The following is a 144179-nucleotide window of genomic DNA, read 5'->3' on the forward strand; positions in this document are numbered from 1 at the left end:
TGTAATACAAGAAAGGCAGAATCGATGCATAAGGATTTCTTTCTTAACATCAGTTTTCTGAGTAATAAACTGCTCTCACATCCAAAATATCCAGTGGGTATCTTTCTGTGTCTTTCATTTTCTTTTTCTAATTTTTAATGCAAAGTATGTTTTAGTCAATTTGGCCATTTTGATGCTCAAATGATCCCATGATAGGCCAGTGGGAGACCCCTGATTCCGGATTAAACATCTTATTAGCACAAGAGCAGTGTTATATTACTTATTTGCTTCCTAGTACAGTAGCCTGTCCTGAGAGCAGTTTGATTATTTCTTGTTTCCAACATAGTCATACATTAATCCAGATTTCCCTGCAGTAGACTATAATAACTGCTGGTTCTCAATAAGAAAACAATGTCAAATTACTAATACAAAAAGATGTGAGTTTGCACATTTAATTAGAATAAAATATTAAATATTTATTTAGGATAAATGTTTATATAGAATGGCAAATAAATCACAACAAACTATAGTGTTCTTAAAGTAGACGTTCTACAACTATCTCAAAATCCAGTAAAACAGTCATAATATTTTTTATTTCTGGAATTAATACTTTATAATACTTTTATTTTTGCCTGAATATTGAAAATTGAAAATTTATTTTCAATTAACTTTATACATATAAGATTAACCCTATACTAAGTAAAGTCTTCAACAAGTACTATGAAAAAAAAAAACTGCTCAACAGTTGGGACAACAGCTGTTCAAAAATATCGCATCTCAAAGTGGCTATTTCACTTCTATAGATTAACTTTTAGGTGCTCTGTTAGTTATCACAAATCAGGGAGAACATACACTATTTGTTCTTTGGGGACTGGCTTATTTCACTAAGTATAATGTTTTCCAGTTGCAAATGACAGGATTGAATTTTTACTGCTGTTTAGTATTCCATGGTAAACATATCCCATAATTTCTTTATCTCAGTTTCATGGGAAAAATTTTCATTCATGTCATGTATGGATTTCTTTAATTCACAGATTTGCTTCTGATTACTTCTAAATATTCCTACAATCATTTTTTAATTCTATTTTCATTTCTTCAATCTCTTCATCTTTACATTCTAGTATTGAAGTGTTGTGTTCCTTTGGAGGTGTCATGTTGTCTTCTTTATTCTTGTTTTTGAATATCTGCACTTATTTTAGGCATTTTGGAAAAACTTGGTGGGTTTTTTTTTTCCCTCTGATGGCTTTTATCTTTGGACTATGCCTGTGTGGTTTGGAGGAGTGTCTGCTCTTTCAGTGGATACCCTGAGGTGCGTGCTGGGTGTGGCCAGGGAGCTCTGTTCAGTGTTCCATGTTGAGGGCAGTGTCCAAGGAGACACCCAAATTGGGCATGGTAAATCTTTTTTTTTTTTTTTTTGTCAGAGGGGAGGGTTTGATCAGCTCTATTGGCATAGTCTCATGCTCATCTCCTCTTTTCCAAGGAGAGCAATGCCTGGTTCTAGCACCAGTGGGTACAATATTCATCCACATGCCACAAGAATGACCCAAAGGATCCATGCAGTCCTCGATGTAAGCAGAAATTGCACAGCACTGACCCTCACTAGGCATTCAGGGAGCCCTGAGCTTGTGGAGCCACCCATGGTGACTGCCCAGAGACCCAGCCACACACTAGGCCCTCCCATGCAGCCAGTGTTTTCAGAGTCCCAGCACACAAGACTCCCACAGTCACAGGCACCCAGCTCCTTGTCAATTCTTCCAGCCAGATTCAAGTGTCTACTCTCAGCTGGTTTCTCGGTGCACAGACACAAGCTGGCACAGCTGTTATGAATGTCCAAAATGTCACCCACCCTCTCTTGGCTAGTTACGGAATGCTGGTGTCAGTGGTGGGGGAGAGAGAAATGTGCCCCCCTTTTTGTTCCTCTAGATTGGCAGGTACACTGTCCCCACAGGGCTCCAAGCTGGACTCATGCTAGGCTCCTTCTGCAGCTTTATCACCAGTGGCTTGGGCTGCTGCTCTGGTCTCACCTCATTCTCCAAATCTAGTGCTGAGGCTCTAGGTTGCTGGGTCCTGAGTGTGTGCGTTCACATCCTCCACGAAGATCCACAGTGTCCCTCCAATTTGCATGGAGTTTTCTCTGCTGTTCTTTTCCCTAATTCTTCCCTGAGATTGCAGTCTCTCAACTTTGTTTTTAAACTGTCTTCCCCTAGACTAGAGCAGTAAGATCCCTCCCTATTCTACCATCTTGGAGTCTCGGTACAAACATACAATAAATTTCTAAATTCACAGTAACTCCACATCAGCCCAGAAGCAGATAATTGTATGAGAATGTAACTTTATTTTGTTAATAAATACTCACTATCGCTTAGTTGTTATTCCTTCCAGATATTTTCACAAAGTTAGGAAATCTGTGTTTTTAAAACAGGGGAATGAATCATGTATTCATGGCAGTATTTCTAATATAAAATAAAAGTACATAGCTTCTTACAATCCTTCTATTTTTTACTTCTATGAGGCACCTTTAAAATGTTCAAGTAAAATATCTAATATGATGAAGCTATGAATGGATTTTTAATTTTCTGCATCAAAATAAATTTATCTTTTAATTCCATTTCCTTGAACTTTTTGTAAGAGAATACATGATACCACAACGACATTTGTTGACTGACAAGTGAAGCAACTTTTACATTGTTATAAATAATCTTAAAGGCAAACACATTTTAATTGAAGGAGTAAAATCATCTTATTTGAATGTTTAAAAAAACTAGAATTAGACAAAAGTCTAGCAAGTGATGAGCATGGTGTCAAGAATACAACGGAGGACAAGCCTGAGCAAATGCAGATGTCTGAAAGCAAATCAGCTTCTGGGAAGGTTTCCCTGTGCTCACTGTAACAAGAATCAAGGAGACAATGTACACCAGCTGGCAGAGAATACTTGGATTTCCTCACAATTCACGTTTTTGTGGGAAAATGATAAGAAATGAGACAAGGGAGAAAACATCATTTTTTTTCTTTTTTTAAGATTTATTTTTTATTTATTTGAAAGGCAGAGTTACAGAGAGAGGAGGAGAGATATGGAGAGAGAACTTCCATCCACTGGTTCACTCCACAAATGGCTGCAATGAAGCCAGGAGATTTTTCTGGGTTTCCAAGAAGGGTGCAGGGACCCAAGCGCTTGGGCCATCCTCTGCTGCTTTCCTAGGCACATTAGCAGGGAGCTGTGTTGGAAGTGGTGCAGCCAGGTCTCCAATGGGGACCTGTTTGGATTCCAGCATCTCAGGCAAAGGGTTAACCTGCTATGCCACAATTCTGGCCCCAACAGCATTTCTCTTTCACCTCACTCTTATTATTCAAAAAATACATATTGGGTTTTTTCTGTATGACAGACTGGTAGAAATACAGCACTCAACAAGGCAAACATTGTCCTTGCACTTACAGAGTCTAGTCTTGCCAGAAGAATAAATAAATGAACAAAAATTGATGGAAACTAAAGAAGCTTTTCAAATCACAAGAATGTTGGACAATGTTGACGCTGCTGTGTTTGTGGTTGTTATAACACTATATACCAGATGTTGCCCAGGAAAAATGGTGGAACCAGGAAAGTCTGCAGACAGCTATCCCTTTTTCTGTATGTCTGCTCTCCTCTCAAAATCACATGCTGATATTCATCCTAAAACTGGCTACTCTTGTTCTTGTTCCTAGACTCAGCTTGATAAACGATTAAAGTGATCAGCTAGCAAGCTCAATAAATTAATGTTTACAATGCTTATTCAATGTAATTATGTTTGGGAGATCACCCTCTAGTTAAAAATGGACCCTACCCTGAAATCTAATCTCCTTTGCTATGATAAAATTTCACACTGTGGAGTGCAGACTAGAAGAGGAGTTACATGGAAAGGAGTATATTTTATTGCTGTTCAAACACAACATTAGAGACCATTTTTCACCTATAGTGTGGGACTAGCCTGACTGTATTATATGCTAAAGGTAAAAAAAAAAACTATCTTTGTATCTTTTGTAGTTACTCCAAAGATTTACCCTGCAAAGTCATCTTTTCTGACGGTTAGTTATTATTTTTTGAATGTACCTAAATAAAAATAACTGCTGTTTTTGCTCCACAAAATAAGTATGTAAATAAAAATGCAGTCACAAGATGATGAAGGATTATTTCTAAAAATCTCCCTATTGATATATCTTAAGTGCAAAACCAGAATATGAAAATTCACACTGTAGATTTGAATTTTCTATAAAACAAGGACAAAAATTAGTCCCCTCTGTAAAAATTTAGGAGCTTGGGAACAAAGTATGGATCTACTATTCAATAAATTAAGGTTTAAAAGGGAGGAAACTTTGTTAATTAATATGCTTAAATCCCATATCAGAGTTCATTGGTTCAAGACACTGTGGCAAAAAAAAAAAAAAATGATCTGAATGAAAGATCTCTGTGGGTGAGATCCCAGCAGAAAGAATGGGCCATCAAAGAAGGAGGTACCTTTCTTTGAAGGGAGGAGAGAACTGCCACTTTGATTATGACCTTGTCTGAATAAGGTCAGAGTTGGTGAACTCAAGAGGCTTCCATAGCCTTGACAGCTCATGACAAGAGCCTCAGGTGATTGCTGATGTCATAAATAAGAGTGTCAATTGTTAAATCAACAACAGGAGTCACTGCGCACTTAGTCTCCATGTAGGATCTCTCTCCTTAATGTGTTGTACTATGCGAATTAACGGTAAAACTACTACTAAAACAGCACTCTATATTTTGTGTGTCTGTGTGGGTGCAGTCTGCTGAAATCTTTACTTCGTGTATACTAAGTTGATCTTCTGTATATAAAGATAATTGAAAATGAATCTTCATGAAGAATGGGATGGGAGAGGGAGTGGGAGATGGGATGGTTGCGGGTGGGAGGGAGGTTATGGGGGGCAAAGCCACTATAATCCAAATGTTGTACTTTCGAAATTTATATCTATTAAATAAAAGTTAAAAAAAAAATAGTACCTTGGTTCAGTTCCTGGATCCAGCTCCTGACCTTCTCTTTCAACCAATATAGATCACAGGAAATGGTGGTGACTGCTCAGATAATTGGCCCACATGGACTTAGATTGAGATCCCAGCTCCTGACTCCACCACAGTCCCAGCCCAAGCCATTGAGGGCATCTGGGGAATGAAGTATCAGATGGTAATTCACTTTCGCTCTCTCTTGCTTCTCAAATAGTATATTTTTTAGATTATTGAAATAAAAGAAACTGAGATGTGATAACAGCAACAAATGCATTAATTATGGAAACAAGAACGGTTGTCATTTTTTATATTGGAATACCAAGTGATAGGAGAGCATAAAAGTTCAATTGTGGGCTTGGGAAAACTAAAAGCCAGTCAATATTAATAGCATATAAGGAACATGATATATACATGAAGCACTGTACTAAGGGCTTGACATACATTAACATATTTCTCATAACAAATCAAGATGGTACATATGGGCATTATATGTGGGGTATTCAGAAAGTTCATGGAAAATGTATATTATGAGAAAAAGGTTTTCAAGGTTTGTTTGCATACTAAATTATACTTTTTTATCTTTTAATACCATTTCCATGAATTTTTGAAATTGCATCCTGCATGATTTATAACAAGGAGTATAACTATCTAATATAGGCCAAGCAACTTGTGAGTAGCATAACTTGGACTCAAACTCAGCTCTATCTATCATCAAAGATAATCGTTATAACAACTATACTCTCCAAGTTTGCTCTATGTTGTCTTGGTCAAAATAAGGCATGATAAATGGAAGATCCAACTTCAGAGCCACAATTGGGAAAAAGAAGCTGAGTGAAAAATGTGGAGTTCTGAAAGAGTTCATGAATTCTTGATTAATAAGAATCAGTCAGCACATCTATTGGTGACACCTACCATCCAAGACACAAGTTAAGATATTAGAGGATATTGAAGATAAAAATAATCTTCAAAAATATAGAAGATTTAACTTCTAAAAGATAACAAGTAAACTGAGTCATTACTCATATAAAAATGAAAAGAGCTGGTTCACATATTTCTTCTATGTGTTTTGCCAGGAATATTGGACATTTCTTCTTTGGTTTGGCATTTTAATACTTTCTGCATTTGTCTTTCCTACTATTTCATGATTTTCAACTATTTTATTTTATTTTATTTTATTTTATTTTATTTTATTTTATTTTTTGACAGGCAGAGTGAACAGTGAGAGAGCGAGACAGAGAGAAAGGTCTTCCTTTGCCGTTGGTTCACCCTCCAATGACCGCTGCGGCTGGCTCACTGTGGCCGGCGGCGCACCGCGCTGATCTGATGGCAGGAGCCAGGTACTCATCCTGGTCTCCCATGGGGTGCAGGGCCCAAGGACGTGGACCATCCTCCACTGCACTCCTGGGCCACAGCAGAGAGCTGGCCTGGAAGAGGGGCAACCAGGACAGAATCCGGCGTCCCGACCGGGACTAGAACCCAGTGTGACGGTGCCACAAAGCGGAGGATTAGCCTACTGAGCTGCGGCACTGGCCAATTTTCAACTATTTAAAATTAACTTATTCTATAAATTTTATCCAACTAATTTCTTTTTGGCTTCTTTTGTTATTTTTCTCTCTATTTGAATTCTATGCTTATATTTTTTGATTCTTTGTAGGTGGCAATATGAATCAATACAATCATATTAAACTGTAATTTGGTAAGTTGTACTTTAAGACTTAAGATACTAAGAAACAATTTGCAATTTGACTTGTAGAATCTACCTTCCATCTAAAATAAACAAGATGTGCACAAAGATAAAAACATAGATGTGCTTCAAGGATATTCACCACAGAATTTTTAATAGTGAAGTCTTGGAAACCACTTAATTATCTATAAAGGGCTTGCTTAAATAACAACCAATGTCTGTGCCTTAAGAGACTAATTTTTCTTTCTAAAAATTCTTTCTAGGGTGAGGCCAAGAATGTTCTCAAGACCTCACTAGATTCTTCTCTTTAAAAATTTCCCCAGTTTCTCCAGGATGTCTTGGTTGACCCTATCTGACTTTCTCCAAGTGTTGGAACTCACTGTGTTGTGTGATTTTTTTTTTTCTCCTGGCATGCTTATTCTCCAAAGAACTAGATTTTGACAGTAAAAATCATAGCTTACTAATTTTTCATCCTTATTTAGCAGTATACTAGAAATTGTGCTAGCAAGATATTAGGTAGTATACGAGTTTTTGACATTCAAAACTATTGGATGAATAAAGAGAGAATGTGTGTTGGTTGAAAAACATCTTTGATGACACTGAACAAAGCATAATAAAACTAGAACAAAAAATACAGTTAATAGCAACTTATACTTTTTCTTAGGATAACTTATTCTGATCAGATAAACATTTATTTTGTTTTCCTAATTAGACAAGTAAAATAGGCTTAGTCTAAAAAATAGATACATCACAGAGAATACAATATAAATTTCCCATAATTCCAGAAGTTTTTTGTTCATTTTCTGCCAGTCCTTTTTTCCAAGAAAAAGTACATAGAAGCAGAAGATAAATGTTTATTAGATGGATGGATACATAGATCTAAAAATCAATGAATAAATATAAACAAATAAACCACTTTTATGAAATTGACAAGTTCTTAAATAACATTCCAAAATGTTTGGCCATCAGGTTTACACTTGCAAATGCATATTTCGTTTGAAAATATTTACAAATAGCTTTCTCTGATTATTTTATGTTTCAAGCAACTTGCAATGTAGAAACGTATTCACAGTGTAGAAGTTTTTCACTATTTAAGTGAAACTTTTTTGAAATGTTCTCTGATGATTAAATTGTATTTTAGGTAATTTCACAACTTCATCCGCAATCAGCTACTTGGTTCCACAGGCCTCCTTTTTCAGAAAATGTTAAAGATTTCTTGATCTCACTAGTAATTTACATAATAATTGTAGGTTTAGTGGTAACAGACAACATTAAACATGTCAGTATGCACCAATTTGTCAACTTCACATTTACAGGACAGCCAATGGAGGTTCTAGCTAGTCTTCGGTTTATGTAGTAATTAATATCAAATTTACTGAAACCTAAACACTCACTAGGAGTCCCGTGACTATCTTGAGATTTAGACCTTCAGGTTTATTTAAAAAAAAAAAAAGATTTATTTATTTACTTGAAAGCCAGAGTTACACAGAGAGAGAGAAAGAGTCAAAGAGAGAGAGAGGTCTTCCATCTGCTGGTTCACTCCCCAGATGGCCGCAACAGCCAAAACTGTGCCTATCCAAAGCCAGGAGCCAGGAGTTTCTTCTAGGTCTCCCACATGAGTGCAGGGGCCCAAGCACTTGGGACATCTTCTACTGCTTTCCCAGGCCACAGCAGAGAGCTGGATTGGAAGTGGAGCAGCCAGGATTCAAACCCGGGCCCATATGGGATGCTGGCACTGCAGGAGGTGGCTACCCGCTATGCCACAGCACCGGCCCCAACCTTCAGGTTTTGTTAATGTCTTCTGTCTCAGTACCTACAAGGGCTATTGGCCTTTTTATCTGGTCCAGGCCAAATATAAAATCCTAAGTTTTTACTCATTGCCAAAAGAAAGTCAGCCAAACAAAGCATGTTAGATAGCTGTATATTTTATTTAAAAATCGACAAAAAGTGTGTATATTGTGGTGGAGCAGGTTAAGTAGTAGCTTGGAATGCCCAACATCCCATATCAGGGTGCCTGGGATCAAGTGCCACCTCTGCTTCAAGTCCAGCTTCCTGTTTAATGTGTACTCCGAGCAGCAGCAGGTGACGATTCCAGTACTTGGAACTTTTCCACACAGGAGGTCCTCGGTGGATTTCTTGCCTCCTGGCTTCCTTCTTGTCCAAACCCAGCTATTGCAGTAGGCAGAGAGTGAACCAGTAGATGGATGCTCTCTCTCTCTCACTCTCTCTCTCTCTCTCTCTCTCTCTCTCTCTTTCTCTCTCTCTCTTACTCTCCTTTCAAGTCAATGAAAATAAGCTTTTAAAAATTGACCAAGGAGGTTGTGTAGGGTGTTATGGTCTCAACTGACAGTTGTTGCTACAATAGTCTGAAAATTTACATAGAAATCAAATCACAGAAACCAACATCTTGGTGTTGTAACAGAATTGCTCAAAGGACTTTTTAGAAAATAAAACAAAACAGAAGCATTGGGCCCACTCCAGATTTTTCTATCAATGTAGAGGATACTGAGGTCAGTTGGCATTTTGAAGATGAAAACCACTGATTGCTGTGCATACTTAAACTTTAAGAACCAGTTAGGGAGCCGGCACTGTGGTGCAGCGGATTAAAGCCCTGTCCTGAAGTGCTGGCATCCCGTATGGGCACGAGTTCTAGTCCTGGCTGCTCCTCTTTCAATTCAGCTCTCTGCTATGGCCTGGGAAAGCAGTAGAAGATGGCCCATGTCAGAGACCCAGAAGAATCTCCTGGCTCCTGGCTTGCAATGTTTCTCAAAAATTTGAACCTAAAAGACATTTTCCTGATGAATAGAACATGATCTGTTGGTTCTTGCTGACCAATGTAGACAAAATTCCTCATAACATGAGCAAGCTTTAATGAAACTTCTTTCCTTCCTTCAGGCCACTTAGCTTTGACTCATACTCAGCCTGAGCCAGGAGTAAAATTGAATGTGGAATAATTGTTCCTGAATAACCCCTTAAATAAATACAAAGAAAGAATTTCCTGCTTTACTATCTGACGATGTCACTGGCTCATCCTACTCCCCTGATTGCCACAGCTCCGGCAGTTGAGGCCATCTGGGGAGTGAACCAGTGGATGGAAGACCTGTCCCTCTGTCTCTACCTCTCTCTGTAACTCTGTCTTTCAAATAAATAAAATAAATCTTAAAAAAAAAAAAAGCCGGGGCCAGCATTGGTGCATAAAAGGTAAAGCTGTTGTGTGACACTGGCATCCTATATGATTCATGTCCTGGCTGTTCTACTTCCCATCTTGCTCTCTGCTAATGGCCTGGGAAAAGCAGCAGAAGACAGCTCAAGTTCTTGGGCCTCTGCCACTTACATGGGAGATCCAGATGAAGCTCTTGGCCCCTAGCTTTGGCCTTGTGCAGCCCTGACTGTTGCAGCCACTTGGGAAGTGAACCAGTGGATGAAAGTCTCTCTCTCTCTCTCTCTCTCTCTCTCTCTCTCTCTCTCTCTCTCTCCCCCTCTCTCTCTGTAACTCTGACTGCTTGTTGATTGTCAAATGAAAACAAATCAAACTTATATAATGAGATACTTTATTAGAAAAAAACAGTGCAATATGATAAAGGAGACTGCTATAATGAGAATAATCTGATAGTGAGATGCATCTGCCAGTCTCAAAGGTGAGGCAGAAGGAAGATTCTTTAATAGAAAGGGGGAACCAGATGAAGCAGAATCTAGTACAGGGGAGTAGGATGAGCCAGTGACATCGTCAGATAGTAAAGCAGGAAATTCTTTCTTTGTACTTTTTTTTTTTTTTTTTGACAGGCAGAGTGGACAGTGAGAGAGAGAGACAGAGAGAAAGGTCTTCCTTTGGCCGTTGGTTCACCCTCCAATGGCCGCCGCGGCCGGCGTGCTGCGGCCGGCGCACCGTGCTGATCCGATGGCAGGAGCCAGGAGCCAGGTGCTTTTTCCTGGTCTCCCATGGGGTGCAGGGCCCAAGTACTTGGGCCATCCTCCACTGCACTCCCTGGCCACAGCAGAGAGCTGGCCTGGAAGAGGGGCAACCGGGACAGAAACCAGCGCCCCGACCGGGACTAGAACTCAGTGTGCCGGCGCCGCTAGGCGGAGGATTAGCCTAGTGAGCTGCGGCGCTGGCCAGAAATTCTTTCTTTGTACTTTTTTAAGGGGTTATTCAGGAACAATTATTCCACATTCAATTTTACTCCTGGCTCAGGCTGAGTATGAGTCAAAGCTAAGTGGCCTGAAGGAAGGAAAGAAGTTTCATTAAAGCTTGCTCATGTTATGAGGAATTTTGTCCACATTGGTCAGCAAGAACCAACAGATCATGTTCTATTCATCAGGAAAATGTCTTTTAGGTTCAAATTTTTGAGAAACATTGCTCATCTTATTTATGAGGAGTGATGCTATGCTTCTTTCAATGAAATCCATTTCAATTTAAAACAAGGTTCACTTTTTACCCTCAGAAATACTAACTGCTATCTAGAAGTTATGTTAAATAGGAGTATAGCATAGTTGTTCTGGCTCTGATTTTTTTTATGATAGAAACTACTGGTTATTTTTGAATGCCCTTGATTGTGAAGAACTGACTCACTTTTATATCTCAAGAACTATGATGGAAGAAAATTTATAGTTAGAGCTGACCTTATCATGCTTAGAGAAAGGAGGACACTACTATATTAAAAGTGGCACCTTTCAGAAAGGGGCAGATTCACACTCATTCCAATCTTTAAAAATTGCTATTATATATGACATGATAAGAACAAAAAGTAGTTAACATTTTGAAATAGCATCACGCAGAAGGAACTACTACAATGACAAAATTCCAGTCCTTGTTCTGATATTTGTTAACCTAGAACAGGAGTGAGTTCACATAAATATTCTGAAATCTTGTTTTATTTCTGGGGAAAAAAATGAGGATAATAATATGTGCCTTTCCAACTACTTGCAGTGTTGTGAAGACAGAGATAATGGAATTAAAAGAAATTTTATAATCTGTAAAATTGGAATAGCAATGCAATGAGTTATTATAGATACTAAAGAGTATTCTACCAACATGTAAAATGAGTTAGCTGAGGATATACAACTTTGTATAGTGTTTGCCTTCACCTGCTTTAAAATTTTAAGTTGTGAGCACCATTATATTTCACTGGAATTGGAATACAGACTTCAATCTCAAATTCTTTGATTTTTTTTTAAAGTACCTCCCCCTTCTTCAAACTAATTTCACAAAACTTGCCAAAATCAAGGGGTTTATATGTTAGTAAGCAAACATAATTTAATTTTTAATTAGCTGTGTATACAGGTGTGAGCACTACATATGCCACATAAAAAGTGGTCATTTCTTTAATTAAAGTGTGTGTTTTTAAGTAATTGTCAATTTATGTGCAATTGTATTGCAAGAAATAATACAGAGATCTTATATACACTCCACCCAATTTCCCCAGGGATTCAATCTAGCAAAATTATACCACAGTATCAGCACCGCGGCTGCCTAGGCTAATCCTTCACCTGTGGTGCCCACACCCCAGGTTCTAGTCCCGGTTGGGGTGCCGGGTTCTGTCCGGTTGCTCCTCTTCCAGTCTAGCTCTCTGCTGTGGCCCGGGAGTGCAGTGGAGGATGGCCCAAGTGCTTGGGCCCTGCACCCACATGGGAGACCGGGAGGAGACACTTGGCTCCTGGGTTAGGATTGGTGCAGCACGCTGGCTACAGCGCGCAGGCCTAGCGGCCATTTGGGGGGTGAACCAATGGAAGGAAAACCTTTCTCTCTGTCTGTCTCTCTCTCTCTCACTACCTAACTCTGCTGTCCAAAAAAAAAAAAAAAAAAAACTAGGATGTTAGCATGGATACAATTGTGGTGCACCAGATTTCTGTTATAGGATCCCTTTTGCAGCTACTTTTCTCCAAATCCAACCCACCCTGTAGCCCTTGGCAACCACTAATCTATTCTCCATTCCCATATTTTGTTATTTCAAAAAGTTTTAGAAATTCTGCTAATATATAAATTAAATGTTTTTTTTTAAACTTACAGTATGTCATCTTTTAGGATGGACATCTTGGAAGTTTCCCATTTGGGGCTATTATAAAGAAACTGCCACAAACATTTGTGCACATTTTCTGAATGAACTTAAGTTTTCCTTTCTTGTAATCTTAGGAAGAATACAACGGTTAGGTCAAATGGTAGTAGTAGGTTTTGTTTACTGATTTTGTTTTCTTTTTTTAAGAAAACTTTTATTTAATAAATATAAATTTCAAAAGTACAACTTTTGGATTATAGAGGTTTTTTTCCCCATAACTATCCCATCTCCTACTCCCTCTCCCATCCCATTCTTCATTAAGATTCATTTTTAATTATCTTTATATTTTGTTTTTGCTTTAAGACTATAGACTGTTTCCAGAATGGCTGTACCAGTTTGCATGGTCACCACAGTACATGACAATTTTAGTTTCTCTATATTTTCACCAGTACTTAGTGTTGCAAGTTTCATGTATTTCATATATATAGATTTAGAAACATAGTGACACATCATCTCCTACCCTCTCTCCCACCCATGCTCTCAACCTTCCTCCTCCTCCCTCTCATGTTCTCACTCTTAATTTTTACAAAGATCATTATCAGTTTACCTAATATTTGTATAGTTACCCTACACTAATTAAAGAGTTCAACAAGTAGTATGAGGGGGAAAAAAAAAAAAAACACTGATCCTAGAAATAAGGACTGTAAATAATCATCAAATCTTAAAATATCTAAGCACATTTACGCATCTTTTTAAACACCAAACAAGTAGTGACAAATTCTTTCAATTTCTGTTTGTTGTGTTTGTAGGGTACATTATTCTGGGTTGACAGATTTTTTTCTCTCAAGACGTGGACCATATCTGACCATTCCCTTCTGGCCTGCAGTGTTTCTGATGAGAAGTCAGCTATGAGTTTAATTGGAGATCCTCTGAAAGTAATCTGGCATTTTTCTCAGGCACATTTTAGAATCATTTCTTTATGTTTTACTGTGGAAAGTTTCACTATAATGTGTCATGGTGAAGCTCTTTAGGAGTTCTGTGTGTTTCTTCTACTTGGACATCCCTTTCTTTCTCCAAATTGGGGGATTTTTGTGTAATTATTTCAATAAATTGGCTTTCTAGTCCATTCTCTCTTTCCATACCTTCCTGAACTCCTAAGACCCGTATATTGGGTCTTTTGATAATATCCCATATATCTCCAACACTGTTTTTATGTTTTCTATTCTTCTTCCTTTTTTTGGTTTGACTGTTAGATTTCCAAAGACTTTTTTTCTAATTCAGATATTCTTTCTTTTGCCTCACTAAAACTGCTGTTGAAGCTTTCCATCACATTTGTTATTTGATCTATTTAATTCTTCATTTCTAATATTTCATTTTGATTTCTCTTTAAAATCTCAATTTCATGGGAAATTTTTTTTTTCATATCATGTATGGTTTTCTTCAGTTTGTGGATTTGCTTCTAATTGATTTTGAATAGTCCTCTGATAATTATTTGAATTCTGTTTCTTGTATTTCCTCAATCTCTGTATCTACACATTCTAATATCGAAATTTTGTTGTTTCCTTGGAGGGGTCATGGTTTCTTCCTTATTCTTATTTCTTGTATTTCTGCATTTTTAAGGCATTTGTGGGTTGACATTTGTTTTTGTTCCTCAGATGGTTTATATCACGAGTTATGCCTTTGTGTCTTAGTGAGATGTCTGCACTTCCAGTGAATATTAAGAGGTATGTTGTTGGTAAAGCCAGGGAGCTCTGGTCAGTGTTCCAGGGTAAAACCCATTTCAAGGCCTTGGTGTTAGCCCTCTGAGTGTTCCATGCCTCAGTATTTACCACACAAATAATCTGCACAGTCCTCCCTGTGAGCACAGTGAGTATGTGGACCTGCTCCCAGAAAGTGACCAAAGACCCAGCTAATCCTCACACCTCTTCATGTAACCTCTGAGTTCCCACGGTCTGAGCATACAAGGCTGCTACAGTTGCTCTGTGTATAGGTTTCTGTTTGCTCTGCCAACCTGCCCAGTCAACAGAGGCAGATGTTCCCCCAGATAGCTCTGCCTAGGTCTTGATCTTTGGAGGCTGTGGGTGCCTCATCATCCTATATGGCTGTCCAGCCACCTCTAAGTCAGGCTCACAGTGGGGACTGCAGATTGTTTCCATTGCTTGAATCCTTGGATCACACAGGTACACAAAAGCCATTGGCCAAATGTTGCTCTGCCACTGCCACCAGTAACGCAGTGAAGGTGGCATCCTGTCTCAGTCAGTTACTGTGTGTGTGCACAAAGTCTTCAACAGCTGCAGCACAAACCCCAAATGGTTTCCCTTCTTTCTCTTCTGGGCAATGGACACTATTGCGGGAAAGTCAGGGCTAGACAAATGTGACTCCTCTACTTCCACTGGCTCCATGGGCAACTGCTAGCAAATGCTAGCCCCTAGGGCTCCAATCCAGACTCACACCATGCTCTCACCCTGGTTATATCACCACCAGTTGTTGCAGTCCATCCTCACCTCTGTCTCCAACCTGCCTCCTGCTGCAGTTCTCAGCCCCTGCAGTCATGCACTTCACTCATGTTCTTGCTATGTGTCTGCACCCTCTGCACAGGTCCATGGGATTCCATCTCCTCTTGGAGGATTTCCAGTGTGGTTTTCTCTCCAATTTTCCCAAAGACCCCTTTATTTCACTGTTTATCCCTAGTCTAGCACATCTAGTCACTCATTAATCCACCATCTTAGAATCTCCCTCTCATAATTTCTTTATGTAGTCTTCAGTTGATGGACATTTGGGTGGATTTCATATCTTAGCTATTGTGAATTGAGACTGAACTGTAATAAATATGAGGGTATAAATAACTCTTTCACATACTGATTTCATTTTCTTTGGGTAAATTCCCAGGAGTGGGATGGCTGGGTCATACGGTAGTTCTATATTTAGATTTTTTTAGTATCTCTCTACTGTCTTCCTCAGTGGCTGTAACAGTTTACATTTCCACCAAAAGTGGATTAGGATACCTTTTCAACCACATCATCATTAGCATTTGTTGTTGAATGATTTCTGTATGAAAGCCATTCCAATGGAGGTGAGGTGAAGCCTCATTGTGGTTTTCATTTGCACTTTCCTGATGGCTAGTGGTCCTGAGCATTTTATCATGTGGTTGGGGGCCATTTGAACTTCCTCTCTTGAGAACTTCCTGATAAGGGTCTTGCTTCATACTTCTACATATGTAGATCCAGTTTTCCCAAAATCATTTGTTGAAGAGACTATCCTTGCTTCAAGGATTGATTTTATCAAAGATAAGTTGTTTGTGGATGCCTGCGTTTATTTCTGGAGTTTCTATTCTGTTACATTGAATTATAACTGCCCTATAGTATATCTTGAAATCTGCATTGTAGTGCCTCTGGCTTTGTTTTTGTTGTATAATATTGGTTTAGTATTCAAGGTCTCCTATGCTTTCATATGACTTTCGGCATCATTTTTTTTTATATCTGGGAAGGATGTCCTTGGTATTTTGGTTGGCATTCCATTGAATCTGCAATTGCTTTTGGTAGTATGGACATTTTGATGATATTGATTTTTCCAATCCATGAACATGAAAGATTTTTCCATTTTTTTGGTATCTTCTTCTATTCCTTTAATTCTTTGTAATTTCCACAGTAGAAGTCTTTAATATTTATAGCTATTGTGAATGGGATTGATAATTCAGTAATAATTTTAAAGCTCCAATTTTCACATTTAGAGGGTTTCACCGCAGAATTCTAAGAAATATGAATGAAGAATCAACACTTTAAAATACACAATCTTCTCATCACTGCATGAGACTTTCTCTGGGATAGAGCATATGTTAGGCCATAAAGCAATCTCAGAAAATTCAAAAAAATTGAAATCATACCATGTATCTTCTCTGACCACAATGGAATGAAGCCGGATATCAACAAATCAGAAATCTCTAGACCAACTGCAACCACATGAAAAATGAACAACTATTCCTGAATGAATAGTGGATCACAGAAAAAATCAAAACATAAATTAAAAAATTTCTGGAAACAAAGATGACAATATATTATTCAGAGGGAACTTTAGGCAATCAGTGCCAACATGAAGAAATTGTAAAGGCACCAAATAAATGAGCTATCACTACATCTCAAGGACCTAGAAAAACAACAACAAACAAAACCAAAAATTAGTAATAGTAAAGAAATAATTAGAGAAGAAATGAATAAAATTAAAATGAAACAAAACATACAAAATATCAGTGAAGTAAAGAGATGATTTTTTGATAAAATAAACAAAATTGACAAGACAATGACCCGATTAATAAAAAAGAGGGAGAAAACTCAAATCAAAAAAATCATAGATGAAGAAGGAAATGTAACATCAGATAACACAGAAATAAAAAGAATCATCAGAAACTCCTAAAAAGAGCTTTATGCTGACAAATTGGGAAACCTAGAAGAAACAGGAGAGATTCTTATACACATACAATCTACCAAAACTGCATCATTAAGACATAGAAAAATCTAAACAGACCAATAGCCAAGACGGAAATTGAATCAGTAATAAAGATCCTCCTAACAAAGCAAATCCTAGGACTGAATGGCTTCACTGCTGAATTCTACCAGACATTTTAAGAAGAAATCATTCTGGCTCTTCTCAAGGTATTCGAAACTATTGAAAAGGAGGGAATCCTCCTGAACTCCTATAAAGCTGCATCACCTAAATTCCTAAGCCAGTAAAAGATATGGCAGAGAAAGAGAACTATAGACTAATATCCCTGATGAACATAGATGCAAAATTTCTTCAACAAAATATTAGCTAATCAAATTCAATAACACAACAGAAAGATCATTCACCTGGATCAAGTGGGATTTATCCTTGGTGTTCAGGGATGGTTCAACATTCGCAAATCAATAAATGGGATATGTCACATTAACAAACTGAAGAACAAAAACCATACAGTTGTCTCAATAGATGCAGAGAAAACGTTTGATAAAATACAACATCTTTTCATGATGAAAAGGAAATTGAGTACAGAAGTAATATTGAGTACAGAAGTACAGAAGTACAGAAGTAATATTCCACGAGACAATCAAGGGAATATATGACAAATCCATTGCCAGCATCTTATTGAATGGGGAAAAGCTAGAAGCATCCCTTCTAAGATCCAGTACCAGGAAAGGAAGCCCACTCTCACCATTGCTATTCAATAAAGTCCTGAAGCTTTAGCCAAGCAAGAAAAAGAATTCAAAGAGATACAACTTGGAAAGGAGGAAATCAAACTATTCCTATTTGCAGATGACATGATTCTATATATAGGGGGTCAAAAAGACTCCATGGAATTCATAAAAGAGTTTGGTAAATTGGCAAGATATAAAATCAACACAGAAAAATCAATAGCCTTTGTATACACAGGCAATGTCATGTCTGAGAAAGAATTTTTAACATCAGTCCTATTCACAGTAGTTCCAAAAATAATTAAATACTTTTTAATTTTTTTTCATTTTTTATTTAATAAATGTGAATTTACAAAGTGCAACTTTTGTATTATTGTGGCTTCCCCCCCCCCACAACCTTCCTCCCTCCCATGGCCCTCCCCTCTCCGTCTCCCATCCCACCCTACATCGAGTTTCATTTTCAATTATCTACCAAAAATAATTAAATACCTTGGAATAAATTTAACCAAGGATGTCAAAGATCTCTATGATGAAAACTGCAAAACACTGAAGCAAGAAGTAGGAGATCTTAAAAAATGGAAAAATCTTCCATGTTCATGGATCAGAATAAACATCATTAAAATGTCAATACCACCAGAAGCAATTTATAATTTCAATGCAATCCCAATCAAAAACTGACAACATTTTTTTTCAGATCTAGGAAAAAAATGCTAAAATTCATATGGAAGCATAAGCGTCCGAGAATAGCTAAAGCTATCTTATACAACAAAAACAAAGCCAGAGGCATCATAATATTTTATTTCAATCATACTACATGGCATTTATAATCAAAACAGCCTGGTATTGACACACAAATGGACTTGTAGATCAATGGAACAGAGTAGAAACTCCAGAATCCATCTATGCATCTAAAATTCATCCCTGGCACAAGAATAGTCTCTGTAATAAATGGAACTGGGGAAACTGGTTCCACATGCAGAAGTATGAAACTAAACCCATACCTTACAGCTTACACAAACCCACTCAAAATGGATCAAAGACCTAAATCTATGATCCAATACCATCAAATTACTGGAGAACATTGAGAAACTCTGCAAGACATTGGTATATGCAAAGACGTCTCGTAAAGACCCCAGAAGTACAGGCATCAAATCCAAAATTGACAAATGGGAATACATCAAGCTGAGAAGCTTCTGCACTGCAAAAGAAGCACTCAGCTAAGTGAAGAGACAATCGACTTAGTGGGAGAAAATTTTTGCTAACTACACAACTGATAAAGGGTTCATATCCAGAATCTATAAAGAATTCATGAAAGTCAACACAAAACAGCCATCCAATTAAGAAATGGACAAAGGACCTGAACAGGTATTTTTAAAGAGAAGAAATTCAAATGTCCAACTGATACTTGAGAAATTGATCCAGATCACTAGCCATCAACAAAATGCAAATCAAAACTATCTTGACTCCAGTTAGAATGGCTCTCATACAGAAATCAACGAACAACAAATGCTGCTGAGGATGTGGGGAAAAAGGTACAATGGTCAACTGTTAGTGGGAATGTAAACTGATGCACCCACTGTAGAAGACAGTATGAAAATATCTCAGAAATCTGAATATAGACCTACAATATGATACAGCCATCCCACCCCTGGGATTTCACCCAAAGCAAAAGAAATCAGCATATGAAGGTTATCTTTACCCCTATGTTCATGCAGCACAACTCACAGTAGTGAAAATATTGAATCAACCCAGATGTCCATCAACTGTTGATGGATAAATAAAATACAGAGTACTAGTCAGGTGTAAAAAAAAAAAAAAGAAAAACAAAAGGAAATCCTGTCTTTTGCAACAAAATGGATGCAATGGAAACCATTATACTTAGACAGATACCATGTTTTCCTTGATGTGAGGTAACTCAAAGAGTACCTGAACTATAATGTATTGGAGTGAAATAGACAAAAGATTCAATGATTGTTTACAGCCTTTGTCTCTTCTGTTGAGGAAGTGTTTTTTTTTTTTCATTTTTTCTTCATATTGTTTGTTGAAATTTTTACTTAGTGTAGTATTAGCTTTATGATCATTAAGTAATTTGAAAATAGACCTCTGTAAAAATTAATAGTGGAATGTGAGAGGCAGGAAGAGTAATTGTGGGAGCATGGAGCTCTTAGAATAAAATAAGAATGGGAATAGGAAAAGGAGAAAGAAGGATAGGAGTGTGGTTGGGATGGATGGTAGGGTGGGAAGAGTCATTGCATTCCTAAATTTGTATTTATGAATTGCATGTAATTTGTATTTCTTAAATAAAATTAAAAATATATTGAATACTTATCCACATCCTTAATAATTAGATTAATATTTCTATGGCATGTTTCTGATTGAGTGAATTGTGCTAGTTTATTTTTTTCAAATGATCTGTCCAATTCACAGATTTTCTTTTGTTTTCCTATTTTGTGTTTCAATTGTTTCTATAATATCTGCTTTTATCTCTTTTTGTTATTATAAGTGTCATTCTGATTGCCTTGTGTTTATTCTGTTTTTATTTTCTAGCTTCTTATGGTGGGAACTTTGATTATTTATTGATAACTTTTCACTTTTATTACTGTTTTACATTTAATACTTTAAATCTACTTGTAAAAGTTGTTTTAGCTGCATCTCACAAATGTTGACATGTTGTATGCTCATTGTCATTTATATATTTAAAAAATTTTTCTTTAAGAGTTTCTCTGAAAATTGTGTAGTTTCGGGGCCAGCGCCGTGGCTCACTTGGTTAATTCTCCGCCTATGGCACCAGCATCCCATGTGGGCGCCGGTTCTAGTCCCGGATGCTTCTCTTCCAGTCCAGCCTCTGCTGTGGCCCGGGAGGACAGTGGAGGATGGCCCAAGTGCTTAGACCCCTGCACCCACATGGGAGACCAGGAAGAAGCACCTGGCTCCTGGCTTTGGATCTGCACAGTGCCAGCCGTAGCGGCCATTTGGGGGGTGAACCAACAGAAGGAAGACCCTTTCTCTCTGTCTCTCTCTCTCTCTCTCTCTCACTGTCTATAACTCTACCTGTCAAATAAATTTAAAAAAAAAAAGAAAAAATTGTGTAGTTCAGTTTATAAGTGTTTGGAGAGTTTCCTATTGTCACTTTGTTGTTCATTTCTAGTTTGATTCTCTTTTGGTTGAGTATTTTGTTTTATTTTAGTTCCTTAAAAATTGTTGAGGCTTGTTTATGGCCCAGACAATAGTCAACCTTGGTTTATGTTCACTGGGCTCTTGAGTAGATTGTGTGTTTTGCTTCTGTTGTGTGAAGTATACTATAAACACTAATTAGATCCTTTGATTCAATGGTATTGTGGACTTAAGCACCTTTGCTGCTTTTCTGGCTAGATCTTCAAAGGTTTTAAGAGCAGTAAATGTGATTGTGTAGGTACCCATTTATCATTTCAGCTTTATCAGTAATATTTTGTTTCACAAAACTATAGTTTATTTCTCCTCCTGTTTTATCAGACTGGCCTCAAATGTTGTGAGGTTTCTTGTTTTATATATCCACAATTATGATTGCCATGTATTACTAGTGGAGAGAATCTTTTGTCAACTTATAATGTGCCTCTCTTTCTGGAAATTTTCTTAGCTCTTTTATCTGATATTTATAATTATTCCCAGTTTCTTTTGTTTAAAGTTTGTTTGTTACATCTATTTCCCTCCTTTACTTTCACTCTGCTCACATAATTAAATTTGAGGAGAGTTTCTTTTAGAGAGCATAGAGTTGTGGCATGTTTTTAATCATCTTTCCAGTCTATCTTTTAATTACTATATTCAAGCATTTACATTTAATATAATTATTGATATATTAGGGATAAAATCTGACTCTTTGATTTTACTTTGTTATTTTTTTTTTAATTTTTACTTTCTTATTTTGCCTTCCTGTGAATAATTTCATAATTTTTAGAATCTCATTTTCATGTAATGTTATTATTATATTTGTGTATACCTTTTTATGGGGTTGTTCTAGATAATACAATATAAATAAGTAATTTGTCATCATCTCAAGGTTCCTGACTGTTTTACTAATTCAAGTGGTGTTCGTCTACCCTCCTGTTTACAATTTATCTTAAGTATATCCTCTGCATTCATTCAGGACCATTTAAGACAGACTTGCAATTCTTACTGACCATAAATAATAATTTAGAGCATTAATAAAAGGAAATCTCATATTTACCCATATATTTACTCATTTTCATTTCCTGCGTTTATCATGTTCTAAGACTTATTTTATCATTTCTCATCTGTTAGATAACACCCTTACCCATTTTTTCAGAGGACATCTATTGACAACAAATTCTCTTGGTTTTCCTTTGTCTGAGAATCTCAATTTTCCCTTCATTCCTGAGTGATGTTTCCATTTTATATAGAATTCTGAGTGGACAGATCATTTCTTTGAGCATTTGATAAATGCTATTTCTGTTCTGGGCTTTATGGCTTCAGATGAGAAATCCATTGACATTTGAATTGTTTTTCTTCTATATGTAAAATGTTGCTTCTCTCTAGCTGCTTTCAAGAATTCTTTCTCAGTCTTCATTTTTTAGAAACTTACAATGATGTAATAAGGTGGCTTTCTTTGGAGGCATTTTATTTGTAATTCATTCAGCATCTTAATTCTGTTTATGTATTTTGCCAAAAATGGGAAGTTTCAATTATTATTTCTTTGAATACTTTTTCAGGGCTATCTTCTTTCTTTTTTCTTGGACTCCCACGCAATGAATATAAATTCCCAGAGGACTAGAGGGGCTCTGTTGATTTATTTTGAGTCTCTCTCTTCCCTTGTTACACTGGGTAATTTCTACAATTTTATATTGAAATTGCAGATTAGTGCTTCTCTTCTCTCCATTTTGCTATTGCACCTACCAAGTGTGTTTTGTTATTTTTGTGTTTTAGATTTTTCCACTTGATTCTTCTTTATACTTTCTCTTAATTTGCTGAGGCTATTTTTAAGTATTTTCATAATTTTACATTGAAAAACTTTGTGGTGTTGGTTTTACAACTTTTTCAGATGATTCAAACCTCTCTGCTACTCAGACTAGGCATCTATTGATTATTCACTCATGTTTCATCTTCCTTGTTCTTGACAGGATTAGTGCTTTTTTCACTTGAAGCCTGAACATTTTGAATACTCTACAATGATACCCTGAGTCTTATTTAAAAATCCTCTTTTAGCCTTTGGTTAAGGAGAATATGGAGCACTGTCTTGTCACTTGTGTTAAGAAGCATGTGCCCCATGCGGTCTTCACAGACCCCTAAAGGAGCAGCTCCTCTTGATTTCTGGGTGGGGGTCCCCTCTGTTGACATTGTTGGAGGATTATTACCACAGGGTGGGGAGGAAAATCCAACCCCGTACTCAGCCATCTCTGACAGGCCTCACCAGGAGCCTAAGAGGGTACCTCATGACAGAACAGGGTTGAAAGCTTAAGCTCCCCACTTACCCTTGGCTAGAAGTAGGCAACAGAGACACACAGACACAATTCTTCTGTGATATTTGGCTGAAATAGAGAGAGGATCTATTTTGTTATGCTGTTCCTATCCTGGTCCTTGGGCTACAGAAAGTAGTCTTTTGTTAGGTCTCTTGTTTTCTCTCTGGGTTGCTACATTTTTTAAGTACACGTCTTAGATATTTGAGGCAAAAGAAAACACAGAGAATTAACCTCTGTTGCATTCCTTTGTTTCCCAAGTCATAAACTTGTCTACCCTCTACTCTACGTTGCTTCAGTCTTCATATATTGCTTTTCAGTATCCAGGGATTTTAGTTATAATTAGTGGGAGGAGCAGGAAATAGAATGCCTGATATAAATCATATTAATAATCTGTATATGATTGTATAATCATTACAAAGTCTACAGTAAGCCCTCTATTTTAAAATGGAGTTTGTAAATAATTCATGTAGTTTGAGTCACCTCACAAAATGAAGAGTTCTGGGGCTGTTCAGTATAAGCATCAAAATTATAGAGATTTCTAGGCTCACAGATCTGCATTTCAAAAGCCCAAAATATTCTTGAGAAGAGTGACTGGTCCAGATAGCTCAGACCACAGGCTCTCATCTGATACCCGGGTTCTAGGTCCTAATGTCAGCTTCCTGATAATGTAACCTCTTGGATGCAGCAGCTGATGCTCAGTAGTTGGGTCCTTGCCACCCACTTAGGAAACCCAAACTGAATCCCAGGCTGCTGGCTTCTGCCTGTTCCAGCCTGGCTATTGTGGACATCTGGGGAGTGAACCAGAAGATGGAAGATTTCTTTCTCCCTATTTTTCCTCCTTTCAAATGAAGTACATAATTTAAAAAAAGGATGATCAGTCACCATTCCTTCTACTATCCTGTAAGGAATTTGCATAAGCTTTAGAAAAAGAAAAATATACATATATACCTTAAATTATATTCTTCAATTTGAAATATGAAAGGGTAATGTGATACTTATTTTTGGTTGCTTTAATTTGCCATCATTACATAACTTTTTCATATTTTATATTGCAGGATGCATCACACAAAATAACTGACTAAAAATGTCCCATTTACCAAGATGAACCATGACATAGGTAGCCAAAGGACACATAGCAGTCTGTAGTTTATTATAGTTTATTGTTTGTAACTGTTCCAGAAGTTCAATAAGGAAATCTAAACTATATTGAGAGACTACTTACTTGGGGAGGGGGTAAATAGTCAGGAATGTATAAAATTATAATACCAATGGGGCTGGTGCTGTGGCCTAGTGGGTAAAGCCACCACCTAAAGTGCCTATTTGAGTCCAGGCTGCTCCACTTACGGTTCAGCTCTTTGCTATGGCCTGGGAAAGCAGTGGAAGATGGCCCAGGTCCTTGGGCCCTTGCCCCAGCATGCAAGACCTGGATGAAGCTCTGGGCTCCTGGCTTCAGATCGGCACAACTCCAGCCATTGTGGCCACCTTTACTTATGGGTGATAATTGTTTTCCATATAACAAATGCAGGAAGTTAGCCACAAGATGTGAGGCATTTTCCCAAGGTGGTGCATAACGTCTGGATGGCTAAAATAATCTCTGTCTCTGGATCTCCACTTGTTTTCCATTTGGATACTCTTCAATCTGGAATGTACTGAATTGACAGATCTTGACTAGATTTGGCTTGATGTATCAAAATGGCTTTTAATATTCAGCATGGAGAAAGCACTATTGAAATTAAAAAAATATAGCTACTAATATTCCTCAAGTATGAGTTAGTGTGAGATGCTTTATGTGTTTCCATATTATCTTTTAGCACACAAAGAATATTTAGCTATTGTGATTTGACAACATCAAGGATAATGCATTAAAAGTCTATTTTACTTGATCATAAAGTCCTAAATTAGACTCATATTGAACTGCAAGCAGATTTTTTCCTGTGATTTATCAAACTGGAATAATTACATTAGGAAAGTTCCACGCTGCTAGAGAGAAATGAATGATATCACAAGGAGTTGGCAAGCTCACAGGACAAAGTAAAAGCTATTCAGCAAGTCTTCTCCTTCTTCAAACATACTCACCTTCTTTCTTTTTTTTTATTTTTTATTTATTTATTTATTTTTTTTTATTTTTTGATAGGCAGAGTGGACAGTGAGAGAGAGAGACAGAGAGAAAGGTCTTCCTTTGCCGTTGGTTCACCCTCCAATGGCCACCGTGGCCGGCGCACCGCGCTGATCCGATGGCAGGAGCCAGGTACTTCTCCTGGTCTCCCATGGGATGCAGGGCCCAAGTACTTGGGCCATCCTCCACTGCACTCCCTGGCCACAGCAGAGAGCTGGCCTGGAAGAGGGGCAACCGGGACAGAATCCGGCACCCCGACCAGGTCTAGAACCCGGTGTGCTGGCGCTGCAAGGCGGAGGATTAGCCTAGTGAGCCGCGGCGCCGGCATACTCACCTTCTTTCTATGTATACACATATTTATACAAGAAATTAATATTTAGTGGTTCAAGGATCTTGTAAAGAAGGTGTGCAGAAACAAAATTCCAAGTTGGAAGGTATGCAGAAACAAAACGCCAAGTTGGATAACACCTTATATAACCATCACATACATCAAACAAATAGGTATCCAGAGTAATATCATAAAACATATTTCCTTCCTTCCTTCTCTCCCCCTCAACAATGCTTCCGGAGATTATCAGTGTACTATATTTTGCTTAACACATTGAAAAGTTAAAATCTGCTCAGAAGGTAAATGCTAAGTTTCTTTTTCTAAAGCAAGGTAATAATGTATAATATGTCAATTACTTCGGTGATTATTCAACACACTGAATATGTGTATCAATATGTGTATACACCCTAAATATGCACTTAAAAAAAACTCAGTATATTTTAAAGAAAAGAGTTTCTTGGAAACTGAACACAACACCAGTATCACCTAGAAAAATAAAAGTTACTTCTTGGAGGAGGCATTGTGGCAACAAGTTAAACTGCAGTTTGGAAATCCTGAATCCTATATCAGCGGAGTGCCTGATGAGTTCTGGCTACTTTGCATTTCCTATCCAGCTTTATGCTAATGCACCTGGCAGGTAGAGGATGATGGCTGAAGTACTTAGGTTCCTACCATCCATGTGGGAGACTCAGATGGAGTTACAGGCTCCTGGCTTCAGCCTGGCCTAGGCTAGGCTCTTGTGGGCATTTGGGGAGTAAACTGGCAATAGAAGTTCTCTGTTTCTCTATCTCTACCTCTGTCTTTCTCAGACACTCTGCTTTGCAAATAAATAAATAAATAAATCTTTTTTTAAAAGTTCTTATTTTAAATCATTTTATTTTTATATCAAATATGTAGTTATTATTCAAATTCTCTTGATTGTATCAAAGTTATGTGCCTCTTGGCTTACATTTCTTTTCAGTCAGAATTGTAATAAATCCTGTACTTTGTAAAACAACACCAAGCTAAAGTCATCCAGCATTTATAAGAACCCCAAGGCCCGTTTTATCTCATTCTTTAGCCTGGTCCATATGGAAAGTGCATCAAATTGAGAATATGGGGGCAAGGAAGTTGGTTTAGACTTGGTACCTGCTAAATTTCCACAAAATGTTTGGCAAATTTTTGTGGCTAAGGAATTCAAATATTTTCTAATAAGTTACCTTGCCAGAAGTATGTGGTGCAGACACTGGGAATACCAATCAATTCCACTGCAGATAATACCCAGTTGCAGTTCCATTATAATCAATACAAGTCCCTAAAGTAGCAAATTGAGCTGCCTAAGGCCACAATCACTATTTTCACAGTTTTCAAATATGCACTCATATTCTATAGCGCCTTGTTGTCTAGCTGTTGGATTTCCCTTTCAGTTTTGGCATAGGACACATTGTAATGAGTGCTGCAGAACACCCCTTAGCAAATGAGCCTGCAATAAAACAATAACTCTTAATAGAGCTGTGAACAAAATAGAAAATATTTCTGAGATAATGAGTACTACTTTGAAAGTTAACCAACAAGCTTTAAGTAATAAGTGAGAAGGTCCCAAGACTGTCTTTATGTCAATGATTCAGCATTAATGAAAGAAGTACAGGTAGCTCTTGCTTCCCTTTACAGTCTTCATTTGGCATTGATGTAAGAATGCGTCTTCTCACTTTTAGTTTCTAGAGTTATATATTTAAAAATCACATTTCTTTAAACATTGCATTTCTTTAACTTTACATTTCACCAAATTCACAGCATTGATATGAATAAACTCAAGATTTAAAATCTGCCTTTAGAATTTGTGTCCCCAAAGTTTATTTCAGGTAGTTAGATTATATCAATATAAATAACATTAAAATTTCACAAAATCATAAGCTTTCAGACTTTTACAGTTATCATCTCTTAATTTTTATGCTTAAAATTATCTCTAGAAAATTATTTAGCTGACACTGTTGACTCCACCTTCCTTTTTCCTCAAAATTTTCTTATTCAAACAAGAGATCTTATTTCTAAAGGATCTAAATAAAACTTTCTGTTCATCTTTGCACTGCTCAGTATCTTTGAAGCACCATGAATTTTTTTTAAAAATTTGTTATTTTCTTTTTTTTATTTTTGAAAGGAGGAAGGTAAGAGACAGAGAAAGACAGAAAGACACACACAAAGGTAGCTCTCATTTGCTGGTTCTCTCCCCAAATGCCTGCAACAACAAGGAAGGACTATACCAAAACCAGATTCCAGAACAAAATCTGAATCTCTCATGTAGGTGGCAGAGACCCAGTTACTCCAGCTATTACCTGTTGCCTCTCACGTTGCATATTAGCAGAAACCTGGATTGGAAGTGTAGGAGCCAAGACTCAAAATAGCACTTTAATATGGTACACAATTGCCCAGAGCAGCACCTTAATTGCTGTTGCCAAATGCCCACTTCAGTATCATGCTTCTAAAGAGTAAAAAAATATATATATATATCAAAATACACATAGGAAAAATCTAAAGGCTTGAATAAATGTAATGAGTGTGTTAAAGTATTTGATATATAACATTATGAAATGTTTTGAGTGAGTCTGTTAGAAAATGCCTATTTGTTTCTGTGTCATCTTTCAGTCATATTGATGTATTAGGACTTGCTACCCCAGAATTATAGAACAAGGATTAAGTGAGCATCGATAGAATATTGGTAGGAAGAGCCATCATACCAGGAACAGCTCAAATAAACTGTGTCATAGTATAATTGTGCCCTGCTCTTTCAGAAGACATTTATTGGTCATACAGATGATAACTCATTCCAGGGACATCTAAAAGACAGCACAAAGCACCTCACAACATCTAAGAAAACAGGAAGATCATAAGTAACCATTTATTTGTATTTTTGTTGCATAACAAGTTATCATAAAATATAGAATTTGAAAATTTATAAGTGTCTAACACTCAAATAATCCCAACCGCATGCACACCTTTTTATAAGTAAGATATATCTGCTAATGAATATCCTTCTCATATATTTCTGATGAGGGAGAGAAAGAAAATTACATAAACTTTTCACTAAAAAAAAAATCACACAGTACTACCCTTAAATTTTAATTAAAAAAGTAACATTAATACCATTACAGAAAATTTCATAAATCTGAAAAAATCACTTATTTTGTTATGCTATGCAACACAACTTCATTTTTATGTGTTTGCAGTATAGATTTATATGCATAAGCTTACTACTTCCAAGTCACAGTACTAATGTAAATACAATTTTATATCCTTTTTTCTCTAGCATATACTTAATATTCTCCTGTTCCACAATTATTATTCTATTAGTTTCTTAAATCTCATATTCTATTAGAAAAGATTGGTGTAGCCCTATTAATGAGATACTTACACTGATTTCAATTGTTAATTAATGGAAATTCCTTAGACCACTAAGCTATCAGCTACCTTCTCCTTTAATTACAAAGAATTTCTAATACACAGAGTTCTATAGAAACACTATTATTGCATTTAAATATGTAATCTAATGTATTGTATCCTGATCTTGTTATTTCCTAAAATTGTTACTCCTTATTAAACTTTTTTCCAGTTGCTGAAAAATTAATTATATTTGGCAATATTTGCTTAATAGTATTCATACATATTTCTATGCAAATAAGAATTTTAAGTCCAAGATATTTTCTTAATTTGCTGAATGATAAACATAAGAGATTCTGAATTTAATTGGGAAGACAATCAGCACATGCTATAGACAAGTGACAGAGATGAAAATTTATGCCAGAAGAGAAGTTGTGTAACAAGGAAGACAACCTTGAACTTGATCCAATTTAGAGCCCAGAAAAGTTCTAGGAATGTCCCAGAATTAATTTTTCTATTTATCCGGAGTGAGAAGAGACAATTAAGATTAAGAAAAATAAAATGTAAATTAGCATATTTTTAATTTTTCTAAGTAATACTTTAACAATTTCTTAATAACTGCAGGTTTATAAAATCAAATGTGGCATAAGAACATATTTTGTGTCTTTCACATTAAAGAAGAAAGGATTATTTTAGTATGCTTATTTAACCATAGATTATAAAATGATGTTTAAATTAAAATACAAATGGATAATCATCAAACAAGTGTCAAGCTTGAAAACTGAATATTCAAATTAACATGAAGTTTGGGTTTATGTGCCTCACTTTCCCTATTAACCTGGGAATTCCAACAAAGAAAGATTCATTTTGTATTCCTGTCACTAAGAACACTGGCTGGCACATAAACACTCAAGAAACACTTGCTAAATTAATTTTTTAATTGTCTCCTAATTTGAATAGAAGTTGAGAGTCTCAGGTGACTGAATATGAAACTTGCTTTTCTCTCTCAAACTACTATTTATTTTGCTAGTTTCAACATCCTGAGTGTTCTGACTTTGGAAGCTGACACGTTTAGTCACCTCATGTACTAGTGTTTCTAGTATTATTTCCTATAATCAATTTAAAAGTACGTCAAGTCTAACATTGGAGAAAGTCACACACATAGTGTGTATGTGTGTGTGTGCATGTGTGTGTATGTGTGTATCTGTTAGGAACTTAGAATAAAATGGGATAAAAAAATACCCTTGCTCACACATCTCCAATCTTACTCTAAAGTCAACCTCTTTTCAATATTTCCATATTTAATTTTTAGATGGGAACTTCTCTAAATAACTAGCTTTTATTAATTTTTCCAGATGTTTTATCCTTAGAGCATATTTACCAGTTTGTCACTATGGAAGACTGGATTTTTTTTTAAAGATTTATTTATTTATTTGAAAGTCAGAGTTATACAGAAAGAGGGGAGGCAGAGAGAGAGAGAGAGGGAGAGAGAGAGAGAGGTCTTCCATCCGATGGTTCACTCCCCAATTGGTCGCAATGGTCAGAGCTGCGCCGATCCGAAACCAGAAGCCAGGAGCTTCTGGGCCACCTTCTGCTGTTTTCCCAGGCCATAGCAGAGAGCTGGATCAGAAGCAGAGCAGCCAGGTCTAGAACCAGCGGCCATATGGGATGCCAGAGCTTCAGGCCAGGGTGTTAACCCGCTGCCCTGTCCTGTGCCTGTCCCAAGACTGGAATTTTTTACATTTGTTTTCCTCTTTCTTCCATGGTTTGAAAGTTACACACTATTTTTAGTGGTTCTGCTAATTACCACTAGAACTTTAACTGATATGTTTATGCTCATACTTCTATTTCTTATTTATTTTAACTTAATTTATTAGCTTTACTCATTTTTTTCTAAGATTGATTTATTTGAATGGCAGAGTTAGAGAGAGCACTTTCATCCGTTGGTTCACTCCCTAAATGGCCACAATGGCCAGGGCTGGAACAGGCTAAAGCCAGGATCCTGGAATTCCATCCAGATCTTCCATTTGGGTGGCTTTAGTCCAAGCACTTCGGCCATCTTTTATTGCTTTCCCAGAAGCAATAGCAGAGAGCTGGTTTGGAACCTAGCCAACGAGGACTCCAACTGCTGTTCAGATGTGATGCCAGTATCACAGGCTGCAGATTAACCATAGATACCACAATGCTAGCCCCGGTTTGATTCTTTTTAATGGAAGTCTTCCATGGGATTCTCATGTTACATATTCTGTTGGGTGTACCAAGAATGCAAAATCTTTATTGTTCTTTACAGGGGTCATGAGTGCAATGAGCAACCTTGATGAATGAGGCAAAAACTAACATAAGAGTAAAGAGAAATTCAGCTTAATGTCTGCTATAAAAGATGTGTATTCACCAAGCCGAGTGTTCCTTGCAAACCCACTGTGTATGCAGCATCCTGTTAGATCCATTGTGATTATCGACTTTGGGTGCCAACTTGACTGGACTCAGGGATATTTAGACAGGTGGTATATCATTATTTGTTATCAATGCTTCAGTAGGAACTGAGCTCATCCATCCTCTGCTAAAAAGGAAAGTCAAGTCATCATGCTTTGGATTAGAATGAATGGGTTGCCCCATGTACATCTGCAGTGGTGTTCCTGGAGGAAACTGGTGTGTGAGTCCCTGCTCTGAGTCAGGTAGATCCATCCTCAAGATAGACAGATAGCATGCAGCGGGCTGGGAGCCATGAGGAAAGGAAGGAATCTTAGGTGAATCTCACTCTCCTTTTTCCAGAGATGTGATTCCCTTCTTTCCTGCCCTTGCATGTCAGACTTCCAATTTCTCTGGTCTTTGGATATCAGAACTCACACAAGCATCTTTCCTGGCTCTGGGATCTTGGTTTCAGGGTGAGAATTACACTATCAGATTCTTGTTTCTGAGTTCTTTCCACTTGGACATTACAACTTTCAGACAGCCAGTCGTTTAACTTCCCAGCCTCTATAACTAATTCCCATAATAAGCCCCTATTTATATTTATCTCTTTCCATACATCCTTTTAATCTGTCTCTCTGGAAAGCCCTCACTGAAATACCTATTGACAATACACTTGGAAGAAAAGGCAAACTGACCCAAGCATAGTTTTCCTTTTGCTTGTTATGCTGTGGCCCAGGAGTCTTGGGGCTTCTATCAGCAGCATGTCAAACCAACTTAGCTTGAGTTTAGGATAAAAATCTAATTACAAACCCAACTTCCCTGTTTTTATAAGGTGATACACAGTGCAGCTAATCTCCCTGTCTCTTCCTCAGCTTCCTTCAATTTTATCTAACCTCACACCACAGTTAGCTATGCTCTAACTTTTATATTATCAGGGTTTTAAAGATTCGCTTTCCATTCTAAAATTTTAATTAAACTTTCTGAGCTTTGTCTTGAATTGATTGTGTAATCTAAAATCCAATAAGCAGTTTACATTATTAATGTACATTTGGTGTTCTAAAATTGTATGTCTTTTTTGATGGGTCCAAAATCCCATTACTACCCTAGGAAAATTATTCACTGGTTGTACGGTAGTATGCCCATCCTCTGAAGGAAATCTTGTATTTTCTTGTTTTCTTCTATTTTCTATGTTCTCTCTTCCTATGCTCCTTTGAGTTGAGTGTTGAATGGATGACAAATCATCCATTCATGGCCTCTTGGATTTTGCTTTACATCAATACAAATTTGATTAACTTGTATCTCATACTTTTAACTGAATTTCAAATTTATTTCTTCTCTGGAGCAACTAAAATCTGATGTCTGGTCAACACTGTAACATAAAACTCCGGAGACCTTGCCCCAAAATACTAGAAGAATCATCCTATCCTCAGAGTTCCCTACAGGGTCAGCTATGTCCTTGCTGTATCACAGTCCCACTTCACCCTTTATCTGATCGCAGTATCAGATCCTTTCTTTGTTCTATAAGTGTTGACCCCAAGAACACACTCCCATGAACTTCTTGCGTGATGAAATCTCCAACGCATGATTGCTGGTTCCTCAATAAGAATTAAAATTGCAAGTGGTGTGAGCTCCCTCTACTATTACATAAAAGGCTATATAAGAGGATTATTAGATAATCCTCAACCCTATGTGGGTAATATTTCTGGGAAGGTTATGTGGGATATAATAGACAAGTTTCACTTAGGGTAAGACGGCCAGGAAACTGCTCCCAGGTGTGTTAACCCTCAGATGCCAGAATGAGGAAGGTTCTACTTTGAAAAACAATAACCATTCTGGAAGTTTTAGCTCCACACTAATTATTTTTAAATAGAAGTTATTGTATTTGTTCACTTCTCATTATTTTATCAAAAATACCCACCTCCCCCCCAAAAAAGTTTCTTGGGAAAGAAAAGATTTATTGCAACTTACAGTTTGGAGGCACAGTTCAGGATCAGGTTGCCCCACAATCTGACATTTGTGGAGCCTGATCATGATGGGTGCAGAGATGGTGAGCCAGGGAATACAGAAAGAACCTATGCCAAATCTGAATTCAAATAGTAATCAACTATTGAAAACGACCTTCCAAGGACATATCTCCCAATGACCTAAACATCCCTCACCAGACCCACAATTAAATCTGTTCTCCACTCTTAATCCATGAACCATTAAATTAAGACATCAGATTTTAAACAACTTCATGAGTTTTGGATAGACAAGTCCTACATAACTCTTAACAGCTATTCTTTATTAGTGCGAAGTTTAGTAGTAAATCCCAGATAGAGTCAATATTTCTGTATAGAGAATTTCAGTTAATTCCTTTATTCTCAGTTCAATCTTTTATATCTTTTTCTACCACAATTTCCTAAAGCTTTCTCATGATTTTAATGACAGCAATTGTTACTGCTATAGGAGTGCCTTCTAAAATATCCTGAGCTCTAGTGTCCCCTGCTCTGTTTTCTCCATTAACAATCTCCTGTGTTGAAGTATCTCATTTCTTCATAGCACCTTCTCACTCCTCATTTTATTTAGTCTTTTTATATTTTATTTCGTTGAGTTCTAAAAATGGATTAGAAATGAAAAATAGCCTGTTATCATAAAATCAAACTGCTCACTCCTCAATTTAAACACTACTTAAATGAGATTTTATTTTTTTCCCATAAGTTGGATAGCATATACAGAATGTGTTAGCAATAGCAGTCTCAAAAAGTCAAAATATTTGAATTTTAGTTCATATTCAAATAGTTAACCATGTGGCATTGGATCAATAACTTCCTTGAGGTTCTTATTATTGCCTGAAATGTTTGTTCAAGGATAGCTATTTAAAATTTGTGCTATTTTCTTAAAATTTATTGATTATAGCAAATAAATACAAAAAGATAATAAAAAGAACACATATCTTTCCATGCCAGAGAAACTCTAATGGGCTTTTTAGCCAGATCCGAATGCCTTATGACAAGAGCCTCTGGTGACTACTGATGCCATAAATAAGAGTATCAGTTGTTAAACCAACAACAGGCGTCACTCTGCACTTACTCGCCATGTAGGATCTCTGTCCTTTATGTGTATAACTATGCGAATTAACGGTAAAACTAGTCTTCAAACAGTACTTTATACTTTGTATGTCTGTGTGGGTGCAATCTGTTGAAATCTTTACTTAGTATACACTAAATCGATCTTCTGTATATAAGGATAATGAAAAATGATTTGTGATGAAGAATGGGATAGGAGGAGTGGGAGATGGGATGGCTTGTGGGTGGGAGGGTGGTTATGGAGGGGAAAACCGCTATAATCCATAAGTTGTACTTTGGACATCTATATTTATTAAATAGAAGTTTTCTAAAAAAAGAGAAAAAGAACACATGTCAAAGTTAAATTTTTAAGTTCTCATAGTAATTAAACGACAGTATTCTATTTCAAGGGTTATTGTGAATCCTATATTTGCATATTATTAAGATAAGAATAAGAAGCATTTAATTTTTTTTAACTTTTATTTAATGAATATAAACTTCAAAAGTACGGCTTATGGATTACAATGGCTTCCCCCCCATATCGTCTCTCCCACCCGCATCCCTCCCCTTTCCCACTCCCTCTCCCCTTCCATTCACATCAAGATTCATTTTCGATTCTCTTTATATACAGAAGATCAGTTTAGCATACATTAAGTAAAGATTTCAACAGTTTGCTCCCACACAAACATAAAGTGAAAAATAATAGATGATTTTTTTTAAATGATGATGGAATCAGATCAGACCTATTGTCATGTTTAATCCCAGTGAGAGTCAAGTTGGGAATTGATAATTTCTTCTTTTGTTTTTTTTTTTTTTTACAAAGGATCAGTTTAGTATACATTAAGTAAAGATTTCAACAGTTTGCACCCCCATAGAAACACAAAGCGAAATATACTGTTTGAGTACTCATTATAGCATTAAGTCTCAATGTACAGCACATTAAGGACAGAGATCCTACATGAGGAGTAAGTGCACAGTGACTCCTGTTGTTGACTTTACAAGTTGACACTCCTGTTTATGGCATCAGTAATCTCCCTATGCACCAGTCATGAGTTTCCAAGGCTATGGAAGCCTTTTGAGTTCGCCGACTCTTATCTTGTTTAGACAAGGTCATAGTCAAAGTGGAGGTTCTCTCCTCCCTTCAGAGAAAGGTACCTCCTTCTTTGAAGACCTGTTCTTTCCACTGGGATCTCACTCACAGAGATCTTTCATTTAGGTGTGTTGTTTTTTTTTTTTTTTTTTGTTTTGTTTTGTTTTGTTTTGTTTTTTGCCAGAGTGTCTTGGCTTTCCATGCCTGAAATACTCTCATGGGCTTTTCAGCCAGATCGAAATGGCTTTAGGGCTGATTCTGAGGCCAGAGTGCTGTTTAGGACATCCACCATTCTATGAGTCTGCTGAGTATCTCGCTTCCCATGTTGGATCACTCTCCCCTTTATTTATTCTATCAGTTAATATTAGCAGGTACTAGACTTGTTTATGTGCTTCCTTTGACTCTTAGTCCTTTCATTATGATAATTGTGAACTGAAATTGATCACTTGGAATAGTGAGATGGCATTGGTACATGCCACCTTGATGGGATTAAATTGGAGTCCCTTGGTACAAGAAGCATTTAATTTTAAATCATGTTGCCATGTAAATGAGATTACAAAAATTTCTGGGGGAGGTAATTCATGTTGGCCCTTTAAATTGTCCCTGTACTTTTCTGTTTCTCATGGATCCATGAACCAGTTACTGATATGTCCCTGGGAACTTGAACTGTCTCTAATGACACCTCTGTTTTTCATTCACAAGTGAATTTATGCATTCATGCTTGATTTGGTGCAAATGAGGGGCAATCCATAAGCCTCATTTGCTCTTAATTTGGACATTTCAAAAATTCCTAGCCAGATTCTTTATCGCATGCCAATTAAGCTTATTTTGATGCATATGTCATCTGAAATTTATTGAACATAACATGAAACAGATTATTTTTAAAAATGAGCAAAATTGGTTAACAGGTCAGATATGAATAAGATCTTTATCATCTTCCTTGGAACATTCTTGTCATTTAATAAAGTCTCTAATAAAATTCCAGCCTTTTAAATGTGAGTCATCTATGCTGGATGGGGAGAAAACAGGGAATACTGAAAAATATCTGTTCCAGTTTATTTGCTGCCAACACGAAAGCTTTGGATTTTTCCTTTGAATAGATAGGTTTTCCATATAACTATAAACAGTGTCATAAAATTCTATCAAAGAGAACTCATTTATGAGCTGATAGGGACTAATAATGACCTTTAACTGTGTGACAGTTAGCATTTTGGGCTTTCAAATTTACTTCACAGGAACATCTTTGTATATTCATTTTAATTGACTATGATAATTATTTTTCTAAAACAGTCAAGTAGGACATATGTGGAAACATTAAGTGCCTTAATTCTAAGGAAACTATAAAACATGGATAATCTTTAAAATGTAGAACTGAATAAGATTTTCTGGTTATCAACCAGGGCACTTAAAAAGTTCATGGAAAATGGAATTTAAGATCCTTATAGTATAGGATCCCCTAGCAAGGGTCCAAAATGATCACCTCAAAATATTTTCCAGCACCTGACAATTTCACATTTGAGAAATTTTATGTATAATTTGAATATGTATTTTTAGAATTTAATTTCATTAATTATGCAATTGGCTGTGGAGCCTGAAAATAGTTTGGGAACTGCATCCACTAGTAAGTATGTGACTCTGGGTGGTCATTAATTTTGTTGTGTTCAGTTTTCTCATCTGGACAATGGAGATTATGATGACTCCTATAGCACAGGTTAAAGTAGAAATTAAAGAAGTATTTGCACATCAAGTACAAAATGCCTGACATACACTCTAAAATGTTTCTACTCTAACAATAACTATTACCATATGGCAAATAAAGGTAATATTTTTAAATTTTGTTTTATATTCTTGTTGTTTGCTACAACACCTTGATCTTTTATATTTAAAGTTAATACTCTGATATCTGCAACTTTTCATAAAATTCTAATAGTTTCAAACATTTAATCACCTATGCAAAGTAATGTGCATATAGTAAAGTCTATGAGGCATATTTACCTAAAACAATATGGGTAAAGTAATGATTAATATGGACCACCTTGCTCTCAAGGAGCTTACAAATGAATGGATTGTTATACGCATAAATACAATCAAATGGAATTTGGGGACAGATTTTACTTTCAGTATAGAGATATAATAAGACCACCAAGAAAGAAAGAAAGATATAATGATACCACAGAGAAGAAAGAATTTGGGGAAAGATTTTACTTTCATTATTGAGATATGATAAGACCACAGAGAAAGAAAGGATAAAATACTACCAAATAAATAACCCAAAAATATGACACTTGAGATGGGCCTTTAATGATGTATAAAATTTCAAAAGACAGAGATGAAAGAAGTCCATTCAGGTAGAATAAAAACAAAAGAGTAGCAAACAAACAAAACACTTCAGAAAATGCATAAAATAGAAAGTACAAGTGTATCAAAGTGAAGGCACATCCTCCAGTGGTCTAATTAGATTTGAATTTCAAAAAAGGAAACGTACCATAGTCATAAAGCTAATTCATTAATACTACTGCATTAATCTAGCATTAAAAACTGGTATAAATATCACACACTATAGTTCTCAACCAACTATAAAATTAAATCCTTCACAAATTAAAAAGAAAACTACAAAACCAGGAAAATTCACCCAAATAACATTAGCACATTGTAATGAATGCTATTATGATGAGCTCAGGTAAATCGCTAGTTAAAATGTAACAAGTTAGAAACCAGGTCTTTTTGAATTTGTCCTCGTTGATATTTATCACACACTTTGTGACAACTCAGTTCCTCTATCATCTTTCTATACCAAAACAACCGTAATACCCTTGTATGTACAGCACAGGGTTACATCATTTGAAAAACCACTGATTCCATTACAGTCTATAAGAATTAATCCAATTTTTCCTATCTAATTTCATCTCAACATTTAAAGCAGGTGTGTGGTTTTTTATTTTGGTTACCAATGCCAAGTATAATCATAAACCAAAATGAAAATAAAGCATGAAAATAATGGAACAGACTATGCGAAATATGATTATGTAACATTTACACAGAGAAGGGGTGGGGAGTTCTGACAGCTGTCAGCTGGGAGCTAATCTTGCATCCATGGTTCAGCCAAGGCTTCTCCTATTGAATACAACGTTACAGAACACCAGTCAAAGTCTTCCTGTGACATGACAGAGCAAGACAAAACCAGGAGCACTTCACAGTCACATCTGAGCACAGATAAACCAAACATGGATGAAACAAACCACAGAAGTGATCAAACATGACCCTTACACAGCTCACCTCAATGGCTGCGATTTCCTTACCAGAGTTCTAGCAATGTTTTATCATACACCTGTGAAAACGTTCTTTGTTCCTCCTGAATCACTAGTAAAACTAAAGATACCATGGTAATCACAGAATTTCCCCTGTTTTCTGGAAGTCCCCAACCAAAACTTTCACAACACACTCTCCAAAATTATAAGAAAAAGGCCTAACCCCATGATAAGCCTATCTTAACACATCTTTACCAGTTTCCCATGTACTATGGTCGTTCTTCAACTTTATTAAGCTAAAGATGCGTTTGATTCCAGTAGGCATTAAATGCATAGTTGGACATAGGTAGATATTAAATCACACACACACACACACACACACACACACAAGTATATATATATACATGCATGCATATATTCACATATATGTATGTGCATATATTCACACATATATTTGTTTTCCTACAAAGATTTCAATTATCTCAAAATTATTTCAATTATCTCAACCAACAGAGGGCAAGAACACAATACTCAGGAACATTAGTTCAACACCATATCACTGGTAGATGTATGATCAGACTAGAACAATTCACTCTATAAACAAGTGACATGCGAGCCCAAAAGAAGGGTCAGAAACAAATGTAAAAAAGTGAGCGTTTTATTTACACTTTTCACGTAAACTTTGTTCTTCTAAACACTTTCCTATAAGCATTTCCATTTCCATTTTAAGCATTATGTTTTTATAAGCTATTCCAACAGTCAGGCTAAAGAACATTCCACACATAGTATTAAAATGTTTTTCTTCTTGATCAAAATATCTATGTAGCATTTTGTGGAAGATGTGAGCTTTGTGATATTTTTATGACAAGAAGCATATCACTGCCACAGTATGAAAGAGAAATGCAGGGATAATCCTCTTCAATTTAGTAATAATAAAATAAGCACAGAACTTTGAAAGATGCAAATTATAGACATTTTACCTTTCCAACCACCTCCTAGTCACAGGCCGTAAATGAATCCTATTCATACTTGATAAAATAACAATAGCAACTCATTAACAACTCACATTCTGCTTTGAAAACACAATGACCCTGAGCTCTTTTTCAACTCCTTTTGTTCATTATCATTTGGATCATGTTAAAAATTAGCTATTCTGTGTATTCATATATTAATGCACTAAATTTAACAATTAAATCTGCCATTATATGCAAAATGTATATAAAATTCTAAGATGAGAGAGTGATGTTTAAAGTTTGGAGTTATATTAAGATAATTAATGTTAACAATTTTAGAAGTACATCGCATTTGCAAAAACTGAAAGGATTGCCAAAAGACCTGTTAAGTTGGCCAAAGGGATGGAGGGCAAGGGTAGACACTCAGAAAATCAGTCTAAAGTTACATCATCAAACTCCAAAAATCCCTTATTAATCAAAAGAAAAAACTATTCTATTTAACAAAAATCTGTGTTAACAGCAAACGCTGATGACAGCATTATGGCTTAGTGGGTTAAGCTGCTGCCTGTGACACCGGCATCATATATGGTGCCAGTTCGTGTCCCATCTGTTCCACTTTCAATCCAGTTCCGTGCTAATGCACCTGGGAAAGAAGTGGAAGATGGTCCAAGTGCTTGGGCCCCTGTAACCACCTGAGCAAGATGGATTCCAGTTCATGGCTCCTGACTTTGGCCTCCCAGTCCCTGGCATTGCAAGGCATGAACCAGTGGAGGGAAAATCTTTCTCTCTCTCTCTTTCTCTGTCTCCTTCTCCTTTTCTCCCTCTCTCTCTGTAATTCTTTTTTTCAAATAAATAAATCTTTAAAAAAAATCAAAAGCTAATATTCCTACTCCAAAGAGAGAATGTGCTGATAACTACAAAAATTCAAGTGTATGACATTCACAGTAAATACAAATAAGCTTTTGCATCTCAACGGTCTGGTATTAGTCAGTGGGAAAAAATTAATAGTACAAAGGGTGTCAAAGAGAAAGCATCTCGCCTAACAAGACTAACATGACAATAGCAACGCTAAATCAGAAATTTATAGGCTCTCAGTATTGAATCAGAATTGGCTTTAAAGTCGAAATTACACCAAATTCTGCAAATATATCCTAATGATGAAAAGTGTTCTTCCCTATGTGAAACAGTGAATAGTAGGGCAAGTAGGGCAGAGACAGGCGCATCAATAAAATAAAAATAGGAATTTTAATTAAAATAACTATATAATTTGGCATGCATTAAATCTTTGCTGTACAATTCTTTGAGTTCAAGTAGAAACAAGAGGGATTACTCTGGACAAGTCAGAACTATAGGATTTTACTCACATGTCTCTTAATCAAAATTGGTAGTTCATTTACCTGGCTTCACTTCTATGTTAAGTTGGTGTATTATTAACTAAGTACCACACATTTTCTCTGTTTCATGCCTTCCAATAGCAGTGACACATATTTGGAAAAGACTAATTAGCTGAGGCATCAACATACATCTCAGAAGAATAAACTTACCACTTCATTTTCTCAGCCATATGGCGGAGAGCTCACACTAGGCATGACCTTTCCAGCAGGGAGGTCAGAATTTCACTTATAAATAGATAATTGCAAATTCATCCATCTTAGGTTCCATGGTGCTAAAGAACTAAAATTTTCAGAGTGAACTATTTAAAGACTAAAAGGATAAAAACCATCTTCCAATAACATATGAACAGGCTTGGGGGATTCTGGAATGCTTCAGTAAAAATTACACAAAGTGTACATGGCTGTGTGAGTGTGTGTGTGTGTGTGTTTCTTCTATCCTTCTCAATATGAAAACTAGGTATAGAAAAACGAATTGAAAATTGTGTTTATAGACACTTTTCATAAATTAAATTTCTCAACAACTCATATGGCATTTGAATCAGCTCAAATATAGAATTTTCCCCTTGTTTCTCGGAAGTTCTCAAAAATTACTTCAACAGATTTGCCCTTGATTAGTGATTATAAATTTTGTTTATACATGAGAATCATCCTGGGGATTTCATTAGGATGCTGATATTATGCCCTACCAGAAATTCAGATTTGATTAGACTGGGTTAGCTACCTAGTACTGGTATTTTTCCAAAGTTCCTCACAAGATTATATTGTATGATCAAGGTGAAAATTGGTTTAAATGATAGTATGGTAGACACAGGCATTTGCCACCACCATAAAATTCCTTCTAAGTAAGAACCTCCTGTTCAGCTGTGAGAACTGAGATCACTAGATAGGCTGGTAATGCTAGCTCCTTCAAGGTTTTGCACCAGCTGCTAAGACCTCCCTGGTAGAGGTCAGGCCCTTCCAGGGAAGCCTATGTGACTGACTGACTGGAGAGGGGATATTAAGGCTCAGCTGTATGGGTATAATGGAGGAACTTCTGACAGGCAAAAATTCTCTCAAAGTTTAACCTAGTTGATGAAGATCTTGTCAATGTTGGACTGTCAAGTAGAGGCTTAATCTGCTGTACTGTAACACTGGCTTCAAGAAGTAATATGTTAATTCTTATATTTCCCCCACAACCATCGCAACACCTTGTGGGTATGATAAATAATAATTTTATTGCCCAAACTATTAATGGCACAGTACCTACCAATTAGCAGCTATTTACAAATTCAGATACAGGGTTTTAGTAGACACATTTTTTAAAATTTTAATTATATTTGTATTTGATGAGCTAAAAAGCTACCTTGTACTATATTCTTAGCATACAGCATTTATTACATGCTAATATATTTTCAAAAGGATGTCTTCCAATCTTCATGACAACATACTGAAATATTCGTGAAGCTCTTACCAGTTGCCATGTTCAGCCCTATGTAATATTTTTAGACCCTGTAATGGCTATCACAGTCACAGGTTTTTAAACACAAGAAATTTAAATTTGTGCTTTTACTTTTCCTGGATATCTAGAGCTATATTAAAATTTTAGAGGGATATCAGCATTCTCAATTTGGGACAATCGTGGCCCCCAAGGGACATTGGAAATGTTTGGAGATAATTTTGATTCTCAACAACCAGGCAATGGCGTCCCAATGGCATCTGAAGTCAGGGAAGCCATTAAGCATCCTGCAAAACACAGGATGGAAACCACAAATAAGCATTATCTGATCACAAATGTTACAGGGCTGAGGTTCAGAGAACTTGAGTTAGAAAAAGGAAGGATATACAATAATGTGCTGTTATGATGAAAAATATTTCTTAGTGAACTAGTAAGAGTAAATCAGCTATTCAGCCTTTTTCTGTTTTCATTTGACTTGCTATATTGATTTCTACTTGATCTAAAATGTATTTTTCAAATTAACCAAGTCTGACTGCATGTGATTAAAAAATATGGAAGACAAAAGCAGCTGTATATAATAATAAGGAAAATCTTCCTTAAAGGCAGAAGATGAGATTTAATGCTTCAAGTGTTGAAGAGGGGGAAAGTGGGGATGGCTACCTAGTAGAACAATTGTTTGAAACGAGCCTGCTCACGGCCAGCATTGTGGCACAGTGTGTTACACCATGGCCATTGTGGTGTCCCGTATCTGAGTGCTGACTGGAGTGCCGCAGATCTACTTCCAACCCAGCAATCTTCCTAGTGTGCTAGGAAGGCAACCAGGTCAGGTCCAGACATGGCTGTTGCAAGCGTTTGGTAAGTGAACCAGTGGATTAAAGTGTCTGTCTGTCTCTCTCTGTTTCTCTCTCTCCCCCTCTCTCTCTCTTCCTCCATTTCTGTTGCTCTGCTTTTCAAATAAATAAATCCAGAAAGAAAAGAGCCTGTTCTCTTTTTCTGATTGAAAATAAAACACATCATCTAATAAAATTAAATGATCCAAAGAATAAAACATATTATAAGGTCCAAGAATTGTGAATCATGATACTACCTAGTCCCTTACCAACCCCAGTGATATATATTCGATATTTATATTAAGCAGTATTGTTATACCCAGAACAACAAACCAGCTGACATTTTTCAAAAATTTTTATTAATACAAAAAGAACGGATTTCATGCATTTCATAGATACAAGTCTAAGAAGATAACATACTTCTCTCCCTCCCTCAATCCCTCCTCCTTCCTTGCTTTCTTTTTTCTCCTTTAATTATTGAAATAACATACTTTCAATTTACTTGATAATCAAGGGCTTAATGCACCATTAACCATAACATACAAATGCATATGTCCAAAAGCAAAGGAATCTATATCTGTTACTGCAAAAGTGGGTGGGAATTTAAACCATATGCTGACATTCTAGTTTTCCATTCTAGAATGAGGCCAGGCTGAAAGTTAGCAACAAAATTATGAGTCCAGAAAATGAATCCATTAGTGTGTCATAATGGGATTCAAAATGTCCATGTTCATCAGAGTCAGTTCAGGTATATTAGACATTATTTCCATGACTAAAAAAATGTTTGAATACTCATATGGGTTTGTGAGACTTAATAGCTATCATACTTGTTTATGTTAAAGTGTTTGGTGGATTGTGCCATTTTTAATTAGGAAATATAAAAGTTGCTTTTAATCAGATATGAATGTAGAACCCGGTTACACGCCAACAGATTTTTAAACATAGATTTTGTTACTTCAATGCATCTTTTAGTTGAACAATTCATTTAGAGAAGTCTTTTTATAATTTTAACTTTTTTTTAGTCATCAAATATTTAATAGAATAACCATTGTAAATCTGCCATCTTATAGGTCAAAAATTTTACAATATAAGCAGTTAAATTAGTTTTGTCTGCATTTCCAGATTTCTAGTAATCTGGTTTCTCTTCTGCCTTTGACTTTATGTATAAGGGATCATCAAATAGTCCATAGAAAATATATATATTATGAAAAGAGCAAAGTATTCACAGATTTCCACAGATCTTTGCATCAAAATCAATTTATCTTTCCATTGCATTTTTTTTTAAAAGATTTAACTATTTGTTTGAAAGGTAGAGTTACAGAGTCAGAATAAGACAGACAGAAAGAGAGATCTCCCATCAGCTGGTTTACTCCCCAAACATTCACAACAGTTAGGGATGGGCCAGGCTGAAGCCAGCAGCCAGGAGCCCACTCAGGTCTCCCATGTGTGTGGCACAGGCTTAAGCATTTGGGTCATCTTCCACTGCTTTTCCAAGCACATTATCAGGGATCTCTAATGATAGAGGAGCACCTGGGACTCAAACAGGGGCCCATATGGGATGCCAGCATCACAGATGATGGCCTAACCCACTACACCACAATGCCAGCCCCTTCACAACTCTTCATGGATCCTTACATGAACTTTTTAAAGTATTCATATACATCTGAGATAATCAAATAAGACATTGATTAAAATATAACTGTTATATATTCTCACACATTGTCCTGATATTTTCTTCTGCCATTACAAGAACGACATAGGTAGTAGCGTATATTGTAGTCTGTGGGAAAAAGTTACCAGAAGAATTAAAGTGATATTTACACAAGGAAATGCTTCTCTGACTTACTACAATCCGCTATTAGAATCTATGATATTAAAATGTATTACCTTTTTATGAAAAATAGTTTAATCAGAATATTAGTTTTTTCTTCGTGTGTACTATTTTTTTCATCTGCAGTTATTATAAATTTTTGAGGTTATTTATTTGACTCTTTCTTTGAAAGCCAGTACTATCCTATTCTTCATCACTACTGTGCATTTAATAGGCCAATTATATCCTTTTTATCCAGTCACATATCTGTTTTCTATTCCAAAGCTGTACCTATACTAGGCTAGGAGAACATATTTACTTCATTTCATTCTCACAATATAATGAAAAACATAGTTGTCTGGTATTTTTAATTAATGAATGAGTGAAGAAACACATGAATGAATCACTTGCAAAGACATGACACCTAAGATTTTTAGATCTTACTCTTTGAAACATATTTAGGGTTTAAAATATTATTTTATAAAGTTATTTGTGGACTTGCTGTAGGAAACGTAATGGACAAGAGTGTGAAACAGCACATCAGTATGTGTGATTCTAAGGAGTGCATCTATTAACAATATCAGGACATGCAAAAAACTTGATAGAGAGAATGCTATGTTAAGGGGAAGCTTTTCTCACTTCCCTACCCTCAACCTTAAAAATATAAAAGAAGGGAAATGTTGATTTAAGGGAAATTTTTTAAGATACCTAAGTACAAAATCATGAATTTATCCTGTGTGAATAAAAATGGTTATCTTTCTAGGAAATACATAACGAGACAGGAGATTTGTTAATGGGGAACAACTACATTTTGTCATATATGTAAAACCTCTTTTAAGTCATGACTCTCACTGGATTTAAAATTGTTTTTTTATGCCTGCACATTATATGAAATTAAGAAAATCATTATAGGGAAAGAAATAAGCACCATGTGTAATCTCACAGCACAAAAACAGTGCTAATATGTTAATATACTTCCTTTATACATGTATACATAGATAGCCATGAAAACATAAGTAGAGATAAAACACGAGTGTTTCACAGTACGATCACCATTGAACAAAAATAAAAGAACAAAAGCACAAGGAAAATTTTAATGCAAAATCTGATATTTTCCTATCACAGGCCTATGCCACATTTTTTTCCTATTTAACATCATATTTTATGTATTCAGTTTACTACTGAAACTTTTTGAATGACTTCAAGATATTTCTTCTCATGCACATATCATACTTAATTTCATCATATGTCTATGCTGCAACCATGTGGGAGACCCGGATGAAATGCCTGGCCAGGCTCTGATCTATCATTCAACCAATTTGGGAGAAACCAGCGGATGGAAGATTCTCTCTCTCGCTCTCCAGTGGATGGAAGATAACTCTCTTTCTCTGTAGCGCTGCCTTTTAAATAAATAAAATTAAATTTAAAAAAAGATCATACCACTGGACAGCCTCAGTTTTTGTTTCTCCTTGTATATCTGAAGTTGGAGGCACAGGTAATGCAGAAACACCAAACACACAGATGAAAAAGAGTGGGAGGAATGCCTGCTCTCTTTATTCAATGGACCAGGAAAGAGCCAGGTTGGCATAAGAGAAAACTTCAACACAATAGCTGCTTATTTCAATAAGTACTATAGAAAACAACTGTGGATCCACAACATTGCCCAGCAAAAGCCAAATGTGGAATCTAGGCTTCTACTTCACTTCATTCCAGGCCATAATGAAGTCCCATAACTCCTCTACTGGGATGCCAGGGTGGTGTCAGAAAACGGCATGTATAGAACTGGGTCTTCCATCCTGAGTGACTAGCAATGAAGTGTTAACCACATGGTGTCAGTGCAGACAACACAGGCAGTCTGGACTTCCTCTCCTGCTGGTGTTGTGTTCCCTCAGAGAAGCCTGAGGGAGAGACTTTGAGCACCACCAGCAGTAATTAGGCCACCATTCAGCAGTGTCTGTGAAAACCACAAGGAAAACAAAAAGAATCCTGTGCTCCTCCCAAGTAGTGTATCAGCAGATGCCTGGTACAGACCCTGCACCATAACACCACCTGCCAATAACTATCAGACCTCTCTTCCCTGGGTGTAAACGGAGGCTAAGTGTGGAAGCTGGACTTCCATATCCATGTGGCATCAATGAGACAGCATTCCCCTTCCTCTAATGGCAGGTACAGAAAGTCTGCTGTTAACAAAGTCAGTAACAACAAAAATCTCAAAAATGGACACTATGGGAAACGGTGACTTGATCAGCATAGCCCTGACTGTTAATGAACAACTTAATACATTATCCCTCTTAGTAGTTTTTTTGTCTGTTCTACTTAATATGACTGGTTTAATTCTGTAATTAATACACAGTTATTCTTAAGTGTTAAAAATTAACTGAAATGTGATCCCTGTTAAACATAAGAGTGGGAATAAGAGAGGGAAGAGATGTATAATTTGGGACATGCTCAAGCTGACTTGCCCCAAATGGTAGAGTTAAAAACATACCAGGGGATTCCAATTCAATCCCATCAAGGTGGCATGTACCAATGCCATCTCACTATTCCAAGTGATCAATTTCAGTTCACAATTGATCATAATGAAAGGACTAAGAGTCAAAGGGAGCACATAAACAAGTCTAGTACCTGCTAACACTAAGCGATAGAATAAATAAAGGGGAGAGTGATCCAACATGGGAAGTGAGATACTCAGCAGACTCATAGAATGGCAGATGTCCTAAATAGCACTCTGGCCTCAGAATCAGCCCTAAAGGCATTCGGATCTGGCTGAAAAGCCCATGAGAGTATTTCAGACATGGAAAGCCAAGACACTCTGGCAAAAGATCTCTGCGAGTGAGATCCCAGTGGAAAGAACAGGTCTTCAAAGAAGGAGGTACCTTTCTCTGAAGGGAGGAGAGAACCTCCACTTTGACTATGGCCTTGTCTAAACAAGATAAGAGTCTGAGAACTCAGAGGGCTTCCATAGCCTTGGAAACTCATGACTGGAGCATAGGGAGATTACTGATGCCATAGACAGGAGTGTCAATTGGTAAAGTCAACAACAGGAGTCACTGTGCACTTACTCCTCATGTAGGATCTCTGTCCTTAATGTGCTGTGTATTGAGATTTAATGCTATAACGAGTACTCAAACAATATATTTCACTTTGTGTTTCTATGGGGGTGCAAACTGTTGAAATCTTTACTTAATGTATACTAAACTGATCCTCTGTAAAAAAAAAAAAAAAAAAAAAAAAATGATCAACTCCCAACTTGACTCTCACTGGGATTAAACATGACAATAGGTCTGATCTGATTCCATCATCGTTTAAAAAAATCATCTATTATTTTTCACTTTATGTTTCTGTGTGGGAGCAAACTGTTGAAATCCTTACTTAATGTATACTAAGCTGATCTTCTGTATATAAAGAGAAATGAAAATGAATCTTGATGTGAATGGAAGGGGAGAGGGAGTGGGAAAGGGGAGGGTAGTGGGTGGGAGGGACGGTATGGGGGGGAAGCCATTGTAATCCATAAATCTTACTTTGGAAATTTATATTCATTAAATAAAAGTTAAAAAAAATAAAAAAAATCTCAAAAATGCCCAGGTTTCACTCAAAACTTACTTGTTGCACCTAAACCCAAGAAAATCACAATCTGAATGAAAGCAGTCATGTACAGATACCAACATCAAGATGACACCCATTACAAACTATCTAAAAGAAATTTTAAAGTGTGGTCATCATCAAATATTTCCACAATTAATTACAAATATGTTGGAACAAATTAGAAAAAGAAAGTCTCAGCAAAGGAATAGAAAATGCAAAGACCCAAGGGGAAATTTTAGGATTGAAAAGTACAATAATTAAAAAAAAAAATGAAAAAAAACAGGCTTGCAACACTGACATCCCATATCAACACCATATGCCAGTTTAAGTCCAGGCTGTTCCACTTCCAATCCAGCTCCCTGCTAATGTTTCTGGGAAAGCAGTAGAAGATAGCCCAACTACTTGGGCCCCGGCACCATTTTGGGAGACCAGGAAGATGCACCTGGCTGCCTTGCCTTGGTCTGGTCCTGGCCCTGCCCCAGCCATTGTGGCCATCTGGGGAGTAAACCAGCAAATGGTAGATCTCTCTCTATCTCTCCCTCTGTCTCTGTAACTCTGCCTTTCAAATAAATAAAATAAATCTTAAAAAAAAAAAAACTGAATAGACGGACTCCATAGGAAAAAACAGAGAAAAACATTAAAACTTAAGGAACTGTGGGAATATTACAAAAGATCTGATATTCATGTCATCATACTTCCAAAAACGTTGAAAAATATCCAAATAAAAATGTCTGAGTTTTTCCTGAATTTGCAAAACATATACACTCACAAGTATAAAATGTAAGTGAACTCCGAATTGGGAGAAATTGAAAGAAATACACATCAAGGCACTTCACAGTCAAACTGCTGAAAACTAAATAAAAGAAGCAATCTTAAAATCAGTGACAGAAATGACACCTTCACTAAAGGAGAAAAAAAAAATTATAACACATTTCTCACCAGAAACTATGGAGGTCCAGAAGAAACTGAAACAAAGTGTCAACTCATACTTTTATATCTAATGAAATACTCTTTAGGAATGAGAGGAAATAAGACATTCTCCTATGAAGGAGAACTAAAGGAACCTGTCATCAGCAGGTGTACCCACAAAGCACAAGTAAAGGAAGAAGTCCTCCAATCAGAAGCAAATAATAAAGGAGAAAGCTTTTGAATAGTAGGAAGAAAAAACAACAATGAATTAAAAATAAGGCTAAATATAATGGACTGGTATGAATGTTTGGCTTAGCAGTTAAGATGCTGGTTAAGACTCCCACATCCTACATCAGAGTTCCTGGGTTTGATTCATGGCTCCAACTCCTAACACCAGTTTCTAGGCTAATGCAAATCCTGGGATGGAGCAATGATGGCGCAAGTAATTGTACTCCTATTGAAAGAAAGTTGTAACAATAGTGGATTTTTAAAAACAATTGACCTTACAGTATGTTTTCCAAAATAAATCACCTCATGGGCCAGCATTGTGGTGCATGGGCTAATTCAACCCATTGAATGTACATGCTGACATCCTAAGATGACCGATCTAAGAGACCCAGTTGCTCCACTTTCTCTTCCTTCCTTCCTTCCTTCCTTCCTTCCTTCCTTCCTTCCTTCCTTCCTTCCTTCCTCTTTCTCTCTTTCTCTCTTTCTCTCTTTCTCTCTTTCTCTCTTTCTTTCTTTCTTTCTTCTTTTAAGAGGAAAAGTTTATTGTTTACTGGGGGAAGCTGTTCCACTTTTCCATCCAGCTCCCTGCTAATGCTCCTGAGTGGCAGCAGAGGATAGCCCAAATATTTAGGTCCCTGCCATCCATGTGGGAAACCTGCATGAAGGACTGAGCTCCTTGTTTTCTGGCCAGAACTGGCTACTGCAGCCATTTGCTGAATGAAACAGTGGGAGAGAGATATCTTCCTCTGTGTCTGTCTCTGTCTCTGTCTCTGTCTCTCTCTCTCTCTCTCTCTCTATCACTCTACCTTTCAAATAATTTTTTTTAAAAAAGGAAATTCCCTACAAATATGATAGCGGGTAGATTGAAAACAAGACAATAGAAATGTATATAACATGTAAACATATTAATCAAGAAAGAGGGAAAAGAGGCTATATGAATATCATATATAATAGACTACAGAGCAAAAAATATGTATCAGGGACAAAGGATCATCAGAATAATAAAATTGCAAATAAACCCAGAAAATAGCATCCTACACACGTTTATCACACAATAGTCCTCAAAATATGTGAAACTAATCCGAATTAAAGCTCAACGAGGAAAAAAAAACTAGCTATTGATGAAAGATTCAAGACCATTCCCTCAAGAATTGACAGAATATCTAGATAGTAAATATTCAAAAATAGAGAAGAATTCAAAAGCTATCCATCAACCAGCAAGATCTAATGAATATCTATAGAACATTCCACCTAACAACAGCAGAAGGCATACTGTTTTCATGTGCCAACAGAACTTGTGTACTTTATACTGAGATAACTATGCAATATATAATAAAACAAACTATATCTTCTCCAGGAAATGAGCCTCCAAAAACTAAAAACAGTAAAAATCAAAGGATTCTCTCCAATAAAATTTGGATCATACCAGAAAGATAACAAAATCTCATGAAAGTCACATGAAAACAGCTTGTTTTCAATAGTTTTTGATTCAAAATGAAAGTCTCAAGGGAAATTTAAAAACTATTAAAATGATTTAAGATAAACATTAAATTCATGGGAATTTCTGGAATGTAGCCAAAATGGTAGCAAAAGAAATAATAATAAATGCTTACATTTGAAAACCAGAAATGTTTTAAGGTGTTACCACAAGAAGGAGCTCAATTAAAATTAAATTTAAAACAAGCCAAGTAGGAAATAATATGGAAAAATAATAAATAAATAAATAAATAAAATTGAAAACTGGAAAACAATAGCTGAAAGGAAAATCTGACTCTTTGAAAAGATTAGTGTCACCTCTAGCAAGACAGAGAAAGAAAATAGATTAAAAAAATAACAATAAACAGGGTTTATCACTATAGATCAGGGAGACAACAAAAGGAAACCAAGAAAATACCATGAGCAATTCAACAAACATAAATTTGACAACTTGGATGAAATAGGCCAATTTCTCCAAAACACAAGCTACCATATTATTCCCAATGTGAAAAAGATGACTTCAATAGTCCTACAATTATGAAGGAAATTAAAAATTTCAAAATCTCCCTTCAAAAAAGCTCTAATCCTGTGCAATTTCTGTGGTGACTTCTGCTAAATGCTTAAGGAAGTTTTTAAGGCCAATTCTACACAGTTACTACCAAAAAAGCAGAGAAGAGGAAACATTATCCAATTTCTTTTAGAATCTAATATTACACTAATACCCAAACCAGACAGAAACCACCCCTAAAAAATGAAATTCCCCATGCACACAGAAGCACTCTTAACAAAATATTACCTACATTCCTGCTGAACTATGTTCTTTTTACTTTATAATTGTTGTACTCTGTCGCTCCCCCTCTTCGTGGAGGAACGACACTAAGTCCTGCCTAGGCTTCATATCCGAGTCACGGCACCACTATGTCGCTCCCCGTCTTCGTGGAGGAGCAACACAGGACCCTGCGCTGTTCTTTCGTCTGCTCGGCCCTCCCCGGGTTTGCTGCTGGTTCTTCCCGGGTTGGCTACTGTCCCTTCCACCTCCGTGGAAGGGCAGTTCCCCCTGGCCACATTCCCCACTTCCGCAGGGGAGCGGCACACTGCCGGCTGGCTTTCTCGGGGGGCTGCACAGGTGTTCCCTTAGGTGTTCCCCTTAGATGTTCCCGGTGCATGCCGTCTCTCTCCTCCTTTATAGTCCTCCTCTGCCAATCCCAACTCGGCTGCCCACACGCCGAGTACGCTGCTCTCCTCCAATCAGTAGCAAGTCCTACAGTTTATTGGTTGAACTGGAGGCAGCTGTGCGGAAGCTGTTTACTTCTCTCCCAGCGCCATATTGTGGGAGAGCAGATGCATAGAATAAGTCTTAATTCCAGTAACTCAGTCTAGTCCGGTTTGCTCCCCACAGTACTCTTTATTGAGTATAATGTAAATTGAAAATGTTATCTCAAAAATAATAAAATACTAAGTTTAAAAAAGGATATAAAACAAAATATTGACAGCAAATGTGATAAGATCAGAGATAGTTATTGTAAAATTTTGTTGAGATTCTCCAAATATTCTAAGATATATTACTCCTATACTGAGAAGAAAAATAATTAAAATCTCAGAATAAATTATTATTTGAATTTAGGAATGTAAACCACATTATGTTTATACCGTATTTATGTAATAAAATGTTGGATGAAATATTTTAAAAATCATCAAATAAAATTCAGCAACATTGAATTAAAGTTCATTGTTTTACCTGTTGGGATTTTTACTAGGCATGCAATGTTAACTCATCACTTGAAAAACCAATCAATGAAATCTGGGACATTAACAAGCTAAACAAAAAAAAAAAATCATATGAGGGTATCAACTGACACACAGAAAACATTTGACAAAATTCAACAATCATTTGTGATTATAAAATCCCAGAAAAATATTAGTAAAGGAAACTTTACTAAACTTGATAATAGCATATGCAAAATTCCACAGTTAATATGATATGAAATAGTGAATGAATGAATGCTTTTCCCCCTTTGATTAGGAAAACTATAAGGATGTCTACATTCACCATCATTATCCAACATAGCACTATTAATGTTGAAAAGGGATGAAAATTAAAGACATTATACATAAGAAAGAAGGAAACAAAGAAAGAAAGAGAAAGAAAATTGTCTTTATCTGCTAATAACATGAAAAACAATGTAGAATATCCCAAGGAATCTATTTTTCAAAAACACAGAATTTATTTTTCGAAAAACAGAAAACAAAGCCTCCTAGAACTATTGAATGAATTTAGCAATGTCGCAGATTATAAAATGAACATATAGATATTGTATCTAATTGACAATTAGATGACAAAACATTTAAGATACCATATATAATCACTAAAAAATTGTAAACCTAACAAAACACATGCAATGTTTGTATTTTCAGAAACTATAATAAATACATCATTTTTACCCAAACAGATATACGGGTTTAAGTCATCACAATCTCAGCAAGATCTTTCTGTAGATATATGCACGATTATTACAGAATTGATAAGGAAAGCCATAAGATCTACTGTAGCTGAAACCATGTTGAGAATGAAAAATAAACTGGTAAGAATCCATCCATCCAATTTCACAGCTTGTTATTTAGCTACAGTAGTCAACACTCTGTGGTATTAGCAGAGGAACAGATGCATAGATGAATAGAACTGAACAAAGGACTCAGAAATAGGCCAGTAGTACAGCCAACTGATTTTTACAAAATTGCAAGACAATTCAATGGAGGAAGGCTATTTTTTTCAATAGCCTTCCTCCATTAAATGGGAGCAAAGCAGAGGGGTGTTCACAGCCAAAACCAAAAATGTCAATCTAAACTTCATGTCTTATACAAAAATTAAACCAAATGGACCCAGAATTTAAATGCTAAACATAATACCTTTAGAAAACAGTGTGAGACTAAATCTTCAGGCCCTAGGAAGTGTGTCTGGATTTTGCACCAAAACATGATCCATAAAAGGAAACTTGTAAATTGGAAATCATTGAAATTAAAATATTTTTCTCTGTAAAAGACATTGCTAAAAGAATGAAATGACAAGCCACAGACTGGTAGAAATATTCACAAACAACATATTTGACAAATGATTCATATCTAGAACATATAAAGGACTCAAAACTCAACAGTATAAAAAGAAACAATCTAAATAGAAAATGGGCAAAAGACATAAAGAGTCATTTCCTGGAACAAGGTCTGTGGCTGGCAAATAAATACATGAAAAAAGCATTCAGCATCACTAGCTATCACAGAAATGCAAATTAAATCACAATGAGATAAGACAACACTTATCAACAAAGCTAAAATAAGAAAAGTAGCAATACCAAATGTTGGCAAGGATTCCAACAAACTGAATGTCTCATAAATTGCTTATAAAAAATCTACAATGAAAAACTTAGTTACTTTTGAAACCTAAATATACACTTACCATACAGCACAGTGATCTCATTCCTGGGCATTTATCTCAGAGAAATGAAAACTTGTATCCGAACAAAACCTGTACATGATTGGTCATAGCAGATTGTGTTATAGTCAAAAACTGGAACAACTGAAATGTCCTTCAGGGTGTGAGTGGTTAAATGATGATGCATCCATACGGTGGAGCTAAAAAAAATAAAAGTGAACCATACCAATAAGGAAAAAGACAAAGAACTACTGATCCACACAACTACTTGGATGCCTCTCAAGTGCTTCATGTTGAATGGAATAAAAATGAAGTAATACCACATGGTCACATCCAGGGGCTGAGGTGCAGTGGACTGAGTCACCACATGAACACCAGCATCCCATGTCAGAGTGCCTGTGTGAGTTCCAGTTGCTCTCTGATAATGCACCTGTGAAAACAGCAAGGATGGCCCAAGTACCTGGCTCTCTGCCACCCACACGGAAGACTCACATAGAGTTCCAGGCTCCTGGTTTTGGCCTGGCCCAGAAGTGGTGTTTGTGGCTATTTGGGGAGTGAACCAACAGATGAAAGATATTTATTCTCATTCTCTCTCTCTCTCTCTCTCCCCACCCCTCGGCTTTTCAAATAAATAAAAATAAATATCTAAGAAAAAAGGGCCATATTCTGCATGATTTCACTGGAATAAAATTTTCAAAATGATAAAATTTAAAATATGTATAAAGGTTAGTGGTTTAAGAGTTCATGAATGGTTGGGAGAAGGTTGAGGTAAGGAAGGGAGTGTAAAATGGAAACAGGAGGAAAGTATCTGTAGTTATGGAATAGTTCTCTGTCTTGATTTCAAATTGATAAAATTTGCTCATGTGATAAAATGACCTAGAGCTATTTACATGCAACATAATAATGTTGATTTGCTAGTTTTGATGTCGCACTGTAATTCTGCAACACGTAACAAATGGAGAAAACTTGGTAAAAATATCAAGGGATATATATATACAGCATACTAGCAACTTCTTTCGAATCTGTAATTACTTCAAAATAGTTTATAGAATCATGCAACTCAGATTGTTCTATGGTTGTCTCTAATTAAATGCCAGTCACTTAATATTTTCAAAAATGTATATCAGCTTAAGTAAAGAAACAAAATTTTCTAATTATATTTTTCTGAATTAGAAAATGGGGACTTTAGAACAGATTTATAAGTCAATCTGGGGAAAGTCTTTCACTCAAAATCAAAATGCTGATACATTTTATTTTATTGTTTTTAAATATTTATTTACTTTATTTCAAAGTCAGAGCTGCAAAGAAGTTGACGCAGAGACAAAGGTTGGGGGATGGAGAGAGAGGGAGAGAGGGCGAGAGAGCGAGAAAGCAAGTGAGCGCATCAATCTACTGGTTTACTTTCCAAGGCCCAGGACTGGACCAGGGAGAAACCAGGAGCCAAACAGGAGACAGGAGCTTCTTCTTGGTCTCCCATGTGTGTGCAGGGCCCCAAAGACTTGGGCCATCTTCTGCTGCTTTCCCAGGCACAATCATAGGGAGCTGGATTGGAATTGGAGCAACTAGGATTCCAACTGGTCCCGTATGAGATGCCAGCACCACAGGTGGTGGCTTTAACCTGCTATGCCATAGTACTGGACCCTTCTAATACATTTTAAATAAGAACTTTGGTGACTAGGAACATGGATGTTTAAAGGTGAACTACCTAAGACATATTTTTGTGACTATAGACTAAAATGATTGCCCTAGAAATAAATGCTTTGTATGGATATATTACATACATTTGAACATTAGTCAAATGCATTAGGAGGTCTTTGTGCACAGACTTCACTTTTTCATAAATTCTTTACAAAATTCCAGCAATTTTAGGTAAATTACCCAGTAGTTAATATTTACTATTTCATTCAACCTGTCAATGGAAAATTTTAAATGGTTACTATAGGTAAATAGTTAGGAACTACTAACCTACTTGCATTTGAATGCTAACTTATGTTATTTTAAATATATAAAGCCTTTCAGGGAACCACAACAAGGATGCATAGGCAATTTTGGTCAGCAAGTCATATCTTGGACAATCAGGGATTATATGTTGTTTAAGGGCACCCCAGCTCTACAATGCTGTGATTAAAAACAGCAATATTGAGCAACATTTTTGTCTCAACAAGACAATTGAGAATAGCTTAATAAGTGAACAGAAATCTTCAGTTTGATAAAATATTACTTATCAGAGACCCTTGAATTAGTCTTTTTAATACAGCAGAGAGCTATTTTAATAAATGATATAACTAATTTAAAATATTCTGGCTCCAGATGGCAGGTTAATTCATGCCTTTATTTCCACTGTCCACCCAGAATTCAATTTTAATACAAGGAATATGTCTAGAATAAAATAAATCTGTGCTAACATTAAAAATGAGAAGGGACATTTAGCAAGCATGATATTTGGACAAATATCTGCATGACAGAAGAAACAAAAATACACTGACAGACCATAGCAAAGAAAGCCTGAAAAGCACACAGAAGAAAGTGGACGTAGATAAGGAAGTCTCCACTGTGGTTGTATTTTCAAATTATTTCACATTTTCTTTGATTTTATTATGCAATTAACTTTTTAATTTTTGTCAAATATTGTAGTTATATCTTCATCTTTTTTCCCACTGCATAATTTCTCCACACCATTTATTGTGTAGTCCATCTGATTCACCTGAGTTCTTCCCAAAAGCAGAGACTGAGACAGACATTATCCTTGTTTTCAGTAATATGTTCTCAGAGAGCCAGAGTGAAGACAAGCTTCTACAGAAAAGGACCAGAGCCAATTCAACCATCATCTAGTGTGCATCTGTTTCAGGTGACTTTTTACCCAGTGTGGGACATTCTGAAGTGCCTGATGGCATGTTTCTCAGACACGTTCTCCTGAGTCTCAAAAGGGAGAAGCATTCAACCATTAACCTATTTTCTTTACACGTGACATGTATCTGTCAAGTGTGCTCATATGCCCCAAAGCAGAAAGCAAGATACTCAGCACATACTGGTGATAAGGAGCTAATGGCAAGAAGGTCAAACCCTCTGCAGAACTGTGTTACCAGGGCCTGCTGAAAACATAGGTCAGGACAGGAGACTGTAGGCAGTGCCTTGCTGGTGTCAGATACACTTTCCTTTCCTCACTGACTTGAAGCACTCATTTACCATACAATAAATTTCTGTATACTCTTTTTTGAGTATATGGTGTCTTCCCAGAGTCCTTCCTGTGTTCCACTGATCAGCTTTATCATTCCTGTGGCAATAAACACTGGTTCTGTTAACAGTTTATTTATAATATATTGATATCTAATAGGACCATATCTATCATAACTGTACTCTTTCAAATATGCAATGGCTATTTTTCATAGCTTATATTCCATAGGTTCTTTAGAATCACTTTGTAGAAAACTTGTCAACACTTAACGTCATCATAACTCAGGAGGCTGAGCACAGATCACTGCCATCCATGTCAGGGGTATCATCTCAACCATGGAGGATCTGAGTAGACAAAACAGAGGAGGGAAGGTGAGTGAACTTGCGTCTTCTCTGTACCAGGGCATCCATCTCTTCCATCAATAAATCACTGTCCTCCACACTAGCTTCTCAGCCTTTGGGCTCAATCACCTCATTGTTGTTCCTAGTTGTCTTCCATCTTACAACTATGGCAGATCATAGAACTTACCAGCCTCCATAATCACATGAGCCAATTACTTTAGTCCCTTTTATGTGCCGGGTATTTCCTGTTAATGCTGCTCTCTTGAGAACTTCTCTTGCTGCTATTGTCAAAGAGTATGTGAAGTTCAAAGGTACTAATTTGAAACTCTTTTGTATTATATTATAATATAACTCTTTTATATTATATTAAATTCAATAGCCATAGCAATTGTCTAGAACTTAATCCAACTAGATCTTTGTTTTTTTCAAGGGGTATTTTATAATCGAGATTATGAAAAAGTTCCAGCAAATTTTTTTTTGACAGGCAGAGTGGACAGTGAGAGAGAGAGACAGAGAGAAAGGTCTTCCTTTGCCATTGGTTCACCCTCCAATTGCTGCCGCGGCTGGCGCGCTGTGGCCAGCGCACCGCGCTGATCCGATGGCAGGAGCCAGGTACTTCTCCTGGTCTCCCATGGGGTGCAGGGCCCAAGCACTTGGGCCATCCTCCACTGCACTTCCCTGGCCACAGCAGAGAGCTGGCCTGGAAGAGGGGCAACTGGGACAGAATCCGGCGCCCCAACCGGGACTAGAACCTGGTGTGCCGGTGCCGCTAGGCGGAGGATTAGCCTAGTGAGCCACAGCGCCAGCCAGTTCCAGCAAATTTTGACAATAAAGAGCAGACTCACTTTTAGTATGTCTTGGTATTATTTTAGGTTAGTTGCAAGGGATGCTTCTCATTAATGTAAACACTGGAAACCAAATACTCCGCTGTCCTACTCCTGGTATGTCATGGGGACACTGATTCAACATTATGGGTTTGAACAAATTATAGACAATATTTACATTCCCGGAAGTGATATAAAATTTTTAAGAGGAAGTTTTTAGTGAGTACAAAAGGAGCCCAGAATAAAATCATGACCATCTCCAAATTTGGTAGCAATGCAGAGGAAAGAACAACAAGTAGAAAGGAGGTTGAAAAGAATAGGTGTGAGGAATGTGAATATGAGAATGTTATCCATAATATTCCTGTGGGAAATAAGATCCTTGATTTTTTACACTAACTTAATCTTAATGCTTATTCATTTATTTGAAAAGAAGAAGAAGGAGGAGGAGAGGAGAAGAAAAAAGAGAAGAAGGAGAAAGAGAGAGAAAGAGAACCTTACATTCTTTGTCACTCTCCCAAATGCCCACAACAACCAGGCCTCAGCTAGGCCAATCCAGAAGCCTAGGTCTTTCACATGGGTAACAGGGACCGAAGTAGTTGAGCTATCATTTGCTGTCCCCAGGATGTGCCTTTGCAGGAAGCTGGAGGGGAAGCAGAAGTGGAACTCAATCCTGGGAACACTATTTATGGCATATGGGTATCCTAATCAGTAGCTTAGCCTGCTACACCAAAAATACTGACCGAAATTTCCTTTTTAAACAAAGGTTTGTTTGATTGTTTGAAAGTGTGAGACTGGAAGAGTGAGAGAGAGAAAGAAAGACATCTTCCATAACTCCTCAAGTGGTCACACAGCCAGAGCTGGCCTAGGACAATAGTCAGGAGCCACGAGCTCCATCTTTCTCTCCCACGTGAGTGGCATGGACCCAAGCACTTGATCATCTTCTGCTACTTTCCCAGGCACATTACCATGGAGCTGGATTAGAAGCAGAGCAGCTGGGATTGGAACAAGTATTCTGATATGGGATGTCAGCATCTCAGTCTACACCTTAACCTGCTGTACAACAACAGTGGGCCCTCAAAATTTCCTTAGAACTAATAATTATTCTGAGTGCTTTGGACAGATAAGCTAGGTATATCATATAACTTCAGAACACTTAACCTGTGTGTGCTCGCTTTACTATTATGTGCGTGTGAATTACAAAAAAAAAAAAAAAAAAAAAACAACTGAGTGATTTTGAATGTCTTTGTGTTTTAATAAATCAAAGAAATAAAATACTGTCAGTCGGTCTTACAACTTATAACCAGTTATAAGCATTAGTTCTCTGGAATGAGCTTTTCATTCTCATGTATCTTGATTCTGCTTAGAATTTAGCCTCATAAAGCTCCATTGGACTGCAACCAGTTTGTGAGAGTTGATAATGAGTCTCACAGAAAACTCATTAACAATTACCAAGACTAACTTTGTTATACTTGTGACCCAGACATTAAACTGAGAGCTGACTTTGAGGGATCTGGGACGGCTTTCAGAAGCTTTATGAGTTTATCCACCTTTCCCCATGGACCGTCACTCAGAGAGAACAGCTGCATCAAATTCCAGAAAACAAACTTCTAAACCATGAACCACTAGGCATTGAGTGAGTTGGGCCAACACTCTGTTTGAAAGAGAATTATAAATTCAGGCAACACTGCTTTGGCACTGTTAAATTTGCAGCATATTTTACGGTTCATAATAAAGAGCGCAAATACTTCTATGTGGCGTTTATGTCACCACAGATCACATGTTCAATTTTTAGTAAATATTGGCATGTAGAGCCTGGATTTAAAAGGCAATATATTAAAGTGGTGGCAATACCACAGTGAAAATCTAGCATTATTTTTTAGAGTGTAGACTGTGGAGTGAACCTCAAAGGACCACCATGTTCCCTTCCTCTTTCTACTAAAAGTTTGAAAAAACAAACCAACAAAAAAACCCTCAATACTTGGCAACTCCATGTACCTATGACTTTCATTATAAACTTTGTAGGGTCCCCGTATTCAGACTCTGACTCCAGCATGCGATTCGATTTAATCAATGGGATTTTGGTAAAGTGACACAAGCATAGGGTTGAAAACACGGGCCTCACTGGGCTTTTCTGTTCTTGCTCCTCCTAGGTTTTCATAACAACATTCCTAGCCTAGCCTGCTGGATAATGAGAGACATCTGGCACAGAGCCAAGTCACTGCAGTCATTCCAGCTGAGACTCGCTAGTTCTGCTGACAGCCATCCAACCTCCAGACTCATGAGCTGGTCCAGCCAGGGGGAGCAGAGCTGCATAGGTGATCCACAGCTGACTGCAGAAAAATGAACCAACCCAGCCCAGATCAGCTAAGCCTCTCAGACCCATGAGCCAAATAAACATTTATCTGTGTGCTACTGAAGTTCACAAAGTGCTACACAGCATTGCTGTGACATTAGGTAACACATACTGCCTTCTCATCATTTAAACAGATTTCAGAGAGCCTTAATACTTTCTCCAAGGCTAGTAAGATATAACATGCACATTGATATGATAGAAGAATTCAGAGTCTTGTGACAGAAGACAGACTGAATGAAAAATCTGGTTTCTTGACATTTGAAAGATTATTTAAATTCTTTGCACCATCCATCTGTGTGATTGCGTAGATTAAAAGATATGTTGTGTCAAACTTGCTGTGACCTTGGTCAAGTTACTTAATAGCCTTAATCTCAGTTTTCATTAGTAAAATGATGTTTACAATGGTTGTTACCCCCTCTAGAGTAGTTGTGAATATAAAGCAATTCATAGAAAGCTTGGCGGTTAGAAAGGGCTAAATGTTAAAATTATTATTACATACTAAAATTATCATTTTTAATATTAGTTACATTCAGTTTTAACAACAAAAATAGGCTATTGAAGCCGAAAGATCTCTGGTGAGATGCACTCATTAAACAAAACTTCAGGGTCCCACATGAAGGAATCTAGGTCCTGTTTCTTAGTTTTATTAACAAAACTGAGTTGCTTGATGACAAATCAGCTAATTGTCACTTAGAAGGTGAAAAAGTTTCCATAAGGGGAAAATCTGGAGGCTTAAATAGAAAAATGGAAGGATGTAGACAGGTGAGTACCTATAATAGCCAGATGGGCCATATTAAATACCAAGTAAGGAGGCCCTGGGCATCATGAAAACTCTATGTATAAGACTCAGGATGGAAAAATAGGTCCTAATTAAGCCTTAGGATTCTAAAGGGAGAGGTGTGTTGGTATTAAATAATCCTGGTGAAATAGTAAAATGAGCGTTATAAAACTGATATCTCAAAAAAATGGGTGACTTTCTTTTATTTTATATAAAATAAGGCAAGTTCTATAATGTTAAAATCTCCCATCCCATGGTGGACATCCTCCATGAGATACTTGGATCAAGACTACAAGTAACACAGAATTGGTGCCTCCAAAAACATCTATGCTGGTAGCAGTGTAGGCTACAAAGATGAGCATTTCAAATCAACAATAACGGAAAGGTAGGAATGAGAGAGAGTGTCTAGAGTTCAGTAAAAGCAGACACAGGGCAGGAATTCTTTTTCACATTAAAGCATAGGAGTATTACAGACTCAAACAGCTCTGGGAGCTGATGGCAGGGTGAAATAAAAGCAGTCTTTAAAAAGAATTTTGCCATTTGTCTAGTCTGAAGATAATAAATCTAAATATCACAGGAATTTTTTCATTCATTTATGACAATATGAAGGATAATGCCATTTGGAGGAAATAAATACCCAAGAGAAGATCTTTTATAGCCCTGAAAGTGAGCCCAAGATGCCCTAAGCCCTCCAGCACATGGTGCTCCACGTACTACAACCTTCCAAGATAAAACATAGAGAGACAACTTCTCTGGAGAGCAAGAGGCTGACTCTGAGTTAACGTGCACAAACAGGGGCAGTCCAAGAATAAAAATGAGTAGAATAACTAGGCTAATGAGGAAAAATCTGTGAACAAGGAAAGAACAAATTATAAGGCAAGTGTCACAGGAAGACAGATGATTTAAGAAAATGTAGTCACTGCTTTTAGTAAGTTCTATTTAGTTTGTGTAATAAAAAGAGCCTTCATCTATTACTGCTGATCAGTGGCTTCATGTACCAGAATAATATTATCCCTCCTTTCCCGGGTAAGGACATGCCATCATCATCTGATCACTTCGCTAAGCACTGATTTTCTACATCTGCCTTGAGAGTCCCCCACTGAATGGGTCTAACACTTACTTAAGTTTGAAAGAGGGAGTGTGACAATCAGAGCATCTAAAAATAAACATCAAAGGGTCTCAAATACTCATCCCAGAGCTATCAGTAGCCTAAATTTGGACATTTAATTCTTCCTTGGAGAAAGCAGAGAAGTTCTATTAAAAAGATGTTATTTGTTAGTGTGTTCCTGACTAGAAACATTGCTCTATAAAAGTGCTGTGGGCAAAGAATCAAAAGAACAAAGAAAATGACATCAACAGAACACAAAAGCTTCTTTCAATAAAAATCTTGACACCACTGAGTTTATTCTTTACTATAATCAACAAGGAGACCCTAAAATTTTAACTAACATCCATGTATTTGAATACTACAAACCCTAAATAATATTTTCAACCTTACTTTTTAGGAAAAGGGCTATAACACTTAGAATTTCATTTTTCTCAATATCATATGCAAACAAATGTTAGCACTGAGCCCACTGATTAATTAATTAACAAAAATCAACATGTTTTGGAACACCTGTTAGATCCCAGGTCTTGCTCTAGGTGCCAAGGATAAAGTAGTAAAAACAAACAAATACATGAAAAGAAAATCTGAACCCTCATGGAAGTTGTATTCCAACTGGAGGAGAGGTGAAGACTGGACATACGTGTGTGTGCTTGTGTGTGTGCATATACATATATTAGAAGACTAAAGTCTTTAAGGAGAAAACTAGAGGGACAGGAAGTCAGAAAGTGTTGGAAGAGAGCTCCTGTTTTCTCAGGATGAGTCTCACTAAGGCATTACCTTTAGAAAAATATCTACAAGAGGATAAGAAATACACATTTTCTAAGGAGAAAGAGCAGCCACAGTCTGTAAAGACTTTGAGCTGGGCAATCAAATGTGAACAGGAAGACAAAGGTGTGGAGTGTGTATGGAGCACAATGGAGATGAGAAAATTATGAGATAAAGTCAGAGAACAAATGGGAGGCATGGCATGTTGAGGCTACATTAGCCATCGTAGTGTCTTTGGCTGTAGGTTTAGTTGAGTCAGGGAGCTATGCCAGGTTTTGAGAAGGGAAACAACACCATGTGACTAAGAGGCATTCTCTGGCTGCTATGGTGAGTATAGACTGGTGGAGGAAGGAGACAGACTAGAAAGCTTAGAAAGTTATTGCAATAACATACACAAGATATGTGAGCAACATGGATTAAACTAAGTTGTGGGGTTGGTGCTGTGGTGCAGCAGGTAAAGCCACTGCCTGCAGTGCCAGCATCCCATATGGATGACGGTTCAAGTCCCGGCTGCTCCTCTTCTGATCCAGCTTTCTGCTATGGCCTGGGAAAGCAGTAGAAGATGACCTAAGTGCCTGGGCTCCTGCACCCACATGGGAGACCTGGAAGAAGCTCTGGGCTCTTGGCTTTGGATTGGCACAGCTCCAGCCATTGCAGCCAACTGGGGAGTGAGCCTGCAGATGGAAGTCTCGCTCTCTCGCTCTCTCTCTCTCTCTCTAAATATATATATATATATATATATATATATATATGCCTCTCCTCTTCTCTGTGTGTAACTATGACTTTTAAGTAAATAAAGAAATCTTTAAAAAAAAAACTGGAAGTTGTGGCTACAGGAACAAGTGATTACTTTCTGAATACATTTTTAAGTGGATCTGAGTGTACTTGCAGACAGATTGGGCCTGAGATGCATCCAAAAAAAAAAAAAAAACCATACACACAAATATAATGACAAATATTTTAACATGAAACTGGAAAGATTGGACTGCCATTAACTAAAATGGGGAGCACTGAGGCAAGAACATAGTCATTTGGTTAGGGAAAGGGTGTTTGCAGATCAAGTATTTGACTTTGATTATATAAAAATTCACATGCACATCGTATGTATTTTTGGTGTAAAAATCTAAGTAAACAAGCAGGTACAAAGCCTGTAGTTCTTGGAAACATCCGGGCTACAGCAATAAATATAATACACATCAGTTCAGTGTAATTTTGTTTGTAGACATAAGACTGGGTGACATCAACAATGGAATGAATGAAGGCAACAAAGAAAAGAGGAGGCCAGCGCTGTGGTGTAGCAGGTAAAGTCGCCACCTACAGTGCCGGCATCCCATATGGGCTCTACTTCGAGTCCTGGTTGCTCCATTTCCAATCCAGCTCTCTGCTATGGCCTGGGAAAGCAGAAGACAGCCCAAGTCCTTGGGCACCTGTACACGCATCGGAGACCTGGAAGAAGCTCCTGGCTCCAGGCTTCAGATTGACGCAGCTCCAGCCATTGTGGCCAATTGGGGAGTGAACCAGCAGATGGAAGACCTTGCTCTCTCTGACTCTCCTTCTCTCTGTGTAACTCTTTCAAATAAATAAATAGATCTTAAAAAAAAAAAAAGACAGAGAGAAAAGAGGTCCATGGACTGAGCCCTAAGCATTCTAATGCTAAGAGGCTGAGAGACAGGGAGTTATCCATCAAGGAGACTTGGATGAGTTGTCAGTAAGGCCAAAGGAAAACCAAGGGCATAGATTTCTTGGAAGCCAAGTAAAGAAAGTGTTTCAGGGCCAGCGTTGTGGCGTAGCAGGTAAAGGCACCACCAGCAGTGCCGGCATCCCATATGGGCACCAGTTCAAGTCCCAGCTGCTCCACTTCCAATCCAGCTCTCTGCTATGGCCTGGAAAGCAATGGAAGATGGCTCAAGTCCTTGGGCCCCTGAACCCACGTGGGAGACCTGGAAGAAGCTCCTGGCTCCTGGCTTCAGATCAGCAGTGGCTCCAGCCACTGCAGCCAAATTGGGGAGTGAGCCAGTGGATGGAAGACTTTTCTCTCTCTCTGCCTCTCCTTCTCTCTGTGTGTAACTCTGACTTTCCAATAAATAAATAAATACTTTTTTTAAAAAAAAAGTGTTTTAAGGAAAAGAGAGTTATCAAATAGGTGAATTGAGAAAGGACCACCAGATTTAACGACATGAAGGGCAGAAGGTTGATAGAGTATCATTTTCTCATGAAGTAAGAAATAGTCGTGGGGAGGGAATTAAGACGTTTGGAGTTTGAGGAGATGAGAAGCTGTCACCTAGAAAATGCAGTTGTCACTTAGGAAATAGGAAGAGCAAATAAGCAAGAGACATCCAATGAGACTCTTGATTTCAAAATTCCTCCTAGGTTAGTGATCAAGAATGTCAATGGGATGAGTTAACTAAGGTGTGTTTTGGGGAGTATCAACTATGTTTGGGAGAAAAAAATCATACCATGGTCTTGAAATGTATTTTGGTTTTTGGTGTACCTGAGAATTTTTAAATAGTGCAAGGGAATAGATCACCCAGGAGTATATACTATACTTTATTTGAATTGATTTATAAAAAAAGCTGTATACTGCATTCACAGTCCTCACATTTCTAAGCATTTGAATCTCTCCCATGCTCCTCTTTGTGTGCTCTGGGCAGCATGTTTTATATTATTGACCAAAATCTCATTTACAGTTCAATTAATGCAGTGGAGAAAACATGGTACATGCCAAGCCCTTCCATTCTTTATGGCCTGCACTGTGATTCTGGCAAGCCAAAACCAATTAATTCAAACAAGACAGCAAAGGAGGGAAGAGATTTAGTTCATTCTTATTAAGAGCCAGTAATTCCTCCTGTTCGTGCCAAATCTGTAGAAATCTTAATACCAAAGTCACTGTACCTGACAATTTAGGCCCCTTTTGAAATTTTTTAACTTTTTTTGAAATTTATGAAAAATGGCAGTCACAACATTTAAACTTACAGACATACATGCTGGCACATAGGGAGAGCAAAATTTTATCATGAATATGTCATAAATTGTTCTCATAACTAAACAAAAGGCTTAATTTATTCTCTGCACTTGCTAATATTTTCATCCAGAGTCAATCGGGCAATTTGCTGTGTGATTCTCTTGCTATTCTGTTTGTGCACCCAAATCAATCACAGAGAGTTGAGCCCTGAAAAGGTAGGTACAAGAAAGGGTCCTTAGCATGATTCTGCAATGTGGTATCATTTGAGCATTGCTTGGTTGTATTCATACTTACATCACGGGAGATTGCAATCTACTATCTACAACATACTATCATCTTTGGCACGATATTTCTTGTCAAGAGGCTTCTTACAAACTGCTATTGTGATGTGACTGATCTGTCTTCCGTCTACTAACTACTATCTAAAATAAATAATAGATTGCTTTGTGTCTCTTTTGTGCAAAAGAGAAAGATAAATTTGACACAAACAGTAGTTATCTTTTATAAATGTGTATCCACTTAAATAAAACAAACAGAAGTTGTAGATGAATAAATATGCTTTGACTATACAAGAGTGTCCTTGAACTGCAGAACATGGTTTGGCACCCTATAATAAAATCTCATTTTCAAATATTTCTTTGTGACATGGACAGTGTCACATATTTTTTTAAAAAATGACTTAAAAATAAGTTGTAGTGTATCAACTTCAGGGTCAAGTTACAAGATCTTTTCTTAATTTATTTTTGTTTGTCAGATGGAAGTGCTACCTAGCATCAGATAAATTTACTGATATGGAAAGGCTGTGAAATTATAAAAAGAATTTGAGTTGATCAGGAATAGAAAAGAAAGTAATCAATATTTTTTCTTTATAACCCATAATCGTGAAAATTTGAACATACATTAGAGGAAAATAAAATTTTTTATAGATAAAATGGACTGATAATACATGAAATTTAAAAGGGATAACAGGCAGTGTACTGAAATATTAACCAGAAAATAAGGACAGTGATTTTGCATTGATTTCTATACATCTTTTATTATCTTATGGCCTTCATTAGACTCTGATCCATTCTTAGAGGGAAAATCTTCAGCTGTAGATACTCCTTTCTGTTTAACATCATTACTTAATCTTAAAGTTTAAACAACATTCAGGCACATCCTAAATTCTCAGTAGTCTCAGCCATCATACTTTCCTAACCACCTTCTCACTTTTCCTGACTCAGAGCTCCATGAAGCCCCAGAATACTAGATGTTTGATTCATGCATGTTTGCAATGATTACCTCATCTGCAACTTGAATAAAACATTCCCCTTTGATTCACATTTGTGTTACTACCATCAACACAATAGTAATACAAGTTCAACATTTGCTGTATAAAGCTGAAAGCATCTAACAAAAACAAATGAAAAAAAATTAGAGTAAGGATCTTCGCTGCTTCCTAAGATCTCTACCAGATTTGAAGCTGGGTCAAATGCAGCTGCCAAACTCATTTGCTTTTGAAGTTCTACAGTATTTTATCTTGTCTCTCTCTCTCTTACAGCTAACATAATGGGAGTAAAGAAAAATAAAGATGCTATATCACTCTCCAAAACACACTATTTATGTTGAGCTTTATAGCAAAATCTTCATGTGGAGCCCAGTCCTGCATAAGACACTGTTAAACTCATAACCAACTCAATACAGTGTTCCAATTTTGCCAAACCCATTATCACTTCCCAACATGAGCCATGAATTAAGTCAAGCCAGTAACTGACTAAAAAAGCAAGATGAAAAACACATTTTATCCTTGCACCAAGACTAAAACACAGGCTCATTCTCTCAAAATACTGCTTCAGAGGTAGGTGTTTAATTCGGTGGTTAGGGCATCTACATCCTAAGTCAAAGTGCTTGGGTTCCAGTCTCCATGCCACTTCTGATCCCGATTCCTACTAATGTGTAATGGGAAGAAGCAGGTGGGGTACTGGGTCCCTGCCTTCCACATGGGAGATCTAGATTGAGTTCCATGCCATTTTGAGTTGGCCTGGCCAACTTCAGCTGATGCAGGCATCTAGGGAGTAACCCAGTGGATAGAGGATCTCTCTCTCTCTCTCTCTCTCTCACTCTCTCTCTCTCTCTCCCTTTTAAATAAAAATAAAAGAGTAAAATAAAATACAAATGCTTCACCCCAAACAATTAGTTTTTGGAACTTTCTGATTCCGATTCCAAACATGTATATAGATATGTGTGTGTTGTGGCACAGTGAGTTAAGCTGCCACTTGGGATACCTTCAAGTCATAGCAAAGTATCTGGTTCAAATGCCAACTGATTTTCTTCTGTTGTTCCTGAGAAGCAACAGGTGACAGCACATCACCTTTCCCCTGTCGCCCATGTGGTAGACCCTGATAAAGTTCCAGGCTCCTGGTTATCATGGGCATTTGGAGATTGATCTAACAGATGGAAGATGGAAGACCTCTCTCTCTCTTTTTCTCTCTGTCACCCTGCCTTCCAAATAATTAAAAAGAAATAAATAAACATTAATAGTGTACATATGAGAGTTCAGAAAGCTCATTAAAACTGAAAGCAAGACATTTATTTGGCTCTAAAACATTTTGAATCCATGCATAGTATTTTATAATATGCATTTCCTCCCCAGAACTTTTTGAAAAGCCCTCATATCCATGGGTTACAAGTGAGTCATTACATTTCTGATATGGAGCAGATACTCTGTGATTCCTGTCTGTACCTAAAATTGTTAAAACAAGAAGAAATCTCAACCTCAGAAGGAAGACAATCTATACAGAAATGGTGACGTATATGTGCAATAGTAGTAGAGTGATACCAATTCTCCTCTTCTTACTCAGAAATAGAACTTTCAAACATAAACTGAGCACATGGTTTTGCAGAATAAAGATCATAAATGCTAGCCTTCATTGTGAGGGCCAACTTCTGGCCAAGGCAATATAATTGGTAGTGCTAGTGAATCTGTTGAGATAAGGCCTGCTGTCAAGTATACAGAGGAATGGCATGATCTAAAACAGGTATCTCAATCCACAAAGCACAAGTCAAATACCAAAGATGACGTAGAAACTAGGTGCAAGGATACTGGCCTTGGTGAGCATGGAGGTCCTGGACTCTTATCCAGACTTTACCATCAGAGAAAAATAAATTGAATCTTATTTCAGTCACTGCTATATTCGTTTTTCCTGTTACATGCAAATGAAACTAATCATAACTAATACATCAGAGAAGGCTAATTGTCTCATTTTATTAGAGGCATTCAGAAACAATTATGCATTCACTTTTCCAGGTGTTCCTCTGAGATGATTTGAATATTATATGCATTTCAAAAAGCATAATAGCATTGGATAATGTAATTAATTCAACCCATTTTGCTCCCTTTTACATCCTCTGAATTCTACAGCTCCTTTTAAGCTTTTAAGGTAATGCTGTAATCATTATAAGTGTCCACAAAATTTCTGCTCCTCCATCCAGGCACCTGGCAGGGTTGACCATTTGGAGTCAGATGATCATGTAACTATTTCTGTCAGTAAAATGTGAACAGAAGTGACTATGTAACTGACATGCAAATTTTAAGACGCCATATAAGGCTCACAGCGTGTGCTTCTAACACAGTGGTGATTATGGAAGCATCCGCCCAAAGGGAGACTCCACTACTCTGGGCTCTGCATGACTGACTGTTCTACGTGCGGCTGCCACCCCAGCACAAAAACAGTGCAACAGGAAATAAACTGAATTAAAACAATGCTTTGAGGTATGCAGATAGTTTCCTTAGCAATATTTTGGTTATTCTGAATGGCACAGTTAGCTCTCAGAGAAGTTATTATTACCCAAATCATCCTATGCATGACTTTATGTCACTAAAGAGAATATGTAACAATTTCTTAAAGCTTGAGCATTCTAAAATGTCAAAGTTCTCCTTTTCCCAAAAGTTATTGTCTCTCTGCTTCATTCTGAAATAGCCCCAAATATCTCACATCTTTTCATTGTCAATCCTGTCAATCTTCTTTTTCTTAAGCTATACCTTTTCAAGGTACTTATTCAGATTTCCCATGCATTCCTTTCCAAGCTTCTACGAAGCAAAATCTACACTAACTACATCCATCTCTTTTTATCTATCAGTACTTATATATGTGTAACTCCTAAATCTCTGTGATTCTTGTGTCACCAATCTATTGAAAATGTTATCCGTAGGATACCAGCGACTTCAGTTGCCAAAATTAGGGTTGCATTTTCCTCAATCATTTTGTCCCTTCAGTCTCATGACATCTCTCCATAGCGTTAGAAGTACTCTTTCATGGCCCTTTTCTGGTTTCTCTAACCATTTTTCATCACCTCCTTTCTTTGCTGCATTTCATTTTTAAGCCAACATGAAGATTTTCTGATCAATCTCCTTTTCATTTAATCTTTTTAAAAATCCAGATGAGTTTAGCAAACCCTTAGTTAATGAGCTGAATATCAAAAAGTTAATCTGCACACCAAAAAACTGAATCAGCAATTATAAGCCTCAGACAGCCCTAACTTCTCATAACCCAAACAGAAATAATTATTTTCTCCCTCAGCTTTGTGCTGCCTCTTCTATTTCTATTTCTCTTCTGCCTCAAACCAGGCCTCTAATAATCTGCCATTATCCATTCCTCTTCCTCCCTAAGCCTCCTCCTTCTGTCTTTTGCTTTCTCCACAATATCCTTGACACTTCTTTTATTTTCAGATTTACGTCATCTACTTTTTCTTTTAAATAGCCTGCCTTGTCTACTCATGGAAATTCCTCATTCAGGAGACCCTCTAAATCATCTCCCAGCTCTTGATTTAATAAGAACATTCCTACAAAATTAAGTGCAAATTATCAATGCATTGCAAAGCCATCTAAATCTGACCTTATATTTTTAAAAACATTTTTACATCCTAAACCACATAACTAGCTCTATTATCCCAAACCAGAGATGATTCTGCATGTGCCTCAACATTTTCCTTTCCCATACATCCTCTCCCTTGACATTTTTTTTAAGATTTATTTTATTTATTTGTAAGACAGAGTCACACAGAGTTGTAGAGACAGAGTGAGAAAGAGAGGTTTCCCATCCATTGATTCACTCCCCAAATTGCCGAAATGGCTGGAGCTGTGCCAATCTGAAGCCAGGAGCCAGGAGCTTCTTCTGGGTCTCTCATGTAAGTGCAGGGGTCTAAGCATTTTGGCTATCCTCCGCAGTTTTTCCAGGTGCATTATCTGGATTGGAAGTGGAGCATCTAGGACTCAAACCAGCACCCATATGAGAAGATGACACTGCTGGCCAAGGCTCTAACCTACTGTGCCACAGCAACAGGCCCCTTCCCTGACATTTGACCACCATCCCTCATGTTTCTGTCTCCTCAAGTACACCATGAATACTGTCTGCATTACTAACTATGTGACTTCCAGCATCTAGAACAATGCCTGGTAATCGTTAGTCAATTTACATTGTCTACTACTCCTGGAACCCTGCTGAACCAAAAAACACTAGATTAAATCAAACACAAGAAAAAAAAATAGTGCAATCAAAAGATTTGGTAACACCAGATGGTTGAGGTTGCTGGAGAGTCACATGCTGGAGAGTCACACAGCATACTGTCTTACAGCAAACTTTTTTTAAAATAATTAAAAAGAACGCATTCTAAAATCATGATAAAATACAATATGGTAAATTCATAAATCAGTAACATAGTCAATTATTATCATAATCAAATATTACTCCTATGTGATGTACATAGTTGTATGTGCTACACTTTTTGGCTACTGGCTGATTGTTAGGTTTGTTTATACCTGCTTCACCACAGAAGCATGAATAACGCATTGCCCCATGTTGTGGTGATAGATATAATGTTACTAAGTGATAGGTATTTTTCAGCTCCATTATGATCTTCTGGGACAGCCATCATAGGTAGGCCACCATTGACAGAAACATCATTATGTGGCACAAAATTGTATAATATATGTACTCAAAAAGTGTGCATAAGAGGTCTTCAAAAGTCCATGGAAGATGCAAACCATGAAAAACTACATGGATTTCAAAAAACATTTTCCCTAAAATAGATCTATATTTAATTTCATTTTCCATGAACATTTTGAAATCCCCTGTTTTTATGTATTTTAAATATGAAAGAGTGTGATATATAATCTAAATATATTTTATATATAAATATATATATTTATGTAATCTGTTGTAAGCAATAAAAATTCTAGGCTCATATCTTTTCTTAGCAAAAAAATCAATAGGCAGGCTATGATTTCTTTTAACTTTATTGCTATTTTCCTTTTCAGTCAAGCTCAGTGTAAAATCTAGTTTTCTCTCTTCATGAGAGTTCATGTTATCAAAAAGCAAATCTTTCATTTAGGTAGAAAGTATTTTATGATCTTTTATAGAAGAGGAAAGTCAGTGCTAAATTACTTAGAATCAGTTTCAGAATGCTGTAAAGGAAAAACCGTAATGAATAACTTGTCCATACTTTGTATGCTGAAACATTTTTGAGCAAATCTTAAAAGCAATGCATAGGGATTTAGTCATGAGACTTTCAGCAAGATTAATGGAAGCAATGCTCCTTAAATCCCCTGGCACAGCTTTGAAAATTTCCCACGTGCTATCTGTGATGTCTTTGTGACTTAAAATACTGGCTTTGGTTTCAGGTTATAGATTTAGGGAAGCAATGGATGTGTTTGATATTGACAACCTTGTGGCCTCAATTATATAATAACAGGACATCAGGTTTTGATGATAATCTAAAGACAATCTCTTCTATCTGTTCCTTGAATTCTTTCTCCAGAGCTGGTCAGGCAATCATGCTACCTTCATTTGAACAGGAAGAGTGTTGCCTCCAGAATATCTGTTTGAATTTAGACAAACCAGAGACAAATATTAGAGAAACTGAATTTATTAAAATGAAAGATTGAGGTTCAAAATTTTATATTGCATAGTTTTCCCAAAAGCCCAGTAATGCTTTAAGCTTCTTTTGGTAATTGAAGGACAAATGTGGAAAAGAGGCATTGGCTTTTTTTAGTGTGGGCTCATTCACATTAGGACATTCTTGAGTGTGGTCTAACCACCCTTAGTTAACCAGGGGATGTGTCATGTTCACGGATATCTTTAAAATGGGACATTAGCAGACATCTCTACCTAGATAGAAAACTTTCATCTATTTAGGGGACAGAGAGAAATATTTAGGAGGTCTAACATTAAACAGAAACAATCTTTATTTTGAACAGACAAAATATTCTGGGTGGTTCTAGAACAAATCTTTTCCTTTCAGATATCTTCTACATCAGCAAAATAATCCTTAGGCTTAATGAAACATTCTGAAAACCTGTGTCAGTTGTATGCTGATTTAAATCTACAGAGTGCCCAACCATTGTGTGAGGGTTACCAACTAGTATTCTAAAATTCCTCACTCTTCTATCCCTATAGAAAGGAGCTGAGTGCATTAATATTTGAAAAACTATCTCTTTGTTGTTATATGCATGACACCATTTTCTGTTAACACAAACACTGTATGCAACTTCTGTAACACTAAACTTGCATTAACTGTTGCCAATTTGAGCCAAAAGGATGTCAACGGCAGACAGAGTCTAATACAAACTATAATCTGTACCTGCATAGAGATCACTGCTTTCTAACACAGTTCTTCCTGAGTGCCAAACTTAGAAAAAAAAATCAAATATATTTTAAATGAAAAAGCCAAGCGTTGACAGAATAGCAAACTATAAACTAGGCATTTAACACTTTGATTCATAAAGCAAGCACAGAGTGTGCTTTTGCAATGCTATTGTTTCACCTGGCACTAGACAGCATCTTCATATACAAAGGCAATCATACTCCCCAGTCTAAAGTATTTTAACCTGAAACAGTCCTTTACTCAAAGATCTTTATCACTTAAACATGTAAAATGTTTAATAAAATCTTTTGGACAAAACAGGAAGGTCTCAGATTGATAGTGTGCTTGTGAGTACAACTCACCATAAAAACACAGATTGAGAATGTGTATTGAATATTTATATATGTAATTTTATCTGAAACAGGACAGTGAGATATATCTTAAAATCACTACCTCTAAGTTCTATTGACCTGACAGGTCATATAGAATCTCAAATAATGTCACTGGGAGGACAGAGGCATAGAAAGGTGAAAGAGGGGACTTTCTGGAATTTTCAGAGTATCTAGAGCATGAAAGGCAAGGAAAAGAGATTGAGGACATAACAGATTAACCCATCCAAGGCATTCCTAAGGAGTGGATGAGGACAGAGAAAATTATGTGGCCTGGAAATGTCAAAGTAAACCTGTGGTCAGAGTTCAGATGCCTGTGATAAATCTACAACTCAGATTGAGGGAGTGAATAGTTGCAGACAGGAAAGGTGCCATATCTATAAAAACCAAGGTAATAGAGAGGTGGCACATTTTTAGCCATTATTTTCTTTAAGTAGATTTGGTCCAGTGTCATGGGGGTCACAATATCTTCCAAAAACTTTAACTCAAATACCTTTTCCTCTAACAATAAAACCTGAGACCATGAGACCAACAGTGCAATAGAAATTGACATAAATGTGGGAGGATGCAAAAGGATGAAATGAAACTCATATTAAAAGTTAATGTGATTAATTTTGTTCCTCTATGCTTGCCCTAGCTATGTAAAAAGAGAACAAACCAAAGTTCATAATTTGACAATGGCTGTCATTTTTGTTGTTTTTGTTATATAAGTGTCCTCGTTTGATTTATTGTTCAGTAGAATGACAAATAGGTTTGTCTGGTTGAACAGCTAAGTGAGAATGGAGAAAGCATTTTAGGCAGACCCTCCAAACAGAGTGGATGGAATGGCATTATTTGAATATGATTGAAATGAATGAAAGCTAGACATTTGTTCCCTAGATTTGCATGGCTCACTTTGGCTTTATTTCTAACTTAACTTTCATACTTTATTCTAAACAAATGGCTCAAGTATGATGCTAGAATATTGTGTTTACATAGTAAAAGTTTGTCTTAGATATGTGTGCCCATTTTTCTAAATGAACACATTGTGAAGAACTATAGTTGGGCTATTTGTCTGCAACCTCAATATACTCAAATAATATTTATGTGTTGCCCAGTTTTAGCAAAACCAAAGTTCAGAGCTTTAAAAAAACTTCTAACCTACATAATGATTTTTTGTGCTGGAATCTAACTGATATACATGATTATATAACTGAGGTAGCTTGCTCAACCCTGGAAGACACACTTTCCCCCAAACACGTCCAAGTCACTCTGTGGGCAAACTTCCTCTTATCACTCCAGAACCAAAAAAAGATTGTTACCAGTTTAGTCTAGATTTTAACACTACCAAATAAAAGCAAGCTCCTTTAAATCGTAGTACTGAAAGAGTGTATTCTTCCTAGAGTTGCACAAATGATACCAGATTGAATCTATAGTTTGTCTGCTAAAACTAGTTTAGATATCATTATGTAATGGTACATACTATGGGTTAAGTTGTGAAATTATGAATATTGCAAAATAAAGTGTTAGGAAGAGCTTAGTCTGCACTTTTTTGGGAACCATATACGTTTGTTATAAAGTGAACTTTTATTAATATATTAAATGTATTTATAACAATTTCATATTCTTCTCTATTATCAGAGAGGGTAAATGTTCAAGAATGTGACTAAGCTCTAAATCACCTGAATACTCTGTTTATAAATGTGAATATTCCTCCTGGGATGCAGTCTTCTCCTAAATGCAAATTCTGCTTATCACTAACTATAGGTATGATATAACTTGTTTGTAAGTGCAGGAATGTATATAGGCATCTTGCATATCTGTTGATTAAATTGTTTCTTTGATGTGAGTGTTTGCAGTGTTTGCTATAAATTAATAGTTGATTTATTCAGTGAACTTGGACAAAACTTCTTTCAAGAATCAGTTTGTACATGATAAGGAAAATTAAAAAGAATTCCTATACAATGGTATTATATCCTTCATGGAACACATTCCTGGCTGTGGCAGCTATTACATTTCTTACTTAGAACAAAATGAAGTGACTCATCTTTATCTATAGAATATAGTGATACAGTGATGCACAGCAGACACCAAGAATTTTTCTCCTTTACACACACCTTAAGGAATTTGTTTCATAATGCACACACACACACATTTTATCTCCTAAGGGAATCTTGTATACTTTTTGTGATTGCATGCTCTGGTCATAATTCATGTCAACACCAAAAAGATGGGGCCAACATTGTGATGCTGTAGGTAAGGCTGTGGCCTATTACACCGGCATCTCATATTGAAGTTCCAGTTTGAGTCCTAGCTACTCCACTTCTAATCCAGATCTCCAACAATCTGCCTGGGAAAGCAATGGAGGATGGCCCAAGTAGTTGAGCCACTGCCATCCATGTGGGAGGCTCAAATGGATTTCCAGGTTCCTGGCTTCATCCTGGAGCATCCTCAGCTATTGTGGCCATTTGGGGATCTCTCTCTCTCTCTCTCTTTCTCTCTCTCCCTCCTGCCCTCCCTCCCTCCCTTCTTCCTTCCTATCATTCTACTTTCAAATACATAAAATAAATACTTTTAAGACAACAGAGAAAGATTATCTCCAGATATAAAGAGTTTACTGAGGAATTAACAAGAGGATTATGATCTGTGATGCATGTTATAGAAAAGCATACCCAGAGAAAGTGAATTAGTAAAACACAGCAAGGCAAGGGCATTCGAATAATATTTGGCCTATTTCAGACATCTAATTCCATTCTTCTCCTAAATTTGTAGGTAAAGGGAAGTTCTTATCTTTTCTTTGCTAAGAGTAGTTTGTTTGTTTAATGTGACTAGTAAGAAAAATAGCCGCACATAAAACACCAGAATACAGCTCATGCGGCCTTAAAAAGCATTCTGCTTTTCTTCCCGGCAAATGATCCCCAGTAGTGTATTGGACTCAAGTCATTCTGTAGTTCCTTCTGCCTAACTAGGGAAACGCAGCCAGTTTCCAATAAGCATGATATTGCATATGTCATCAACCAAGGATGAATTACACTTTCGACCAAGAGTCTAGAAAATGCCTAATGGTCACATCAAGTCAAGCCTTTCACTCTTATATTGACAGTTCTTAAATTGTACTAATTTAAAGTCCTAATAAAGGTAACACAATCCAAAGAGTAAGCTGAATTCTCAAAATGAACCCCAGGCAGCTAGAGATAAGGCTGGATAGGAGATGATTTGATACGATAAACTTCACAGAGAGCTATATGTGAAAGACACTGAATATCACAAGTTTTACTAACACAGAGTAATACTTCCTAATTTCTTCATACTAAATATTGTCTAGACGACACCTGCTTTTCTTTTTGTTTTCCTTACTTACAGTTGCTTTTGGTTGCCTAGCTACCAGTTATTTCGTTCTCTGTAGGGCTGTTCCATAAAATTTTATAGTATGATAGTATAAAGTAAACCCTTGCTTTATAAAGCTAAACCCATAGCCAATTCCATGACTTCAGTGGATGAGAATCAATTCCATGTGAACTTAGAATGCATGATTGACTTAAACATCAAAGAAAGTGCCTAAGTTATGCAGTTTATCAACTATCTTCCTCATCCACTGATTTATGTGGAAATCCTACCAATGTCTTAAAAGCATTAATCAGTTAAAAATGAAAATAACCAAGAATAGGCAATGTTACAAACTCTTTCCTTCAATGCATACCTTGAAGGAAACAAACAATCTGAGAATGTTTTATTGAAATATTAGGGGGAATCACACCATGGACAAACACCAAGCCTAGGGGAGGAGGGATAAAATAGTAGCAGAGATTGAGTTGATCAAAAGTACATTCTTTCACTTGACTAATATTTTTGCCTTGTTAAAAGGTCTTAAATGACACTTTGATCATTTTAAAACAGAAATGTAGATTGTAAACAACATAATTTTGCCTTAAATATTATGTCAAAAATACTATGTTGAAACTGATAACAAGATGAAAAGTGTCTTGATTAGAAACCATTGTTGGCCAAATGACTATTTCTGTATAGGTATGACTGAATGAGCAATCATTCTAATAAATGTTATAAATTATGATTTTATTAATAGTTATAATAATATAAATATAAATACACAATTAATATTAATGTAAGAGAACCTTCAGGGAAGAAACAAAACAGTAATTAATTTTCATATTTCCTATATTACCTAAAACAAAATCTGAGAAATAGAAACACTAAACACCTCAATTATTGAAAATTTTTACAACAAAGCATTAAGAACTCTAAAAAATCTAAATTGAAGTAGTAATCTCTATATTTAGGGTTACTTTTCATGATCATAATGTTAGTTTTTCTTTTCTCTAAATCTTTTTGTCCAGTTGCTCAAATATAGTAAAATGCACGTAACACAATGCACTATCTGAACCATTTTTGAACATAGTCAGTAGTATTATATACATTCAAAATATGCAAACATTACTACCATCCACTCACAGAACTCTTTTCATTTTACAAAACTGAATCTCTGTACACATATTAAAAAAAATAATGCTCAAGTATTACACAGTCCTCCCTCTCCCCAAACCCTGAAAACCACACCATTCTACTTTCTATTTTTATGATTCTAAGTACCTTGTGTAAATGAAATCATACAATACTCATCTTATTATGACTTTCTTTCTTTTTTTTTTCACTTTTATTTAATAAATATAAATTTCCAAAGTACAGCTTATGGATTACAATGGCTTTTCCCCCCATAGCTTCCCTCCCACCCGCAACCCTCCCCTCTCCTGTTCCCTCTCCCATTCCATTCACATCAAGATTCATTTTCAATTATCTTTATATACAGAAGATCAATTTAGCATATATTAAGTAAAGCTTTCAACAGTTTGTACCCACACAGAAATATGAAGTGTAAAATACTCTTTGAGTACTAGTTATAACATTAATTCGCATTGAAAAACACATTAAGGACAGAGATCCTACATGAGGAATAAGTGCACAGTGACTCCTGTTGTTGACTTAACAAATTGGCACTCTTGTTTATGGCATCAGTAATCTCCCTAGGCTCTTGTCAGGAGTTGCCAAGGCTATGGAAGCCTTTTGAGTTTTCTGACTCCGATCTTATTTAGACAAGGTCATAGTCAAAGTGGAAGTTCTCTCCTCCCTTCAGAGAAAGGTACCTCCTTCTTATGGCCCACTCTTTCTACTGGGATCTCACTCACAGAGATTTTTCATTTAGGTTTTTTTTTTTTTTTTTTTTTTTTTTTTTTTTTTTTTTTTTTTTTTTTTTTTTTTTTGCCAGAGTGTCTTGGCTTTCCATGCCTAAAATACTCTCATGGGCTCTTCAGCCAGATCCAAATGCCTTACGGGCTGATCCTGAACTCAGTATTATATTCACAACTTTCACCCATGTGGTAGCATATGTCAGAATTTCATTCCTTTTTCAGATTGAACAAAATTTGTTTGCATACACATTCCACATTTTGCTTATTCATTCATCTTTCAATAGACACTTGTGTTGTTTCCAGGTTTTACACACTGTGAATAATGCTGCTGTGAACAGAAGTCTGCAGATATCCCATTGAGACCCTGTTTTCAATTCTTTTAAGGGTATATGGCTAGAAGTAGAGTTTCTAGATCATAAGGTAGCTCCATCTTTATTTTTTGGAGGAACTATCATATTGTTTTTCATAACAGCTGTACCATTTTACATTTCTACTAACAGTACATGAGCTTTCCAAATAACCCAGGTCTTCACCAAAATTTATTATTTTCTGTTGTTTTTTAATAGCTATCTTATTGGATGCGAGGTAGTATTTCATTGTGGTTTTTAATTGCATTTTCCTAATGATTAGCAACACTGAGCACCTTTCATGTGCTTGTTGACCATAAAGCATATCTTCTTCAGAGAAATATCTAGCTAAATCTTTCATCCACTTTTGAATGAGGTTCTTTGTTGTTTTCTTTTTTTTTCTTGTTGCTGAATTTTAGAAATTCTCTTTGTATTCTGGATATGTAGCCCTCAAAAGATACTTGATTTGCAAATATTTTCTAATAACATGTGTGTTGAATCTCACACTACTTGTCTTTTGATTCAAACATTTTTCTAATTTTCATTCAGTCCAAGTTGACTATGTTTTCTTTTACTCTCTGTGCTTTCAGTGTCAAGAAATCATTGCCAAATCTAATGTTGTCAAGCTTCTGCCCTAGGTTTATTTTTGTAAATATTAAGTCTTTGATAAGTTTAGAGCTAATTGTTGTATACGGTGTTAGTAGTCCCACTTCATCATTTAGCAAGTGGATATCCAGTTTTTCCAGCACCATTTGTTAAAAATAATGTCGTCCTTCCCCTACTGAATAGTTTTCCCACACCTGTCAAAAGTCATGTGACCATATAAGCAAGAATTTATTTCTGGGCTGTCAGTTCTATTCCATTGATATACATATCTGTCTTTATGCCAGTACCATGCTGTTTTGATTACTGTTGCTTTGTATTAAATTTTGAAGTCAGGCAATAGGAGTTAATCAGTTTTGTTCTTTGTTTGTAAAGCTGTTTTGGTTATTAAGGGTACTTGAGACTCTATGAATTTTAGGATGAATTTTTCTATTTATGGCAAAACCTCGGGATTTTGATTAAAGATTGCATTGATTCTATAGATTTCTTAGGATGCTACTGACATCTTAATATTGAGTCATCTAACTCATGACCAGGTGCTAACTTTCCATTTATTTATACCTACTTAATTTCAGGAATGTGCTATAATTTTTATTGTAAACATAATTCGTATTTTATTCTTTTTTATGCTATTGAAATTAGAACTTTTTATTTCTTTTTCAAATTATTGTTAGTATACAGAAAAAATTCAACTAATTTCTATGTAATTTTTGTGTGTTGGCTTTGTATACTAATACTTTACTGAATTCATTTATTAATTCTAAGAGTTTTTGATGAAATCTTTAGAATGTCCTGCATTTAAAATCAGTTTGGAGGATTTGGCATTGTGGCACAGTGAGTTGGAGTACCAGTTTGGTTACTGGCTGATCCAACTTCCTGCTACTGCACTTAGGAAGACAGCAGAAGATGCCCCAAATGCTTATGCCCCTGTTATTCATATGAGAGACCAGGATGGAACTCCTTGTTCGTGGCTTCTGCCTGGCCCACTCCTGGCTATTGTGGGCATTTGAGGAGTGAACCAATATACAGAAGATGTGTGTGTATGTGTGTGTGTCCCTCTCTCTTTCTCTCTCCCCTTCTCTTTCTTGTCTGTCACTTTGCCTTTTAAATAATAAATAAATAAATAAATAAATAAACAAACATTTTAAAAGAACACATGGGAGCAGGCAAGTGGCATAACACTTAAGACACTAGTTAGCATTCCTGCATCCGATATTGGAGCACCTTGGTTAGATTCTTGGCTTGATCCCCAATTCCAGCTTCCTTACAATGCAGACCCAGGGAAGCAAAAGGTGATGGCTCAAGTATTTGGTCTCTGCCATCCACTGGAAGACCTAAATTGCTTTCCCAACTCCCAGTTCAGCCTCCTGCCCATAGTTGCAGCCATTAAGGAAGTGAAACAGCTGATAGGATTTTGTTGGCTAGCTCTTCATTTTTGCTTCTGTAATAAACAAAACATATATTTATGTGTGTTCACATCTGTGTGTGTATGTATATAAAAATTTAGATTATCTGTGAACAAAAATAATTTTACTGTTTCCTTTCTAGTTTTGATGGTTTTTTCTTCTTTTTCTTGCCTACTTGCTCTGCCTAGAAATGCCAGTGATAGTCTGAATAGAAGTAGTCAAAGTGAACATTCTTGTTTTGTTCCAGTTATTAGAACGTATTTCTCTCTTATTTATTGAGTATGATGTTTGTTTTGTGTTTTTCCACATATGCCTTTTATTGTGTTCAGAAATTTTCTATCTAGTTTTTTTTTTTACTATCTCGTTTTAGTTTGCTGATTTTTTACTATAAAATGATATTGATTTTTTTCCTTTTGTCCTGTTACGTAGTGTATTTTTGTTTTGTCCAGGTGAACTCATAACTAGAATCACCCCAAAAGTGGTGGCAGTTGAGTTCTCACAAGAGACTTCCCCAAATTATCATGAAATGGGGTCAGTTTTGGTCAAAAAGAAGAAGCATTAAACAGCAATTGATCAATCAAAAATGCTTTTTATGGGAATTTAAAACCACAGTACTGTGGTGGTTCTTGTGACAAATGGTAAGAAAAGACATGCTCTACTTAGGTATGTCCACAACAAGAAAGTCAGGCTGTGGAGTTTAAAAGATAATTAAAGAAATTTAGCTGAGTGCTTCAAGTAATAACTTAATAGCTTCATCAGTACTTCAGAATGTTCAAGGTTCCAGGGTTCCAGCTTGGGTTTAATGCTACAGGTGAAAACATGAAATGATTGGGTCACAGAGGAGTTAAGGAACTGTTTCTCAGTCAAGACAAAGAATGCAAGTGGAACATGGACTGGTGGACTACATAATTAATTAAAAGGTTTTCATATGTTGAACTATCCTTGCATTAATCTAATTTGTTCATGGCATATAAACCACTAAATATGCTGTTAAATTATGTAGTATATTTTGAGGATTGTTTCACCACTATTGTTTTTTTTTTCCCCCCACAGGCAGAGTGGACAGTGAGAGAGAGAGACAGAGGGAAAGGTCTTCCTTTTGCCATTGGTTTACCCTCCAATGGCCGCCGCAGCTGGCGCGCTGCGGCCGGCACACCACGCTGATCCGATGGCAGGAGCCAGGTACTTATCCTGGTCTCCCATTCGGGTGCAGGGCCCAAGCACTTGGGCCATCCTCCACTGCACTCCCTGGCCACAGCAGAGAGCTGGCCTGGAAGAGGCGCAACCGGGACAGAATCTGGCGCCCTGACCAGGACTAGAACCCGGTGTGCCGGCACCGCAAGGTGGAGGATTAGCCTAGTGAGCCGCGGCGCCGGCCTCACCACTGTTCTTAAGGGTCATTGTCTACAGTTCTTGTTTCATGTAATGCCTTTGGCTTTGGTTTCAGGGTAGCAGTGGCCTCCTAGAATGAGTTATAAAATATCTTCCCTCTTAATTCTTTCAAGAAATTGAAGTATTGGTATTACTTGTATTTATATTTTTGATAAATTTATCAGTGAAGCCATTAGTTCCAGGGTTTTCTTGGTTGGGAAACAATCAGTTGCTAACTCAGTCTCCTTAATAAATACATGTCTCTTCAGATTTTCAATTCTTTGTGATTTAATCCTAGTATGTTTTATGTTTCTTAAAATTTATCTATTTGATCCAAGTTATCGTCATAGTTCTTTCTTATAATCCTTCCTTAAATATGTTTATTTCCTTATTTCAGAGGTGAGAGAGAGAGAGCTCTGCAATGACCTGGGTTGAACTGCGCCAAAGCCAGGAACCAGAAAAGCAAATCAAACATTTGAGTGATAAGAAACAATTGCTTGGGCTATCACTAATGCCTCCCAAGACCCCATTAGCAGGAATGCTGAAGCCTGAGCAGGGCATTGACCCCAGGCACTCTGATGTATTTAAACAGCATCTTAAATACAAGGCTAAATGCCTGATCCTTATCATCCTTTTTATTTCAAAAATTGGTAGGTAATATTCCGACTTTCATTTCTGGTTTTAGTAATTTGATTCTTCACTTCGTTTTTCTTAGTCTATTGAGCTAAAAACTTTTTTTTTCATTTTGTCGCTCTTTTCAAAGCACCAAATTTAGTTTCACTGATTTTCTCCATTTTCTTAAATTCTTTATTTTGTGCACCTATGCTTTAATCCTTATAACTGTCTTCCTTTTGCTAGCTTAGTGTTTAGCTTGTCCTTGCTTTTTTTCTAGTTCCTTAAGTTTTAAAGTCTGGCAGTTGCTTTTTTTTCTTGGCTTTTGGTATTGTTTTTAATGTAAGTATTTATGGTTATCACTTTTCCCATCTACAGTGCTTTTGCTGTGTCCATAAATTTTGATATATTTTCATTAATCTCCATGAATTTTATAATTTCTCTGTGATTCATTCTTTGATACACTGACAGTTTGAGTGTTTCTATAATTTAGTGTATTTCTCTTATCTTTATCTTCATCCCTTTGTCACTGGAGAAGACACATTGTACAATATCTATCTTTTGAAATTCATTGAGATTTCACTTGTGGCCAAACACGTGGTCTAACCTAGAGACTGTCCCATGTGCAGTTGGGGAGATTATGCATGCTATTATTATTAGGGAGTGTTTTGCATATGCCAGTTGAGCTATTTGGTTTATTGTGTTAAGTCTTGCATTCATTCTTTATCTTCTGTCTGTTTTTCTATCCACTATTGAGAGTCCATTATTTAAGTCTCCAGTTGTTATTGTAGAACTGTATCTATCTTCAATTTTGAAATTAGTATATTCCCCTTTCACTACTGTTTATATAGAATATTTCCCCATCTTTTCACTTTTAAACTATTTATGTCTTTTCTAAAGTGAGTCTTGGGGGCTGCCGCTGTGGTGCAGTGGGTTAAAGGCCTGGCCTGAACTGCCGGCATTCCATATGGGCACTAGTTCTAGTCCCAGCTGCTCCTATTCCCATCCAGCTCTCTGCTATGGCCTGGGAAAGCAATATAAGATGGAACAAGTGCTTGGGCCCCTGCACCCATGTGGGAGACCCAGAAGAAGCTCCTGGCTGCTGGCTTTGGATTGGCTCAGCTCTGGCCGTTGTGGCCAACTGGGGAGTGAACCAGAGGATGGAAGACCTCTCTCTCTGGCTCTACCTCTCTATGTAACTCTGTCTTTCAAATAAATAAAATTAATATCTTTTTCAACTTTTATTTAATAAATATAAATTTCCAAAGTACAACTTCTGAATTATAGCGGGTTTCCCCCCCATAACCTCCCTCCCACACATACCATTCCATCTCCCACTCGCTCTCCCATCCTATTCTTCATCATGATTCATTTTCAATTATCCTTACATACAGAAGATCAACTTAGTATATACTAAGTAAATATTTCAACAGATTGCACCCAGAAAGGCACACAAAGTATAGAGTACTGTTTGGGTAGTAGTTTTACCATTAATTCACATAGTACAATACATTCAGGACAGAGCTCCTAAATGGGGAGCAGGTGCATGGTGATCCCGTTTTTGATTTAAAAACTGACTCTCTTATTTATGATGTCAGTAATCACCCGAGGCTCTTGTCATGAACTGCCAAGGCTATGGAAGCCTCTTGAGTTCACCAATTCCGATCTTGTTTATACAAGGCCATATTCAAAGTGGAATTTCTCTCCCCCCCCTCAGAGAAAGGTACTGCCTTCTTTGATGGCCCGTTCTTCCCGCTGGGATCTCATTCACAGACATCTTTCATTTAGGTCATTTTTTTTTTTTTTTTGCCACAGTGTCTTGCATTTCCATGCCTGTGAAACTCTCATGGGCTTTTCCATCAGACCAGAAGGTCTTAAGGGCTGATTCTGAGGCCAGAGTGCTGGTTAGGGCTTTTGCCATAATATGAGTCTACTGTGTATCCTGCTTCCCATGTAGAATCATTCTCCCCTTTTTAATTCTATCAATTATTATTTGCAGACACTGGTCTTAATTTACGTAATTCTTTTGACAATCCTATCTTTTTGATCAGTTATGAACTTAAACTGATCACTTTAACAAGTAAGATGGAATTGGTACATGCCACTTTAATGGGATTGAATTGGAATCCCCTGGCACATTTCCAGCTCTACCATTAGGGGTAAGTCCAATTGAGCATGTGCAGAACTGTACATCTCCTCCCTCTTTTATTCCCACTCTTATATTTAACTGGGATCACTTTTCAGTTAATTTTAAATGCCTAAGAATAATTGTGTGTTAATTACAGAGTTCAACTAATAGTATTAAGTAGAACAAAAAAATACTAAAAGAAATAAAATAGTAAGTTGTTCCTCGACAGTCAGGATAAGGGCTGATCAAAACATTGTTTATCCTAGTGTCCATTTCACTTCAATAGGTTTCCTTTTAGGTGCTCAGTTAGTTGTCACTGATCAGGGAGAACATGATATTTGTCCCTTTGGGAGTGGCTTGTTTCACTCAGCATGTTTCCAGATTTTTCCATTTTGTTGTAAACTACTGGATTTTTTTTTTACTGCTGTATAGTATTCTGTAGAGTACATGTCCCATAATTTCTTTATCCAGTCCTCTGTTAATGGGCATTTGGGTTGATTCCAGGTCTTAGCTATTGTGAATTGAGCTGCAATAAACATTAATGTGCAGACAGCTTGTTTGTTTGCCAATTTAATTTCCTTTGGGTAAATTCCAAGGAGTGTTATGGCTGGGTCATGTGATAGGGCTATATTCAGGTTTCTGAGGAATATCCAAACTGTCTTACATAGTAGCTTTAACAGTTTGCGTTCCCACCAACAGTGGATTAGTGTCGCTTTTTCCCCACATCCTCTCCAGTATCTGTTGTTAGTTGATTTCTGTATGTAAGCCAATCGAACCGGGGTGAGGTGAAACCTCATTGCAGTTTTGATTTGCATCTCCCTGATGGCTAGTGATCCTGAACATTTTTTCCGTGTCTGTTGGCCATTTGGATTTCCTCTTGAAAAATGTCTATTGAGGTCCTTGGCCCACCTCTTAAGTGGGTTGTTTGTTTTTTATTGTGGAGTTTCTTGATCTCTTTGACTACTGTTTATATAGACTATCTTCCCCATCTTTTCACTTTTAAACTATTTATGTCTCTAATCTAAAGTGAGTCTTGGGGGGCTGCTGCTGTGGTGCAGTGGGTTAAAGGCCTAGCCTGAAGTGCTGGAATTCCATATGGGCACTAGTTCTAGTCCCAGCTGCTCCTATTCCCATCCAGCTCTCTGCTATTGCCTGGGAAAGCAATGTAAGATGGAACAAGTGCTTGGGCCCCTGCACCTATGTGGAAGACCCAGAAGAAGCTCCTGGCTCCTGGCTTTGGATTGGCTCAGCTCTGGCCATTGTGGCCAACTGGGGAGTGAACCAGCGGATGGAAGACCTCTCTCTCTGGCTCTACCTTTCTCTGTAACTCTTTCAAATAAATAAAATAAATCTTTAAAAAAATAAAGTGAGTCTTGGGGCTGGCATGGTACCTCTACAGGTTAAACTGCTGCCTGAGTTGCCAGCATCTCATGGGTACCAGTTGGAGTCCCAACTGCTCTCCTTCTGATCTAGCTCCCTAATGACATGCCTCGGAAAGCAGCAGAGGATAGTTCAAGTCTTTGGGCCCCTGCCACCCACATGCGAGACCTCGGTGGAGTTCTCAGCCCCTGGCTTAAGTCTGGCCCATCTCCATCTGTTGCTGACATACAAGGAGTGAACCAACACATGGAAGATCTCTCTCTCTCTTCTGTAACTCTGACTTTCAAATTAATTAATTACTTAAACTTTAAAAAACTTTTTTGACCAAAGGGACAACAGTGTTTACTTGCTGGGGAAAGGCATCTGAGGCAGAAAGAAGCTACGGTAGACAGAAGATGCTCCTCCGGGCTGGCTATGAACCAGAGATTCCATGTAAGCTGTAGGAAGCCAGTTTTTGATTCTCGGAGGTAGTGGCCTGAGATGAAGCAGATATCAGAGAATGCAGAGGGAGGCAGGAAGAAACTGGATATTTGGTGAAACTGCTCACTCACTGCTAGTATTCCTGGACTTTCCAGTTTCAGAAACTGTAAATTTCCATAATTGATAGAGCCAATTTCCTTTACTGTTAAGCCAATTATTAGAAACCAAAAGCAATCTAGCTAACATTCCTTTTGGGTAACAGTAGCTGTCACCTTTCTAGAGCTATTTAACTTTTCAAAATAAGTTTCCTGACTCAAAATAAATTTGAGCTGCCAGACCACAGTTCTGCTAAATAAGTCCCTATGGCTTGAGACTGAGTGTCTTTTCAACAGTAAAGAATTTGATCAAAATTTTTCATCCATCCTTCCAGGCTCTGTCTTTTGATTGACAAGTTAACGTATTTGCTGATAAGGAGTGGTTACTTCTGTCATTATGTTTTTTGTTTTCATATGCCTGTCTCTCACTTCCTCATTTAATTTTCTTTTGTGTTTAGTTGAATATTTGCAGCCAATATTTAAATTTCCTTCTCATTTACTGTTATATGCATTCTATGGTTATTTTCTTTTTGGTTTCCCTGGGAATTAAATTTAACATCCTAAAACTACAACAGTATAGTCTCAATTTTTATTAGTTTTTAACTTCAGCATCAAAAAAAAAAAAAAACAAAACTGAGTTCCTTTAACTGCCCTGTTTCTATTTCTTTGGGTTGTTTATGTTGTAAAATTATACCTTTATACATTGTGTGGCCTGAGCCATAAGCTAATATGAGAGTACTTCAAAAATCCCATGTAAAAATGGAGTTATATGACTATTTTGGTGCAAGAAAAGGTTGAGATCCACACAAAGTTTTTAATAATGCATCTTCCACAAGCTTTTTGAAGTACCCCCATAATTATTTTCAAGGCATTAGTCTCTTAAATTATGCAGAAACTAAAATGTGGAGTTAAACACCAACATACAGTCATATTACCATTTGCTATTAACCTCTTAAATCATGCAGAAAATAAAATAAGAGGTTACAAGTCATTGTAACAATATTTGTTTTAATAATTGTCCATATGTTTACTCTTATTGAGATATTTATTTCTTCACATAGATTTGAGTTACTGAGTTATCGTCTAGTGTCCTTTCATTTAACTCTGTAGGACTCACTGGAGCATTTTAGGCAGGGCAGGGCTAGAAATAATGAACTTCATGAGCTTCTGTTCATTAGAAAATGTCTTGATTTTTTCTTCACTTTTGAAAGGCAGTTTTGCAGGATACAGGATAATTGTTTAATAAGTTTTTCTTTTTTCTTTCAATGCTTGAATATACCAGCTCATTATCTTCTATCCTCCAAAGTATGTGATGACAAATATGCTGATAACCTTTTAGAGAAAGACTTCCATGTGACAAATAATTTCTCTATTGCTGCTCTCCAGATTCTCTGATTTTGTCTTTGGAAAGGTTTTTTTTTTAATATTTATAATATGGATCTCTGCAAGTTTATTATAGTTGGAGTTGCTTTTAATTTTCAGATGTTCATATTCATGTCTTTCATCAAATATGAGTAATTTTATCATGACCATGATTTTTTTTTTCAAATATTACCTAGTTCCATTTCTCCCTTTATCCCCTGTTATTTTTTCTGGGATTTCCACAACATATGTATTGGTCAATTTGATGGTGTGCCATAGGTCCCTTGGCTTTCTTCACTTTTCTTTCTTTTTTAATCTTTCTGCTAACACTCAGTAATTTCCATTGATATATTTTTCAGTTCAGTGACTCTTTCTTCTGCCTTTGAGTTCCTTTAGTGAATTTTCCTTTGACTTATTATATGTTTCAGTTGTATGATTTATTTTATTTCTTACTGATACTTCCATTTTGTCTATGCTTCATTTTAACGGTTTTTTCTACATATCTTTTTTTTAGTTTCTGATCATTTTTAAGACTGTTGTTGAAAAGATTTTGTGTGGCAGATCTATCATCATGGATGATCTGCCATCATCATTTTGAGAGTGTTGTTGGTTTCTTTTTCTCCTTTGAATGGATAATACTTCTCTGTTTCTTTTTATGGGTGAAAATTCATTTAAAGCATATGGAAAATTAGAATCTTCACTTTCCCTGTAGATTTCTATTTGTTATTATTGTTTTGTTTGTTATTGTTAAAACTGCGTGTTACAAGAATCTTTCTGATATAAACTTAAGGTCTCTTGTTCTTTCTGGATCTGTACCTTTTCTCTCAGCATGCAGGGTCACTTTCTAATTTTCCCTACACAAACAGTATGTTTCAAGGTTTTAGTCAGTAGTTTCTGGCTCCCAAAAGAGAAAACAGGGCAATATAAAAGGGCCTTGGCGCTTACAATTTCCCAGTAGTCACTTGAGCTAGAGAAAGAGTGGGTTGCAACAGTGCAGGTGGGATAATAATAGTCAACCATCTTTTTTCTTCTCTGAATCAGAAGCAGTCATCAATAATGAGAGAATAAATTTCCCAGTGTATGGAGAACAGGGTCATTTTTTGGTCCTTCCTGGCTCTGCCAAGTTGTGTGCATGGTGTTCTAGAATCATGTGCACAGTTGCCTGCCATCCAGCTGACGAGGAGTGGTAAGAGGCTGCTACCATCCTAAGAGCTAAAATTGACCAAAATTAACCTCAATTTACCATCCAAGCCTTCCCTTGGCTGTTGCGAACGTTCAATAAGCTCTAGAGTTCCAAAAATGCTTCGATATTTCCAAAATATCAGATTTTTACAGTGTAATTGTTGTCTAGATAGGGAAGACAGATTCCTGGTGCTTTCTACCCTTTTTGGAAGTCAAATAATTACTATGGGCTTGCACCTTATATCCATAGCCACAAAAACTACAATAGCATTTCTCACACTCAATCATGACGATACAACTATATGTCCTTTGAACATAGAACACACAATGACTACTTACAAAAGTCATCTACTCAGGATCATAGTTTGTGAGAGATTGATCTAAATTTCTCATTACCAGGACAGGTATCAGATACCTCAATGTTTTCTTCCCTCATTCTCATCTCAGGGTTTTGTTTTCTTTCTTAACTAGAACAGAAATGATCACCACTCATCCTCCCACCTTACAATGTGACGCCACTTCAAAAGAAAATGGGTAGATTCTTTCATTCTGGCATTCCCTATAGAAACAATGCCTCTCAATAAAGAGCCTCCATGGCGCTGGCATGGTGGCATAGTAGTTCCAGGTCATTGGCTGAAATGTCGGATCCCATTTGCGTACTGGTTCAAGCCCTGGCTGCTCCACTTCCCATCAAGCTCCCTGCTAATGTGCCTGGGAAAGCAGCAGAAGGTAGTCTAAGTGCTTGGGTCCCTGCCACCCAAATGGGAGACCTAAATGAAGCTCCTGCCTCCCGGCTGCAGCCTGAGGCAGCCCTTGCTATTTTGGCCATTTGGGTAGTAAACTAGTGGACTGAAGATCTCTCTCTTTTTCTCTCTCAGTCCCTCGCTCTCTCTTTGTCTTCAAATATATATTTAAAATAAATAAGATTCTACATCAATCTTAATTTAAATAAATATCATTTTTAGATTAAAATAGATGCCTTTATTAAGAGTTACAAAATTTATAACATAAATCTGCTCTTAATATTTAGGTTTCTTGTCAGTTTTCCAGCCAAATACTTAAAAACATTTCATAAGAGTTATAGCATAGAGTGACTTGAGTGATTAACATTCCCAAAAAGACTGGAAAGCTGTTGTCTCTATATCTCTATTCCCATTAATTGAACAAATATTTTTTTAGAAAACTTTTATAATTTATTGAACAAATATTTGTTGGAAAGCGCTTATGTATACAGAATTATTATCTGCTATCTGCTTGCCCAGTTTGATAAGAATATTATGTTCTATAAACTCTGACATTTAGAGAACAGCTACCATTTAGGTTCTTAGAGATGCTGGTGCCTATTTAGAAATTCATTGCTTATAACTAGCAAACACAGTACTCTCGCTTTGAAAATGGCCCTTGGCAGAGATTTCCAGTCTTACTTATTTTAGGGTTTTTATTTTTTGGATCTTGTAAAGCTTTGTTTTAAAATTTTTATAATTTTAGTGCTTTTTAAATACTTTTTATTAATATAAAGAAAACACATTTTATGTATTTTATAGATACAATTCTAAGGATATAATGACCTTTTATTTCCTCCATCCTCCCTTATTTTTTCTTTTAATTTTTGTAATGACATTCTTCCAATTTACTTTATTATCACAAGCTTAATGTTACACTAAATAAAACGTTCACCAAGTAAAAACTAGGACTAATACAGACAAAAGCTATAAATATTAATCAGATTACAAGTTGCCAGTTTCATTCATATACATTAAGTTGTTTTTTGTACTCTATATTTTATTTAAATATTGATGATTTTAAGCCTTCTCCTACCATCTTCTATAGCAGTTCTATCATTTCTATCACACTTAGGGTAGGCCACCACTTTCTTCAAGATTCCAAGAGTGAAACCAGAAACACATTAGCTCTGTCTCCCAGAGAAGCACTTCCATACCCAGCACTCCACAGTGGCCTTCCTAACCTTGTATGCTCACAATCCAGTCTTACACAGATCTCTAGATACACATTTTTCCTAGAATCTTCTGCTTTTCATTGGTGCAGCAGGTTTTCATCTGTCACCTTATGCTGTCACTCAACTCTAGTATGTTTCTGGTGGCCAAAAGGAGAGGTGGGGATATATCCCAACAGCAGGGGAAGAAGCATATGCTCCTTTGCAAGGCAGAGTCCTTTCATCACTTTCAAGTAAGGGGTAGTACTAGCCTCTTTCAAGGAGTTGTGAACAACTAATGCAGAGCTCTCAAAAGTCTTGATATTCAATGTTTCAAGGACACCAATCCAAATGTTTTCCTCCAAGGTCTCAGGATTAAATTTCCTCAAATTAAAGCCCTGATTTTAGCATAACGGTCTTGCTATCATTGAGAATTCAAATTCCTTGGGAATTCTGTCGGTCTTACAATTAAATCCTGAGTATGGTTTTCAGCTTTTCCTACACTTTAGTTGCTTGAGATTGTAGTCAATTTACACACTTCCAAGGAGGTTCTCTGGCTATCACAATAGCTATTTTTTTTGTTAGTTAAAAGTATCAATTACTCTCAACAATGATAAATCATTTGAATTACCATCTCCCCCAAACTTCTAAAGCACCCAACTTATTTCCCAAATGGGATTCCATTCCACTTTCTTTGTAAATGATTTTTTAACAACTGTATCACTACAGGGTTCCAGAAGGTTCCCACTAGTTACCTATCACCAGTGATGATTTTCTTATTGGTCTCCATTATAAGGAGCTAGTGCTATCACTCTCAAAACTCTCTTTTAGCTGCTATCTCATCAGACTACTCAAGGCACCAGCTCCCTTAGGCCAAATTCCTCATGAGATGGAGCTATTCCTGCAGGAGTTTTACCTGGTTGAAACCATGGGAACAAAAATGGGTGGGGGAATGAATAGAGAGAGAAATTGAAGAGTGATGCAGCCACATCAGAAGCCTCAGGTTAACCCATGGAAAGCCCTGGATCTGGGAAGGTCTTTCAAGGCAGGCAATCTCTAACCAAGAGAGAAGTGTTTTTACTCTAGATCTGAAGAAGCACTTTACTCCTGAAAGGTGGATCTAAGTGTATACATGTGTATGTATATATCCCTGTCTCTCTGTAACTCTTTCAAATAAATCTTTCAAAAAATTTCTTCGGGACTGGAGCTGTGGTATAGTGGGTAAAAGCTGCCACCTGCAGTGCCCACATCTCATATGGGTACCAGTTTGAGTCCCAGTTGCTCCTCTTCCTATCCAGCTCTCTGCAATGGCCTGGGAAAGCAGAAGATGGCCCAAGTCCTCAGGCCCCTGCACTAACGTGGGAAACCCGAAGGAAGCACCTGGCTCCTGGCTTCAGATCAGCAAAGCTCTGGCCATTGTGGCCATTCAGGCAGTGAACTAGTGGATGGAAGACCTCTCTCTCTACCTCTGCCTCTGCGTCTCTGTAACTCCTCTGCCTTTTGAAATAAATAAATAAATAAATCTTTAAAACAAAAATTTCTCCCACTATGAAAGACAAAATGATGCAATTGGTTGAGGATGAACAATAAAGATTTGAGAAAGAAATAAGTCATGAATTTGTTTAGAAGGTAGTTCAGCAAATTGACAATAAAGTAGAACCCTGAAATTACTGAGATATTTTCCTGAATTTATACAAAACAAAGGAGCATGTTTGGATGCTGTTCTTCAGCCCCACTTAATTTCTCAGGAAAATGCATAGAGTTGGCAAAGATATAAGTTTAACGAAATTGAGGTTTTGCCTGTGAATACAACTGTGTGTAAGAAAAACAATGTTGTTGAGTTTATATGCAAAGGGATAATTTTTCATGATTTATAAAATCTAAACAAAGGAAAACAATCGGGATATGAGGGACCCTGATTGACAACAAAAACAAGAAGATACCCAAATGATTGTTGTGATCTGAAAAGGCTAAGTTATTATAGGAACAGGTGATAATAGACTTAGTAAGCTAGAAGATGTCAAGGTTATAGCATTTTTCATAGAAGAGAGAAACAGGTGAAGCTATCAGTAATGCCAATCTGTAGAGGATTGCCATGAGATTGGGGATCTGAATTGCTGAAGAAGCAGTAGTTGGATGACAGAATCTCAATGATGTGAAAAGCTAGAGTATAAGATGGGCAACCAAAACAATGCTGCACACACCAAAAGAATTGTAGGATTGTGGTCGTGGAAAAAATGAAATGTAAGAAACTGTTAAAACTGCCAATGAATATGGCAGAGTTATAAGGCAGTTGACAGATACTGCAACATCACATGTGCTATGTGGGTTGTAGGCTGCTAATTTCTCACAGCTGAAGTTTTAGAGGTAATTAGAGCTCAATGATCTTTGAATGGTGATAAGAGCAAAAAAAGACATCTCTAGTTAAAGATGTGCAGTGTAGGAGGTGGGGAAAAAGTTGAAGACTGTAGCAGAGGTGGGGAATCTTTTTCTACCAAGGGCCATTTGGACATTTATAATCTTATTTGCAGGTCATACAAAATTTCAGCTTAAAAACTGGCCTAATCGGCCTGCTATTGAGTCCCATCTGCAGTTGCCATGGAAAGGCCTGACCAATTTATTTCATGGGCCTGATACAGTCCACAGGCCATACATTTCCCATACCTGCTAAAGGAATCCAATAGTCTAAAGGAGTGGTTGGGTTTAAAGAAAATAAAAAAAGAAATGGGAATGTTTGGAGATGAAGTGGAAGATGATCTGGAGTTTTAGTGATAACTGAATCTAAGTTTCAAAAAGCATAATGTGTGAATGGAGAAGGAGGTGAGAGTGTGGGAAAGAAGACAGTAGGAGAAAGGATGTTAATCAGAGAGTTTCAGGCCAAATGGACATGGAAAAAAGTGGCCAGGTATGTTCTGAGGGATTTGGACTTATGAAAAATCATGGAATCAGGAATGTGCACAGCATGATGAAATTGATCCTGATTGTTTCTAAGGAAAATATGAAATTTTAATTATAGAATTCTGAAAACTAATTATTGCCTATTTATAGCAGCAAATTATTTGCAAGGAACCCAGAAATCTCCTTATATATTTCCTAACCCAACTGTTGAGTAAGTTCATGATCAGGTAAAGGGTAAATGACCCAAGGAAACTAACATTAATATTTTTATTGGAAGTTACACCAGTTGCTCCTGGACCCAAAGTATTGTCCAGGATACACACGTAGAGCTGGCTTCAAGGATTTTTTTTTTGTTTTTGATGACTGAGACATCACTTTCTGATGGAAGTGAGAATGAGGCAACACACAGAGAGATGCAGAGAACAAAGGGGGAACTGGGAATTTCTCACATTTGAATCTTTGGACTCAGCTCTCTCAGGCAACATTGACCATACCTTTTTTTTTTTTTTTTAATGAGCCAATATAGTATACATTTGAATTCTTTCCTTCAATTTAGATTTCTATCACTTGCAACCAAACACACCTGACTTGTATACTTATTTTAAAGAAACATGTATTAAATTGAAAGACAGTTCCAGATCCTAATCTAGAAACTTGTTAAGAGAAATGACCTTGAAAGGGCATCTAATCCATTTCCTAACCTTCTAGCGGAATGACACGAACACCACCAAGATTGTATGTGGATTTTTAATAAATACCATCTGCTGCTGACATATGCCTGTGGGATTTGTATGTGTAAATTACAATTATGGAATAATTCAATATAAAACAATCATACATTTCCATCACCTTCTTCAGAAGGCAGTGAATCATATTGAAGAGTACATACTTTGTTTCTCTTTTTGAAAGAGCATTACCAAGTATTTTTGAAACTGATTTTAAACAAAGCTGTAACTGACTTAATGAGGCTGTCTGAAAACATCTGCTTTTAAAAAATATTTTTTGACTATCAAATTTTTTAATTTGAAAAAAACTCTTAACTTTGATTAATACTTGTGTTCTGCTGTTATCATTGCTGTGTAGAAGAAGAAACATAAGTTCACTGTAAAACACAGTCTTCCCAGAACTGTAATGACATCATTTCTGATACTGTCAAAGGTGCTTCCGGCAAACACATTCCATAAGCCAGGGTAACTGGTGTTTTGGCCATGAGAGCCAAGAACAATGACCAGTGCTCAACAAATAATAAAGGATTTTTATAAAAGGTAAGGAAAGAGGTTTATTTAGGTTCCTAAAACAGGGCTACCAATAAACGAGAAGGGATGAAATCTCTATCAAATCACAGCACATTAAGTGACTAAATATCCCATTTTTGTCAAATCATACAAACATGTAAGTGATATTCTAAATCAAAGAGCTTATGGATAGCATAACCAGCCCTGACAGAGACCTTATTTCAGGCATGACTCTGTGAAAGGTTGCACATGATGACTACTCACTCCGGAGGCCAACACAGTAAGAGAAAATCACTGGGGTCCACTGCGTTCACGTTCTTCTCATAATATTGCTTGAGAAAGCTCTTAACTAAGACTTTACAAAGACAAACCATGAAGGTGGGGATTAATGAAATGTAATGCCTCCATTCTGTACAATATACAGCTAACAGCAAAATTTAAAATATGTGCTTGCAAATAAATATATATTGGTGTATGTGTCTGTGTGTTGCATATATTTGTCTCACTAATTTGTATAATTAGTTTTATAGAATATCACATTAGGAACAGTGTTGCAGATTATTTTTCTCAGTAGTCTCCAGATCAAAAAGGCATTCTGGCACTTCATTTATAAGAGACACCAGTCACTGGACTGACTTCACAGAAATAAAATGTAATATTCAAATCAAACAAGGAAAGTTGTTTCTGTGTACAATTTCTATCTCCCTATACTTGTATAATAACAGGAACAATATTTTCTTCAAATAGTTTTGTTAACTCAATAAGCAATTCTCTTCTGCTTCAGGATGAAAGTGAAGCTAGATGTTTTCACTGGAAATAGTACCAAGCATTTTATTTTTGTTTTCAGTTTTATGAAATGTTAAGTCACTTGTTAGAGACTCAAGGAATTTTTTATATATTTTGGATTCTCGTGTATTTATTACATGCATGTACTATGTTAAGATACTAGGATTTATTATGAATTTTTAAGTTTTATATCTTTAATTGTATTTCCCAAAGTACGTTCCACTGAACCCTAGTCTCAGAAAATATTTGGTAGAGTTTTTATGGAAAATATTTTGGAAGAAGTGTGCATTTGGCAAAACAGTTCAGACATCACTTAGGATGCCCAAATAGCATATCAGTGTGCCTGAGTTCAAGTTCTGGCTCCATTCTCCATTCTAGTTTCCTACTAATGCTCACCATGGGAAGCAACAGGTGACAGCTGAAGTACTTGGGACCTTGCCATCCATGTGGGAAAACGGTTTGAGTTCCAGCCTCCTGGCTTCAGACTGTTCCAGCTCTGACTGTTGCAGACATTTGGATAATTAAGAGATGGACCAGCAGGTGGAGATTAATTCTCTCTCCCTCTCTCTTGCTCTCTCTATATCCTTCTCTCCTTCAATAAATTAAATACTTTAGAAAAGAAAATATATGATGAAAATGCTTCCAACAATGTATAAATCCCTAAATCAGACATACAATGTGCACATACACATACATTTATATAACTTCATTTCCCAATATTCTCCAATTATTTTCACCATAGATCATTTTAGGGAAACACCACAGAACACAGAGTATCCTGATGGAAACTCCATTTCAATTGGATTAACATTATTTTGTAAAATATTTATGTACTTATTTATTTACTTGAAAGGCAGAACCAGAAAAAGAACCATCCACTGGTTCACTCCCCACATGGCCAGGCTGAAGCCAGAACACAGAAACCCTATCCAAGGCTCCCACACGGGTGCAGGGGCCCAAGTACCCGAGCCATCTTCTGCCATCCCGGAAGCATTAGTAGGGAATTGAATCAGAAGCAGATCAGCTGAGACCAGAACTGGCACTCCAATATGTGATGCTTGTGTGGCATGTGGCTGTTTAACCTTCTGCACAATAATATTGGCTACTGAATTAACTTTCTATAAGCAAGCCTACTATACATGTCAGTGGATTACCTGAAAATACCAAAAAAAGTACATTCTTACATGTTTACTTATGGTGGTGTAGACATTTATTCATTGCTGGAAAACTGGGGAAACTTTTGCCAAGAACTGCTGAGATTGGTGAGTCTCCTCATCTGTCATTCTCCTCCTCCTATCCATGGCACATTGCTCCACATGTCATGCAATAGTTACTTATGTGTAGCAAACCTGATAGAGTAATTTCAAGGAATCTCAGGTGCAATTTCTACAATTCCCTTAAGTTCATCTGTTTTAGTTGTATATTTTTGCAAATATAACTGAATCCCAGTAGGAGGAGAACAAAAGAAGATCATAAAGAATTCTAGGTTTGGTTTTAATTAAGCTATTTAGTACAGAAACTACCTTGCAACAGGAACCAGCTATTCTGCACACAAGCATATAAAGGCAAGGTCTTCTTGACCTACAGGATGAAATACAGATATGTTGAGCAGTCAGTTCTAGTGTTTCTTTATAATCTATTAGCATTTAAATCACCAGATTCACACAACTTGATGTCAACCTGGGCTCTTTTTACTGTTCCAAATGAAGCTTAAATGTATCTTTAACTTTTATAAGTTTTATTTTACTGTGTTTTCTAAAACAGCTCTATCTAGACTTTCTAATAGATTGCTTATATAACAGACACATGCCACACTTTTGATTTCCACCTTTGTATTTTTCTTATTTGCATCAAAATATGAAGTTTACAAGGCAAATGTTTTCGCCTAGTGGTTATGATGCCAGTTAAGACACCTCTGCCCCACATACAAGTACCTAGTGTTGATATCCAGCTCTACGACTCTAGCTTCTGACTCCAATGTCCTGCTTACGCAGACCCTAAGAGGCAGCTCGAGAAGTTGAATCCTGCCACCCACATGGCAGATCTGGATTGAGTTCCCAGCTCTAGGCTTCAGCCTGGTCCAGCTCTGGCCATTGTGGGCATTTGAGGAGACAACTAGAAAGTGGAACCTATCTGCTTGCTTGCTCGCTCGCTCGCTCTCTCCCTCCCTCCATCCCTCTTTTCTTCCTCTCTCTTATCCCTCTCAAATAAATAAATAAAATTTAAATATAAAGTTTTAGAATACTGATTATCTGAGAGCAAACTCTATACCCCAAAACCCTCTTCAAACACTGCATTCATAACTTCTGCTCCATTCCTTTGTGATCGGCTATTTCCAAATGCATGATTTCATCGTCACTTACTGCTGCAAATTTTAGTCCTCATTCACTAAACTTTTATTTAAACCTTTGGTTTACCAGCATAAAATGTGAATGACTAAGAACATAACTTATATGTACTAAAGAAATAGAATAATCTTCATCATCTCAAAAAATGTTACAGATGAAGAACAAAAAATATTCCAAAACAGATCCCAGAAGCCTTAAAGTTAATTTTCAGGCTCTTCATTATCTCACTATTTTATGTTTTTAGGCTAGATAAGTTCTTCTCACACACAGAAAATGAAAAGAGACAAAGCAACTGATGAATAAAGCACATAAATTATTTTGCCACATTCACAGGCAAGTAAAGTGTATGTTGAATGTGGTTTGATTTTACTGGCTCAGATATTTGGCGCTTTGCTAAGAGAACAGTATTTTAAAATCAGGTCTTCTAACAGCTCAATTAACTGTGCCCATTTTCCTGACTGGAAACAACTCCTGTGATCCAGACCAGCCATATCACAAGTGTCTACCTTTGGGCAGTAGTTTCTTTGGGTGGGCGAATAATTGATGGCTATCCACAAAAGAGAAAAATCACTAGAATAAACAACTTACTGAGTGAATAATATCACTTTCATACCTATTGGCAGAGAATTTATCCATCGACATTTTTTTTTTTTAGATTTTAATGTATGATGGTCTTTATTTACAACTTTACTGGCAAAAAAATTAGGGGAAAAACTTTTAAACAGTTTAACATAGGGGATTATAGCTGATCCCCTAGGAATTAGGAAGTAAGATAAAAGCTGCCCTATTAGACTGTGTTTAAGATAATCATAATATAAGAGTGAACACATATTTTTAGTGTGTAAAATCACATCAAGCAACTCTGGTTTCCTCACACACGTCTGATTAGCTTTGCTATGGAAGGGAGGGCCCTCTCCATTGCTCCAGTGTTATCCAAGTTTGCCTAGGGTGCCGCGAGCATCTCGGGGAGTTTGGCCAGCAGACTCAACCCAGGGCCCGCAACGACGGTTTCTTGGGCGAGAAAAGAACGAACGACGTTTATCCGTCTTCAGTAGACTTTTTATTAGAGAAAGTAAACGTGACAGAGGGAGGAGGAAAGGAGAGGAGAGAAAAGGAGCTTCCTCCTTACACCCGCGGCTTATATACAAAATGCGACCAATCAGGAGCAAGCTAGAGTCCATACATCGGGCACACCAATCCAGTCTCTGTTCACGTGAAAGGCACGCGTCGTTCGGCCAATCAGGTGAGGTGTCACGCAGCAGGCAGGCAGGCCGACTCACTGCGGGGGTCCTGCTGCCATCTTGTTGTTTACCACGACCTCCAACCCTCTGCCTCCGGAGAGCCCCGCCCGTAGGAAAGCCCCCTGGTCAAAACCGAAAGTAAAAACCTCCGCCTAGCGATACCGCCGCGGACTATTCCCCGACATCAGGGATTTAACATAGATGAATTGTATGGCACTTGGCATAAAGCTGCTTCTCTCAAGAGTAACTACAATCTTCCCAAGCACAAGATGCTCAATACAGGCCTTAGCAGAATCTTGAAAAGCTCAGAGATCCAGAGCCCTGTGAGTACCATGCAAGGAGATTCATCACAGAGTCCTAAAGAAGAACCCACTGAGGGATCTGAGAATCATGTTGAAGCTGAACACATGCACGAAGACCAATGGCGGAACACCATTCATCGCCAGGCCAGGACTCACAAACTCCTGGTGGAGAAGGCAGCAGCAGCACCAGCAGCCAAACGCAACCAGCAGGAGGCTGCAGGCAAGAAGCCTGTAGTGAAGAAAGGAAAGAAGCCTAGGACTGTTGGCATCAAGGAGAAGAAGTGTGTGGTGGGGAAAAAGGCTGCTGCTGCCAGGAAGCCTGCTGAGGACAGGAAGCCAGCCAAGGAGAAGAAGCCGGCTGGAGAAGAAAAGAAGCCTGCTGCAGGAAGTCTCAGATTTCTGTATTCCAGAAAGGGCAAATCCTTGTGGACCACTTATTTTGAATAAAGGCCCTATCAGAGAGACCAAAAAAAAAGTAGGTTTGAGCTAGAACATATATCATGTGAGAGTGGAGCCATGCACTTCACGCTAAAACAGCCATGGAAGTGCGTAAACTGTTTTGTTGTATAGCACACTGGTTAAAGATGGGTTATTGGAGTGAAGTTAAATTTTCAGATTTTCCTGCAAGTAGTTTGATGACCCTGAGTGAATTTTTAAGCTCTTGAAGTTCCAGTACCCTTGTCTGTACCACATAAGATATTGGTAATTGCTGTGTGTATAGTGGTGGTTCCATAAAATTTTATTGGAGCTGAAAACTTTCTATTGCCTAATGACATTGAGGCTATCCTAACATCATAGCACAATGCATTACCTACTGTGCTGCCAGCTGAAGAAACGCAGAGCACATAAAATTGTGTACAGCACATAATACTTGGTTATGATAATAAACTACTATTTGTGGGTTGATGCTTTTACTGTACTATATAATTTATGATTATCACAAATGTTTATTAAGTTTAACTACTTAAAGACAAAGCACAAAGATAGAGACAGAGAGAAAGAGAGAGAGAGAAACACAGAGAATTCATTCTTCAAAAGCCCACAACAGCCAGGGTTGTGATAGGCCAAAATTGGGAGCCAGAAATTCCATCAGGGTTTCCCATGTGGATAGAAAGACCCCAGTCTCTGACCATCATCTGATGCCTGTTGGGATGCATTATCAAAGAGCTGGATCAGAAATGGAGTACCCGAGTCTAGATCTGGCACTCTGATATGGGATGTGGGCACCCCAAGCAGCAATTAAACCTGCTGTTCCACAATGCATAGCCCATCTTTATTTTACAGTGTGCCCCTTCTACTTATAAAAAAGTTTGCTGTAAAATGCATGCAATGTTATTACACTATCAGCACCCTCACACATTGTGTGTTTACTCTTTATCTCCTGATTGCATAAATAAACCATTTAGACCAATTCACCCATAATATCTAGATTTTTTTTTATTTATTTATTTTTTTTGACAGGCAGAGTGGACAGTGAGAGAGAGAGAGACAGAGAGAAAGGTCTTCCTTTGCCGTTGGTTCACCCTCCAATGGCCGCCGCGGTTGGCGCGCTGCGGCCGGCGCACCTGCGCTGATCCGATGGCAGGAGCCAGGAGCCAGGTGCTTTTCCTGGTCTCCCATGGGGTGCAGGGCCCAAGCACCTGGGCCATCCTCCACTGCACTCCCTGGCCACAGCAGAGGGCTGGCCTGGAAGAGGGGCAACCGGGACAGAATCCGGAGCCCCTACCGGGACTAGAACCCGGTGTGCCGGCGCCGCTAGGCGGAGGATTAGCCTAGTGAGCCGCGGCGCCGGGAATATCTAGATTTGTGTAGGCATACTCAATAGTGTTCACACAATGACAAAGTTGTCTAATGAATGTATCCTAATGTTAAGGCATCCATGATTATGAAAATAAGGACTGCATGTCAAAGGTTAGTGATAGCAAGTAAATAAAGCAGTGTTTACAAAAGAAGATATTGAGCTTGACAATGACAAGTACTCAGGAAACATTATAACCACTAAATTAGAAGATATTGGATGATTTTTCAGACTCTCATAATTCACTTTGTGTACCTTAGGATAACTTCAAAGATATCCATCCCCCCTTAAAAGTGACAAAAGGGATTTGACACCACATTCCAAGTATATGCTATGGAGCATTATGAGGACACTTGACTTAGCTGTTCTGCTTCTGTGACTACATTGGCCCTTCTAACAGGAACATCATATTGACAGTTTATATTTACTCAGTTAAATCCTGCAGGCCTTTTTGTACCTCTAGCTGCAATGATCATCCCAGGTCTCCTGAAACCTGCCCTTATGCAATTATTTTTCCCTGTATGTAAAATTCTACACCATCTCTGTTTATTTAATGTTACTAATTTCAATCAGTTTTTTCCTTGTTAAGTTCTTTCTAAAACTACTAATTTTATCTAACACATTAGCCATGAATCACCTGAGAATTTGATAAGCATTGAATCACTGAATTCATCACAAAAAATATCTAAATTAGAAAAAAAAGAGTTCTATACTACATACCTTCCTATGTCCTTTCTAGTTCATTATTCCACTAATCAGCATAAGTAGGTTGAATCAAGTAATTCAACTAGCTACAATTTTCTTTTGCAAATTTTTATTTATTATTTATTTATTTGAAGGCAGAGAGACATAAAGACAAAGGGATCACTTTCTAAATGCCTGCAACAGGCAGAGCTGAGCCAGGCTGAAGTCAGGAACCTGGAACTCAATCAATATCTCCAACATGGTAGCAGGGATCCAACTACTTGAGCCAACTCCTATTGCCTTTCAGGGTATGCATTAACAAGAAGTTGGATGGGTAGATCCAGGACTTGAGCTTGGCAACTGATATGGAATCCAAGTAACCGAAGTGGCAACTGAACTGCTGCCTCAAACTCATGTCCCTACATTTTTCTAAATATACCTCTGTACTTCTTATTTAAAAGTTTATCTTGAAACATAAGATCAAATATGCTGCCCATTAGAATATAATTTATCTACCTCATTATCCATAATGCAAAGGTAATAAGCTAGAATCTTGTGACTCATTCTTTGTAAATGAGTTATTAGCAGGTTTTTTTTTTTTTTCCCAGAAGCCTATATTGCCAGCAGAGTTACACCGACAGTCATTTCAACAATTAGCTATTTTTTAAAAAATGGTTGTTTCTCTCAACCCTTGAGTTACTCTGCACTGGTCAAGAGCCTTTCACAGAAGTATAACAAGGTACATTGTATAGAAAACATCTAATTACATGACCAACTCCATGCTTTTCACTTGTATCTACGTGTAAAACCTCAACACCCAAATGTTTTATTTTTTGTATCTAAGTCGAATATCCAAAGGGCTTGCCTACAAGCAGCTATGCACACCCACCGTTCCGAGAATCAAGGCACGGAGTCCCACTGCCAGGACGAGGAGTGTAACATCGCCTCGAGACCTGGGCCATCCTCGGCTCCCAGGCCCGTGGCAGCTCGTGGGGATCCCGTGGGATTCCCTCGCCGAGTTCTTAGCAGGTTTTTTGTGGTCACTGTTCTCTTTTCTAAGCACTCCCAATAGATTGGTTTAATAATCATGCTTTTCTCAAAATTCCCAGGATGCATGCAGGTGAAGGTTTGATTATCACAAAAGATGCAGCCAAACTTCCTTCATAGAAGCTTCTCCAGGGAAGCTGACATAGATTCTTGAAACCACGAGTAGGTATTGCAGAGGTGGATCAGGAGGCAAGAGCAGAACTTTTAGCTACATTTATTTAGCATACCATGGAATATGCTTTTTACAAAGTCTTATATCTACAAGGCAGATTAAGTGACTTCTTAGTTTTGTGCATTTTATTTCAAGGCAACGTTGGCATATTTTCCAAGAGAGACAACATATTCCAAGACCTTTCATTTATTTTTTTGTGTGTAGAACTATCATGTCCACAATGGAGGAATGCACCAATGAATTTTGTTTCCTGAAGTCATTTTGTTCAAAGACAACAGCTGGAAACACCACTATTTCTAAAAGGCATCAGCAATTAACAGCCCCAAAATAAATGAACAGCGTATGCTACAATTTTATTTTGCTCAATAAAGTAGGAATAAAAGCTCTTATAACAGAATATGTTCCATCAAATGTAGTTGAAAGGGGATCCCCTAGACCCTGGCCACCAGTTCCATTTTGCAACTTACTGTTTCAAATCTTCTGTTCTAAAAAGCTTTCACAGAGCAACACCTTGGCAACTTGTTCTGTCACCTCTACTGCACTTTGTCCAATAAATTGGGTCAATATACTTCCTATTCTAAGTCTTTTGTTCTGGCTCAACAGGATGCTGGAATCATTCCAAACCTGCTGATTCCCAATCCTGGTTTCATAGAAATTAAAAAAAAATCAATGAAAGAAAAAATGTCTCTAGATAGCTCAGCTGACATAGCCACAGGCAGGAGCTGGCCAGTGCTATTTGGTACTAACCACATGACCAGCCAGCCAGAGACTGTTATTTCACAATTCACCCTGCCAACCTAGTCACTCAATCGTCGCAATCAGTGCTAGTGCTTCAGGGTAAAAATAAATAAATAACAATGTGGACTAGCACACACTTTGGCTGGTGCTGTGAATATACATGGAACTGCAATATAGGTGGATGCCGCCTGCCAGGGTCTAAAGCAGATAATCAATCCTGATTTTTTTTTCTTTTTTGTTTTCTTTTCTTTTACATTTTGTCAGTTAACAGATTGTAACAATGAAATCAGTTCTTTGAAAAGGAACTTGCTTTAGGTAACATGGCTCTTTTTAAAAGAAAATCTTCTGAATATAGTAAAATTGACTGCGAGTACCAAACATGGACTACCAAAAGTCAAGAGGCAAAGGGCAGGGTTACCTAGTAAGTGGCAAAGAACAAACCCTTGCTTTGAAGTGTTTGAACTCTTTAAAAGGCTATGGGAGCTACTTTTCTATGTAGTAGAAGGTATAACTCATCCAAAAAGCCTCATTTCAGAATTGGAAAAATAGAAGTATAAACCTATCCAACTTGGCATGAAGAATATAAATGGATCTGAATAATTGAAAGCAAGTAGATTGTCCCACATTGCAGCCAAAACTCAAACAGCATGCTGGCTCCTGCTACAGAGGAAAGCAATCTAAAGCATTATCTCATGTGCCATTCTTTCTTCTTCTCTTTAAGACAACCCTAACAAGAGGATTTATGTTTTGAAGATGAATACAAGATATGAGCATCATAAAGACTAAGCAGGCATATCTTTGAAATGTTAGAGAGGCAGATATTTAGGAGAAAATAAACCTACTTACATTTTGAAATTCTGGCTTTGCTGGGTCTGTGCTAGGTAAAGGGTTTTGTCATCCTCCTTGACAGCACAGGCTGTTTAAATGTTGAAGGTGTAAGAAGAAACCAGGTTTCTATAAGCAAATCCATTCCTACCTATATTAAAAGTAAAAAGAACATCATTCCAGTAATGATGAAAAAATACATGCCTCCATAAGCAACACGAGAAGTTCTTTGTTTTGCTTCACTACTCTAGCCTCTCCCACACTGGTTCTTACCTCTACAATTATACTGTAGCATAAATGAGACATTGTACAAAGTATGCATAGATTTTCCTCTGTGCATGACATCCAAATCATACTCACAGTTTTACAGGACTGTAAGTCATGGAACCATGTAGTATTTATTTATAAAGTGAAAGTCTAATTCTCACCTTACAAAGAAGGAGAAAAAAAGCTGGTGAAGAAATTCAAAATCAAATCAGTTACCAGTGGCACACCGATTATTTGGAGATAAAGTTTAACTCTATCAACAGAAAACATACATTCAAGGTATAAATGGCAGCAATCAAGGAGAGGTAAAAAGTGGAGACAACATATATTGAAAAGCAGTGGAAGAATCACTTCCTGTTCATTGGGATCAATTAGGCCTGCATTGCTAGTGACTTTTTTCCTTATGAAGTATTCCCTAGGCACAAAGAGTTCAAAGTGCCTGGAAAGTGGTCACAATCTCTGATTTAATGGAACCCCAACAAGACAAAATCCACTTTAAAACCAGGACTTCATCACCCTGCAGAGCCTCGAGTGGCAAGGATGGGGAGATCCAGATTCCTTCTTGGTCACCTGGAGTGATGTTACTGAAGACATTTCTTAACAACACTTGTCTCTTGGACAGGAGACTCTCCACAGGTGGCCTGGTGTTATTCACAATATGGAAGCTGCCTCCATCTCACCAGGAGGGAGACTTAGCAGCTGGCTCCTCCAAAACCAGAACCACGAGAGAGAGGGAAAACAGAAGAGCACACCCAAGGCCGGCGCCGCAGCTCACTAGGCTAATCCTCCGCCTTGCGGCGCCGGCAGCACGGGTTCTAGTCCCGGTCGGGGTGCCGGATTCTGTCCCGGTTGCCCCTCTTCCAGGCCAGCTCTCTGCTGTGGCCCGGGAGTGCAGTGGAGGATGGCCCAAGTGCTTGGGCCCTGCACCCGAATGGGAGACCAGGATAAGTACCTGGCTCCTGCCTTCAGATCAGCGCGGTGCGCTGGCCGCAGCGCGCCGGCCGCGGCGGCCATTGGAGGGTGAACCAACGGCAAAGGAAGACCTCTCTCTCTCTTTCACTGTCCACTCTGCCTGTCAAAAAAAAAAAAAAAAAAAAAAAAAAAAAAAAAAAACACCCAAGCCAGTAGTTACAATCTTATCTTCATTGGATCTCAGAAATGACATCTCTTCATTTTTGCCTAGTTCTATTCAATAGAAGTTAATCACTTAGCCCAGCCCCCACTCCAAAGAAGAAGAATTAAATTCCACCTCTACAGCCTTAAGAGGAGGGCCATCCAAACATCTGTGGCCATGTCTCTTAAACCACCACAAACAGCAATAGGGTATTTTCTGGAGACAGATAATTTGACTTTAAAATTATTATAGATGGGGCAGCATTTTGGCCTAGTGGTCACAATGCTGGTTAAGGTGGCCACATCTTATATTGGAGTGCCTGGGCTCAAGTCCTGGCTCCACTACTGATTTCCGCTTCTTGCTCATGCAGATCCTGGGAAGAAGCAGGTAATGGTCCAATTGTTGAGTACGTGACACCCACATAGGAGACCTGGATTGAGTTCATGGCTCCCAGATTCAGCCCTGGCTACTGCAGACATTCACTGAATGAACCAGCAGAAGGCATCTCTCTCAAAATAAAGAAAAAATTAATATGTAAAACAAATAAATCAGAATACCTGAAAGATAATTTTTAAAATGTCACAATGGAAGGGAGCTTCTCCTACCATAAATTAAATCATATCATGATTTTTCTATAATTAAAGAAATGACATTAGTGCATAAACCATTGGAAAAAATAAAGTCTGAAATAAACCTAAATACTTTTGGAAGTTCATTGAGTGATATTCATCTCATATCATAGGGGAAAGGTGAATTTTTAATAAATATTGATTAGAAAACTAAATTTCTTTTTGGAAAAAAAACTGGCAAAAGAAATAAAAAATTAATGAAAAAATTATATATACAGAAAGATACCAGGCCTTGGAGAGGACAGAGAGGGAAGCAAAATTGCACTAAAATTCTGGCATATAATATGAATTTTGAAAGCATATGTCTCATATATTTAATAATAAAATTAATTAAATAAAAGAACCACAAATACATGTAAACAAACAAACCTAACTTCAAGCCAAGTTGTGACATAACCACAAGAAAAAAATTCCAGAATGTGGCATATTCTTCAGGAAAATCAACCTTGTTTTCACAACACAATGTTGGGAAGGAAAAAAAAATTCAATAAAGGGAAGTAAATTATAGAAAATAATATGAGTGTTTGTGATCTAACTGACCAAACACATATGGACATTTTAGATTTTAAATTGAGCAAAACTTTCAAATTTTTAAAATAAAAACAAAATACAAAATGTTTTTGACACAATGGGGGAATATTTGATAACATATTGGATAACAGATGAAGCTGATTTTACCAGGTAAGGCCTTTGGAAGAGAAGAAATGCCACACTCAAAAAAGAGCCGTTGGGAAATAACAGGGAACACAGAGATTTATAAAAACAGGGGTAGCTTTAAAAGATAAAGGGAAGGAGCGGCAAAGCAGACCAGGAACCATGAGGAACAGTTATCACCAAGATACCTAAAGGGGCCAGGTAGGGAGTGGCTACCAGAATGCAGGAGGACCAACAATGGACCACAAAATTCATAGGTAAGAGGAGCACAGCCAGGCAGTCCAACAGGAAAGAACCCAGAGGCGTAAACCTCCAAAGCTTCCTCTCCTGTCCTCCACACTTGATCTCCTCCACAAATAGGAGATAGAGGGAATAAGGACTCAGTGATAGTTTATAAGGAAGTCTCCCACCACACAGAGCAGCAAGGAACTAGACAAGAACAAACACAGAAGAGAGAATAATCAGTGCCCCAAAGAAACAGTGTTGTACTTATTAGGTAAGTTAATAGTAATGAAGTTGGTTAAGAGCAAGTCCCTATGCATAAAAAGATGTTCTGAAGTAAACAGGCACACAAAGACAGCATGTCCAGTACATTCTTTTTTAAAACTTCAATGACAAAAAAAAAAAAAAGGGACTATATCAAGCAAATATGGCAAAATTTCATAATTGTGAATCTGGATAAAAACTGTGCGTATATTTTGGGGATGAATCTATTTATTTTCATGTCTAAATTTTCATATTAAAATATAAAAATAAACAGAATTATAAACCCTTAGCATTTACCAAGCAATATCTTCACTTTCTCCATCTTCACACATTGCAACAATTTTTCAAGTCCTGCTGTAGATGTTACTCTATTGTTTTCTTTATAGTTGTGGAAGATTTAAAACAGGAATGAGTTTTCCTTCATTGTACTTCTTCTTCATCCTAGATGTTTACACATTTCTTCTTCTTTGCTAAATATCCAGACTTACCCTACTGTATCTATATTCACTTCCTTTTCATTGAATTTGACAACTCATGAGTCATTTGAGTCTACAAAGTAAGTTTATTCTTTAATATGGAATATTTTCTTTTTTTAAAGATTTATTTATTTATTTGAAAGTCAGAGTTAAAAAGAGAGAGGAGAGGCAGAGAGAGAGAGGTCTTCCATCTGCTGGTTCACTCCCCAGTTGACCGCAATGGCGAGAGCTGTGTCAATCTGAAGCCAGGAGCCAGGAGCTTCCTCCGGGTCTCCCACGTGGGTGCAGGGGCCCAAGGACTTGGGCCATCTTCTACTGCTTTCCCAGGCCAAAGCAGAGAGCTGGATCAGAAGTAGAGCAGCCAGGTTTCGAACCGGTACCCATATGGGATGCTGCCCTGCAGGCTAGGGCGTTAACCCACTGCGCCACAGCGCCAGCCCCATGGAATATTTTCTTTTTTTTTTTTTTTAATTTTTTTTTTTTATTTTTTGACAGGCAGAGTGGACAGTGAGAGAGAGAGAGACAGAGAGAAAGGTCTTCCTTTTGCCGTTGGTTCACCCTCCAATGGCCGCCGAGGCCGGCGCGCTGCGGCCGGCGCACCGCGCTGATCCGATGGCAGGAGCCAGGAGCCAGGTGCTTTTCCTGGTCTCCCATGGGGTGCAGGGCCCAAGCACCTGGGCCATCCTCCACTGCACTCCCTGGCCACAGCAGAGGGCTGGCCTGGAAGAGGGGCAACCGGGACAGAATCCGGCGCCCCAACCGGGACTAGAACCCGGTGTGCCGGCGCCGCAAGGCGGAGGATTAGCCTAGTGAGCCGCGGCGCCGGCCACCCCATGGAATATTTTCTTACATAATACTTTTGCATATTTCTTCTACATCATTTTCTCAGAATGTTCTTCAGAAAACCATGAGCGAATTCCCATGTTTGGGATCTGTTTTCTTTTTATTTATTAATTTATATAACAGTCAAGTGATGCTTAATAAAAGAATGTTTCCAGAAATGCAGCTATTGTGAGCAGCTCTCCCTTGTAGGAAATAATTTATCCACACAGATTGTGTCTTTTCACAATGTCAAACTTTATTAACAAACCTCACATTAACTTAGCTTTGACCTGTGTGAGTTCACTGAGTACATGATGACCAAGGTACTCCCCAGTTCATTCAGGTCACATTTGTAAGACAAAAATGCTCATGCAGCTTACAAAGAACATCAATCCTCTATTAATATTTATATATAATATTATTTAACATATAACACAATAAGAAAGAATAAAGTTAGTAAGTTGGTCAGAGACAGAGACAGAGATGGAGTGTCAGTCCTTGGAGAGGTCTAGATGTTGGGTCTTATCTTACAAGAAAGTCAGTGATGAATCCAGCAGAGCCCTTGGTGACCAATTCCTGAGTTACCAGAGACACAAGAGTTCCCATGAGACGTCTGAAGTGGAGAGTGGTGTGACTGGGTCCGGTGGGTCAGTCTTCTTACGGTCCAGATCCAACATGTGCTTGGTTGTATTTTAGTTTCTGTTAGTTGCACATGTGGGCTATGCTTGGTTATGCCCTGGTGGATACAGGTAGACATGATTTGTTGGTGTTTTTTTGTTTTGTTTTGTACCTTAAGACGTGGAGGCCTTGTTTATCTCCATTTTGACTCTTAACATGGAGTTAGTGTTGCTCTGCACAGCATGTCTAAGTGTTCCCATCATTGTGTGAACATAAATGGCATGGGGCAATCCTTCTATGTGGTCTCTTGATGCAGTTAAGAGAGTAAACACAATATGTATAAGGAGGATGCTGCCAGTGTAACACAGCATACTCTGTATAGTTAACTTTATTATATTTAAGTAGAAGGTGTACACTTTAAAATAGTCATAAAATATAGTAAGATAACAATGACACAGTTATCTATTACCACTGTTTAAGTTCTATCTGTTGTACATCATTGTGTGAGCTACACATTTATGACAGGAAGCACAGTAGGTTTGTTTGCACCAGCATCACTATACCTAAATACTGCAAATCTCTACAACTTATGATGGCTGCTATGTCTCTAAGAGTATGGAATTTTTCAGCTCCGTTATAATTTTATGGGGCCATTATTGTTTTTGTGGTCCACTGTCGACCAAAGCATCACTATGTGGAAAACACCTTGAATCATTTTCACTTCCGTTTTTCTGCTGCAGGATAGAGCAGCCTTTTCTAGGCAGCATCCTCATTCTTTATTTTGTAGATAACAGCTAGAAAATTATGTTTCTAGCTTTTTAATAAATTTTGTTATTGTTTCTAGCCATCTTTGCATTGTTTTATAACTCTTGGGTTACATGTTTTCATCTCTATTTTCTTACACCTACTCTTTTCTATGTTGTTGCGTATAATTTTATAGCATTTGAGTGAGTCCAAAGTGTTATACTGACTAAAGCTATAAACTTCCTCAGCCTCTTGACAATTATTTATCCACTCTTTTATTACCAGCCCTCCTCATATCCCCCCACATTGCTGTATTTGTTTTTTTTTAATACTTAAATGAAAGTTCCATATGAGTATCTATTCCCCTCTCTTGCCCCCCCCCCATACAAGGAACTAAATGATTTTGGCATCTTCCAACCTCCATGTGATTGTCATTAGTTTCCAATTTGAATTGAAGTTGGGGAGTTGGTTGACAGGTGGTATTTTCCATTATCAAGAAGCCTGCAGAATCCAAAGAAAGGATTAAGGCCACTGAGAAAGCTTTACCTTTCAGGGTTTCCTTCAGTATTTCTATGAATAAGAAAGATCAACAGCATGCCAGTCCCAGCATCCTAGAGCTGTCACCAAAAATCTCAACAAAACATTTCTCTGTTTTTAAAAGAAAATTCTGTCAAAATTTACTGTCACTCACCCTCTGCCTGGTAACAACCACCTAAGCCCATACCTTCTGTCATATCTACCCCCACATTCTACCCTTCAAAGGGCTGCCATTGACCATGCCAGAAAAGAGCCCTGATGCCTTGGGCAGATACTTTTCCCTTTTCAAAAATAAAAGACCTAGAGCACAGGCCTGTGTTTATCTGGAACTCAAGCCCAAGTTTTGTCTACTGCAAGTCACTGCCTACAGATTAATGAAAAGTTTTAGAACAAAGATCACATTTTGTTTTCTATTTCAAATGTGCCTAAACATTGTTAGAAAAATGATTACTCAAAATTTGCTTGAAAACTTGTCTGCATGAAAGATCAGTTGACTGAAGATCCTTGTTACTGCCAACAGCCTAGTGTTGGGACCCACACTGCAAATGGAAATGCTTACATCGGAATAATGGAGATCCCTATGTGGACAATAGGCGATTATAGCTCAGTATAAGAACATGAACCTCTGCCTTCATCTCTCTTTTGATACTATAGCAAAATGCCAGAGAATGGGTAATTTATAAGGAAAAGAAATTTGGCTCATGGTTCTGGAAGCTGGAAAGGCCATGTTCAAGGAGTCTTACCAGTAACAGTTATGTGCTGCACCATTATAGAGCAGAGGGCATCACTTGGGTGAGACAAAGAGAAATCAAGAGAAGATTGGGTTTTCTTTTACAACAAGCACACTCAATAGTGAAACTTACCTCTACAAAAATGACCTGAATCCATTCCTCAGAACAGAGCTTTCATTCTTAGTCACCTCTCCACCTCTCGAAGGTCCCACCTCTCAACATTTTTGCATTGGGGGTCAAGTTTCCAACATTTAACCTTTGGAGAACACTGTCACAAATAAAGCATCCATATCTTAGTAAATATTTTCAGCTTTTTACATCATCTGATCAGGATGAATCTGCTATATTTCACTATGTCTCACTCAAAGAGATAAATGGACAAGTGACTGAGAGGGATGTGCAGAGATAGTTGTATCCTGAGATTGAAAAAAGAAGTATGCATGGTCATCAGGTTGGATTTGAAGCTACTGCAGGGTACAGAAGGCCTTTCCTTTTGAGTGACTTGACTCATGAGAATCAAATCCATTGCTGGGCAAGAGAACTTTCTGCAATGTACAGAGCCATAAGCTGTATATAGTTATTACATAGTTGGAATGTACTAGAATGAGAAATAAAATTTTGTTTCATTTTAATTAATATTAATTTAAATAACTACTTGTATTGGCCAACAAAACAGTTCAAATCAAATCATTAACTTACTTTTACTCAACTTTCTTCCCTTAAACTGTAGCCTCCCAGTGAGCCCCAAGAGTTATTGGGAGCTTTTTTTTTTTTTTAAGATTTATTTATTTGAGAGGCAAAGTTACAAAGGGAGGGAGGGAGAGACAGAGTGAGAGGTCTTCCATCTGCTAGTTCACTCACCAGAGGGCTGCAAAGGCCAGAAATGGGCCAATCCGAAGCCAGGAGACAGGAGCTTCCTCCAGGTCTCCCACTTGGGTGAAGGGACCCAAGTACCCAGGCCATCCTCTGCCGCCTTCCCAGGCCATTAGCAGGTAGGTGGATCAGAAATGCAGCAGCTGGTACTCAACTCGGCATCCATATGGGATTCTGACACTGCAGGTGAAAGCTTAATCCACTACACCACAGTGCCGGCCCCAAATTAATGTCTTTTTAACAGTTTTTCTCTAAGACATATCACTCTAGGTCTTACAGCACCTTCTCTGTATCAAAGTCAAAACTGGAAAGTTAAAGGAAGCTTCTGCTTCTTCCCTCTGGGATTTCACTGTTTTGTTGTAAAATTGGGCCATATCTTATGGTCAGCTGTGAGTCAGCTGGAGGACTCAGGTACCCTATAAACTTACAAGATCTTTTGGAAAGAACTGGGATATTTGACCATGCTTTGTCTTTTCTTCTGCTCTGAAGTCCCTGGATTTCTATCCCATGATTGCAAAGGTTTTCCTCCTTCCTTATTAGAAAATGAGAGGATATATTCCTATTAAAAACAAATACGAAAACTCATGCTTTGTTTTTCAAACCTGTGAGGAGCATTGCTACTGAATATATTCAATTTCTAATGTTACTTTTTCTGTAAAGTAGTGCATTTTCACTGCCTCTTGTATTCCAGTTCTAGGCTCAAAAATTGCCTAATGGCATGTTTTATACATAGCATGTTCTTTAAAAAGGAATAATGGTGTTCATTCCACATCCGAATTAATTATTTTTCATCCTAGGAAAAACATTGATTTCTCCCAAAGAAAATACTGTACAGTAGTTGTTACATCACCATTTCACAGATGAAGACTCGAAGAAAGAAAGGAATGGAGACTAAAGGGAGAATAGAATTGTGTGGAGCCCTAGCTGCAATCAAAGTCAGATTTTTGAGGTCTCTGATTTTTCATTTCAACCTCAGACCTGTCGTCTCCCCATTTAAGGTCAGAATCATAAATCATTCCCAATTAACCAAGAACATATTTTACCTATGAAATCTGAACTCATATAAACAGACTACCCTATCTAAAGAAAAGTAAGACTGCATTTATTGCCACGTCAGGCTGTAAATTCCAACAAATATGTTGATTTATTCCATGAAAAGGAATCGGAAGTAGATATTTGTGGAACAAAGGAATTGTTATTTCCTCCCAACCTTGGTTTTGTCAGTTGGAAAGTATCGTAAGAACAAACCACTCCTTACATGGTTTACAATCATCCATACACAAATATGGCTGTTTTTCCTCCCCAAGTCTCTAACACCTATAGACCCAGACTAATCATAGCAAAGGTGGCTATTTGTCAAGCTGGGGGTGGTAGGGAGGGAGGCTTGTGTCTATTTAGGGAGTCTTTGGATTCATAAGGAAGAGAGGAAGTTGTTTGTTTCTTTTTTGAGAAACACCTTTGAAGATTTACACCAGAGGGAAATCTCAATTTTAAATATCCTGTCTGTGTTGTTCAACTGGCCCCAACCTATCGCTTTCTTTCTAAATACACTTATTCTCAGAAATCCATTCCATTTGTCATAATGCCTAAAATTTGGCCAAAAGAGAGTCGAATTTTAGTTAATAATAATTCTCTCTTAAGACTCCAATGTGTTTAGGAATATTATCAATCTTCTTCCATACCTTATCATGCTCTATTAGAGAAACTATATTTTAATTCTGGGGATGGTAGCTAATTACTATGTGCATTAAAGCATGCTTATCAAGCATACAAAATACATAGCTGAGAACATACAACATTGAATTCTACAGCATTTTGGATATGCAAACTTTTTGCTTCCATCCCAAAGATTGTAAATCAGTAGGGTTGTTTGGATGCAGGAATCTGCATTTCTTTTTTAAAGATTAATTTATTCATTTGAAAGAGAGTTAGAGAAAGGAAGAGACAGAGAGAGACAGAGACAAAGATCTTCCATCTGCTCACTTCCATGTGTTCATTCCCCAAACTGCCATAATGGCCTGAGCTAGATCATGGCTAAAATTAGGAGCCAGCAACTCCATTCTGTTCTCCCACATGAGTGGCAGTGCTCAAGTAACTGGTCTGTCTTTTATTGCTTTCCTAGGCATATTAGCAGGGAATTGGACTGAAAGTAGGGCAGTTGCGACTTGAAACAGTACTCATATAGGATGTTGGTGTCACAGCACCGGCCCATGGGAATCTGCATTTAAATGAGTACTTAAATCTAGGTAATTTTAACGCATGTTGTTCTATTCTTGGATATGAGTCCACCACAGATATGCACTGCACAGTCTGCACCTCTGACGCGTGCATGTGTATCACCTATTTTGCAAAGTCTTAGGAAATGTGACTACATGGCACCTTAGTGCTCATGAGGAAAGGACTTAAAAGGTAGATAACTATTCGGATATGACATAGTGCAAAAGGCATAATTTATGATTGCAAAATTTCACCAAGGTTTGGTTTTGCACCCATTAAAGCAACACTGCCTCCTTTTTTGTTTCTCTCTTCCTACTTTTCCTTCTCTTCCTCTTCTTTTTTCAAAACTCTGCTGTCATAGCATGCAACCTACTTTATATGATCTGGTTACATATGGATGATAATTTTTATGTTAGCTTAAGAATTCACCCATACATAATCTTTAATAATACTTCAAAGGCAACTTCTAAAATAAACAATCCAAACACCTCTCCCAAAAGATAAGAATTTAAAACTTAGACAAAGAAGTTAATGAGACAGACAAGAGAAAAATTTTTCCCAGAGAAAAATAAGCAACTCTATAGTTTCAAGAACCAGGATATAAGTTGATTATGTTACTCCTCAAAAAAATTACAGAGGTCAGAAGGAATATATTAGGAAATTATTGGCCATGTTCTAGAGTTTCCCAAGTTTTTATAGTTATTCTTTTAAATGTTTCAATTAAAGTGCTCCATATTTCCAAAGTGTAATATAAGGTGATAATCAAATAAGTACAAAAAAAATCCTAAAAGCAGTTATGAATAAAATGTGGATTATTCATCTACTCCTTTCCATTAGGACAATCATACTGTAAGGTCTATCCCTTTGCTACTTGAAGTGTGGACTTCAGCATAGGCATCACATGGAAGCTTATTAGAAACAAGGGGTTACAAGCCTTATCCCCAGAACAACAGAATCCAAATCTGCATTCCAATAGGATTTCTGATTACTGTATGCCAACAACATTTGAGAAACACCACTTTATCTCATATCAGGAACAAACTCTGGGGGAACTCAGAGTGGTGGATGCTCTGTAATGCTGATGACATTAACTATCTTGAGTCTGATTCTGAAAATATGCACAGATCTTATGGCTTTAGAATTGAATTTTCCTAAAGGAATTGATATCTAGGACTGCTAGTTTCTACAGAAAAATTACATGATTGTAGTTTCAATTCCGACTAAGGATCCTAAAAAAGCAAAACTAAGTACCTCAACTCAGTGGTTAACTCATAAGTGTAAAATGCCTTTTCCTATGCAGAGTAGGAAAAAGGGTTATACTAGCTGGAATTTTTAAAATACATGTTCATAAACACATCACATAATAAATAAATGTCTCAACCACCCTCTCCAGATGGTAAACCTAAATAGACTACATGATGGTTGGCCACTTTAAATGCAATTTCAGAGGGGGAAAAAATGGTCAATTGAGTATCCATGAGGCTCTTTAAATGTCTTTAGGGGTAACTAAATCCAGAAGCAAATTTTAATTTTTTATTTCACAACATTATACCTCAAACATCCCAAACAACCCTCAACAAAATGTATCATAAAAATTGTGCAACACATACAATAAATGGAAAAAGGAAATATAAGGTCTCATGTGTATTGTTACACTCTCTGTCACTAGTTGAAATCATCTGATTTCATACTGATATTTACTGATTTCTTACTGCTAGCTTTGCATTATTCCAATTAATGATGAACTCTCCTTTCTTCTATCATTTTTAAAGAATGTCATGCATTTTAATAGTCTCTTTTGTAAAATTTTGGTATTTCCTAAGTCACTAAGATATTTTAAGTAATGGGTTTCTCACATAGATAAAACTTGACCCTACGGAAATGCCATATGTTCAGCAGAGAAAGATTACTGCTAGTACTATTCTTTGAAAAAAATACAACTTAACTTAAACAGTATGTATATAATAAAGGGAGACAGATATTAGTGCTTTACCTTATATAATTTGAAACTGTCACTTATGCTACATAAATACAAACATAATTTGGTTGATTAAGGGTGTAAAGATAGCTGGACATAACTTGTTAACAGAAAGAAATATAATGATGTTTAGGACTATCGCTTTGTTGTTACTCCCTTTGTAAATATATAAACAGATGTATATCACTATGTGCAGTGTGTGTAGCATTCCTCAATGTCCATCAAGAAGTTTAACACTATCAAAGTATTCCAGTGATAATGAAACTCAATGCTCAAAGGACACTGAGAATATTATTCCATATAATGTATTATGCATCAATAGGTTCAGGCAGGCAAATCCAACCAGCCTCTCAGGCCTCGACAACAGAGTTAGTGAAAAGAATATTAACTATTTCAAGAAATATAAAAATGGAAAGAATAAAGGGAAACTAAAAGGAGTAAAAATACAGACCTCTCTTTTTATTTTACTTCCTTCTGGCCACATTTTCTACTCACCACGTGTACCACAAATCTGCCTACGGATTTTTCTGCTCTTTCTCTCCACTTTCAAAATTTCTTTCTTATCCTTCATTTGTTTCCACATATCACCCTATTACTGTTTTAAGTATTTATTTATTTTTTATTCATTTGCCATCTCAGTTCAATTCAAGATCAAAATTAAGAGTCAGGTGCTGTGGCTCAGCTGTTGAGCCGTCACTTGGTATGCCCACATCCCATATCAGAGTGCCCGGGTTCTAGTCCTGCCTCTACTTTTAGTGCAGCTACCTGAAGATGTGCAGCCTGGGAGGCAATAGATGATATCCCAAGTACTTAGGACCCTGCTGCCAAAGTGGGAGACACAGATGGAATTTCTGGTTCCTGCGTTTACTCAGACCCAGCTTCGGCTATTTTGGGACTTTGGGGAATAAACCAGCAGATGAAAAATCTCTTTTTCAAATAAAAAATAAACTTTTTTAAAAAAGATAAAAGGCAAATACATAATTATTGCTGCCATTCAGTCATAGATATTTTCTTATTAAATCATTCCTTTATTATAACTATATTCCAATGTCAATCCTAATTAATATGTGCACTATACATATTCCTTCTTATTTTCTACACGTAAAAACCATACTGTCAGCAATGACAGATTTTAAGGAAGATTTGCTGAGGTCTCTTTGCCCTGAAACAGTGTCTAGTTGTCATTTTAAGAGAGATTCACTGAGTCTATTATCAAGAAATAGTCACCATTTCCAATTTTTTAACATCCAAACTGCACCCTAATCTTTAAAATCCCTTTCCATAGATCTCTCTTGTATCATATTATATTGAACAGAGATATTCCAGGCAGTTTGAGATCCTTTTTCATCTTGTATGAGAAATAAAACAAACAATGTGTATTTATGTTTCCTGGGAGATATGCACTTCATCCCTCATGCACCGTATGAAAAATGAGCTCTTATCAGCAGGCAGATGAACAGAAACCAGGCAAATTTAATTTCAGGCAAATGTAAGGAAATTTGCATAGATGTGTTGAAATGGTAATACCAAAGAGGTTGCAGCAGTACTGACAGAGATTTTTCCAACTTCATTTTTCTACCTAGCAAGGTAGATCATCAGTCCTGGTTGAGTTAAGAAATACTACATGCTCAATCGCTTTAATGCGTTGACTTAAAAAAAAAAAGAGAGACCTTGGTCTGAATATACGGTATTTTCTATAAAATTAATCTCCTCCCATGATTGTGAAGATATGTCAGTGATTTGATTTTCTCTTTCTTGTGCTAGCTCCTATCAAAACCACACATTCAGAACATCTCTTGCTATTTTCCTGCTTCCTCTGTAACTGAATGTGTGCTCAGAAGGAGTCTCCTGACGTCTGTCACGTCACAATCACTGTGCACACATGTCTGCTCATCCTCTTACTGTTTCTGTTTACATAAAGACAAGAGTCTCATTTATCAAAAAATAGTGTAGGGAAGTATCATCAAAACTTAGAAACATCAAATTTTAATAAAATATTCACCTGGAAGGCTATGGAAATTTTGTAAAATAAATTGGATGCCTGGTATTCTTGTTCTTTTGTATTTTGTTTTTGTAAAAAGTCATAATATTTTAGAGAAAAGTGGCCCCAAATAAAAGAGCACCATATGGTACATACACAAGTGTTTATACACGCAAACATACAACTACACACGAATGTCAGTATGTGTAATTCATTTCCAGGTGAGTACAGATAGGATGAAGCAGAAATCTTTTCTGCTCCTTTGGCCTCTTGGTTAGGACCTCAGCTCATCATCTTGTACTCCCTGTCTCCTGAGCCCTTGCCCCCTCTCCTCTCTTGCCTCTCCTCAGGGTAAACCAAGGAACTGAACATGGCAACCCCACAACAGCCCTATAAAGCAGTCCCTGACTTGCAAGTAATGTCACAAGAATCATGGGAAAATTTCACAAAAAATACAACTAACTCTCCCCCTTCACTGCCACACAATGGTATGGTCAGCAGTTTTTTTTTCTTATAATAAGCAAACAACAACAAACTCAACCCATACATATTGGTTAGAGAGAAAGAAATTCAATGGTCTATTATTTGTTTCAACAAACTTTTACAAGCTAGTCCTGAAATTATATACTGAGCCTAAATTATATTTGAAATGCATTTGCTTATATAGTTTAGAACAAATGACTTCCAGATAAGAGTCAAAACTCAAAAATAGATCCTAAAATTCAGAACTCTTTTGTTGGCTTATGAAATTTGTAGGCTAAGACAAAATGAATATCCAAAATCTGCAAAAGGCATAAATTTTTCATCTCTTTACTCCTTTGAGAGTGCTCATCACGGATGCTGTGGAATTACTGTCAGTTCTGAAAATAACCAAATATTCTATTTCCTTTAGGAAACCTCAGTAGGTAAGAAGAAACACAGTTTCCTTCATGTGACACGGCATAAAGTTCAAAATAAAAGTTTGGAGCTAAACTCATTAGCTGAATCAGTTTGGGCCTGATTGAAGTGAATCCTTTGCCTTTCCTCTGTTCATACACTCCTTTCTGTTTTAGATTTCTGTTTCTTGTATTACCAGATGCATGGTCTCCTTCTGCCTTGGGAAAGAGAAATATAGAAAGAGTACATATGCTTTATTCTTTCACAGAATGTTCTTTTTCAAAAACAGAAGATAGCACAGAATATAAGATAATTTCAGATTCACTTTTTTGTGTGAGAAATTCATCCCAATTTAAGCTCAGTGAATGTATGAGGCAGTTCATCAATATAGAGAGCATGTGATATAGAAGTTAAAAGACAAGAATTTTGTTTTTGGGAAAATCAGAGTTTAAAGTTCAACTTCAAATGCCTACCAACAAGTAACGAGCTATCTGAGCTCCAATTTCTCCTCTGTCAAATGGTAATAATGCCTAGGTTTCAAGGATGTTGGGAGGGTCAGGAATAATGTATACAAAGTCAACTACACAGTCTTTGATACATAATAGGTGGTCACTGTAAGACATGTTACTGTTACAGATATTATTGGAACAAACAGAATTCACAAATCTGTGCTCAGATTTACACAGCTCTCTCTACCAGGACCTATATCCAAGGACATCAGGATATATATACAGTTACTGATAGTTATCTATATTTTGCTTCTAAGAAGCAGTCTTGCATTGTTATTATTTCAGACATGAATTGGAATTTGAAGTCACAGCTATGAAACAAATAGGCACTAATCAACTGCTAGGACATGAAACAAATCTTTGACAAATCTGTCCCCCATCCCCACTGTTTTCTCATCACTGGGGGTCCCAATCATACCCATTCTGGAAGTTCTGGTTCAAACCTTATCTATTCTTTGAAGCCTGGTGGAGATTCCCTCCTCTTTTATAACGGTCCTGATAATACAGTTGTACATTTTAAAGTGATTATTAATAAATAAGTACAAATCCATCATACCTGAGGTGAAAGAAATCTGGACATCACTTTCATCTTCGATCTTAGTTGCAACTCATTTGAAAGACCACCATGTGCTGCTTTGTCCGGTCTATTCCCTCTGTCACCCCTTCAGTACCTTTCATTACCTCACACTGGTTACTTGCCTCATGGAAAGCTTCTCAGTTGGTTTTCTTGCCCATGATCCTACATCTAAGGAATGTTTCTTCTTCTGTTACCAGAATGCTCTTTCAAAGCATTAATCTCATAATATCACCATCTTTGTACATTTTTTGCCTCTCCCTAATGAAATGACAAATATGAGGCAGATGGCACATCTGGGCACTAGATGCTCATTCTCCTGGATTTGCAGCCCAGCTCCACTCCTTGGTGGCTTTGTGCCTGTCTCTGTCCATTTTGTATTGCTGTCACAAAACACTGGAGGCAAAGTACTTTGTAAAGAAAGAGGTTTCCTTAGCTCATAGTTCTGGAGATTCAAGAGCATGGCACTGGCATCTGCGTGTCTGTGGTGAAGGCCCCGATGCAGATGGAATCACAGCAGTTGGAGCACAAACTTAAGAGGGAGAGAGAGATCAAATGGAGAAACACGAAGATACCAGAGGCTCACTCTTTTTATATCAACATATTCTTGAGGGGCAGAATCCACTCCTACCAGATCTGATACACTCCCACGCGATAGCACTCATCTATTCACAAGGGTGGAGCACACGTGTCCTAATTATCTTCCACAAGACTTCAGCATCACCACACTGGGGACTAAGACTCTAGCACATGAATCTATATCCAACACAGCAGTGACTTAGGCACTTACCCAACTCCTTTAGTTTCAACTTCACTTCTCTAAAATGAGGATTGGGGGTAGCATGAGATGCAACATTGAATTTATGGTGGTAAGTTGAGGATCTCCCACAGAAAAATCACTTGGTGAGTAGTCACAATGTTATTCATGATATAGCCTCATTTCCTACTACTTCCCCTTCTATTCCAGATATCAAAGGTCCTCTGACTTCTTCACCTCAAGACACACTATTTCATCTTTGCTCATTTTATTCATAATAGTAATAACAGTAGCATGAACAGGTATGACTCAGTACCAACAATTTTAGACATGGAAAATATAATTTCTTTTATTATAACTAACTCTGCTGTTCCATGTTGAGCTCCATTCTCTAGGCAGTAAACTTATTATCAATCGATTCAGGAATCCATCTCCCATTTACCAAATCCTTGGGACTGACTAAGTTCTGAGCTACTCTTATAGCACCAGGGTTCTTGGAAGAGGCAGTTGCTCACTGTTGCTACCTGTTGATAATGGAGCTGTTTGTGTCTAGCCTTTAGCCATCCATCAGCAGAACTGGGAACTCTCACTGTCATTCTCACTCCCCTCATGGCATGCAAGTGTTTGTTCTGCTACTTCTGGTTTGCATCATTCTAAAACTTTGAGACACTCTGACATTTCTGCTTAAATTTCCCTAATGGTTGATTTCTTCTCTGGAGTCCTATGGTCTCCCTCAATGCAATCCTGTCCACACGTGGATCAAAGGTTCTTTGCAGAAGCTCGGTCTTGCCTTGTTACCCTAAACTTGGTATCACTTTCTGAAGGGGTTTAGGTAATGCAGTGTTGCTTCTGAGGAACACACCAGCTGACTCTCCATGAATCTTCCTTCTCAGTTTCATCTGGTCTGCTTTCCCTGAGTTTTTCATAAGAGCTTTAGTCCTCTGATGTCTATTCATTTTACAGTCAAAAGTTGCCTGTTTTTTTCTTTCCACAGCTTTGGCTTTAACAAAAGCTTTCAGTAGTGGAATCAGGAGCCTAGCTCTTCTAATTGGGAATAGTAAAGTGATAATAAGCAATATTGGAAGAAAAAATATTGCTTACATTTCAAAATATTGTCACAGTGCAGTAGTAAAAATAGCTAACATTTATGGGTGAATTCGACAGATACATCCTCACACAATTTACAGTCTAGATCAATCAGGGTCCCAGCAGGAAACAGATGGTACACTCAAATTAGGATACTTTGAGTGGGGTTTAATAGAGAGTATTTGCAAATGTGTGGGCAGTGTGGATAAACTAAAAATGATAATGCAGCCCCCTGGGGCTAGTGATAAGGTGAGAAGAGCTAACATCCCTAGACCTGAAGGGACAAAGAAAAGGGACATTAACTGGAAGCCACAAGTTAAGGACATCTGCCATCTGAGCGAGACATAGAGATCAAGTGTTTAGCTTAGCCATTAAGCACCCACATTTCACATTGGAGTACTGGGGTTCAATATCTGTCTGTTGCTCCTGACTCCAGTTTCCTGCTAATTCTGACCCTGAGAGGTTGATGATGGTTTAAGTAATTGAGTTCCTGCCATGCTCGTAGGAGGCCTGAATTGAATCCCCAGCTCCTGGCTATAGCGTTAGTCCAGCCCTAGCAGTTGTCAACATTGGAGGAATGATCCAGCAGATAGAATTTATCTCTCTCTCTTTCTCTCTCTCTTTCACACACACACACACACACACACACACACACACAAAATTTTAATTAAAATCATAATAATTAGGAGACACAACCATCAAAGGAAACTCACAAGGGGGAAGCCTGTGGACTACATACCATAACCTTGGGCTCACCAGCAAGAAATTAGAGCAACGGAAAGCTCTGAATATGTAGCTCATACAGGTCAATTTTGAGGCATAAAGAACAAGATAAAGCAGCTCCGCAGGCTCAAATGGAAGATATAAACAGTGGATGGTCTATGGGAGAACTCCTAGGATTCTTCAAAGTTCAATTCTACCTTAGTCAGCTTGGGCTCCCATAATAAAATAGCAGAGGCTGGGCGGTGGAACCAATACAATTTTATTTCCTCACACTTCTGGAGGCTGGAAGCTCAAGATCAAAGCATCAGGAGGCTCTGGTTCCAGGGAAGACTCTCTCTCCAGTCTGCAGACTGCCACCTCTCTGCTGTATGCTCGCAAGGTCTTGCTCAGTGCATGCACATGGAAAGGAAAACCTCTCTTTCTCTCTTCATGAGATCACTAATCCCATTATGAGGATCTTATCCTCATGATCTCATTTCACCCTAACTACCCTTCGAAGGACCCATATCTAAAATACAGTCACACTGGGAGTTAAGAGTTTAAACACAGGAGTTTTTTTTTTTAGGGTACACAAAAATTAGGTTGATAACAAACTCAGTGCTTTCTCTGTGAAGCCTTTCCCATGTAATAGAAGAGAGCTTTTGTAGATTTTACTTTTTTATTTTCATTAATATAAAGAGAACAGATGTCATAGCTACAATTCTAAGAATACAATAACTCTCCCCTTTTCTTTAAATTCTTGCTGCAATGATTTATATATACCTGAGTGCAGGACATACAAACACTGTATTATATTATGAATATAATCTTTCTCTTTCACTGGATTGACACTGTCATTAGAATCAAAAGGGAAAAAATAAGTTCTTTCTTCTTTCTTTTCTTTTCTGACACCAAACACAAAGTCTAAAATATACAGTTTTCTGGCTGAGTGAACATATAGATGAATGAATGAATTTTCTCCTTTACAGAGCATCAAATTCCCTATAGGACAGTCAATTCATTATAAATATAGTAAATATTGATACCTTCTTTCTTTTCCTGCTAAAAATATATGTTGTTTGCGGCCTGTTTTGTGGAGCGGCAGGCAGAGCCACTGCCTCAACATTGGTATCCATACGGATATCGATTCGTGATCTGGCTACTCCACTTCCAATCCAGCTACCTGATAATGGCCTGAGAAAAGCAGTATAGATGATTCAAGTATTTGGGCCCTTGCCACCCACATGATAGACCCAGAAGTAGCTCCTGGCTCCTGGCTTCTGCTTGGTGTAGTCCTTATCATTGCAGCCATATGGGGAGTGAACCAACAGATGGAAGATTCTCTCTCTCACTCTCTCTCTCTCTCTCTCTCTCTCTGCCCTCTCTTGTAATTCTGACTTTCAAAATAAATTTAAAATTACATGTATGTGTGTTGTTAAATCATTGCACACTATAGGTAAAATCCTCAGCATTTTTCAAAACAACTGATTTGCAAGCCGGCGCCGTGGCTCAATAGGCTAATCCTCCACCTTGCGGCACCGGCACACCGGGTTCTAGTCCCGGTCGGGGCGCCGGATTCTGTCCCGGTTGCCCCTCTTCCAGGCCAGCTCTCTGCTATGGCCAGGGAGTGCAGTGGAGGATGGCCCAGGTGCTTGGGCCCTGCACCCCATGGGAGACCAGGAAAAGCACCTGGATCCTGGCTCCTGCCATCGGATCAGCGCGGTGCGCCGGCTGCAGCGGCGGCCATTGGAGGGTGAACCAACGGCAAAGGAAGACCTTTCTCTCTCTGTCTCTCTCTCACTGTCCACTCTGCCTGTCAAAAATTTAAAAAAAATAATAAATAAATAAAAATAAATAAATTAATTAAAAAAACAACTGATTTGCTCTGATATTGTGAATTTTAGGCATAGCAAGAGAAACAGGAGGGAAGTTTGCGACAGAGTGATAAAATATATACTGTGTGTACTTGAGACTAAGTATGTCTCTGAAATTCACTAACCTGTCAATATAGAGTTCACATTCAAGTACAAATGTTAACATGAAGTCAGCAGGAAACATATACACAATTACATCTAGAAATATAATGCAATGTAATGGATTTTTGCCAAGATAAAGTTTTCTGCTTTTGAACAAACCAAACATATGTAGATAAGCTCTGATTAACATTTAATTGTTTATCTTATACAAAAGTACAAATACAGCTGTACAGTCTGTGTACTGCACAAAGCACTTAAGTGGGAGAGCTCCCATGCAAAATTTGGGCTCTGACATGGGGTTGTATACACCTGAAAGATGGGTACATTTTTCTTTACAGAAGAGTATAATTCACAATCCCAGAGGGGTTCACCCAGCTGGGGTACCTGTTCCAACCTAATGTGAGCCCTGTGTATGCCAAGCCAGCAGCAGCTAAGATCTGCAGCTCACCTCAAATTCTATGGATACAAATAAGTTCCCCTAATAATATTATCTTCCACATGTTTTGCTTACACACAAATTTTTTAATCTTTAGTATTAAATTGAAATTTTGAGTAAGGTGTAGGAATGATGAAAATCTTAGGCTATAGTTATTAAATATTTGTATACTAAATACTACTAATTTATCATAGATACTTCCCCCATATTAACCACAGAGCATATGGGAAATGTGGCAATGTTATTTATTAGATACACTATATTATAAGTCTACTGAAGAGCCAAAATGATTTGTATTTGGGGAACACAAAACAAAAGAACAAGCAACAAAAACGATTGAGGTGGGTCCAGATGCTAAGAGAAAAATGTAAAAAAAAAAAAAAATTAGCAAGTGATATAATAGTAAAACTAATTTGCAATCCTTTCAGATTCTTAACAACCCACTAGGAGAAGCCACAAGAAAACTTGCCATATTTCCTAGAAGAGTGAGAGAAATAGCTGATGAGTATTTATTTAATATTTATGATAGGTGTAGTTCAAGTAAAATGGAATTAATTATAGCATTATTATAGAAGAAAAATAAAAGAAGATGAGGAAGAAAGGCTAAATGGAAAAGAGAGACAACATCTAGGCCAAAGAATTAAACATGGACACAAGCAACTTGAGTATAGGTAAAATAAAAAGTTTGAGCACCACATCCAAAGGCTCTGATGCAGAAACCACTGAGTTCCAAAAAGTATCCCAAAGGAAAAGAATAAATGGCAAAGAGTTGAAATACCTGAACAGAGTCAGAAGAGCAAAGAGGAAGAGGAGTTGCTCCGAAGATGCAGAATGCTTAACTCTCTCAGGAAAAGCATAAGGAATGGCCCAGAAGGAAAACATTTAAAGAGAAGCTTCAGAAGTTTCCAAAGGAAATAAAAGTATAACATTAGGGTAAGTTAAGATTATATTTCATCATTTCACAGCTACAAATATCTTCCCTGAGTTTCTAATTTCTCTACATTTAGAGTTCTCTACTGAGGAGAAAAGTATACTGGTGATATTAAAGATGATTTTTTCTTAAAAACAGAAAGGAAACAAGAAATACACAAAGATACACATAAGGAGTGCACTACTGAAGTACTATCACAGTAGTAGGTGGTCTAAATTCGATTGTGAACCCTAGAAATTTCTCCAACAAAAAATTTTTAAAAGCTATACAGCCCCTCACACATTTTAAAGTTGACACATCTTTAAGTAACTGCAAAGGATGTAATTTCTGATGAGTTGTAAATATTGACTAGTTGTAATAAAATTGTACATAACTACTTTACACTTATTCAGTGGAATATTACCAAAGAAATTTGGTACTCTCCATCATTCACTAAAAAACACATGAACAAACTGTCTTTATATCATTTATTGTTCTCCTTCAGCTCATATTTGCACTTTTTTCCTTGAAGAAGTTTATCTCAATATGTCCTTTTGTTGGCAAAAGGACCATAACACTCTGAACATTTTAGTTAAATTAATATTTTAATAATATGACTATTATTAATCCAACACAAATACATTTTATGTTTTGATCAACAATTAGTAAACACACAAAGTAAAATATTAGCAGAAATACCTATCTTAGTAAGAGAGATGAAGCTTTCTAATTTAGTTCATGTATTGATGAATACATATAATTACCAGTAGAATAAAATAGGTTAATCTATTCATTTTCTTTTATATAAAGTAAGCATTCAATAAGCTTTTTTAAATAAATAGCTGACAATAGAAGCTTTTCTTTTCCATAGTGATGCTACTCAATTATTTAAATTAATCCCCTAGTTTATATAAATGTTACATTTTAAAATAAAAAGTAACAATCAAGCATCAACCTGGTTAAGTTCTTCCTTACATCATCAGAAATGTTTTGGAAGTTACTTATCTGGCAAAGGATTTATTGTCAGTCTCTTCATTAGACACTTTTACTTTCTAATACTAGCAGCATTTGGAATTGTCTCTTAGAACTCCTACCCTAGAGCAATGCACCACATTGAGATCTTGCACTGGAGAGGGAAAAGTCTTGCCTTTCAAAGTGGGAGAAGAAACAAGGAGAAAGAGGAGGTGGGGATTCAGAACCAGTAGGACATCTCAACCCCCAGAATGATTCTAGGAAAACTACAAATGAAATCAACTTCCTTAGACAGATGCCCATGGGAGTCCTCATGGAACCACAAGGATAGTCATGCTCTGTTTCATACAATGCTGTCCTTAACCTATATCTTTTGAACACATTAGGTGACACGAACCCTTCCAGTTTATAATGGAGCTATGAATATTAATGACTAAAACCTTTCCCATTTACAATGGATCTGCAGATATTCATCTAAAAAGCATTTTACCAGGTTACTTCAGCATTCAGTTACCTTCCACTCTCTTCAGTACGTAAGATACAAACGTATAAACCATGCATCTATCTAAATGTGACCCTTGGCCCTTTTGAATCTGCCCCCTCACCTTAATTTCATTCCTAGCAATCTAAAATAAGCAGCCTCTTTTTCAAAAACTCCATTCTTCCCACTTAATGTGCCTAAAGGACTCAGTTGCAGATCTCGTTTTAGCTCATGCTTCTTCTTAAGCCTGGAATGCCTCATCTGCCAGCATTGCCCTATCCAAAAGTAGTAATCTCCTTATAGCCCTTCTCCCACTAAATTTCATTTCCCCTTCCTATTTCAGGCACAACCAATCTCTATATTCTGATTAACTTACATGTGCAACATGAATGTAAATATCTGACTCTTTTATATGCGGGGTGGAAAAATTAATAAATTCTGTTAAGGGTGTCCCACCTCACCATTCCTTTTCAACACTGTGCTGCAAGTTCTATGACAAGAAAGAAAAATAAAACATATGCAGATTGAGAAAGAAATATTAAAACTGTCTTTGCACACAACTGACAACTACCTATGTAGAAAAGTAAAAAATAATCAATAAAAAGACTCCTGGAACTAATAAATGATTATAGCAAGATTAAAGGATAGACAAAAGTCAATCATTTTCTTAGATATCAAAAATAAACAATTTTGAAATTAAACATAATACCATTTATATAAGTGCCCCTAAAAGTGAAATAATTAAGTATAAATTTATGAGAATTCATACATGATCTATACAAAGAAATAGAATTATGATGAAAAATATTCTGGATTCTGGCTTTGGTCTGATTCATCCTTGGCCATCGTGGCTATTTGGGGAATGAATCAGCTGATGGAAAGAACTAAACAAATACATTCCATGTTCATGAATAAGCAAGATTTAATAATGTCAAGATGTCAGTTCTACCCAATGGGATTTATAGATTCAATGCAATCCCAATCAAATCATAGCACATTATTTTGTGAAGGTTCACAAAATTACTCTATGATTTATGTGGAAATGTGAAAGACACAGAAAAACTAACACAATTTTGAAACAGAATGAAGTTGGAAAACTGATATTACCTGACTTCAAGACTTACTAAACAAGGCAGATGCATTTTCAAGAAAAGCCTCTTCAAATGCTATTTTACTAACATCCTTTACTAAAGCAAAACAATACAATGGAGTAAAGTCAGTCTTTTCAAACAAATGGTATTTCAATAACTGTATATACATATACAAGCACAAAAATAAATCTAGATGCCTATCTTATAGCCTTCACAGAAAGTACCTTAAAATGATTCATGATTATAAATATAATACACAAAAACTGGGGTTGGCACTGTGACATAGGAATTAAGCCACCACTTGCAGTTCCAGCATTCCATATAGGGGACAGTTGGAGTCCCAGCTGCTCCATTTCTGATCCACCTCTCTGCTTATGTGCCTTGGGGAGCAGTGGAAGATGGCCTGGCCCCAACACTCATGTGGGAGCCCTGGAAGAAGCTCTTGGATTCTGGCTTTGGTCTGATTCATCCCTGGCCATTGTGGCTGTTTGGGGAATGAATCAGCTGATGGAAGATCTCTCTTTCTCTCTTTGTCTCTCCCTCTATCTCTGTAACTCTGCGCTTCAAATAAATCAAATGAATCTCAAAAACAACACACAAAACCATAAAACTCCTGAAGGATAACATAAGAAAAAAAAAAAAAGAAGGCAACATAGGAGAAACCCCAGACATCCATGGATGTGGTAAAGAATTTTTAGACAAAACATCAAAGGCACGATACATGAAAGAAACAACTGAACTGGACTTCATTAAAATTAAAAGCTTCTGCTCTGCAAAAGACAATGTCAAGAGAATTGGAGACAAGGCCCAGACTGTTGTAAATATTTGCAAAAGATATAACTGATAAAAGACTGTTATCCAAAATAAAGAATTCTTAAAAGTCAACAATAGGAAAATGAAGATCCTGGTTGAAAAAAGGGCCAAAGACTTTATCAGACAAATCACCAAAGAATATATAATGATGGCTGTAAAGAATATGGAAAGATACTCCACTTTATGTGCCATTAGAAAGTTTAAAATTTAAACAGTGAGATATCACTGCACATCTATTACAATGACCAATATTCAGATTACTGATAACACCAAAGATGTAGCATAGATGTAGCATGAGGAGAACTCTCAGTCATTTCTCATACAAATGTAAAATAGTGCAATCACTTTGGAAAACAGTTTACAATTCTTACAAAACTAAGCATGCTCAACATAAAATCCAACAGTTGCATCCCTTGATATCCACTTAATGGAATTTGAAATCTATGTGCACACAAAACCCTGAATTGTGGAATCTCTATACAATGGAATGTAATCAGTTCTTAAAATAACTGAGCCATAAAAGGACATGGAGGAGCTTCCATTGTAAGTTAAAGAAGCCAATCAGAAAAGGCTCTGTTCTATAGAGTCTACATGTGACATTCTGAAAAATAAAAACTGGGAAGAGGATAGGAATAGGAAGGATGAATATAGAACATTGGAGAAACCCTGCAAGATATCGGCACCGGCAAAGACTTCTTGGAAAAGACCCAGGAGGCACAGGCAGTCAAAGTCAAAATTAAGAACTGGTATTGCATCAAATTGAGAAGTTTCTGTACAGCAAAAGAAACAGGAAAGTGAAAAGGCAACCAACAGAATGGGAAATAATATTTGCAAACTATGAAACAAATAAAGGATTAATAACCAGAATCTATAAAGAGATCAAGAAACTCCACAACAACAAAACAAACAACCCACTTAAGAGATGGACCAAGGATCTCAATAGATATTTTTCAAAAGAGGAAATCCAAATGGCCAACAGACACAGGAAAAAATGTTCAGGATCACTAACCATCAGGGAAATGCAAATCAAAACTACAATGAGGTTTCACCTCACCCCGGTTAGAATGGCTCAAATACAGAAATCTACAAACAACAGATGCTGGCGAGGATGTGGGGAAAAAGGAACACTAATCCACTGTTGGTGGGAATGCAAACTGGTAAAGCCACTATGGAAGTCAGTCTGGAGGTTCCTCAGAAACTTGAATAGAACACTACCATAAAACCCAGCCATCCCACTCCTTGGAATTTACCCAAAGAAAACTAAATTGGCAAACAAAAAAGCTGTCTGCACCTTAATGTTTATTGCAGCTCAGTTCACACTAGCTAAGACTTGGAATCAACCCAAATGCCCATCAACAATAGACTGGATAAAGAAATTATGGGACATGTACTCTATAGAATACTATACAGCAGAAAAAACAATGAAATCCAGTCATTTGCAACAAAATGGAGGAATCTGGAAAACATCATGCTGAGTGAAATAAACCAGTCCCAAGGGACACATATATGTTCTCCCTGATCCGTGACAACTAACTGAGCACCAAAAAGGAAACCTGTTGAAGTGAAATGAACACTATGAGAAACAGTGACTTGATCAGCCCTTGTCCTGACAGTTGATGTACAGTGTAATACTTTACCCCTTTTAGTATTTTTTTGTTCTACTTAATACTATTGGTTGAACTCTGTAATTAACACACAAATATTCTTAGGTGTTTAACTGTAACTGAAAAGTGATTATTGTTAAATATAAGAGTGGGAATAAGAGAGGGAAGAGATGTACAATTTGGCACTTGCTCACTCTGACTTGCCCCTAATGGTAGAGTTAGAAATGTGCCAGGGGATTCCAATTCAATCCCATCAAGGTGGCATGCACCAATGCCATCTCACTAGTCCAAGTGATCAATTTCAGTTCACAACTGATCATAATGATAGGACTAAGAGCCAAAGAGATGACATAAACAAGACTAGTGTCTGCAAATACTAACTGATAGAATTAAAAAGGGAGAGAATGATCCAACATGCGAGGCGGGATACACAACAATCTCATAGAATGGCAGATGTCCTAACCAGCACTCTGGCCTCAGGATCAGCCCTTAAGGCACTCAGATCTGGCTGAAGAGCCCATGAGAGTATTTTAGGCATGGAAAGACAAACTCTCTGGAAAAAAAAAAAAAAAAGACCTAAATGAAAGATCTCTGCGAGTGATATCCTGTGGAAAGAATGGGCCACCAAAGAAGGAGGTAGCTTTCTCTGAAGGGAGGAGAGAACTTCCACTTTGACTATGACCTTGTCTAAATAGGATCAGAGTCGGCAAAATCAAAAGGCTTCCATGCATTGGCAACCCATGACAACAGCCTAGGGTGATCACTGACGCCATAAATAAGAGTGTCAATTTGTTATATCAACAACAGGAGACACTGTGCACTTACTCCTCATGTAGGATCTCTGTCCTTAATGTGTTGTACATTGTGAATTAATGCTATAACTAGTACTGAAACAGTATTTTACACTTTGTGTTTCTATGTGGGTGCAAACTGTTGAAATCTTTACTTAATATATGCTAAATTGATCTTTTTTAAAACTTTTATTTAATGAATATAAATTTCCAAAGTACACCTTATGGATTACAATGGCTTCCCCCCCATACCGTCCCTCCCACCCGCAACCCTCCCCTTTCCCACTCCCTCTCCCCTTCCATTCACATCAAGATTCATTTTCGATTCTCTTTATATATGGAAGATCAGTTTAGCATACATTAAGTAAAGATTTCAAAAGTTTGCTCCCACACAGAAACATAAAGTGAAAAATACTGTTTGAGTACTAGTTATAGCATTAAATCTCAATGTACAGCACATTAAGGACAAAGATCCTACATGAGGAGTAAGTGCACAGTGACTCCTGTTGTTGACTTGACAAATTGACACTCTTGATTATGGCATCAGTAATCACCCTAGGCTCTTGTCATGAGTTGCCAAGGCTATGGAAGCCCCCTGAGTTCACCGACTCTGATCATTTTTAGACAAGGCCATGGTCAAAGTGGAAGTTCTCTCCTCCCTTCAGAGAAAGGTACCTCCTTCTTTGATGACCCGTTCTTTCCACTGGGATCTCACTCGCGGAGATCTTTCATTTAGGTTTTTTTTTTTTTTTTTTTTCCCCAGAGTGTCTTGGCTTTCCATGCCTGAAATACTCTCATGGGCTTTTCAGCCAGATCCGCATGCCTTAAGGGCTGATTCTGAGGCCAGAGTGCTGTTTAGGACATCTGCCATTCTATGGGTCTGCTGTGTATCTCACTTCCCATGTTGGATCATTCTCTCCCTTTTTGATTCTATCAGCTAGTATTTGCAGAAACTATTCTTGTTTATGTGATCCCTTTGGTTCTTAGTCCTATCATTATGATCAATTGTGAACAGAAATTGATCACTGGGACTAGTGAGATGGCATTGGTACATGCCACCTCGATGGGATTGAATTGGAATCCCCTGGTATGTTTCTAACTCTACCTTTTGAGGTAAGTCAGCTTGAGCATGTCCCGAATTGCACATCTCTTCCCTCTCTTATTCCCACTCTTATATTTAACAGTGATCACTTTTCAGTGAAGTTCAGCACTTAAGAAGAATTGTGTATGGATTACAGTATTCAACCAAAAGTATTAAGTAGAACAAACAAAAAAAATACTAAGAGGGATAACATATCAAGTTGCTCATCAACAGTCAGGGTGAGGGCTGATCAAGTCTTCTGTATATAAAGATAATTGAAAATGAGTCTTGATGTGAATTGAATTGGAGAGGGAGCAGGAGAGGGGAGGGTTTCGGGTGGGAAGGAAGTTACGGGGGGGGGAGTCATTTTAATCCATAAGGTGTACTTTGGAAATTTACATTTATTAAATAAAAGTTTAAAAAAAGGACATGGAGGAGCTTCCATAGTAAGTTAAAGAAGCCAATCTGAAAAGGCTCTGTTCTATATGAGTCTACATGTGACATTCTTTAAAAATAAAAACTGGGAAGAGGATAGGAATAGTAAAGATGAATAGGTTGAGCACAGAGGATTTTTAGGGCAGTGAAACTACTCTGCATGATACTAAAATGCTGGGTACATTTCATAACACATTTATACAAACTCAAAGAACATAAGACACTAAGAGTGAACCCTCATGTAAACTATGCTGTTTAGGTTATTATGATGTGTCAATGTAAGTCCATCAATTGTGACAACTGTAGTACTCTCATAGGGTACACTGATAATGGGGCAGGCAAAGAAATTTGTGATCAGAATCTACCAGTATTTGAGAAAGGACCCAATTTCCCATTAAATTTTGCTGTGAGCTTAAACTTTCTCTAAAACAATAAGTATTTTTTTAAACAATCAGCTTCATTTCCTAGACATTTGTACTTTATTATTTGTTATTCATATATAAGTGTTAATTCTGCATTTCTTTACAGTAAGTATCTTAGGAATAGTGCTATATTTCTGGATATCTCGCACTAACAAGCTAGTTGCCCAAAATAGGAAGCATAAGTGTTGATTGATTCTACCCAGACTCATCAAATGTGAAGTAGGATTTTCTTCTAAATTGTTTTGGATCATCTACATGTCTTTCCCAAAGAGAAAACATCTTCCAAATATTTCGGTATCAAAGAACCAATTCAATCTTGCAAAGGAACTGTGAAAATAAGCTAATTACTTACTTGCCTCAAGTGTTAGTGCATAGAACAAAATTTTATCAGCAGTTATGAGTTATCATTACTTTGCTTATTCCCTTACTGGACTTCAGATGCACTTACATACAAATATTAGTTGACTATAACAAGAAATGTACCACCAATAAATTGAACTATATAAATGGATTCATAGGTAGTGAAATTCATTGTTCCTCTGCAAAACACCTGTTACTTTTCACAGTAACACCTTGGGTCATTAGTCCTGGTAATAGAATACATGCTTTATTGTTTCTTACATGCTGCTGCAGTAACAAATTGGAAAATGACAAAACTGATTGAATCTAAAACATTTAAACCCAATTAAAACTTCAAAACCAATATTATTAATCTAGCGTAAGTTTTCTTTTCACAACAACTAATGCCTTCATCTAAGATAAATAGACTGGCCAGCACCGCGGCTCACTAGGCTAATCCTCCACCTTGCGGCGCCTGCACACCGGGTTCTAGTCCCAGTCAGGGCACCGGATTCTGTCCTGGTTGCCCCTCTTCCAGGCCAGCTCTCTGCTGTGGCCCGGGAGGGCAGTGGAGGATGGCCCAAGTACTTGGGCCCTGCACCCCATGGAGACCAGGATAAGTACCTGGTTCCTGCCATCGGATCAGCGCGGTGCACCGGCCACAGCGCACTGGCCGCGGTGGCCATTGGAGGGTGAACCAATGGCAAAGGAAGACCTTTCTCTCTGTCTCTCTCACTGTCCACTCTGCCTTTTAAATAAATAAATAAATAAATAAAATAAAATAAAATAAAAAGATGAATAGACTGTCTTAAGAAAAGATTATGTGGCTGGAACTGCAGCTCACTAGGAGGCAAATCCTCTGCCTGCGGCACCAGCACCCTGGGTTCTAGTCCCGGTTGGGGCGTCATTTTCTGTCCCGGTCCTGGTTGCTCCTCTTCCAGTCCAGCTCTCTGCTGTGGCCCAGGAAGTCAGTGGAGGATGGCCCAGATCCTTGGGCCCTGCACCCGCATGGAGACCAGGAGGAAGCACCTAGCTCCTGGCTTCAGACCAGCACAGTACGCAGGCCATAGCGGCCATTTGGGGGGGTGAACCAACGGAAGGAAGACCTTTCTCTCTCTCTCTCTCTCTCTCTCTCTCTCTCTCTCACTGTCTAACTCTGCCTGTCCAAAAAAAAAAAAAAAAAAAAAAAAAAAGGTTGTGGAGCTGACAATGTGGCCTGAGGGTTAATGCCATTGCCTGTGACATCAGCATCCCATATGGGTTCCAGTTCATATCCCAGCTGCTCTGCTTCTCATTGGCTCCATGCTCTTTGCCTGGAAAGAGCAGCAGAGGTGGCCATCTGGGGAATGAACCAGCAGATAGAGGCATTCTCTCTCTTTCTCTCACTCTGACTTTCAAATAATAGTTCATATTTAAAAAGAAAGGGAGCGAGGGAGGGAGGGAGGGAGGAAGGAAAGAACAATTGAAGACTGCATACATTAGGAGTTTATTTGCAAGACATGTAAAATTATGGCACTCACCTGTAACTAATAATGAATACTTCCTCCATGTTAGAGGCCTGAAATCATTCATTGCAAGTTTCAAATCTTCAGTTTTAAATTACTAATTACTAATTTAATAATGGTCTACTCAATATCATTTTGATGTCTAAATATTTAGAGTTTATGTATTTTTCTCTTCAATGAAATTATAAGGATCATATCAATTATAAACCCTCTCTTTCTCAAGGTTGGTTTAGTGATAGGAACAAACTCCATGATAAAGCAATGTTTTTCAGTGAATTTCAGGTAGGACAGAAGAACACACAAGTACTCTAATATGATACCTTCACTGCCTTAATTTGTAAAAACTAACTCATAATGTCTAAAAGAAGTTTCTATGAAACTTCTTGAGTATTTGGGAGCTACATATATAAACTCATTTAGAATGCAATAGATGAAAAGTTTATGGAAAAAATTAGATCCTAAATACAAATCTGTTGCTGAATTTAGATGCACATGCACCTGTAGGCCTCATAAATGCACAAGAAAAAGGCAAAGGGCTAAAAGTGATTGGTTCTCTACAGAATTTACTAGTCCTCCTTCATATTGAGCACACCTTCATATTATTCAGCCTGCTGATGGCATTGTGCACCAGTGATGTAAGAAACACCCCAGACAGGCAAATGATGCAGTCCCCAGTAGGGCATTGCCACATTGTGCCTCCACAGAGCATGTTGTAGCAACGATCAAAATAAGTGATAAGGCCAAGGATTTGATGTGATATCAAAATGTTCAATCAGCTCTTTATGACTAATATTGTTAAAAGTTTTTAAAATATTATTTGCTTATTTACTTGAAAGGCAGCACAACAAAGAGACAGAGAGATCTACCTATTGATTCTTTCCCCAAAATGGGTACAACCATTGGACTCCAGATGACCATGATCCAGCAATTCCATCCTGGTCTCCCACATGGGTGGCAGGGTCCCAAGTATTTGGATCATCTGCTGCCTTTCCAAGCACATCAGCATTCCAGAAGCTGGATCATAAGTGGTGCAGCCCAGACTTGAACTGGCACTCTGATATGAGATAACGTTATCACAAGTGGCAGCTTAACATGCTGTGTCACACACCGCCAGCCCTCTGACTTGTATTTTTATTATCTGTTTAGACATCTGGTTTCTCCATCAAAACATAGACTCGTAAGGAACATAAAGGAGGGTTTACTCAGTTTTTACCTCTAACACCATACATAATGGCAAGCATAAAAACATAAATACACAGGATGTCTTAATGCAACTCACCCTATTTCAGATTTATCCGAGACTTGGAAAGCTTTGACAAAAACAATAAATGACAAATTTGCAACAATTAAATGTATGGTTACAGGTATCATGCTCAGGAAATTTTATCATGCCTCTCACATATGTGGCACTCTCCAACATGTCAATGATCTCCAGCATCTTCCAGGGGAGAATCAATTATTTGTAGTGTATCTGTTGAAGGGCTATAGGGAAGCAATGAAGGTGCTTTATCTGCACCCCAAGAGGAAAGATAAAAGCTTTAGGAATTTGCCTTAAGTACATGGTCTCTAGAGTTGGGGGGATAATGATGTTGGGAACCTGACATGTGCATGGTAAATACAAAACAGATGGTACATTATTATTATCAGCCACCTGACCAACAAGGAAAACACTAGCACATATACCACCCCTACAGAAGGAAGGGCAAGGATACATATCAATTTTTCCCTAAGTTGAATTTTCGAAGAGGTTTGATATTTGTGTAGGAAAAATCAACTGTTTTTCTGTAAACCCTAACTCTTGGACAAAGTATTTCTAGAATACCTCACTTCTAGCACCAGATATGCAGGAATTTTTTTTCCTATACTAAGCTATTCTCCATTTATCTGGACATGAGATGAGTATTCTACAATTCCAATCCTATGCACATGGGGTTAGCATCAAATCCCAAAAGATAAAGGGCTCAGTATCATAAGACTATGTGGACCAGTTCAGAATCCAAGGCCTCCTATGCATTTGACCAACCATCTGTGAATGAGAAGTTCCTATAACTCCCTTCTCAGGTTTGACAATTTCCTAGAATTGCTTACAGAACTTGGGGAAACACAATACTTACTAGATTACTGGTTTATTACAAAAAATATTACTCAGAAACAGCCAAATGGAAGAGAGATATGGGTTAAAGTACAGGGGAAGTAAGAACTATGGAAATTCCACGTCTTTTCCAGGCTTACCATCCTCCCTGCTTCTGTTCTGATTCACCAATCCAGTAGCTCTCTCTCTCCCTTTGACATTTTTACAGAGGTTTCATTACCTAGACAAGATTGAGTATCTATTGAGTAACTTAACTTCCAACATTTCTTCCTTTCCCAGATGTCAATGGGCTGACAGGTGACCTTCTAATCAGGTGGCTGGTTACTCTCTTAACCAATCCCCATCCTGAGCCTATCCAGAAGTCCCACTCTAGCCACCAATCACTTCAAAGACAAATCACTTTGGAGTTCCCAAGGTTTGGGGAGTTATGTGTCAGAAAAGGGAGCCAGAGACCCAGCATAAACTTCCTATTATCATAAAGCTCCCCAAAAAGTAAAAGTCATTAAGCAAGATGACACAAGCAGCAAACCAGAAGAGATCAGCTACATTTTTGAGATATTAAATTGAATCTCCTCATCAAAGATTCTCAGAAAATGCATGAATACAATAAACTAAGAGACCCTCAATGTTGAATCCTACCCGACTGTGTTCACCAAGCAAGATTATGCTACTCATTTGTTTCCCTTTTCCCCCAAACTTGAACATGGGGGTACCAACAACCACTATAGACATGCACTGTTGGTTTTCATGTCTAAGGTACTAATAAGCTGAGATGAGAAATCAGAGCTTTAATCATGATACTAAACTGAGCACCACCTACTAGGATACCATTGTTGATTCAAAAGATTTAGTCTTCTTTTTTAATATCAGAGTGACTAGAAAAATCTATGTGACCATACTGATATTTTATCCATGAGCATAAAATCCATTGTCTACAGATGGGACTTGGAAAATGTTTCTGCTGTCACTATATTGAATTCAACAGATTCAATATATTTATGCGAAATTTTCAATTGTTTCATCACAGAATGCATGAATAAATTAAGTTATAATTAAAGACTTCTGGTATTGTTAATGTGTAAATCACTGAAACCAGATTCTAATGTAATGAATTGAAAAATTCCTACAAAATTGGCACCTTTACTAGAATGACTGTAAATTTTATAGCCAAGAAAACATCACACTTTCAGAGAGCCAAAATTAGATGAATGTACTTCATTAATTAAGACAGATATATCTTAGAGTGTACAGTGCAGGAAACACAGGCATATTATACAATTATTCTTCTTAAAACACTTTAATGTAAGAAACTTTGATAAATAACTGATATAGGTGTGTGAAATGAGTGGAGGAAATATGAAATCTAACCATCTGCTCATGGATGTTATTGAATAAAGGTTTATAAATCAAAGTAAGGTTAGTGGAATAAGAAAACAAAGTTGGAAATATTAAGTGGTTGAACTCAAAAGAAAAGTAAAGAGAAGAAAATAAATTTGGAGGAAAAGCAGTATGCCAATTATCTTGCCATATTTTATCCCATGATTTTGTTTCATCTTGACTAAAATTTGCCTAATCATGATGTTACATTCTCTGAAACCCTTTTTATATCTTACACCTAAAAGATACATTTGCCCTTCTCTTAATATGTCATTTTTTCTCTGTGCTAATTAATATTCATTCAAACATCTGTTGCAGAATTTATCATGTAACAAGAACAAAATTATCCATATGTAAGTATTCTTTGTTTTTCCTCCTGTTCTTTCCTAAGAAAGAAGACTACCTTATGATTAATTCTTAGGTTATCCCTTGTAGTATAGTCTTTAAGTAGCAATTTCTACTGAGGCCGGATTTCTTCAGAAAGGTTGTCAAAAGTTTCAGACTCGATTGTATTCTTGAGTGTCCCTCATCACTTGGGAACATCAAAGGAGGCTTTGGAGAATGAGTCAGCAGTATTCCATAAAAGAAAAGATGTGAATAAAAGATCAGAAGAGTAGCAAGGGTGAAAGAGAGGAACAGAAACTGGACACTTGCCACAGAACAACCCTGGGTTTCAGCAAAGGGAGAGTTAGGTTTTGCTGGGAACCTGAGAGTGAGCAGTAAAGACAATGGCTTTGGAGCAATTCGTTGAGTCTTAGGAGACCAAAGAAGAGGAAAATCAGGAAAAGAGATTTTAAGAAATTGGTTATGAAGTTATTTCTATCCATGTTCTTTACAAGGTGAAAGTCGTGGCAGGTTAAGTACTAGTCTTACGTAAAACTCGTTATTAAACTTCTTTTTCTCTGGTTTAAAAAAGTGGCAGATGGTAGATAGAGACCTTGATATGAGAAAGTAGCTACACTTCCACCAACAGCCAGCCTGACCTGATGATGAGTCATTGCACTGACACTGCTCTCAGCCAGCAAATGCTTTAAACATCAACATGTGTCCAGTTCTGTGCAATGGGAAATCTGTCAGAGAAGGACCTCTCTTGTTAAATAAAAATGAAAGCCTATTAAAGGAAAACCTCATTTTTTCTTTTCCTTCCTGCATTCTTTCTGCCTGGAGGTGGAACTGGTAGCTGAGCATGAAGCAAACATATTGAAAATAAAAGCCAAGAAAATTTTAGAGATTGTACCGCTGACATTTTTGAGCATTCAACTGCTACCTATGGCCATTCCTTCAGTGTTTTCTATAGTGTGAGAATAAACTGCTACTTATTTCAACCACTGTATTTGGGTATGCTGTTGTTTGTCACTGAATACATTCTTAGCTAATCAAGTAATGATCTCATTTTTGATTACTAGACTGTATTTTTAGGAATGGATGGAATACAACTTCAAGCCAGAACTGCCGGTAACCCATTAACATAATTATCATGATGCATCATCATTAATTATGTACACATCTATACCCCTCAAGTTATGCAACCCTCAGGAAGAATCAATCGCATTCTATTAATCTACCTATCTCCAATCTTATCACAAGTACAAGACAGACTATGGCAGCGCATTAAATACTGCTTGAGTGAAGGAATAAAATTGAGGTTAACCCCAGGACAGAGTAATAAAAAAGCTATCAATTAAGACATAAACAGCTTCTCCAAAGCCAATTCAGGAAAACTTTCATTCACTCAATACCTTTTCTCAGTTGAGCTATGTGAATTTTTAAATAAATTAACTGAATTTTCCAAGTTTCTAAGTCCATCTTCTTACACTCTTTCCCCACCCAAACTAGCCCCCATTTAGAGTTGCTTCAGTGATAATTCAACCCACAGAAAGTAAATCTGGCTTATATCATG

General features: G+C 37.3%; 2 long non-coding RNA genes across 4 annotated transcripts in view; both read right to left on the reverse strand.

Moving 5' to 3' along the window:
• Positions 1-4044: 4044 nt before the first annotated feature.
• On the reverse strand, positions 4045-107476 carry LOC138843951 (uncharacterized). Its single transcript, XR_011379192.1, has 3 exons — positions 107345-107476; positions 54937-55112; positions 4045-5131 (listed from the first exon to the last, which is right to left on the reverse strand). It is a non-coding gene; the product is annotated as an uncharacterized lncRNA (long non-coding RNA).
• Positions 107477-111101: 3625 nt separating this feature from the next.
• Positions 111102-144179, reverse strand: part of LOC138843952 (uncharacterized) — a 48110-nt gene continuing 15032 nt past the window's right edge. For 2 of the 3 annotated variants that reach the window (XR_011379194.1, XR_011379193.1), the window contains 2 exons: positions 114534-114669; positions 111102-113634 (listed from right to left, as the gene is read on the reverse strand). This is a non-coding gene — a long non-coding RNA (uncharacterized lncRNA). The remainder of the gene's footprint in view (positions 113635-114533; positions 114670-144179) is intronic. The other variant, XR_011379195.1, reaches the window with a different exon arrangement.

Source organism: Oryctolagus cuniculus, chromosome 10 (genome assembly GCF_964237555.1).
Source record: "Oryctolagus cuniculus chromosome 10, mOryCun1.1, whole genome shotgun sequence".
Lineage (NCBI taxonomy): Eukaryota > Metazoa > Chordata > Mammalia > Lagomorpha > Leporidae > Oryctolagus > Oryctolagus cuniculus.